Here is a 140,110-nt window from a genome sequence, read left to right on the forward strand (position 1 = left end):
AATAGATCCATTGTCACAGCATTTAACTCCCTGAATGCATTTCTATTATGAACTTACAATATGCCTGGTGTTCACTGGTGAGTTAAAACACACTGGCACAGGAAACAAACTAAATTCAGACGTCATCGCTGCCCTTGGTGGGCGTGGGCTGGCACACGCCAGGTGTTCAGTAAAAATCTGTTGAGTGAATGAAATTGTAAGAATAAAGTAAGTGCGGGGGAGGGGGAAGGGGGTATAAGGGGACTAAATGGTAATGGAAAAAAAATACAATAAAGAGCCCTGGCTGGTGTGACTCAATGGATTGAGTGCCTGAGGACCAAAGGGTCGTCAGTTCAATTCCCAGTCAGGGCACATGCCTGGGTTGTAGACCAGGTCCCCAGTAGGGGGTGCGTGAGAGGCAACCACACATTCATGTTGCTCTCCCTCTCTTTCCCCTCTCTTCTCCTCTCTAAAAATAAATAAATAAATAAATAAATAGTAAAATCTAAAACAAATACAATAAAGATTAAATAAAATAAATTCTATAAAAGAGGTAAAAAAAGTGAATGCACAGAAATCACTGTTACAGCATAGTGGTCTATTTCATCCTAGACTTTTTTCCCTCTTCTCAGCTACAATGCAACCATACTGTATCCATGACTTCTCAGTGGAGGCCCACTTTCCACACCAATCAATACCAGTCTGCCCTCTTGTGTTGAGAGATTTTATCAGGGCTAGTCTATGCTTTGTTAAGCTGATCCCGTGTGGTTGGGCATCCAGGGTGTGTCCTGAAGGAATGCTTTTGGGGGATGACTTTGAAAGTGGAATCACACATTTTCAAGGCTTTTGACGGACACTTAGGGCCACACCACTTTCCCTACCACGTGTAGCATATCTCACTCTGTGTGTTCATTTCTCTGAACAACTGACATTTGCAAATACATATTAGAGCATTGGCATCACAAGAGATGGATTAAAATCAGAGGCTCTCAAAGGTGGATTGGGGAGTGACGTCTTAATAGGCACAGGCTTTCCTTTTGGGGGCATGATATGTTCTGGAACTAGATACAGGTGGTGGTCGCACAGCATTATAAATGTACTAAATGCCACCGAGTTATGTCTTTTAAAGTCAATAATATGTGTTACGCGAATTTTACTTCAATTAATACAAATCAGAGGCCCCAAGCTGGGGGGCGTGGTCTCTGGCCTGTGGCTTCACAAAAGTCCCCAAAACTCTGCTCGGTGTCACCTCCTCCAGGAAGCCCCCCCCCCCATTATCATATCATCCCACCACACTCCTTCCAGCACTTTCCATCTGTCCACTTGCTTGTCTTCAAAGCTCTCATCATTTCCTGGCATAGTTTCATTCATTCGCTCACTCATTCATTCATTCATTCATTCATTCCACAGAGGAGTTTACAATTATTATTATGCCCATTTTCCATAGAAGAAAACTGAGGCTCAGAGCACTGGTATTGCACCAGGGCACCAACCAGGTGAGTGTGGGGCTGGGCTGCATCCCCATCCTGGCCCCTTCCAGAGATGCCCAGAGGCCATTGCTGGGGTCTTTTCCAAATTAGGGAAGGAGTAAACAGTTCCCCCACAGGTGTTGTTATACTGTTACTGTGTAAACAGTAGCTGGACCTCAGAAGGGGTTCTTGTGACGGTTGGTCCCTTAATCACTTCAGTCGATTTACTTGTTCATCCATCCGCTCATTCATTTTACAAAGATATTTTGAATCCTAACCATGTTCTGGACCCTGTGCTGGGTTTGGGGGTTATAATAATCATACAAGGCAAATGTATAAACAAGGAGAGGTCACATGGCAATGTACACTGAGAAGGAAATCAAACAGGAAGCAGGAGACAGCCTGGGGAGCATGCAAATGAGGGTAGGGGCAGGGGAGTAAAGTGGGAGCTGCTCTACAGTCTCCTGAATGTGCAGGGAGGCCCCCTCTGGGGAGGCAATATTTGAGCTGAGATTGCAAAGAGGAGGAGTCAGGTGCAATGATATCAGGAGGAAGGGCATCCCAGGTGGAGGGCGCAGGACATGCAAAGGTCCTGAGGTAGAAAGGAGCTGGGTGTGTCTGAGGAACATCAAGGAGGAAGCTGAAGCTGGAACAGGGTGAGTATGGGGCAGAGGGATGGTGAGGAGGCCAGGGATCACAGAGAGTGGGTTCTACTGTAGGATGATGGGCACCAGAGGAGAGTTTTGAGCTGGGGAGTAACTTGGTGTGGTTATAAGTTCTGGAAAGCTTCCTGTAGCTGCTGTCCAGAGAACGGTCTGAGGGGGACAGTGGTGTCAGAGAGACTGAAGATGAGCTGGGGTTGCCTCGCGGAGAGAGATGGCTTGACTGAGTGGGGGCCATGATCGTGAGAAGCTAGTCAAGGGTTGGAGGAGGATGTTCCGGAGACTGAAGGAGGAGAGGCGTGTAGGAGGCTCCTGGAGGTCTGGATGTTTGGCAGAGCTTCTCCGTGATTTGGGGAGACTTGGGGGGCCCTGGGCAGGTCTGAGGGTGGACGGAGGGCCTCATGTTCACATCAACCATGACCTTGAACTTCTTTGGCATAGATGTGCACAGGGAACACACAAACGGCCAGATGTCCACCTTTCCTCCAGAAGAAGGCAGGAAAAGGAAAAAATAAAAAAAGGTGGGGTCAGGGCAGGCAGAAGGCCGAGTGAGATGTTGCGCCATCCCATGGGAAGGAAGCAGGTTAGAGCTGGCCCGTGCCTCCCTGCCCTTCTTCCTCTGACAGACTCTCTCAAAAGTCACCTCATTGTGCTGACAGGGCAAAGCTGGCTCGGCTCATGTCCACAGGGATGTGGAGACTCCTCTGGGTTGAGTCAGCCATTTCTGGATTGGAATCTCCGCCCCGCCCCTGGTTGCCTGTATGAGCCAGCACATGTATAGGTTTTTCCAGAAGTTGTTCTGGAACTACCAGATTCCCTGTGGAACAAAACAAGTGGTCCCTACCTCACACCATCCACAAAAATTCAGTCCTGGGTAAAGCCTTTCTTACTCTGAGCCTCTTCTGGGAGATGGTCCCCACCTCCCAGAGCTGTTGTAAGTAAGCCTGTTGTGTAGCTGGCACTCCAACAGCTACTGCCATTATTATTTCTTTAACATTCTATGAGGCACATACATGAGTGCATTTAAAACTGAAGAAATTTGAATAAGATCCATCAATTGTATCCATGCCAATTTTCCAGTTATGATACTATAGTATATTCATGCAGCATGTTCTCACTGGTGGAAGTGTTCAACTCACTGGGTTTTCAGTATATTCACAAAGTTGTACAACCATCACTACTATCTAATTCTGGAATAATTTCATCACCCCCCAAAAGAAACTCTGTGCCAATTAGCAATCACTTCTCATTCTCCTCTTCCCCTGCCTTTTGTCAGTTATTAATGTACTTTCTATCTCTATTGATTTACCTACCCTAGGCATTTCATATAAATGGAACCATATAATATGTGGCCTTTTGTGCTTGGCTTCTTTCATTTGACCTCATGTTTTTAAGTTTCATCCATGTTGTAGCCTGTATCGCTTTTCATTCCTTTGTATGACTGAGTACTATTCCACCCTAGCAATACTCCATATTTTATTCATTCATTCATCAGTTGGTAGAACTTTGGATTGTTTCCACTTTCGATTATTTTGTATTCACATACAAGTTTTTGTACAAACATATGCTTACAATTCTCTTTATTTTTTACGATTGCATGTGAATATAGAAATATTTCAAAATAAAATCTTTGATGAAAGGGGTAAAAAGACCTGCAGTGCTGAGGTTTAAGATTACATGTTGAAAATAATGGAAAACAATAAATATTTTTGTCAAGTGGGGGCAACCTCCATGAAGATTGTGCAACAACCCTTAGCTCAGGCCTGGCTATTTCCTGACTGGACTGGACTCTGACTCCCGCTGCCCATCGCCTGGGGGTGCTGGCAGGCCCGTAACAGCCGATGACAAGTGTTGCAGTGGTTGATGTTCCTAACCCTGCTCCTCCCCTACTCCAACGCCTACTATGGCTCCCTATCACCTTGCAGCAAAGTCAAACTCCTTGGCTGGCCTTGGAGCTCTTGCACTTGCCGCCATCTCCACTGTCCTCCCACCGGCACCCCGCGTCTGTGCCCAGCTCGCTCCCTTTCTGGCTCCCTCTGCCCAGATGCAACCAGTCAACACGCCTCTGTGTTCTTTCCTTTGTAGTGGGCATATCATGGAAAACTTCTCAGAGGGGCATTTTAGCAGGTGGGTTTATAGGGGTGGGGAACAGGGAAGCATACTGATGGTTAAAATTTAGTGTCAGCTTGGTCAGGCGATGGTGCCCAATTCTTTGGTCAAACACTTTAATTTTATTTTTAAAAATTAATTATTTTTAGACAGAGGGGAAAGGAAGGGGAAAGAGAGGGAAAGAAACCTTGATGTGTGGCTGCCTCTCGCATGTCCCACCTTGGGGTCCTGGCCCGCAACCCAGGCATGTGCCCTGACTGGGCATTGAACTGGCGACCCTTTGGTTCGCAGGCTGGCACTCAATCCACTGAGCTACACCAGCCAGGGCCAAACACTATTTTAGATGTTGCTGTGAAAATATTTTTTAGATGTGATCAACATTTACAATCAGTAAGGAAAGGAAGTTATTCTTGATACACTGGGTGGGCTTTATCTAATCAATTGAAGGCCTTAAGAGCAACAACAGGTTTCTTGGGGAAAAAGGAATTCTCCTTCAGACTGCAACACAGAAACCCGCCCTGAGTTTTCAGTGTGCTGAACATAAATTTCAGACTTACTACCCTGACAATCAAATGACTCAATTCCTTAAAACAAATCTCTTCTTATACTGTATACAATGTAATATATACCATATATCCTGTTGATTCTCTTTCTCTGGAGAGCATGGACTGGTACAGGCACCTTGAGACCCGGCAGTGATGGCAGGCAGGGCTGGCCTATCAGAGACAGGATTTCCTGGACAAGTGAGAACGTCAAACTGCAGAACCTCAGCTACTTACCTTGGCCTTCAGCAGGGCGCAGGCCAAGCTCTCAGCTCTGGACACTGTCCAAGATACATGCAGGCCAAAAACACATTACAGTCCTCAGGTTTCATGGTCCTGGGCAGAGACTGCTCCAAGGTGCTGACCCACCCTGCCACACTTGACCAAAATAAACCCAGGGCAGGGACCTGTAAGATTAGTGACCCCGAAACCCCATGGCCTGATTCAGGTCACAGATCTGAGTGTTACTGGCCCCATGGACAGGGCCATCCTTGGCCCCCAAAAGCCTGAGAGGTGGACCACCTGGCCTTGACGAACAAAAATTTCATTTTGGAGAGACCCTGGTGAGAGAAAGTGATTATGGCAGCTGACAATAAAAGGGTATTTTCTCCTTATGGGACCCTTGGTCCCTTGGGGGGCTATCGGAGTAATCTACGGCCTTGGTGGTCTCCTTCAGAGATGAGTCCGTGGGGGCAGACCCACATTTCTGATTTGAAAGCCTGTAGCAGTGGATCTCTGGTCTGCCCAATCCAGGTGACTGTTGAACAGGGTTAAAAATGACCATTAAATATTTACTGACAGTCTTCAGTATGTATCCAAAAGAAGTGAAACATACATCCACATAAATACTTCGACATGCATGTTCAGGGCAGCACAATTCATAATTGCTGAAAGGCGGAAACAACCCAAGTGTCCATCAATGGAAAACGGATAAACAAAATGGGGTCCGTCCTCACAATGGAATATTATTCTTCCATAAAAGGAGTGAAGCACTGGCACAGGCTATAATGTGGATGACCCTCAAAAACATGCTGCTGAGTAAAAGAAGCCAGACACAAAAGCCCACATAGTGTGTGATTCTATTAACATGAAATGTCCAGAACAAACAAATCCATAGGGACAGAAGGCAGATTAGTGGTTGCCAGGGGTAGAGAGAGGGAAAGTGGGGAGGTGAAGTGGAAGCGATTGCTAATGGAAAAGGGGTTTATTTGGGGGGGCGATTAAAATATTTAAAGTGGACTGTGGTGATGGTTGCATATACCTGTTAATATCTTAAAAAAAATTAGACTTTATACTTTAAATAGGCATAATTAATGACATGTGAATTATCGTTTAATAAAGATGTTTTTAAAAATGTTCTCCAAAACTACACATATACTGAATACCCGGTGTGTACCACGCAATGAGCTGGGTGCAAGAACAGTCTAAAAGGGGAAAAAAAGAGTTATAAACATATGACCATGGCGCCAGCAGATTCCTCTCACGCACAGTAGGGAGAGGGGAAAGAATAACATTTGTGTGGATGTGTGAAGGATGGAGGAGGGAGTGTGTGTTGGGTTTTGAAGGAGGAATAGGAGCTTGCCAAATTGAAGGTGGGAGCTGACAGTGAATTCAACTTTATACACTCTAACAAACAATAAAATAAATACAATTTAAAAAATGAAAATGAATGCATCCTCCTTTGTCCGTATGATCTGAAGGAGTGTTTATTTTTGGACACTTCACAACCCATCCTGAACCACATGCCTGGCTCACCTAGGTCAGCTCCTGAATGACATTGTTCATGTTCACCACAAACACAGTGCTGGTCCCCAAGGACCCCAAGAATAGCATGTCAGCCTCTTTGTTCATCAGGAGTATGGAGAAATCGGAAAAGTCAGGCCACCTGCACTCCCAGTTGTTGTCCATGAGGATAAACAGAAGGTCAAAGGCCAGACCTGACTGAGAACCTTTTCCAGGGACCTGTCTTCTCTGTTAGGTTGGGTTCATTCTGGCCTCCCTTCTCCCAGTGTGGCCAGTGCGCGGCTCTGGCGGGTTGCCAGAGTGAGGATGGCAAGGTTCTCAGCTGAAAATAAATCATGACCCTGAATGGGTAAACAAGAAACTAGGGCGGAGGAGGGGGCACAGGGTGGGCAGGGCTGAGGGGAAGGAGAGAATTGTGCCTTTCCTGGGAAGATGAATGCAGATTTTCGGGGTGGGCCTCCCTGCACTGGGCCCACAGCCATGTGCTCTGCCTCTGCTGTGCCCCCAGCTGTTCCCAAGTGCCTGGTACTCACAGCACCTTTGCTGCTGAGTCCTGTCCCCTGGGCCTCTCCCAATGTGGACTCCATTGTCACTCAGAGAAGTCCCTTCTTTGAACTCTTAGTGTAGATCTTGCTTTTTATAAACCCAGTCTGACCTCTGACTTTGCTGAGTGCAAAGATGTTTCCTACCTATGATGTCTTTCACAGAGAGAAGGGGAGAGGGCAGCACTGGGATTCAGCAGGAATTCCAGTAGGTCCTCCTCAGGCCTGACTGATGGGGATTTCAAACAGGAAGTGTCTGAAGGGTGAATGTCTTGGTCAAAGGCAGCTAAGATGTGTATAGCTCAGGGATGAAGGTTTGGCAGTGAGTCCCGGCTCTGCTCGCTTGAAGGTCTGTTCCTTCTCCTTCTGGGAACAGCATCTTGGTATGTACATAGCTGAACCTCTCCCCTCTCAGGGAGGTCATCCAGTGAATGAATGAGTGAACCAACATATAGATGGACAGAGGCCACTGAGCCACTGTCAGGGAGATGCTGGAGCGACTCATGGCAGCTTGCAAACTGGCACCTGGGAGAAAGGAGTGGGAAGAGGCAGTCTCCATTCAAATCTGGTGATTTTCCCCCCTAAGACCATGGTTGCCTCAAAGTAAAACTGACAATTGCTGCCAGCATGTGCTTTGTCATTTTTATTTCCTTTGAATATTCAATTAATTTTCTTTTAAAACTGCATAGGCGAACTCCCTTTGTGTGATGAGGCACATGGCTGGGGGAGGGGCAGGAAGAGCACCCTATCCTCTTTTCCAGGGTGGACATTTTGGAGTAGACCTACCCTTTCAGTGCTCAAATACAGCCGGGTATCCCTCTATATGGGCATCTGTCTACATTTTACAGCACTTCTACAAAAATCACACCCCACTTTGGCTTTTATCCTCCTTCTAGGACTGAACGCCTTTTTCCAAAGCTCCATTATATTTCGCACCCAAAGCCCCCTTGAATTGTCCCTTCCTTCCCTCTGCTTGCTTTGTTCCCAGGATTCGCCAGCACAGCAAGGCTCCTCACATCTGTGGACATCAAAACTCACACCCTGGATTGACCCCAGTGGTTTGCCCCATGGAGCAGAGGGGTACCAGGCCCAGTGTTTAAAGGCACCAGCCCAGCCAGGTTGGCAAAAAGGCTAGTGTCTGGTGTAATCCCTGTAGAAAACAGCTTGGTGATTCCTCAAAAGGTTAAATGCAGTTACCATATGATCCAGTAATTCCACTCTTAGGTATAGACCCAAAAGAATTTAAAACAGGGTGAAAATCACAACTTGTGCATTAATATTCAAAGTAACTCTATTCACAATCACCAAAAGGTGAAACCAACTCTAATGCCCATCAAAAGATGAACAAATGAAATGTGGTTCATCCACACAGTGGAATATTATTTTCAGCTATAAAAAGGACTGAACACTAACACATGCTCAATGTGGATGAACTTTGAAACATCTTGCTGAGTAAAAGAGGCCAGACACAAAAGACCACATGTTGTCTGATCCCATTTATATGAAATGTCCAGAACAGGCAAATCCATAGAGACAGGAAGCAGATGTTTGTCAGGGTCTGGGGAGGAAGGATGGGGGTCTCCTTTTGGGGTGATGGAATGGTCTGGACTAGATAGAGGTACTGGTTGTACAACACTGTGAATGTGCTAAATGCCACTGAATTGCTCACTTTAAATTTGTGAATTTTATGTTATGTGAATTTTATTATCAGTAAGAGATAAAAAGGTTGAGGTGACCCTCCTGGGGGCCAGCAAGGAGGTGGTTGCTGTCCTTCCAACACAGGTCAGCACTGTGTTAGCAATTCTGACATTTCTCTGGGCTCTAATCAGTGAGGGGATGCCTCTGCTTGAATGTTTATTGGCTCCCTGCATTGTTTTCCTTTGAATCCTGTTCACATACCCTCTTCTCAGCTGATGCTCTGGACAGGAAGAACATCCATATTCTACACATGGGGAAACTGAAGCTCTGAAAGGTGAAGAGAATTTGCAAGGTCACCCACGGTGGCCCTTCCATCACATCATGGGGATTCGGTAAGAACTTGGGAGCTTTATTTTTTGGAGGACGATTGGGCTGAAAGGAAACCAATGATAGTTTCCCAGTGACCAAAAAATGGTGGAAATGGGACAGCTCACATCTGTGAGCTTCATGGAGTGCTGGTGCTGATTCTCAAAACCCTGGCAACAGATACTACTATTCTCCAGTTTACAAATGAGGAAACTGAGGTTCACAGAAATGGATCACTTGCTCTAGGTCCCACAGCACAGTAAGGACATGTGAAGACTGAGGATTCAAACCCTCAAATTCTGCTTTGCTTTTGCTGCCTTTGGGCAAAAACAAGTCATCAAAATGTAAATGCTGAAATCTCCAAGTGGAACCTCACTTCTGGACCATGACTTTCAGGAACTATGAGATTGTGGTCCCAAGACAACCTGAGAAATCTCTGGAGAAAACAAGCAAAGGAAGGCTCAGCTCATGAGGTCCTCCTCCTGGAGTCTGAGGAAGTGGTGGGTGCCAGATTCATCACGGAGCTACAGTTCTTGAGAGTCAGAGTTCTCAGAGCCATGAGCATGGGGTTGGTGGGCAATTGGAATGATGTGTGTGCATGTGCGCCTGTGTATGCCTGTATGTATGTGTTGGTGTGCACATCTTTGAGCCTACATGCACACAAATGTATCTGAGTATGTGCATGGATGTGCACTTATACATTGGCACCTACATACAGTAGGTGTAGGTGTGTCTGTATGTACATGCACATGCATACCTTTAAGCCCACATGCACAGATGTATTTTTGTGTGCACATATACATTCATCTGTATGTGTACCCATGTCTGCACATATTTGAGCCTGCACATGCACATCTTGTATACATGCATGCATGTCTGTGCATGCACACCTGTGTGTGCACAAGCATGGATGCTCATGCATATAGGTACACACACGTACACCACATGGTTGCATACATGTGTATATGGGAAACTTAAAAACCAGATGAGACCAATGGGAAATCCTAGGGTTTAGAGTGTGGGTCTGGAGTCAAACTGTCCAGCACCTCAATTTCTCCACTGGGAAATGGGCTAGCTTCTACCAGATTCAAGGATTAATGTCCAGAGAGGCCACTGACTATAAGAAAAGTTGTCAGTTTACAATCTGTGTCATGGGCTCAGAAGTTGATACCTGTCACCTCTAATTCTCAAAGCAAATCCAAGGCTGAGTTTATCATCCACAATATTTTTTCATTATAAAACCAAAGAAGCAAAAATGTCAAACCACAGAGAAATGTGTGAAGTAAACAGTGAACATCCTACCCATGGCCTAGTCCACTTCCCAAAGGAGCATTGTTAATAGATGGCTGTAGAATTTTCCAGAATTTGTCAATATCCAAGCATTTATGTAAATTTGCATTTGTTTCTATATAGTCCCATGATATATTAAAACAATAATTTAAATACTGTATAAAAGTGATATGGATGCAGGAGACTTGCTCTATGTCACCTGCTGTCTTGCCCCCGAGCCTGGCTCTGGCTGTCCACTTCAAAGCAGTCTCCAGCAGTAAGAAACGGCCTTCATACATTGTACCAAAGTGCACTCATTCACTATCCTTTCATCAAACATTTATTCAATGCTGGCAGTTTAAACACACTATGCAGCCCAGTGGAGGAGGCCCTAGCTCTGGTGAGACAGAGCCAGATGCACATACCCCTGACCAATAGTGGTCGGGGACAGTCCTGAGGAAGCCATAGGATCAGCCAGGCCTCTGCCTGGAGAGAATAGGGTGGGCTTCTGGAGGAGAGGGACCTGGGAGGTAGGCCTTGAATGTTGAATGAAGGACCCCAAGAATAGGGGAGACTGGGGGCAGGATGGAGAGTCACCCCCATTGACAGCCAGTCAGGAAGCTTAGGAGCCTTAACATATGACATTCAGGAGTAGGAACTGATTCCTGACCCTGGGGCTCACTTCTAAATCCTAGCTACAAGCTGGAAGTGTTGCTGCTACTGCAAAACAGTGCCAACCTATGCCCAAATGGGGAAACTGAGGCTTAAGCAGGCACAGCGACTGAAAGAGGGCTTTGAAGAACTCATTGTGCAGCCGAGGACTGGCTCCTTCTCTTTCTGGGCCTGTCTCCCCGTCTGTACAATAGGAGAGAATAGCTGGCAGAGTGGTAGTTGTGTGGCAGTTTGGCTCCAGCCCCAGCACTAATCATACCCAACCACATGGAATTCCACCATGTTCCCCTTCTGGCCACTTGGTCTTGGCCCCTTCCTCAAAGGTGGGGGCAATTTGGGGGTGTGACCCCATCTTTGAGCTGGTAGGGGAAGGGTGGGGTAGAGTACACTTTAACAGAGCTTGGGGATCCTCACACACAAGGTCTACTTCACAGATAGGGAAATTGAGGCCCAGGAAGGATCAATAGCAAGACCAGTCCCTCTAAATTCCCTGAGTGGTCCTGGTTCACCGTATTTAACCCTGCCAGCCCATCACCCCATTTCACAAAGAAATCGAGGCTGAGTCCCACCATCCCATGGCCACAGGGTTTTTCCAGCCCTCATGATGATCACCCCATGGGTTGGCATCAGCAGTAATGAGAAAGAGGAGGAAATCAAGGCCTGGAAGGCCAGGATCTCCTGTCTAAGCCCACAGCTTCCTCTGGGAACTCTGTCACCCAGGACTCTCAAGGCTTGGGGTGGTAAGAGCGAGGATGAGAGGGTCAGAGAAGGGAGATGTCGGGGAAGCAGAGGGGTGGCAGCTGGGCCGTGTCCAAGTAGAGCTCAGGGCTGTGGTTTGTGGCAGACTGATCCCCACCACATCCTAACAAGGCAGGCACTGTCCAGGAAACAGGAGCGTTGACAGGGTCACCTTCCCCCCACCCCCCACTGCCCACCCGCAATGAGTTAGATTGCACAGGAACACTGTAGAGGGCCCCTGGGTCCCAGAAATGCCATTTCTAGGGCTTTATTCACAAAGAAAAATGTTGTAGGGTGTAGGGACCAATCCTTGAGAACAACCCTGATGGCTGTGGGCAGGGATTTGTGAGACAAAAAACAGTCCATTGCAAAACATACTTAAATTTTTGGGGGAAAATTTTTAAGTAAAAAAACCCGACAGCGCCCTGGCTGGTGTGGCTCAGTGGATTGAACGCCAGCCTGCTAACCAAAGGGTCACTAGTTTGATTCCCAGTAAGGCAGATGCCTGGGTTGCAGGCCAGGTCCCTGGTAGAAGGTGTGCAAGAGGCAACCACACATAGATATTTCTCTCCCTCTCGTTGTTGCTCCTTTCCCCTAAAAATAAATAAATAAAATCTTAAAAAAAAAAATCAACAGGCAGAGTAGCATGTGCAGTGAGGTATAAACTGCATCTTTAGGAAGGTTATATCTGAAATGTGCCTGCAGGTTGGGGATTGTTCCACAGAAGACATGTTTGCACCTTTGGACTCTGGCCAGTGTTACTTATTCACAAATAGCACTTGAACATTTACTCACATGGAAAAGTTGCTGAGACCTCCAGTCATGTGAGGAAACGAGTCTCCAGGCAGCATGCAAGGTGTGTCTTGTTATTTACAAGATTTATCTAATTTTGCCCTAGCTGGTGTGGCTCAGTGGGTTGAGTGCTGGACTGCGAAACAAAGGATTACGGGTTTGATTTCCAGTGTAGGTCACATGCCTGGGTTGCAGGCCAGGTCCTCAGCAGGGGGGGGGTGGTGCACAAAATGCAACCACACACTGATGTTTCTCTTTCTCTTCCCCTCTCTAAAAATAAAGAAATAAAATCTTAAAAAACAAAAAAAAAGATTTATTTAATTTTATTGGTATGTGAGAGTGGGAAGGAGGAGAAACCTCTGTGCTTCATTCTGCATATATCTGGGGTTTTGTTTTTTAATCTTTTACTAAGAAAATGTACTTACATTGCTTGAGCATGTGTGTTTACACACATTATGCATGTATGTCTTGCACACGTGTACATGTGCGCGCACACAGAAAACAAAGGCCTGCTTTAAAATGAAAAACTGGAGGCTGCCGCGACTGAGATCAAAGACTTGGTGCCTTCCTCAAGAACACCTGGGCCAAGCAGCCAGTGCTGGCTGCGTCCTTCACCATTGGGGGCTTTGCTATAATTCTGCCCTCCTTCAGCCCCTACACTAAGCATGCCACCATGATTAATCAGGTCACACCCTAAAACTACCCTTTCTCGGGGTCTCTGAGATCATGGAACATGCCCAGCCACCCCCAGGGTCCACTGGAGTGGCTGAAGAAACTGTGAGCCCCTCCACTGAGAGGCCGACAGGCCCCTTCCCCTGTGGCCCCCAGTAAAAAATGTAAAAACCAAAAAAACCTCAAAGCAAAACTGAAGACTAGAGCCTCTCCAGCAGCACCCTCTCCCTCTCATAGAGCCCTAGGGCATCCCAAAGGCTTCCAGGAAGAGGGGAAGCTGGGGAGAAGGGAGAGGAGCGGGCATATTTAGGTCCCAGTTAGCACTAAATTATAAGGTACCAGAGGAAATTTTACCCTTTGAGCTGAAAGAAATACTTCCCAGAGGGCAGAGGGAAAACTAAGGCCTGATATCAAAGCCTGGGCTATGTCCTAGGCTGGAGACCCCCATACAATCATGTCCTCCTCTAAGTCACCTTCACCAGTCTGCTGGTGAAAAGGGAGTTGGGGGGCCTACTAGAGAGCAATTCTGACTGCTGCTCATCTCCCACTTCCAGCCTCCCCAGAGGGAGTGGGTGGTTGTAGGTTTTGGGTGACTTTCTCAGGGAGGGGCACTGAGGCCCACACCACGCACCTACCTCCCTGGCTCTGGTGAAGATGAAGGCAAACGTGTGGGAGGTTCTGGGCTGGCAGCAGCTCCCATTATGTTCAGATGGGCCTCCACCACTCCTGAGATTCATCCAAAACACAGTGGGGAAAGGGAAGCTCAGGGGTCCCACATCAGCTTCCGAAGGAACCCGGCCTCATCTGTCCCTCTCTAACCTGCCAACAGACCCGGCCCCCGCCTCCCCCCCGCCCGCCCCCGCAACTCTTACCAGGTTCCTTGCTGCCCTGGGTACACTTGAAGCCTGGCTCCTGCCTGTCATGCCATACTCAGGTGGAGGCCCCTGCAGGCCTATGTGTGCTGAGCTCGCCTACCTGTTGCACTCTTTGCCCTCTTCCAATCTGAAGGGCCAGGGGCAGCTGGTACAGGAGTCGGACACAGGCTGACTGTACACAGGAGCAACAGGGAACGTTGAAAACACACACAGGTCGGCTTCTGGGTCAGGGGGAAGCCCAGTGGCACCTTGGTCTATCTCTGGCGGCTAGAACCCCAACCTTGGGAGCAGGTAAGGCCTTGAGGGGGGCATGCAGACAGTCATAGGCAGCTAAGGCAGGGCTCCCATGTCATGACACCCTCTCAAAGGTGGTAAGGTGGTTCCTCTTCCCAGCACTACTTCTCCCTCAGCAGACAGCCTGCCCGCCCCCTGTGCGGGGTCCCGATATCTCCCTGCTCTCAGTACCTGGGCTTTCCCGGTGACTGACCAGGCCTCTGCTCTGGTAGGCAGAAGAAATGCCCTGAGGTACAGTGTTTATGATCTGTTTCCATGTGGGCACCACATCTACCATGTGTCCCTAATGGGTCTGATTTTATAAATACATCAACAGAGACCATGTAAGATTGGGTTCCTCTACATTTATTGTAACTGCTAAATGATTAACATTCACAACTTCTTAGATTTAAAAAAAGAAAAACAAAGAACTTCCATTTTGTAACATCACAAATGTCTTCTAGGTTTTACCAAGGACCAAAAACACTAAAATTCTCTATCTGATTTCCAGTGATGGAAACAAGCCAGAGACAGTAAGCACCCAAAGTGGCGAGTTAGCACTTTCCGGATGCCTGTCGTCCTCACGGGAGAGACCCTGGAACTAGAATGACAGAAAAGACACTGTGATTTTGACAAGGCCACACACCCGCACACATACTCACAAGTTCCCTGTAGAGCGAGCGGCCTTTGCTGAGAGAGCAAGGTGGCACAGAGGGCCAGCATGCACTGGTCCCTGGCCGGCAGCTGGCACAGAACACACCACCATGCTCCACCCTGGTGCCCGCAACGCCTCAATTATTGAGTCCAGAGAAATGTCATTTAAGTGCTCAGAGGACTATGCAGGCTCAAGAAGTAGGTGTTCCCTTTAATATTTGCCAAAGGCTCACAGTGTCAGCTCAAAGCGGATGTCCCTAGGAGGAGGAATGGCAGGAGGCTATGGGGACAGGGCTTACTCACATCGTGGGAATTCCTAAAGCATTTTATTTGTGAATAAAAACGGAGAAAGCTAAGAATAAACACACTAGGACAGAGTGAATATGACAGAGCTATGCTCAAAGAGAAAAGAGTGAGAAAATGTGCTGTGGGGTGCACGTCTCACTCGGGCCAATGGGTTCTCTGTGAAAGGCCATGGGCAGCCAAAGCCCTGTTCTCAGAGTTCCATCTTGTAGTCCAAACCACAGCCAACATGGAAGGCTGATGGAAGGATTAGAAAAGAGAGGAACAGAAGATGAGCTGCCGCAAGTGTGGTTCTTCCCAACCACACCCCCTTGCAGGCCGGTTCACATCTGCTGAAAGATCACCAGTGTTGCCATGGCCATAAAGATCTGCCAGATGCCACAGCATGGAAGTGATCAGAAGCAGACAGATACACCTAGGTGCTGCACCTGACATGAAGAGAGATGGCACCAGGCAGGCGAAATGCCATGGTGAAGAGCAGAACAGACAGATAAGGCAGAACCAGAGGAGTAGCACTACAGCTGGGCCTGTGCTCTTAGAAAGCAAGGATTTCTCAACAGCCAATAAAAGCAAGGTAACTCACTGCCCTGTTCCTCAAGTTTGTAATATCAGTATGACCAAGTTGTCCAGATTTTAACATAAAGCTTTAACACTGCTGTTTTTAGGAAGAAGGGTTGAGATTCTCACAGCCTGTGAATTTAACACATAGTTGCAAAGTGCTGGGAGAAGCTGTAAGGAGGGGAGGGCAATCATAGGCCTTGAAATAGCAAAGAGCTGTGGAGCCCACCCTAAGAAGTTCCTTTCCGTTCTGTGAAAGGGTCCTAACAAAGCAGTTCTTTCCACAGCCACGCATGCAAAAAATGAAGAGTCTTTAAGAGTTTACCCCCACCCCTTTGTAGGAGACTCCATATGTGGTTTAAAAGGAAAAATCAAACTGTAGCTTTCTTTGTGGATTCTAAAGAGAAGTATAAATTTGGGGGAAGTTGCATCAGTGATTACTCCCCACTGTATACAGCTATATTATACTGTTGCTAAATTTTGTTAAGCCTCTTGGGATGCATTTAAGAAATGAGACTTCATAAATAATATTCTTAGAATCAAGTATCTCTACTTCTTCAGAGCTTTAGTGCTCCCACTGACAGGCTGTGGTGCCAGAGTACAGATTAGATCGCATTTAAATTCTAGAAGCAAAGAGAAGACACAATTGGTAATCACTTCAGCATCAAGTCTGCTATCAGAGCATTTCTGGAGAGCAATGTGCCCTGGATAAGAAAACCGACAGGAGCTGGTTCCTGGGCACTGAAGGAACAGCACCACTTCTGAGGGGACCAGGAAAGACTTCGAAGAGACTCGCTGCCCAAAGCATTTGGAAGAGGAGGAAAGGCAAAAGCAGACTGGAAATGGTGCATTCTTTTTTCTTTAGGAAAAAGAAAAGCCAGCAGGGCCTCCGCAGAAGAAGCTGCAGAGACATTTGTCTTTCACGTACACACCTAACGGACTTGGGCTCTGGCTCCAGGGTGGATCCGGGGCAGAGTGATTGCTGCTTCAAGGTTTATCTTTCTCACCAATGGTTTTCATCTATTCAAGGAGAGAACGATTTTGTTCAAAACTGAGTTGGAAATTATGGGTGGGGAGGGGAGAAAGAGAGGAGAGAGATGAATCTATTCATAAGGCCAAGACCCTTCAGAAGGAAAAGGATTCGAAGACCTTCAAGGAGGGAAATAGAGCAACCGTCCTCTGTGGACAGCTTCCAGGTTGCCTTTACACTTGCGAGACACAAGACCACTCCTGCGGCAGCCTGGGAGCCCTGTGCAGAGGAACCGCAAGCAGGCCATGTGCAGCTGTGCTTGGCCCAGGTGAAGTGGCACTAAGGCCCACAACACACACCTACTCCTTCAGCCAAACCTGGAAGTTAAGAGGGGGGACAACATCCGCATCCAAAGACTCCTTTTGTTTCCCTCAAATAATTTTTTGATTTCTTTTTTTTTTTGGCGGTATTTTGATGTCTGGTTTTGGGGACATGGGGAACACCAACTTTTCTGGAGCAATCATCGCTGCATATCAAAATGCCAGCTTAGGCAGGGCGCCCAACATGCCAGCTCCCACACATACCTATTTGTTGGCCCGTTTGTGTCTGTACATCTGCATCATCCTCTGACGGAAGACTTCAAACGTGTCTTCCTTGTGCTCCTGCCCGTCGGCGCCCAATCCCTCCCCTTCCGAGGCCGTTCCCCTAAGGACAAAACGGAGAGTTAGCCACATCTGCACCCAGACCAGACCACCAGGAAATTGGAAATGGCCTGAGCAGTCAGAGTGGAGAGAAGGACGTGGAACACACTACAGTGATGGCAAAGGGGAAGTGTAGATGTGATTGTGTGATTGGCACCAGGGAACAACGGCACTCACCTGTGCAGGTGCTCAGGAGCCCCATTATAGCAGGAAGCACCCCCCCCGCCCCCCCGCCCCCCCCCCGGCCCCACAGGTGCTAAATTCAGTTGTAAATGAAATGCCTGCTGGATATTAACGGGCTTAATCAATTCTGGGAAAGCTTCCACCCTGACAGGGTTGCAAACGGAGTCCCAGAAAAGGAAAAGTGCTTCTTGGTGTAACTATCCAGAATCACCACTCAGCTTTTATGACAATGTGGCCAAAATGCCAGAGGCCAAAAAGCCATTTAAATAGTCTGCACAAGTACAGTAAGAAGCCTGGGAAACGTCTGCCTAAGGAAATGTCTGCTCTCAAGTCACCTGGAGACTCTCTTTGCTAAATAAACAAACAAACAACCCCCACCCCCAACTCTGCCAACTTTAAACCTTGTTCACCATGGGGGAACCAAGAATTAGGATGCAGGTAAGAGAATTTAGGACCAAAATCCCAGAGAACGCCTCTTCTTCCAGGCACAGGTACAATACCGCCCCCTGCCTCCCAGCCCTAAGTGCCCGCTGCGTACATGCCAACAGGCTCCCTAATGCCCTTCCCACAGGAGCCCAGGCCATGGCCTTCCTTCCAGCCCATCTTCTGCAGCATCTGGAATCCCAGGTTCTTGTCGGTCAGCTTTTGCTGGGCAAAGTCAAAGTCCTTAGGTTTCTGAGGAGAGAGCAGAATGCAGCATGTGGGTTGCAGCAAAGTGCCCAGAGTGAGGGTCTCCAGCACGGTCCAGCACTGACACTCCCTGACTCCCCAGACATTCAGGATCAAGCCATGGTCACCTCCCCAGATCTCACACTGAAAGGGACAAAACAACTTAAGAGAGGCGCTGAAAGTCCAGCGCAGGAAAAGAAGTATGCCCTGAGGTATAAAGCAGTGTGTGCATGTGCCTGAGTTAATGAACAAATCTGGGGGAGCTGGGAGGCGAGGATTCTTGGCAGGATGAAAGCCCATCTTCAAGGTATTTAAGGAGGGATGCAAAGGAGGGAGGAGCTTGCCATTGGCTGGTGTAGGAAGAAGGGACAAACAGTAGTGCAGGAGAGGTGTGTGCAGGCTGGAGGCCAGGGGAAAGCCAGAGGAACAATGGGCAGGAGTTGCTAGCCCTGATGGGGCCCTCACCATCAGGAAAGTGACCTGGAGAACAGAGGAGATGGAACCTGCCAATGAGATGACAAGCGTGCCTGTCATGCCCTCCCAGGCCCAGAAAAAAACAGCGAAGGCAAATGGATGGTGGGGAAGGCAGGGCAAAGGCTGGTCGAGGGTTCCTAAGTGGCAGGCCTGCCCTGCTTCAGGAAAGCCCTTGGTGGGAGCACCAAGAAGAACAGAGATCAGTTTGGCCTGGACAGCTCTTGTTAGCATTAAATCTAGGTCTAAGAGTCACCCTGACCAGTCTCCTTGGGCTGAGGTGCGCACAAAGAGCTGCAGGCAAGGCTTCCTCCCTGTCTGCAGTCCCCCAAGGAGAAACTGCAGCTGCACGACACATGATGCACAGCGGGTTCACACACATTTCATTTAATCCTCAAGGTCTCTCCTACTTGCAGGGTAGTTATGATTGCCTCATGTAACAGATGTACAGATGGAGGATCAGGAGTTACATGACAAGATTAGGTGGCCAGCCTGAGCCTGAACCCAAGCTGCTCCTTTACTAGGCTGTGCCTTCACTCAGGCCACTAGATGGGCACCTGGGTGTTAGCTCAACTTAAATCTGAATGCAGCAGAAGGACCACAAACTCTGGGTACAGGAAGGCCCCTTCTCCTGCTATAGCTGAAGTCAGAGTGATGCCTCATCTGGCTGCTGAGACTGCTGCACTCGAAATGAGTCTGACTCATTGGCAGCTACCGCATGTGCTTTCCTCATCACCAGCAGAGACACTAGCACAGATCTCCTTGTTCCCTGCTCACCTCCCTGCCTTGTAGGGACCTGTGATGTCTCCATGTGTCCTGGATGACTTCACTCGGCCACCTGGAATTCACTTCCATCTTCTTCTGGTGAACTGCTCCTCACAGGGGCTCCCCAATTCAGCCAATGGTAGCTCCATCCTCCTAATTGTCCAGGCCAACAACCTTGGGGTCACACTGGACTCATGGCTTTCGCTGTTCCACATCCAATTCATCTGAGTCTTACCAGGCCCACTTTACTCCTCCTGTCCCCGGCTCTGACCAGCTCCTGCCCCATAGGCTGCTCTCAACACAACCACCAGTGGCCATACGTCTTCCACTCAGACCCCACCACAGGTCCCCAGCGGCCTCTCCCACAGAAGGATCTGAGTCTCAGCTGTCTCTACTTCCTCACCTCCCTATCCGCATCACTCCATTCAGGTCCAAAGAGCTCCCTGTTGACCCATGACCACCCTGGGGCCTCTCCCAGGCCCTCCTGCTTAAATGGCACCCCAACCCCACCTTATTCCCTGTTGAACTGCTTCTCTGTACCCACAGCACTCCCCCCGCCCCCCGCCACAATCTGGTCACATACATTTCAGCCCTACTCACTGCTGCCTCAGGGTGGGCACACAGGGCCTGGTGCATAGGAAGTGCCAATCAGTTAATTAACACACACATGCTCTTTGCTTAACTGCTTTTTAAATCATGTCACAGCCCACTAAATCTGATTTTCTTGAGGACTGAGACATTACTTACTCATCTCTCCAATCCACTGTGTTTTTTTGTTATCATTTTTATGTTTTTAAAGATTTCATTTATTTATTTTTAGTAAGAGGGGAAGGGAAGGAGAAAGGGAAACATCAATGTGGGGGAGAAACATTGATCAGTTGCCTCCCACATGCACCCCTACCAGGGACTGAACCCACAACCCAGGCATGTGCCCTCACTGGGAATCGAACTGGTAACCTTTTGCTTGTGGGATGATGCCCTACCAACTGAGCCACACAGTCAGCATCAACTGTCTGTTAAGTGTGGACTGCCCTCCTGTGCTTTGGACTAACAGTTTTCAAAAGTTGCCAGAGACAAAAGACAGTTGTTGTGCTTTGTGCATTCACACCCAGTCTGAAGTATAAATACAGCTTAATCACGAGCCACAGTGTCCTTTGAGACTCTGACAAATTCCAATTGTCATAGGATTCACAAATAGTCATACTCACCTTCTTTTTGGACATGGGACGACCTCGAGGCCTGTCGTAGGCAATGCGAACGGGTTCATGAACTGGAAGACAAGAGAAACATATATGTTTGTATGTGTGCACGCACACACGCACGCACGCACACATGTATGTATGTAAATGTTTTCCCCACATTTCTGAGAGAGAAAATGAGAATGCTACAATTTTGGCTAATAGCCCCTGTGCTGACAGAAGGTGGCTACAACCTGCACAAGGCCAGTTGCTTGGCCCGGTGTCCTCCCAGGAACCATATGACCATGAAGCCCAGAGAATGAACACGTGGGCTTAACCAATGGATCCTTACCGTGGAAGAGTATCCTTAAACATAAGATGCCCATGTTTATGAAGAAGGACTGAATATGTGAATCATGTTCCATGACTGCAGGAATACATTTTGCTTCACAAACAGTGTGCAATGCTATATATGTCCTCCAGTGTCACTGAGATTATTCCACTGATAAAGAATTAAAGTCCATACAGAACTTTCCAGCAAAAATAATCATGCTTCTTCTATACTCCAAATCACGTTATTATTGTTATTATTATTTGGTGAGGAAGAGAGATCAGCAGGCCTGGTTCTGTCTCATCAACCACTCACTCAAAAAACTGAGAGCTTCTGAAATAGAAAGGACTCCACTTTCCCCCATGAAGGACATACTTAAGCATTCTGATATGCTACCACCATCTGAAATAAGAGTTCAGTAAAACAGTTATAGTGATCCACTGCTACGCCAAAGTTTCCAAACACAAATCATGGGACTATTCTGTTAGTGGGAAACTATGCTGATGCTGCTGGGTGTGAATGTGACAGTCTCAGAAACATCGAACAACATGAGTGACAAATGATGGGGCATTGTTCACTACCACACCCCTCAGCATCAATTCCACACTCAAAGCACATGGCTCAGGCTTGGCTGTGTGGACACTTGGGTGGATAGGAGGCATGAGTAGTAGCCTGGGCCATGACCAGCCCATCAAAGGGCTGCACATGATACTATTCCACTTACTGAGTCTAGAAAAGGCAAGGCCAGCTCTGCTCTGAGAGCTCAGTTGGTTAGAGAATTGTCCTGATACACCAACATTAAAGGTTCAATCCCCGGTCAGGGCACATATAAGAATCAACCAAGGAATGCATAAATAGGTAGTACAACAAATCAATGTTTTTCTCCCTCTCCCTTCCTCTCTAAAATCAATCAGTACATTAAAATAATAATAATAATAATAATAATAATAAATTTTAAAAGAGAAAAAAAGAAAAAAGAAAAGGTCAGAAAATAGTCAGTGGCTATTGGGGCTGGATAGGAGAGGGGACTGCAGGCACTTTTCTGTACCAGTGGGTTCCTGCCTGTACACATTTGCCAAAACTCCTCAAACTGTCCACTTGGAAGGGGTGCATTGTATTGCTGCTAAATTATACCTCGAGAACCTTAACCCCCTACACAGGAGAGCAAGAGAAGGCCTCCTCAGAGCACATGGCTTCAGCTAATGGCTGCATGAGACCAGTCCCATCCCATGTCTTCCCATCTCACTGTCACTAAGCAAGTGTCACTACCCCAGGCCTTCCTTGGCTTAGAAGGCTGGGCACCCCCAAGGCCATGGGCAGGAAATTGCTGAGATGACCTGGGCCCATTCTCTCCATGGCCAGGGATACCCTGATGGAATCTGAGCAATGGAGACAATGAGTAATATGTGGGACGCTAGAAACCACAGACTACATGGCAGCTTCTCTTTAGAGTACAAATGTTAGATCACCTGGAAATGTGAGTTTCGCATGAACATTTGGAGTGGTCTGCAAAACCACAAGGACTGTTTTAGGTTAAAAACACGAGACCAAAGGACCCTTTGTTGAGGGGGCTGAGAGGATTTGGGAGGTAATGTCCAGGTTGGCAGGTGGAATTGGAGGTGGAAGGTGACAGGGGCCAGCTGGTTATCTTGTAGCTGAGGTCAGCAAATTTTTCAAAACAGGTAGGCAACATTGCCACCCGTTTCCACAACCAAGCACTGCTAACTCACTCTTCAGGTGCTAAACAGAAGACTAAGCGGGGTGCTTCACTGGTGGTGGCACTCACCTTTGGGCTCTTGGATGAGGCACAGCCTCTTGGGAGCTGGAATCATGCCGACCTTCAATGATTTGCTGCTGACCCTCTTCCGAGGAAAGCAGGTCCCTGAAGAGGACTGTGATAGGGCAGATATGCCAGCTGGGCCGTCCTCGGCTGCCTCACTTGGAAGGCCATCGGTGGCCGGGCTGCCCTCAGACTTAGCAGCCTCTCCTATGGCAGAGGAGGAGCCTCCAGGAGTGGGGGCCTCCTCGCCCCCCTCCTCCTCCTCCTCCTCCTCCTCCTCGTCTTCCTCCTCCTCAGGCATCACCTCTAGGCTTTCCAGCTCAACCTCCTGCTGAGGAGGCTCATCTGCAAACTCTCCTTCCTCTTCCACTGGTTCTAGGGAGCTCTCACCAGTGTGCAGGTTCAGTGGAGACGACGTAAAACAAATCGATGGGCACAGTTCAAATACCTTTTTTCGATAGAATTTAAAAGCTGAGCTATTTTGGTCATGTAGAAACCTAGGATAAAGATGATATACATTGGTTAACCAGACAGTTCTCTGAACATTCTTCCCCCAACCCCTCATTTTTTAAAGTATATTTTATTGATTATGCTATTACAGTTGTCCTATTTTTCCTCCCCTTTATCCCCCTCCACCCTGCACTCTCCCTCCCTCCAGCATTTCACACCCTCTTAGTTCATGTCTGTGGGTTGTACATTTAAGTTCTTTGGCTTCTCCATTTCCTATACTATTCTTAATCTCCCCCCATCTATTTTATACCTACCATTTATGCTTTTTATTCTCTATACCTTTTCTCCCATTCTCTTCCCTCACCTTCCCTGTGATCTCCATTTCTGTGATTCTGTTCCTGTTCTAGTTGTTTGCTTAGTTTTTGTTTTTTAGGTTCAGTTGTTGATAGCTGTGAGTTTGTCATTTTACTGTTCATAGTTTTTATCTTCCTTTTCTTAAATAAGTCCCTTTCACATTTCATATAATATGGGCCTGGTGATGATGAACTCCTTTGACTTCACTTTATCTTGGAAGCACTTTATCTGCCCTTCCGTTCTAAATTATAGCTCTGCTGGATAGAGTAATCTTGTATGTAGGTCCTTGCCTTTCATGACTTTGAATACTTCTTTCCAGCCCCTTCTTGCCTGTAAGGTTTCTTTTGAGAAATCAGATGATAGTCTTATGGGAACTCCTTTGTAGGTAACTCTCTCCTTTTCTCTTGCTGTTTTTAATATTCTCTCCTTATCTTTAAACTTGGGTAATTTAATTATGATGTGTCTTGGTGTGTTCTTCCTTGGGTCCAATTTCTTTGGGACTCCCTGGAAGTCTCTTTCCTTGGCCAGATTGGGGAAGTTCTCCTTCATTATTTTTTCAGATAAGTTTTCAATTTCTTGCTCTTCCTCTTCTCCTTCTGGCACCCCTATGATTCGGATGTTGGAATGTTTAAAGTTGTCCCAGAGGTTCCTAAGCCTCTCCTCAGTTTTTTGAATTCTTGTTTCTTCATTCTGTTCTGGTTCAATGTTTATTTCTTCCTTTTGTTCCAGATCGTTGATTTGAGTCCTGGTTTCTTTCCCTTCATTGATGATTCTCTGTGTATTTTTATTTCACTTTGCATAGCCTTCACTTCTTCCTTTATTTTTGAGGCCGTACTCCATCATTTCTGTGAGCATACTGATTACCAGTATTTTGAAGTCTGCACCTGATATGTTAGCTATCTCCTCATCAATTAGTTCTTTTTATGGAGTTTTGATATGTTCGTTCCTTTGGGTCATATTTCTTTGTCTTGGTGCACCTGTTACATTGTAAGGGTCAGAGCCTTAGGTATTCCCCAGGGCAGGGCAATCCACTTTGTTGGTTTGTGGCACTATATGTACGGGAGAGGTGCGAGAGGGAACTATGATGCTTGCCTGGCTCCCTCCTGACTTTCAGTCGCTTCCCTTGCTACTCACAAGCAAATTGGGCCCTTCTGGTGCCGATTCCTGGGTGGGTGGGCTTCTGTACACTCTAGGATCCAGTGGGTCTCTCCAACACTTTCCTGTGAGGCTGGGAGTATCTCCCACTACCTCAGCCCCCACAGATTTTTACAGCCAGAGGTTTTGAGGCTTTAGTTTCCTGTGCTGGAAACCTGGGTTGTGCAGTCTGTCTCGCTCCCCAGTTGTTCGTCCCTACTTATTGGCACGTGAGTGTGGGACTGCCCACCAGCTGCCACCTCACCTGCCTGCCTGCCTGCCCAGTCAGTCTGTAGCGTTGCTGTGTGTGCTCTCTGCTCTGGCTGCCTGTCTCTGCCCCTCCTACCAGTCTGGATGAATGTTTTTTAACTCCTTGGTTGTCGGACTTCCATAGTTTTGATTTTCTGCCAGTTCTGATGGTTTTTTATTTTTAAATTTGTTGTCATTCTTCTTTTGGTTGTGCAGGGAAGCAAAGCCTATCTACCTATGCCTCCATCTTGGTTGGAAGTCCTAGTCAGTTCTGAACATTCTTATTTGCTCAAACTGTCTGAATGAGCCTGATGAAGCTGAGGGTGGAACACAGGGAATAACCTGACCTCTTTCTACCAGCCATGGGTGATGGTGCAGTTTTGCAATGATATAAAATTTGAGAAGCCAGGATGTGAGGCCTAATTGCTTTTTGGGAAAGAGAAGTAGAGAAACAAGGTATGCAGGGACAACTAGGCAATATGCTGGAATGAGCTTCAACACTCAGCCCAGACATCCAACCTGGCTTCACTCACCCCTTTCTAGTGACGTCACTGGTCCTCTGGACCTTTGAGTGGTCACTGTGACTCTGGTCCCTTTCATACTTCCAGGCACAAGATGGAGGAAGTCTGTCATCCACTGAACCTCCTGCCTCACATCCTGCAGAGAAGCTGCATAAACATGGTGGCAATAAAGCCTCTTAGCCTCCAAGTCTGAGGATCACCTACAACCATAGTCAGAGCTAGTGGGGTTTGGGAGGTGTGAAAAACCAAAACATGCTCCAAGATACAAAATATACTTGGACCAAAGGAAAGAGAGCCCTTTTCTTGGGCAGGACAACTTGACCTCATAAAGAACTTAGTTCTTACCTAGTTAATGTATTAATGTTGAAAAGTATCCCAATAAAAGTATCATTTGTTTCTGCATCTAGACAAGGTGATTCTGACAGTTCATACAGAAAACATCTGGGAGAACTCTGAACAAGCTCCACTAGATATTACAATGTGTGTGACACCTCTATAGTTAAAACAGTGCAGTGCAATTAAGAAGTACAAATTGGGCCTTGACCAGTGTGGCTCAGTTGGTTGGGCATCATCCTACAAACCAAAAAGGTCACTGGTTTGATTCCCAATGAGGGCATATGCCCAGGTTGTGGGTTCAGTCCCCAGTCAGCATGTGTACGAGAGGAAGCTGATTGATGTTTTTCTCTCACATCAATGTTTCTTTCTCCCTCCCTTCCCTTCTCTCAAAAAGTAAAAAAATCTTAAAAGAAAAAAAAAAGTACACATAGGTAGTTGCAAAGGGATGTAAAGTACACAGTAGAAAATATAGTCACAGGGATGTAAAGTACACAATAGAAAATATAGTCAATAATATTGTAATAACTATGTATGGTGCCAGGTAGGTACCAGATTTATTGGGAGATCACTTTGTAAATTATAGAAATGTCTAACCATTATGTTGTATACCTGAAACTAATAAAATAATATTGAATGTCAACTGTAATTGAAAAAAAAAGAAAAGCGTGGTATTGTTCATACATAGATGGATAGACAGACCAAAAGAAAAATCAGAAATACAGCATCTGATGAAGGGGGCCCCTCACACCACTCCAAAAAGGACAATCTTCTCAACAAGTGGTATTGGGACAATGGGACAATTTTAAGAAAAATATTTAAGCTGGATCCATACTGCACCCCTTGTTCCCAAATAACTCCACACAAATTGGGAATCTAAATATAAAAACCAAGCCATATGCCCTGACAAGGCGTTCAGTTGGTTGGACCCATTGTCCTGTGCACCAAAATGTTGTAGATTCAACACCTGGTAGGGGGAGCATAAGGGAGGCAACCGATCGATGTCTCTCTCTCACATCCATGTCTTTCTCTCTCCCCCCCCCGCTTTCCTTCCTCTCTCTCTAAAACCAATAAACCTATCCTCAGGTAAGGATTAAAAAAAAAGAAGAAGAAGAATGAATCTCAGTCTCAGTATTTATTACAAAGTGAACAACCCAATCAAAAAAAAAAGGGGCCAAAGATATGAAGAGATGCTTCACTAAAGAAATACGGAAAGCACGTAAGCACGATGGAAGATGCTCAGCACCATCAGTCCTCAGAGAAATGAGAACCACAGTAGGACACCCCCTCTCCTACCTAGAAGTGGGACATTAAAAAGTTGGACAAGTTCTGGAAAGGAAGGGGAGAAACCAAACTCTCATCCAGGCTGCTGAAAAGGCAAAATGATGCAATCACTTGGAAAGAAAGTTTGGCAGTTTCCACAAGTTAAATGTGGATACACCATGGCAGCCTGTCTTTCCCCTCCTCAGTATTTATCTGAGAAATAAAAGCAGGTGTCCACAGAGGTCCTTACACATGAATAATGCTCACAGCAGAGTCATCTGTAATATCATCAAAATGAAAACACCTTAAATGCTGTCGACAGGTGAGTAAAATACAGTACTCCCACTTCTCTCAGCTTACCTTTTATAATTTTTACTTTACAACCATGAAAATGCTGTATTTGTTTGTTTATAGAGAGAGGGGAAGGGAGGGAGAGGGAGAGAAACACTGATCAGTTAGTTGCCTCTCGCACGTGCCCCAACCAGGGACTGAGCCCACAGCCCAGGCATGTACCCTGAACTGACTTGGAATCAAACCAGTGACCATTCACCTTGCAGGACAATGCCCAAACAACTAAGCCACACCAGTCAGGATTGTACTTTTTTTTTAAATTTGTTGATTTTTGGAGAGAGAGAAACAAGGATTTGTTGTTTCACTTATTTATGCATTCGTTAGTTAATTCTATGTGTCCTGACCAGGAACTGAACCCATAACCTTGGCATATAGGGATGATACTCTAACCAACTAAGTTACCTGGCCAGGGCTGCTATACTTATTTTAAAAGTGAAGTAAGAAGGATATTAAAAAAAGGTCCTAAAATTGAATATCCACAGAAACAAATGAAACTGACTGCATGTCAAGTTGATGACATAGCCACAAAGATGAAATGGATCAACTCTAGTGACTACTGAGCACATCAGAGGTATAATTCAAGGAAAAAGAAACACACAGGCATTTTGGCTTTTACCCAATAGGCGTGCTACCCAGTGTAGTGAGTCTCAAATTATTTTATGAGCATTGGGGGACAGACTACATCTCCCCACCTGATATTGCTGTAGGATCCAGGATTCTCACTGTGGGTAAGGAAGGAACAGCATGTTTTAAGGAACACTGCTCACAAAAGGCTGCCCAATCTAGACTGGTGTGGCTCTGTGGTTTGGGCATCGCCCCATGGACTGAAAGGTTGCTGGTTTGATTCCCTGTCAAGACATGTGCCTAAGTTGCAGGCCAGGTCACTTGTTTGGGGGAGTGCAGGAGGCAAACAGTTGATGTTTCTCTCCCTCTCTTCCCCTATCCAAAAGAAAAAAAGAAAAAAGAAAGAAAGAAAGAGAAATAAAGAAAGAGAAATAAAGAAAGAGAAAGAAAGAAAGAAAGAAAGAAAGAAAGAAAGAAAGAAAGAAAGAAAGAAAGAAAGAAAGAAAAAAAAAGAGAGAGAGAGAAAGGCCTGCACAAAGGGTGAGGAATAACCCCAAGCCCTGGCTGCACCAAGTGCCCAGGATGATGCAAAATTTTCTTACAAACTTTCCCCTGTACTGAACTGTCCCCTTTGCTTGGCTCTGCAAGGGCAAGATCCCACATGCTACAGGAAGCTCCACTCTGAAGCCTGCAGGTGGCAGTCCCTGAGATGGCAAAGCCTGTAAAAGGCAGGATCAGGCAGAGCATTTGCAAAACCATCAGTGCCCTAGGCAGCTGGTCTAGGTCTCCCAAGAAGCTGAAGGTAGCCCCAGCGCAGTGCCCAGTCAACGTCTCAAACAAGCTAGAAGAGCATGCTTGGCCACCACTGGGTCCCAGAAATGCACTAGGAAATGTGAAGTTTTTAACTGCACTTTTTTTTTTTTAACAATATTTTATTGCTTATGCTATTACAGTTGCCCCAATTTTCCCCTTTCCATCCCTCTGCCTGGTACCCTCCTTCCCTCTAGCAATCCCTCTCCTTAGTTCATGTCCATGGGTTGTGCATATAAATTCTTCAGTTTCTCCATTTCCTAAACTGTTCTTAGTGTCCCCCTATTTTACACCTATCAATTATGCTTCTTAATCCCTGTACCTTTTCTCCCATTCTCCTTCCCCTCTCTAATAACCCTCCGGATGAGCTCCGTATCTATGATTCTGTTCCTGTTCCAGTTGTTTGCTTAGTTTGTTTTTTTCAGATTCAGTTGTTGATAGTTGTGAGTTTGTTGTCATCTTAATGTTCATAGTTTTGATTTTCTTTTTCTTAAATAAGTCCCTTTAACATTTCATATAATAAGGGCTTGGTGACGAACTTCTTTAGCTTTACTTTGGGGAACACTTTATCTGCCTTTCCATTGTAAATGATAGCTTTGCTGGATAGAGTAATCTTGGCTGTAGGCCCTTGTCTTTCATGACTTTGAACACTTCTTGCCAGTCCCTTCTTGCCTGCAAAGTTTCTTTTGAGAAATCAGCTGGTAAGTCTTATGGGAACTCCTTTGTAGGTAACTCTCTGCTTTTCTCTTGCTGCTTTTAAGATTCTCTCTTTATATTTAACCTTTGGCATTTTAATTATGATGTATCTTGGTGTGGTCCTCTTTGGGTTCAACTTGTTTGGGACTCTCTGTGCTTCCTGGACTTGTATGTCTATTTCCTTCACCAAATTAGGGAAGTTTTCTTTCATTATTTTTTCAGATAAGTTTTCAATTTCTTACTCTTCTTCTCCTTCTGGCATTCCTATGATTTGGATGTTGGCACTTTTGGAGATGTCCCAGAATCCGCGTTTTCTCTTTTGTAATTCTTGGTTCTTTGTTTTGTTCCAGTTGATTGTTTATTTCTTCGTTATGTTCCAAATTGTTGATTTGAACCCTGGCTTCCTTCCCTTCAATGTTGGTTCCCTGTGGATTTTTCTTTATTTCACTTAGTGTAGCTTTCATTTCTTCCCTTATGCTTTTGCCATACTTAATGAGTTCTCTGAGCATCCTTATCACCAGTGTTTTGAACTCTGCATCTGATAGGTTGGCTATCTGTTTCATTTAGTTCTTTTTCCGGGGATTTGTTCTGTTCTTTCATTTGTGCCACATTTCTTTGTCTCCTCAATTTGGAAGCCTCCCTGTGTTTGTTTCAGTGTATTAGGTAGAGCTGCTTTGACTCCCTGTCTTGGTGGCACACCTGTTGCATTGTACAGGGTAGTCTTAAGATAACTGCCAGTGTGGGGCAACCTGCTCTGCTGCTTTGTGGCTGTGGGTGGGGGAGGGGTCAGAGAGGGGACAATGCTCTACTGGGCTGCTGGAGGCTTGCTCAGCATTCACTGTTTCCAGTCACTTCATCTACTTCCCGTATGCAACTCACACCCCTCTAGCTGTTGTCCTGGTGGTAGTTCCCAGGGTGGGTGGGTTTGGGTATGCTCTAGAACTGTGTGGGCTCCTTAAGCAGACTCTCCTGAAAAGACTGGCAGTTTCTCTCCCCGCCACCCTCCAATTTTTATAGCCAGAAGTTATAAGGCTTCATTTTCCCAGCGCTGGAACCGTGGGCTGTGTGGTCTGGCGTGAGGCTGTGATTGCTCACTCCCCAGGTATCCCTCCCGATTTTTATTCACCACACATGAATGTGGGACTGCCTGTTCTGCCAGTCGCCACCACCGCCTCACGACCACCACACCACGTCCTCTCTGCTCTGGCTCTCCGTCTCCACCCCTCCTACCTATCTGGATGAATATGGCTTCTTTAAATCCTTGGTTGTCAGACTTCTGCACAGTTCTATTTTCTGGCAGTTCTGGGTGTTTTTTGTTTTGAGGTTAGTTGTGATCATTCTTATGGTTGTGAAAGGAGGCGAAGCTTATCTACCTATGCCTCCATCTTGACCAGAAGTCTTAACTGCATTCTTTATTAGACTACAGCACAACTCTGCAGCAGGATGGGAGCAGGGCAACATTCCAGAGCCCCAGCAGATTGTAGGATACAATGTATACAGCATGCAAACCCACCTGCTTCCCACATACTCCCCACTAGCTGAGGGGAGCCCAAAAGAGTTACAGCTCAGTACTGGGAACTCTGAAGGAGAACATGTACTCCAGAGGCAGAGCTACTTCCAGACTGTGTGGTATTGAGTCTGAGGAACAGGGAGAGTAATGATGTCCCTCCCAGCCCAAGGGTGCCAAGCTGTCACTGCATGGAAGTGTCTGTTTCCTACATATAGACCAGGGACAACCATTATCACTCCACGAGCAGCAAATTCTCATCAGCCCACAGCAGCCAGTGTGACCACTGGACAGTGCCCTCTTCTTCCTCAGGCTCTTGGATGAAGATGCACCCTCTCTTCTCCCACCATTGTTCTGCCTTTGCTCAGGTCCTGGGGACACTGTCTTTCTGCCCAGGGAACTATCTCCCCTCCCCTAGAGAAATCCTACTTGGCCTTTGGATCCATCTTAAATGTCCCTGTGGAGAGCTTTTCCCGATCCTCCAGACTAGGCAGGTTCCCTCTCACCCCCTTAATATCCTAGAACAGACGCTCCTCCCTCATGGCCCTGAGCTCAGCAGAAGTGAAGTCTACTCATCCTGGCATGACACCTGGCAAGGGAGAGCATCTGCCAGACCACCCTTTGGGCTCTCTGGACACTTGTGGGTGAACACACTCAAACCTGAAGGGTGTGATGCATACATACCACAGATCTGGGTTGTCAGTGCTGTTTTCTATGCTGAATTGTTCAATCTCTGGTCCCACCTGTGCAACAAATTTGGCCAGTTTCTCTGCAGTCTCCATGGTCTTTGTGTCAACTACAAAACAAAGGAATTGTCATGCATCAGTTCTAAGGTGTCACTTGCTGTGTGGACATCATGGGGCTGTGGAGACTGATTACAAAGACAGCCCCCCATGTCCCCTTCTGCATATTCGACCTTTGCTATGTGACTCTGCAGTTCTGTCCAGCAGAGGTGGACTCTCCTCTCCCATAAACTGGGACTGGGCCCAAGATTCCTGCTAGCCAACAGATGTGGCAGAAGTGCCAAGCCTGGGACTCAGAGGCCTTAAGCACTAGAGGTCTGACACCAATCTCAGGTGAGTAAAACCTGGCTGGCTGCTGGGAGGTGACAGGCACATGGCCCAGTCACCCAGATAACCTCAAACAGCCTCAGACAACCAGCCATTGCCTACAAACACTTGTGTAGGCCCAGCCAAGCTTAGCTCCTATGTGAAGCTACAGTTTGCAGCTGCATGTTCTGTAGCAATAGCTAGAGAACGCAGCAGTTGGGTAGATTTTTTCCTCCTTTACATTCCCACCTAGTGCTGAGTGGGAAGCACTGGTCAGGGGGCAGGCCTGTTGCAGAGGAGAAGGTAATGGCTAAGAGACACAGAAGGGGCTAAGCTGGTAACTTCAGAAGCAACTTCAGGTCACCTAACCCTGAGGAGGGATCACAGAGACCTGGGGAGAGGACACAGAATGAGAAAAGGGCAGTCCTATGGAATGTAAAGGAAGAAAGAACAGAGAGAAATGGACCAAGGAACGCAAAGCCCCAGGCACAGGTATAAGGCGTGACCTGATGGTCAACCGTAGGATCTTGCAGGGAGGCACAGTCATTGGGCAGCAACCCAGGCTAGCTTCACCTTTAGGAGAGGAGGAAGGGCACCAAAGAACTCTCTGGCTGCCCCCTCGAGGAAGCAAGAGAGAAAGTGCCCCCTCGTGCACCCATCCTCACCAGTTCCCTGTTGTTACTACCCACTGTCCAGACCACTGAGGTGACCCAACCTCTGCAGAGACCCCTGGAAATTAAAAATTCAGGGCTAGGGCCCAGAGGAGGGAGACAGGAATGAGTACCCACCATCAGCAGACAGGGAGGGAGAGGAGCTCTGAGGGCCTTCGGATATGTCCACTTCTGCTGGCTTGGGAGATGGGCCTGCAGCTTCTGAGCTGATGTCCTGAGGAGAGGGTCTGGGTGGGTCTGGCAGGCAATCCTTGGCAGCATCATTTTCATCTGGCTGGGGCAACTTTCCGTGCAAGGAGCCTGGAGCTTGCCGGGTGTGGTGTTTCAGCCTGGTGCCCGAGGAGAGGAGGGTCTGGGTCCCGGTGGTTGCTCTTCTCACCTTCCACCCCTGGAGCCCTTGAGCTCGGAGCAGCCCCCGCCGCCGCCCTGGAAGGAGCCTCTTCTTGAGGCTCTGGACTGCCCGGGCATACAGCATAGCCCGGACTGCACACTCCGCCGCCACTGGTTTCTGACCCACTCCTGGTGAGGTTTGGCTTATCCGCTGTGCTTCTGCCAGTTTCAGCTTGTAATATTTATACTCCAGACTACTGTCATCAGACAAAAACCTATATAAGACAGGCACAGTGGGACATTACTAAAACACCAGCACGACCAAATCACTGCTGCAAATACACTGGTAAACCCTTTCTGCATGATGGCTTCTCCACTGTCTGAGGCTCCACCTGGTTCCACTGAAGACCCAGAGCTGGTCACCCATTTTGCCCAGAGTGACTGCAGGGTAATCAGGAGCTTTAAGCACTGGTGGAATTCTCCTCCGTTTTGGTCATCGGCAGCCACAAAGGACCTCATAGCTCCTGGGTGCTTAGCTACACAAACCAGTTACTCTGGAGTCATGGAAGCATTCTGCTACCAGCACATGACAGATGTTGTTCCTGGACTCCATTTTCAGAAGGTGACACCCTTCAAAATGGTGGATGCTTGATAATCTTTCAACTGTATCACTTTAATAAGTACAGTATTTATGATGAAATCTTTAATTTTAAAAAGTTCTATTCATGTGAAGAGGTAATAAGGCAAAAGGAAGACAGTTTAACAAATAGTAGCAATAAATCACACAGAACTGTTGTGGCATATCCCTCATCTTATACATACTCTTTGAATGCATATCTCAGTTCATCCTTAAACCAGCACAGCAGAGATGCAGACTTCCAAGGCCAGAGAAGAGAAGGCCACAGGTCAGGTCAGCTGCAGGGCTGGTGCTTGAACTCAGGTGCACCTGACTCATCCTCATGCTCTTCCCGCAGGTCAACACCACTGCTCAAAATAAATACCTGACCCTCTGCCTTGGACACCATCAGAGCAACATAAATGTTGCTATGTGCTCTATGGGAGGAATTCAGAGGGCTGATATTTAAAGACCTACCAGTAAGCAGGGTCCTCCTTGAGAAGAGCTCTTTCTTTAGGAGACAGGGTGCCTCCAATGACACGAGTGACCAGCTGGTCGATGGTGTCCACCACCTTATGATCTGCTCGCTGGGGGATGGCTAAAACATACAAAAGGGCTTTTCTGAGAAACATACTGGACCACATGGGGCCTGGGAAGACCAGGAGAGAGTCACAGGCTTAGGATGGAGCCTAAGCAAGTACCAGCAACTGAAATCCTCCTTGAGACCAGCATTGAAAAGAGAAAAGTGGAGTGTTATTCTAGAAATCAATATATAAAATATCCTCACGAAAGCTATAACAGCATAATCGCCAGGACAGAAAGAGTCATAGGCTTACAACGACAGTACAGACCAATGTATGTATGCATTCTACAGAAGGAAACAGTATGCAGCAACTCGATACCACTTTTTGCATATTCCTTAACTTGGATGTTCACAATATTAAGGGGAAAACATATAGATATAATAAATATAAAATGTATTTAGGTATAAAATATGTAAAACATTTATCTAGGTGTGATTCCCAGTAGGAAGGAGGGAAGAAAAGATACATAAATATGGTAACATTGGGAAAAAAAGAAGGAAATATACTAAAAGGTTAACAGATGTTATCTATGAGTGATAGATTTATCAGGATTTTACTTTCCTTATGCTTTATCCATAAAATATAAACATCTATGTATTCTGTAAACAGAAAACATACATACACAAATTTACAAAGAAAAATTTCCCATTTAAAAAAGTCAATAGTCCCAAGGTAGGTGTCCACATAAAATATCTTTTGAATGTATGAAGACATTTTTTAAAGTGTGACTTTTCTCCAATATAGTTGTAACTTACAATGCCACAACACAGAACATGTGTGTCCCTATATAATGACTGCTGAGTTTTCTGATATGTGTTAGTTTTAATAGCACAGAAGGGTCTATTGCTCATTCAATAAAAAACACCCTTGAAATGGAGAGGTTTTATAGTTTGTTCTGTGTAGTAGTAACTGTACTGCCCTGTTCTTGCCTATGTCTGAGTTGTAACTTTGAGTTTATTTTAAATATCAGTGAGAACTCTACACAAGACTAAGTCAATCTTTCAACTCTCATGTTATTGCAAGTATTTTCCTCTTGAAATTGCTTTCTTTTCTTTTTGTTATTGGCTCTCATTTTACAGAACTGCCAATTTTACAGAAAAATAAGAGGTCTAAAATCAGCAGTTTTCAGAGACAAATGTAATTTGTGGATCAACACAACCATCTCTAGAGAAGACGACCACAGCAAAGGGCAGAAAGTGGTCCCAGCAATCCTTCTGCTGAGAATATGTCCTTTTAAAGGATTAAAAAAAAAAGAAGTAATAATCAAATTCAACAAAAGACGTCGTCTCAGCATTCCTAATACTCTATAATGAAAACAATAGTGGAGTCCTGGCCAGGTAGCTCAGTTGGTTAGAGCACTGTTCCAGTACTAAGACTGCAGGTTTGATTCTAAGTCAGGGAATATACAAGCAGCAACAAATGAATGCATCAATAAGTGGAACAACAAATCGATGTTTCTCTCTCTCTAAAATCAATAAACATTTTAAAAGAAGAAAGGGAAAAAAAATGGTAGGGCAGAGCCGGTGCTGTCCACTTGCTGTCCAGATAGCCAAGGCTTGTAGATAACAATTACAAGGGAAACTAGCTCTGCACAAACTCAGAAGCCTACAGGCAGTGTGAGCCAAACATCAAGGGGAAAGTGAGATATTTTATGTTAGCTCAATATCATGATGCAACGAGTGCTACAGAAATGCAGGAAGGGACTTGAACAATCCTGTCGAAGAGTACGTGGTAGTGTTTTCAGTTACAGCAGCACTGCATTGGCAGGCCCGCTTGCCTAGCATCACCACAAGGGGACAGTGGTAGGCAACTTTAGGTTATGAGTGATATTTCCTTCAGTATCATTGTTACACTGACTTTGTGCTTCACCACTCTGGGGGGTATGCAAAGGAAGGGGCCTCTTTGGCCCAGAGACTACTTCCCTCTCTGCGAGTAGGTGTGGCTGCCCAGTTGTGATGGGGCCTACCAGTGCTTGTGCAGTTGGGGCTCCACGAGGGTGTTAGAGGAATGAAGAGACTCAGGAACAAATTAGACTTCCCCACTGGGTTGGGACAATGGAAGCAGAAAACCATGTCAGGAGGAAAGACGATACGGCCATGACCTATGCACATGAGCCCTGGGATATCTGGGCTGAGAGCTGTCATCCTGGGTACTAAGGCAGAGAGATAAGGAACACCAATCAGCCTGTTCATTTTTATGGCTTCCTTATTGGCCTGCCCCCTCCCCTGTAAGCTAACTGTAACTACGCGTTACTAGGTGTACCTAAGTGATCTGTCAACATTTAGCAGTTTAGAAAAATGAGCAGGTGCCTCTGTTACCTGGACTGACCTGGCTGATCCCTGTCCAACTCTCAATACAGCTCAAAAATGGCCCCCTTTTGCCTCCCAAACTCTCCAGGCTGGGTTAGGTTGGGACCTCTCCTACGTCCCTCTTGATCCCAGCACAGAAGTGGCTAGTTTTTGTTACTTCTTTCTCTCAGGAGCCTGGAGTCTCCTCAGAGACAGTGCCCAGCATTTACTTTTCCTTCTAGGAACACCCGAGGTGGGGCCTTGCTGGCACAGGGTTTCTTAACCTTGGCTGCAGGATGGTACAAACCCTCCAAACACACAGGCAAAATTATGAAAAATATATGTGCATTTTTCATGGTAAGGGCTGCAACTTTCATCAGATTTCCAAAGGAGTGTCTAAGGCCTTCTGTGGTAAATGGAAGACTCCTCATACATGCTTATGGAATGAATGGCAGACATGTATACTGGCCAATGAGAGTTTTCTGATAAAAATTCTGATTTGTCTCCCTTTGGCTAAAGAACTTCTTGTGAAAACCTCAAAGAGAATAAGAGATATTACCAAAAAAAAAAAAAAAAAAAAACAAGAAAGAGAAACAAATCACGACAAATAGAAACTTTTGCTGCTTTCCTTACCATCACTCAGACCACTTAGAACCTTGGCCTGAATTTCAGGTTGGGTAGGAGAAATGGTTTTCTCGTCTTGAGTTGGCTCAGTTTCAGCTTTCTTGACTTGGAGTGGACACCCACTGCTGATAAGCCAGGCCTTCAGGTGATCTATGTACTCCCTCCCAAACAGAGTTGAGTCCTCAAAGTTTGGAAATGCGGCAGGAGAGGGAGCTATATCTTGGAGACCAACGGCTTCTAAGATTTTCTCTTGCCGGAAAGAAGAGGCCAAGGAGAATGTCTGGCCCAAAAGGGCCAAAGACTTCCGGCAGAGAGAATTGGTGGTCTCCAGGGCAACAGCCAAGTCCAGTGGGTTACTGAGGGTCTTCATTTTGATACTCAGCTCGTAGGCATTGCAGGCCATGAGCAGGGGTGTGACACTCTTTAGAAGCCGATCTTGAAGCCTCATTATGTACTTGTCAAAGGGCTTTATGATTTCAAAAAAGCAATTTTTCGTCTTCACAGCACCTTTGTCTAAAAGCATGTTTAAAAACTCATTATCAACTCTGGGTGTTTTCAAAGCAGAGTGCTTTAAAAATTTGATAGTAAAAAAGCAAAAATCTCTGTGCTCTGGTTTTAAGGAGCATTTAAATGAGGCAAGCATTTTAGCACAGGTTTCAGTTTCAAGTTCAAAGAGAGTTTGGAAAAGCTGGGAAAATTTAACATCATCTTTTATGGTGTGGAATCCTGCCCATTTGATTATTTCTATCCCAAATCTTGAAAAAACATCGGACTTATCTATAAGGTCAAAGCTCATCTTTCTTCTTGGGAGCCGAACGTCCTTCAGATTGAGCCCCAGGGGGATCTTCTGAGTGGGAAATTGGATATCTTCTGTTCCTGGGTTTGTCCCTAGGGTCACATCAGAACTTGGGGTGGTTTTCTGGATTTGGTTAGTGCCCTGAGTTTTGGGAGTAATACGATTTACAGTGGGTATTTTTTTTGTGCTCACATTTCTCAGTGTGACAAGTTTCCCAAGCCCCCCTTTAGGTGTGAGCAGGCCCTGAGACTCCCCCTTTCCTAGGAGGGCACCCTCCTGATCAACGATGTTTAGGCCTCGGCCTCTGCCCTGGACTTGGCTGCTGCCCCTGAGCACAGAGTCTGCCTCTCCTGGATGGTCCACGTCGAAATCCCGACTCTCCTTCTCCAAACACTCTTTCTCAATCAGCCGGGAGGACCCAAAGTCCCCCAGTAGTGCAGAAGGACCGAAATTATATTCCTGTGACCAAGATGATTCTTGAGAAACTGGGTGGCCAAAGTCTTGTTCCCAAGAGCCACGGAGTGTAAATTTCCAGTCCGGAGAACGGAAATATCCCAATTTCCGGTGGCCAAAGACCTGGTCTCGGGAGTCAGGGTGAGAAAATTCCAGATCCCGGCCACATTCTTTGCGATAGTAGTTGTCTTCACTTACAGAAGGGTTGCTTGATCTGAAGGAAGGTCCTGGAAACACATCACTCCTAAGGCCTTCTCTCCCAGCATCTCGAGAGTGAGTTACGGATCCTCCTAGAGTGTATCTGTTGTCACTGTGAATGTCATCATACATATCTGCTCTGACTCTTGGGAGTGTCCTTATAAGATCTGAAATAAACAATCCAAAAGGAAACATAAAGGTACTTTAGACCAGAGGGTCCAAATGAACAGTCCACAGATTACCAGCCAGTTGGAGTGCTTCATTTGCCTGAGTGCATGTTACACATTCCTATATGTTCCCAACATTTAAAATGTGTGTGGTTTCCCTTCAACACCTGAATTTACTACTTTTTATTAAAAATAAAATAAAAATAAAATAACGCCCTGGCTGGTGTGGCTCAGTGGACTGAGTGCTAGCCTGTGAATTCCCAGTTCACAGGACACATGCCTGGGTTGCAGCCAGGCCCCTAGTAGGGGGCGCCTGAGAGGCAACCACACGTTGATGTTCCCATCTTTCTCCCTCCTTTCTCCTCTCTCTAAAAATAAACAAAATCTTAAAAAAAAAAAAAAAAAAAAAGACTACACAATGGGCCTGCATCTGCCCTAATAGATAGTGTACCAAGGCTGGGTAGCAGTGCCCATACTCACTCAGATCTCCTGCCCTGGCTCAGCAAGCTCAGCAAGCATCTAGTTCACAAGTCCTCTTTTAAACTCAGAGAAGGGTGTCTTGTCCTCAAACAACCTGGATTTCTTTACTGTGACTGGAATATTTGTATATTTTTATTTCTAGCACAAAGCATACAGGTTTTCTGGAGGTTGTCTGCCTTGCTTGCCTCCTAGTAGGAACTCTTGGCCCACAGTGCCACTGAGGCAGGAACCACATCTGATGCTGTACCCACCCCAGCCGACTGGGCCACAGCTGAGCATCTGCCTCAAAGTTGGCTGATTTACTCCCTTGGAAAGGTCCACTGGGTCAGCCAATCTCCTAAACAAAAAAAGATACTAAAGCAGACATGAGAGAAGGCAGAAACTAAACAAGCCATCAATAGAGGTCACAATGGGAACTAAATAGTGTGCGTTTTTGTTCTTCTCTGTGCAGAAAAGAGGAAAACAGGATCCTATATTTGCATCTGTTAATTCATGTACAAAGAAATTCTGTAAGAAGGTATGAACATCAGTAACTATGAGCCTCAGGGAGACTTTGCACAGAGTGCCTTTCTAACCTTTGAATCAGAATCTATTACCTAGTCAAAAAGTCAAGTGAAAGAAAAAGAAGTGAGAGATGCCATGAGGTAGTAATGGTGTGAGGCTCAAGGAAGCCAAATCTTTATATAAATCCAAGTTTACCTGCATAGCAGTACTTACTGAGTGCCCACTGTGTGTGGGCACTACTCTAGGCACTAAAGTTTCAGCAAGGAAAGGAGACGGCAAAGTCTCTGCTCTCCTGGACTTGTCACTGGAAGGAGCCAACAATCAATAAAACAAAAATTCATCAGGTGAAAGGAAGTGCCAGTAAGAAATATCAAATAGGTGGGAACTTGAGAGGGAAAGCCATTTTTAGACAGGCTGGTTGAGGAGGGCAGCTCTGACAATATACTGAACAGTGGAGGCCTGGTATGAAAGGCCACACTGTGCAGTTATGGGGGAAGCCCTTCTAGGAAGAGGGCGTATGGGGACAAACCCCTGAGGTGGGACCAGCAAGGGACCAAGGTGCCACAGGGAATGAAGGGCAAAATGGTAAGAAGGCAGCTCCTAAACTCTGCTGCATATTGGAGTCCCTTGGGGACCTCTAAGCATCCTGATTTAATTAATAAGCATGGAGTGTGACCTGGGCACCAGGTTTTTAAAAGGTCCCCAGGTAATACTAATGTGCAGCAAATTTAGGGAGATGCGGATGGATCTATCAGATTGTCAGACCTTCAAAGAGATGCTGGCATATTCTAAGTAAGATGATAGATAAGCCAGAGAAGGGCTCAGAGCAGAGGGATGACCTCACTGGCTATTGTGAAGGGAACAGACCAAAAGAGGCAAGAGTGAATGTAGATGTTCCAACAGTCTACTGGGATGATCTAGGTATGGATGGCTACTGATGGCATGGTATAAGAGGTAGCATTTGAGGCAGAGTGGTAGGTGATTTCTGCACTACAGAATTTTCCAATGCCAAGGCATCAGAAAATGGCACAGACACAGAGAAAGTCTAATCACTGAACCATGCAGCTCTGTGACAAAGAGATAGTTCCAGAACCATCTAGCATTTTACCAGGTTTCTAGTTCACTTCTCCCCGAACCTTCTTGAAGTAACAAGATATGTATTAGAGTTTGAGTCTCCAGATAAAGAAACCAAAATGTTTGCCTCCATATACACATAAACATGTGTACATATGCACATACAGATATGCATCTTTGTGTGTGTATATATAAAAACACATAAGTATTCGCTACTGCATACTGCTAAAAAAACTGAACTGTGATGGTTAAGAAAGCAGCTATGAAGACTTTCACATTTTACTCTTAACTATTTCTTAATTCTTCCAATCTTTTATAACAGGTACATTTCTATATACTACTCATATAATTTTTGAAAACTCATCAATTGTTTTCTCCAGGTCCAAAGCATGCAATAACAGCTATTTCTAAAACAAACACTTAAGACTCACACATGAAATGCTGAAAAACCCTCTTTCATGTCAAGGCTGGCTCAGGGGCTGGTACAGCAGCTAAAAGCACAGGCCCAGGAATGAAGCCTGAAGGAGGCCAGTCCACAGCAGAGAAGTGAATGCACAGTGTACTTCCCTGGGGCTGGGAAGGGCAACTAAATTAATCTTGAGGCCTGCTAAGACTTCCTGGGGGAAGTCACCTATGAACTGGGTCTTAGTGTTCAAAACACAGACAGGTAGCACAGTATCATTGAAATATGAAGCCAAGGCAAGGAGTAAGGGTTGGGAGCCTCATGTGTGGTAATGAGGGACCTTCATGTCATCCTGCAATCTTTGTGGGCAACATTTTTTATTCTATTGGCATGGTGTTCCAAAATTTTCTGAAGGGCAATGTTTTCAGGCAGGGTCTACTCTCAGCAGCTCTATAGCCCACCCTCCAGTCTTGGCACACATCACTGTTACCTTGCTGCTCCTGCACTTATTTGAAGATGTAACCCCAAACTGGGGAGTTCCAAGAGTCAAAGCAGGGCCTTGGCTAAACAAGGTTGGCATTAATATTGAGTTGGCCAAAAAGTTTTTTTCTGTAAGATGGCTCTAGTAACACTTAGTTGCTTTAATTTCATTTGAAACAATTTTGTTACATTGTATTGTGACAGCTGTCATATCACTTAAAATGTTATCAAAATTGATGAATTTTTGTGTAGTCATTTTAATATTGAAGGTGGAAGAAAATATGCAACATTTTTGGCATACTATGCTTTATTACTGCAAGAAAAGTAAAAATGCAACAGAAACGCAAAAAAGGATTTGTGCAGTGTATGGAGAAGGTACTGAGACTGACTGGTCAAATGTGTCCAAAGTGGTTTGTGCCCTGGCTGATGTGGCTCAGTGGACTGAACGCCGCCGGCCTGTGAACCAAAAAGTTGCTGGTTTGATTCCTAGCCAGATCCCCACTTGAGGTGTATGAGAGGCCACCAATCAATCCATGTTTCTCTCACACATGGATGTTTCTCAGCCTCTCTTTTTCCCTCCATTCCTCTCTCTCTAAAAGTAAAATATTTTTAAAAAGTGGTTTGCGAAGTTTCATGCTGGAGATTTCTTGCTGGATGATGCTCCATGGTCAGGTAGACCAACTGAAGTTGATAATCAAATTGAGAAATTAATTAAGAACATCAACCTTATAACACACAGGAGATAGCTGACATATTCAAAATATCCAAATCAATAAAGTTATTGATGAAAATGAAAAAAATTTATCTTTTATTTTACAGAAAAAACCATACAGACTTTTTGGCCAACCCAACAGATCTGTAGTCAGGGCTGATTTGAGGGAAATGAAGCCAGAAGCTGAGAGACCATTGAGGAAGCGTACTGAAATAATCTAGGCCAGCACTGATGACAGCTCAAACCTAAGCAGTGGTGGTTAAGGAGGGAGCCAGGAGACTGATTCAAGAAACCTTCTTTAAAGGGGAAAGGACTAGTCAAAGAACATGTATGAGTGACCCATGGACATGGACAACGGTTCTGGGATTGCCTGGGGTGGGGGTAGGCTGGGCAGAGGAGGACAAAGGGGGAAAAACTGGGACAACTGTAATAGAATAACAATAATTTTTTTAAAAAAAATCTTCTTTTAGTGGGTTAGGGTTTCCGGGGAGGAAAAGCTAGAGGTAATGACAATACTTTCTTCTACATAGTGATTTAACCTGCAAACCCACAGAAAGCTTCATCTTCCCTTAACAAAAAAGGGATGTAGGATCAGAGGAGTTACATAGTTTGCAGTTTGCCCAAAGGACTTAAATCCTCCTGCTCTGACCCTAAATGCCCCATTACCTCCCACTCATGCCCAATCAAGCACTTTACCTTGAGCTTTAAATTGCAGAGCTTCGCCTACAGCTTCACCACTGGGGTCCATGTGATACCGGTTAGCTTTTTCTTGTAATACAGCATCAAAAGTCTCCTGTGCAATTCGCCTTGCTGCCATGTTTCTCTGACCTGTAGTCAGAGAGGAAAAAAGACGAAGAATGACAACCAAAGGTCAAAGAGCCAGCTCTCTATTTCATCTAATCCTCAAAGTAACAAGGCAGTAATCTATAATCCAGCATGGTACTTCAGAAAAGGTCAAATTATTTTAAGGGGTCTCTGCCCTCACAAAGCTCACAGGTGTTAGCTGACAAGTAACGAGACAAGTATTGTGATCTTGGACCTGTTGTTTTGCTTCTCTGAGCCGATTTCCTCAGAATCCTTTAAAAGCTCTACATAAGAAGGAGATAAGAAGCCCTCATCTCCTAGGGTTGCTGGAGGGCTGCAAGAAGCAACGCACAAAACTGAACATAAAAGCATAGGGGAATGGGAGCACAATCCTCTCACACTGTGGTTAGGAAAGACCTGATTGTTCCCATTTCTCAAACATGGCCAAGAGGCTCCAAGGACTGACTTCCAGAGAAGCCTCTTGGAGGAGTCCCTGACTAGTGACAATGAACTAGTGATAGTTATAGGGGACTCCCATGATTTCATTTACTTGAAACAACCCTGTGAAAAAGTGGGTCCTGTTATGACTGATATTAAAGAGGACATATATGCCTCAGGCTAAGCAACTCACCCAAGGTCAGCCAGCCAAGGCTGGAACCTGGGGACAAAGCCTGAAGACTAAATTGAAAAAAGACTGAGAAAGAAGCAACACTGAGGAATGCTGTGGAGGCCCCTCCTTAACCACCAAGATATTTCTTCCAACTTGAAACCTACAACCCAAGACCCAAGCCTGAGCTTGCCTTATAGTCTTCCTTAAAACCATCACCTCCTTTTCCATCCTTCAGCCCTTTGCCTAGGGCGCCCCCTGTTCTCTACTGGCGAAGGGAAGGGTCTTCGGGCCAGACAGCCGGGGACCAAATCAAGCGACCTAACCTTTCTGTGCCTCCGTTTAGCCATCTATGGAATGGGCAGCAAGGGTGGGGGCTGCTTTAAGGATGAGCCCATTCAAAAACGCAAAGGGCCGGACACTGCACCCGGCCTCCCTGATCGCCTCACGAGGAAGGCCGCTCCCGGCTCGGGTGGAATGAATGAGCGAGAGAAAGAATAAACCCCTCAAGGAGCGGTCCGCCTGCTCCCGGCCTCCAAGGACGAAGAAAAGGGGGCACCGGGACCAGGAGGCCGCAAACCGCCCCCCAGGCCAACCCGTCGGGGACGCGGCAGCCGTGCAGCCCCAACGGCCGAGCCCACAGCGCAATCGCAGGGACGCGGGGCCCCCAAGGGCCGAGTACTAGCCCCTTACCCTAGGGCCCACCCACCGACGGTGCCCGGGTTCGGGCCTCACCCCGAGCCCACCGCGCGCGGAGCCGCCCCCGCCGACGCCTCAGACCCCTCAGCCACCGCCTTCGCCGCCGCCGCGCGAGGCGGGGACATGCAAATGAGCCAACCGTCTCCGCAACGCCGCGCCGCGCAGGCGCAGGTCTATGCCGTGCCCTGGTGCGCAGGCGCAGGCGGCTGCCACCGCGCCCTCTCGCAAAGGCGGGCTGTCCGCTTCTTCGGGCGGACGATCCTAAGGCGAAATATTTTCCTTCTGTGGGCGGCGATAACAGCAGCCTGAAAAAGGCGGCAGCGACGCCTCCGCTGCTCACCTGTTTGCTTTCTTGGCTTTACCTGCGCTCGCAATCACCCTTGGTCACCCAGGGAGCGGTTCGCCCGGCTGAGGTACGCCGAAGCGAGGCGGCGCCAGCGCGCCTGCGCGCGTACGGCAGCCGGAAGGGGCCAGAGGCGGTGCCGCGAGTGACAGACGCGAGCCTCACCTTTTCTCTTGTGGCAGTGAAGACCGGGTGAGAAGCTGCAGCCGTGGATACCCCTCGAGCGCAGGACGGGGAGCGGGCGCCGCAGGGTCGGGCTGGTGACTGTAGGCAGCCCTCGAAGACTTGGTTTTGGGGAATGAAAGACTTAAAAAAGCCCCCTGGGAACAAAAACGTCCACTTCCCTGGCCTCTGCTTTTTTTCATTAAGTTATTCATTCACTACCTGTGTCCTGAGTGCCTGCTGTGTTCCTGGCCTCGTCCTCGATAGTGAGAAGGTAGAGAATAAAATGGCCTGGGACCAGCCCTCATGGAGATTAAATTTCATTGGGGAGGACTTTAGACAGGACAAGCGAACGAATAAATGATCCATGTCGCTCTCGGTAAAGATAATATCCAAATAATAAAAGAGAGATGCGAAAAGAGACGGGAGCTGCTTTATCCAGAGTGATTATGAAAGCTTTCCCGTGCTAGCTGGGAAGGATGAGAGAGATGTAGGGAAGCACAAGTGAGGAGGTCGAGGTGGGAAAAGAACTAGTTAGGAGACTAGGTTTTGTTTAGAGAGGGTTGGAAACCACTGCAGGATTTTGAGCAGGTCAGTAAGATGGTCTTTGTGAAGAATAGATGCTCAGGGTGTGGCAGGGAGGAAGCTGGCGAGGCCACCTATTGGAGAGGATGGTGCCTCAACCAGGGTGGTTGTGGCAGGTGGAGAAGGATGTCATTTAAAGTCCCGGATGTTTCCATGCACCATTTTCTTGATGAGCAGAACCTTGGCTGTCAGTTTGAGGGCCTTGCTAATTCCCTTCCTTCCTCCCAACACCTTGAACCCATTGTGGAGACTGGTTGTTTTCCCCCATCTCCTGGCCTGGACTCTTCCTCAGGTGGCTGTCAGATGACCATCCTCAGGCACCATCTTTCTCATTTGCTCTGGATCAATACTTTTGTTTCCCATCTAGTGCTGGTGGGAGGAGATCCCGAAGGACTTCAGGAGTGGTTCCAGGGCCAGACACTGATCTCCCCAGCTCAGGGAGCTCAGGGCTGGGCAAAGGGGGGGTTCTTGGGGTGGGGTAGATGGGGTACAGAGCAAGGCGGAGTGCACAGGCTCTGAGTGGCTAGGGAAGAGTTCCCGAGTAGGTGGCCTGGAAGATCTGGTGATGTCAGGCAGAATAGATAGCAAACCAAGGCAGGAAGGGGAAGGGAGACATGTGTCACCCACTAATTCAGCAGTCCTGAGCTCAGTCAGGTAAGATTGCCAGGTGTTCTGAAGATCACAAGAGAGACCATGATAGCCCGGGAGGGGAGCCTTTGGAATTCCGTGTGTAAACTTCCTATTCTCTGGGAAAGGAAGCCTTTGAAACTGTTAATTCCAAGATCTGGAGAAGGGAGGAGGAGGGGGGAGCCTGGAAACTGGCTACAAGCATAAAACCCCAATAGGTGGTTTACTCAGGCTAGCTGGGTACCTGCTTGTAGCTTCGTGCTCAAGTGTATTTCATAAATAAACTTGCTATGTCATTTCCACTATATATTGTCTGTTGCCTGAATCCATTTCTTGCAGGCAAGACAAACCAAGAAAGGGGAGCCCCTAACTTGGGCCTCCCTGGTAACAGAGATGCTGAAGGCATTGAGCCTCTAAGGGAGATCTGAGCCAAGAGGATTCTTGGCTTCTCACAGAAAAGAATTCAGGGTGTGAACCAGGCAAGGGGTCAAAGTGGAAGCAAGTTTATTGAGCAGAGAGCATAAGCAAGAAAAGCCATTCTACAGACAGTGGTAGACTTCCCTCACGAGAGAAGGGAGACCCCAGCTGCCTTTAGAGGTTGAGCTTATGCTTATATCTCTTTGTAATTTCTATGAAAATTACTGGTATGAGGAAACAAGGGAAAAAACATTGGGATTAACTTTAACCATAACAAGGTATATTTTGAGGCCTGTTTTTCTTTTACGGTATGGGTAAACGATAAGGTATGGGTGAGTACATATTAATCACTCTTTGCAGGAATTTTCTTTGTTCTGGAGGCTCCTTGTGGTTTGCTTGCATCTGTAGTCAGCCAAGTTTTGTCAAGCAGTATGTAGTCAGTCAGCATGTAGCAGGCCCCTGATTTAACTTTGTTTGAATTTAGTTAATTTATGTAATTCTCATGCCCCTCTCCTATATTAGAAGTTCCTTAAAGGACCCAGGTGGATGAAAGGTGTTAATGAGGCAGTATAGCAAGATGGCCAGGCCTCTTATCGCCTGTATGACCTCTGGTAGGTTCTTCCCTCTCTAATCTTCAGATTCCTCATCTGTAAAGTATGCATTGCCTTTTAAGCCTGCCTCTGTGACAGTGAACACTCACTGTTGGCCCACTTGGACCTGAAGCATGGCCAGTGTGGTAGAAGCAATGTCAGGTGGCAGAGCCAGGAACGGCACCAGCTCAGAAGATTCTGTCCCTTGGAACTGGCCGTAGAATACCCCACCATCACCAACCTGGACTCTGCTCTGAGAAACTCTCAAAACAGAAAATCCTCATTGTTTTCCTTCAGCTCTGACTTTGAAAATCCTTAGCAACCCCTTATCAGACTCCCTCTTCTGAGGCAGAAAGGAGTGGGGGACTGTCTGCAAGGGGGCCAGGTAGGTTTTTTGATGCCCTTACGCTCACACCTCCACAAATAAATCAGACATTTTACCTCTAAAGCAACGAATGAAAGGAACTAGTAAGTAACATTTATTAAGCCCCTAATCTATGCCAAATCTTGTTCTAAGTGCTTTTTAGGAATTAACTGGCTGAATTTCTACTGTGTTTATTCCTGTGTCAACCATGAGGTAGTTGAAGAACAGTGAAGTTAAGTGGAAGGCCTGGGATTTGTGTGCTGCTCCCTGCTGGCTCCAGAGCCCGTCCTCCTCTCCCTTGGAGTGTCCGCACAAACACAGACGGAATATTCACATCCTGTGCCACCTCCACAAAGAGGAGCTTGTGCTAGAGTGGCCCATTTCTTTCCTACAGGGCCCAAATTTGCACTTGGATTTTTGCCACAACCCAGTACCACTGTCCTATTATTCCTGTGTCTTTGCCCTCCTAACACACTTTTTGTGTTGTGTGATTCTAGATTGGACGCTGGACCAGGAAAAAAAATTGTTTTAGAAGACCATATTAAGGCAAATGAGGGATTTGATCAGGGACCGTTAGATCTAGAGCTGGGCAGTTTAATATGGTAGCCCTGCATCACTTGTGGCTATTTACATTAAAATGAGTTACAATTAAGTAACAGTACATGTTAAGTTCCTCAGTCACCCTCTCTGTGTTTCAACTGCTCAACTTTGTATGGACTACACAGATAAATAACACTCTCTCATTGCACAAAATTCCACTGGATGCATGGTCAGATTCAGGTCCACGGTTTTAGCAAAATGACTTCAAAGGTGCATTTTATTCTGGCCAGTAGGCAGTGTTGTTGGATTTTTCTGCTGATAACATGAAATCATTCAGTGGGCACATATACTGTCCACCTGATGTCAGGTGTCTCATCAGTTTTATACCTCATGGATTTGCAGCCTTCAGGAATCATTGTCCAGATCTATCCTGTTTAGTCTATTAGCTGAAATTCATCTATAAGGTGAAACTTAACTTTTTTTCTTACCCTTATCCACCCAGTTGTGTGGGGGAAACATAATTCCTTTTTTTAAAAAAATTCTCATCCAAGGATATTTTTCATTACTTTTAAATAGAGAGGAAGGGTAAGAGAGAAAAACAAAACAAACATCGATGCGAGAGAGAGGCATCGACTGGTTGCCTCCCATTTGTGGCCAGGCTGGGGATCAAACCTGTAACCTAGGTGTGTGCCCTGACCTTTTGGTTATGGAATCATGCTCCAACCAACTGAACCACACTTGCCAGAGCAAATGCTGAATTCTTTATTTGCCAGTTTTCAGAAGAAAGAGCTAGGTTTGTTTTAATACTGTTATGAATGCACAGATTTTGATTTTGATATCTGTTGGAATTTTTTTAATGCTCACATGTCTCATCTTCAGCTAGTGGGTGCCCAAGTTTATTGACATGACTTCAGTGTCTTTAGAAGCTTCTTTACATTCTCCTCTCACAAGATGCTCCTGGCTCACCTGGCCTATTTCCTGCCCAGACCTGGAATCAGCCATTTCTCAGGAGCTCTGGTTATGGTAGTTAGAGATCACAGGTGGTGTTTGAAGTGCTCATCGCTGCCATGGTGTCATTTCCTCTAGGCATTTTCAGTTGAGATAACTATAAAAATGGGGGGGGGGTTGTTTGCTTGAGAGAATATATATCGTAAGTTTATATTGATACTTACAGTTCAAATTTAGGAATTCTGAGTTTTTCTTCAATTTTTTTATGTTAGATTCTTTTTTTCTTCTATGCTGGTACCTAATGACATAAATGTTATTACTTACTTGCTACATGTATAATTTCAGGGTAACAGTAATAATTTCAATAACATGATTACTGAAAACTGTTGAAGATTTTCTTTTGTATTTTATACTATCCTTAGTGTGTATCTTAGTAAGAATGGACAGTCATATCGCTGTGTTTTAAAATCACTTGAAGTGGTCTGATCAGGACAGATGTACTCTTAGATTTGTGGTCTTCATTTTACTCTTGCTTTTTAAGGATTCCCTTTTTATTTTGGTTAATATTGGTTCATTTCTTTTCCTAACCACATCGAGCATTTACATGTGTTCCAAATTCCAACCTGTAAAACAAGGTAAATCCAGCTTCTAGTGCTGTCCTCAGCACTCTTTTCTCTATCTTCCTTTGAAGTAACTATTTCTATTAGTTTTTGATTTAGCATTTTTGTCTATTTTATTAATTTTTATTTTAATTTTTTATTAGTAAGCCCTGACTCGTGTGGCTCAGTGGGTTGAGTGTCATACTGGAAACCAAAATGCTGCTAGTTCGATTCCCTGTCAGGACACATGCCTGAGTTGCAGGCCAGGTCCCCCATTTGGGGCATTTGCGAGAGGCAACTGATCACTGTTTCTCTCCCTTTCTTTCTCTCTCCCTCCGTCTCTCTAAAAATAAGTAGAATCTTTCAAAAAATACATTTTTATTAGTGTAACAGTATACTACTATAACATGACATATGATTATACAAACATAACTATATAATAAAGTAATATATAGCTATAATATATTATATAATTTTGTAATCATGTATATTTTATATATAATTATGTGTTGTTATAATACTACTTTATTACTTTATATAATGTTGTAATCCTTTAACATTATTAAGGTATTATTTTATCCTTATTGTTATTTTTTATTACAAGGACATATATTAACATTCCCTTTTTCTTATAAAAAGTGGTAAACTGTCTGTTCTATTCAGCACTTTTAGAAGTTCTAGGGATGTTGGAATGCCATCCTGTTCTGTGATCCAGGTTATAAAAATCTTTCCAGGGTGTTCATATGGCACCAGCCCCAGCAGATTCTCCTTAAGTGGTGGCCAGGCTCCCAGCTGCCCTCTTGATCTTAATGAAGCTTTCTTTTCACCTTAACTTCTCAGCTCAGCAGCATCTATTGGGCCCCTACAGCCCAACAAGGAAGGGATGAAGATGGCCTCCAAGCGCATCACCCAGGAGACCTTTGACGCAGCTGTTCGTGAGAACATCGAGGAGTTTGAGATGGAGCCAGAGGAGGCGGTGAAAGAGGCTGTGGAACAGTTTGAATCACAAGGTAAAGTTGTATGGCTCAGCCCCAGTGCTGGTCCAGCTGTTTGTCCAATAGTCCCCTCTGGTCCACCACTCTTAACATGTGATAGTGCTCTCCTGCTGTGGCCCCACCTCACCTGGGGTGGCAGCCCGGGGCCCTGTACACTCTGTGCTCTGACCTGGGCGGGCTGGCTACCAGCTCCCACCTTGTTGGTGTCTACTCTCTACTTACATGGAGGACAAATTTTAATTGTCACTTCTGTGAAGAGGCTTTTCCTAACCACATCCCAAGAAACAGGACCACCTGACTCTCTCTCCCACCCACACCCTGGCTTGAGCTCAAGGAGGCATAAGTGGGTCTCTCCAGGCCATGGAGGGGACTGGTTAAAAAGAGGTTGTTTGTAATGGTGTGGGCAGGGTTAGGAGACCCTGCAGGCCACAGTAGGGACCTCTCCCACCCTAGGACAGGCCAGGGCCGGGAACGAGGATCACCTGACAAAGGCAGAGTCAGGGAGTTGGGCATGAACACCCGCTCTTCCACTCCAGATCAAGAGTTCACCTCTCCACTGGCCAAACCCAATCAGGTGCCAGAGGGAAAGGGAGCCCCGGGATTTAGCCTCAGAGGTTGGAGGCTAGTGTCTCAGGCACAGAATGGGATAGGGACACTGCACAGGGACTAGAGGGGCACCCAGAGGTGTCCTGCACAGTGAAGGCTTTCTTTGGAAGTGCCAGTGAGGGCAGGGATACAGCCAGGGTAAAGAGTAATGGGAGCCCCAAGGCAGAAAACTGTGGGATCCCCTCCCCTCTCAGCCCACCAGGCAGAATGTGCCTCTCACTGCAGTGATGGCATGCAGCCTCAGTACTTCTCTGCTCCCATTGGCTGGACAGGGCTGAGGAGCAAATACTGCCCTTCCACTCCACACCTCCATGTGGACCTGGCTGCTAAGTTTGGCCTGAGTGCAGAGGGGGAGGAGTGGGGACTTGGTCAGATCCCAGAAGTCCTGAGTGAGTGGTGCCAGCAGAAGGGACATGAGATGTGACCCTGGCAGGCCCACAGGGATGATGGCTATTGCTTGTGTTTCCTGACTTCTCCACCCTCCTGTAGGAGTTGAACTGAGCAACATTATAAAGATGGCACCCAAAGTCTCTGAAGATGGACCTCAGGAGCCCACACATGACATCCTGCAGGTAAGAGGGGGTAACCCATGTGGGCAGGGCTGACCTCTCATGTGTGGTCCCACGTATGTCACCTTGTAATGGTCTGTCTTTTCCCTGGTTCCCAGATGGCGGATGTCAGCTCTGAGGGTCAGAGCCTGCCAAGCATGTGCAGGTGGGCCTGAGGTTGCTTTGCAGCTAGGGCTCCCTGAGTCCATGCCTGAGGGTCTCCCAGGGATGAACAGCACCATGGAGGATCCTCTCTCTGGCTTTCCGACCACCAAGTTTGCTCAGAGAGAGTGGGATCATAGTAAGGCTGTAACCTATTGAGTATTGACTGTCTACCAGCACGTTACAGCCTGTCCCCTTAGCACTTAAACTGGCCTGTTGAATAGGCGGTGTTGTCCCAGAATTACTAATAGGGAAATGGAGGCTCGGAGTGTGCCCTCACTCTCCAGCGATCCAAACAAGGAAGGTATAGCTCACAGAGGTTAAGTCCTTTCCCTAATTTCATCCACTAAACAGTGTTAAGCTGTTGTAAAACAGCAGGTTCTAGTGTTTATTGAGAACAGGCTGTGGACTTAGTTCTATGCAAGGTGCTTTCTGTGTGCTATCTCAGTTATTCTCCCAAAGACACCTGCAAGGTTGGGATTATCCCCATTTTACAGATGGGGAAATTGAGATCCAAAGAGAATAAAATGACTCTCCTGGCAGTGAGGAAGTATAGTGATAAAAGAAGTTGGAAGAGACAGCCCTGGGTGTGATCCAGCTCTGACTAAGGCAAGGTACTTATTTCTCCCTGTCCTCAGAGCACTCACCATCTCCTGCCTTACAGAGGTTTTGTGAAATCATCTTACTGTTTTCTTTTGACTTTCTTTGCTAGTAAGGATGAATGTATTTTATTTTTTATCCCCACCTGAGGACATTTTTTAATTGTTTTTAAAATTATTTATTATTTATTTTTTTAAGATTTTATTTATTTGTTTTTAGAGACGGGAAGGGAGGGAGAGAGGGAGAGGGAGAGAAACATCTATGTGTAGTTGCATCTCGCGCGCCCCCTACTGGGGACCTGGCCTGCAACCCAGGCATATGCCTTGCACTGGAAATCAAACCAGTGACCCTTTGGTTCACAGGCCGGCACTCAATCCATTGAGCCACCCAGCTAGGGCTAATTGCTTTTTCTAGAGAGAGAGGAAGGGAGAGAGAAACATAGCTTGGTTGCCTCCTATATGCACCCACTCTGGGGATTGTACCCACCCAGACAGGAGATCGAACCTGGAACCTAGGTATGTGCCCTGACCAATAATCAAACCCATGACCTTTCAGTTGTGGGATGACACTCCAACCAACTGAGCCACATACCGGCCAGGGCAAGGATGAACGTATTTTAAAATAAGCTTATCTTCTGGCAATTTTTCTATAGGGTGGTTTATCTTTTTTTTTATTATTATTGATTTTTAGATGCCCTTTATATATGAAGGATCTTAGTAACAATGGTCTCTAGGGGTCATCGAGTATTTGTGAAGTGCTCAGCATTGTACTAAATGCTTAAAATGTGTTATCACAATCTGTGATTAGCCCATTTTGCTGATCACGAATCTGAAGCTTCCCAAGGATAAATGACTCACCTATGATCACAGCCAATGAGGGTCAGAGCTGGGACCCAGATCCAGGTCCCTCTCCCAGGGAAGCCAAGCTCAGAGAATGACTAGGAGGTCTTTTACCAGCAGTATAGGAAATCCTTGTTTGTTTACAGCTTTTGCTCTTTTTTTCTTAATTTCACTTTGAAAATTTTATTCTTCATTATGGAAGAAGAATGTGATTATGTTCTTGGCATAAAAGAGTCAAGCAATACTCAAGCATTTTTAGTAAAATCTAGAAGTTCCTGTCCTGTACCTCCTACCAACCTCTTTCTTACTCTTCCCTGGGGGTGGTGCCACACACATTGGGGCTCACATCTCTCAGCCCTTGTTCTCACCTTGCAACTGAACCAAACCTTTCTCACACTCCACTGAAGCATTGAGCTCTGTTTGTGTGTCATGGTTCTGATGCATGAGAAAAAGTCACCTTTGTGATGCCTTTTGAAATGAATCTGCTAGAGTTATGGAGTGTTGCAAACAGGCTTGTAGAAATAAAACCAAGATGAAATCTTGGAACACTCTGAGTAGAAAGTAAGCCTGGCTAGTTTTATTGTGGGAAGTTCCAGAATAAAAGCAGTGAGTCACAGAGTGAATGACCCCATGGTTGGTGTACAAAGCCCTGTCACCATGTTGAGTTGTGACAGGTGGGATACAGCTGGCTCTGCCACCTTCACATTAGCAACTGTCCTCTGCTAAGCTTACCTGTGGGGGTTTGGGGTCATAAGCAGCACCTAGGAACCGTGAAGACAACCCCCTTAGCGAGTTGATTCAGAGACTCAGTGTTACAATAAGATCCAGGACAAGAAGAGATTTTGTCCATAAATTTGATGGATACCAGTGTACAAATATTACTCATTCTCTTTTCTTCTCTTATCTGACAATATAGAGTAAGTATAACTCCAGTATTATGTGTTCTTAATGGCATTTGTGTTACATGCTTTTCAAGTTTCTTCTAGGGTTCCTGCTAAAATGCTGCAACCCTGGTTTTGGTTTTTGTTATTTTTTTTTGTAGTAAAATCTATATAACATAAAATCTGCCATCTTAACCATTTCTAAGTATGCATTAGGTGCATTTACATCATTGTGCAACCATTACCACCTTCCATGTCTAGAAGTCCTCTATTTTCCCAAACTGAAACTGTCCCTCTTAAGCACTAACTCCTCATTCCCCCCTCCCCCAGCCATTGGCACCCACCATTCTGCTTTCTGTCCCTATGAATCTGACTATTTTTGGAACATCATATAAGTGGAATTTTCAGTATTTGTTCTTTTGTGTCTGGCTTATTTCATAGAGCATAATGATAAGTTTATCCATGTTGTAGTGTGTGTCAGAATTTCCTTTCTTTTTAAAGCTCAATAATAATATTCCACCGTGTGGATGAACCACATTTTGTTTATTCATTCGTCTGTTAATGAACACTTGAGTTGCTTCCACCTTTTGGCTATTTTGAGTAGCGCTGCTATGAACATGGACATACAAACATCTCTTCAAGATCCTGCTGTAAATTCTTTTGAGTGTATACCCAGAAGTGGGATTTCTGGATCATATGGTATTTCTATACTTAATTTTATGAGGAGCCACTAGACTGTTTTTCAAAGAAGCTACACCATTTCACATTCCCACAATGTGTAAGGCTCTGATTTTCCACATCCCTGCTGACACTTGTTATTTTCTGGGGTTTTTTTTGTTTGTTTGTTTGTTAGTTTTTTTAGAACCATGGTTCTTGCAAAACACCTCAAATTTTAATCACAGGACAAAAGTATTTAACAAATGCCACATCAGTATAGAAAACACATGGCTTATAACTCATCCTTTAAAACCAGAAGAGCCAAATGAAAAGTCAGTACAGATTCTTATTTTTAAAGAAGAATCTTAAAAAAAAATCTAACCACTTAAAAAACATCTAAGATACACATCAGGAATTTAACTATATTTTTTCTTTCTAGAGATGTGAGATCCACGCTTTCTGGTCACTAATGTCCTATCAAACATTGTGCTAAACCAGTGTACTAAGTCAAAGCAGACAGATGGGCAGTAAACCTGTTTGCTCTCTCCTATTCCTGCTGAGCTAGCCTAGTAGAACACTGTTTCTGATAAGATTTTTGACAGGAAGAAGGAGTTGCAGACCCTCTACCCCAATATAAAACCTAACAAACTGATTTATACAGAAAACGTTTAAGCACACTTAAAGTGCTATAAGAAAAGGAGAAAAGTATACCTCTAGTCTTTTTCCAGCATATGCACACATTCAGTGGTGCCCAGTAAAATAGGAGTACCAACATAGAAAGCATTTTCACTTTCATAGCACTAACAACTAAAAAGCACATAGCATATAATACTTTGATTTTTAAGTGAGTCATCATGGAAGTTCCAAGTTAGCGTGAATATTCATCTATAAAAATAGGTTTTCAAAAATGCTTAAAAGAAAAGTTCTAGAAACAATGGTACTACATCAAGACCAGCAGAAGACATAGTGATACAAGGTCTACAAATGTAAGACTAGGAATTGACTTTAACACATAGCTTTTAGGGGAAGGACATCTCTCTCAGATAATCCCTGCAGCCACAGTTTGCTGTAACAGTAGGAGCTCCAGAAATTTCAAGACAGGCAGCTGGCTTGAGCAACATTTTAGGTAAATGCTCCCAAACAGTAAAAACCCCATTGAGGCTGAAGGACTGAAACTTTCGTGCTGTCACACCAACATGTATGCTGGGGAAGGCTCTGCAGGCACAATGTTGCACGTGGACTTGCTCCAGAGGAGCCAGATTCAAGCCCCTGAGAGAGATGTCCATTTAGAGAGGAGAGCTAGGGTTATAGAACACAAGGTTTTCTAAAGAGGTGGGTGCCAGGAGGATCAGGTAAATTTTTTTTTGACCCATCAATACTTGACATTAATGAAGAGTTTCATTATACCTATACCTAATGAAGAGCCTTTTCTAGTACACTGGTCTGCTGGTGTCCAGAACAATCTCATTGCCTAAAGGTGGGACCTAATGCCACAGATTGTTCTGAGGAGCTGGCCTAGAGGATGAGTTGCACAATGAAGTTACCACTAAGCCACTGCTTAAGTCCAGAGACATTTCTTTAAAAGCCAGAAAATTGGTAAATGTGAGCAGCATGTCGAATATGTCATCGGCCACTTCATCTTTTTGGTGCAAGCTGCCATGTTAAATCCAGGAATCCGCTCCAGCGGCTGTTCTTCAATATACTTTTATGTTAAAGAAATACATTCATTCAAAATAGGTGTGTAGGTGAGTTTATGTTCTCTGTGTCTCCAAATTCCTGGTATACTTGTCCATGAAATTTCTCTGTTATAACTAGAACTTGTCATCCGTGATAATATTCTCTAATTACCCAACCACAGCACCAAATTCTGCATCAGAGGCAGAAGAGGAAAACAGCATGAAGCTCTGTTCCTCTAGGGTAGTGATTTCTAAACTTTTTCATCTCATGGCAGACATAACCTACTAAAATTCTGCAGCACACCAAAAAATATATATTTTGCTGATCTGACAAAAAGATAGGTATAATTTTGATTCATTCACACCAGATGGCTGTTGTGTTGGCTGTTGTCATTCTTTTATTTGACAATCTAAGGGAAAAGAGATCAGTACTCCTGACAAAATAGTCAAGTATCGCATGTTTTAATTCCTTTTTCTTTGTTTTAATAATGTCCTTTGCAGTAGCAGAAGCCTTAGCACTTTGGAAAATGAAGCTTCTATGTGTATCTCAGAACATTCCAGAAGCAGTTATAGGTTAATAGGCCATGATATATAGAAATGTAATGTAAATCTTTTTATTTTTTATTTATTGATTTGAGAGAGAGAAACATGGATATATTGTTACACTTATTGATTGATTGATTGATTCTTGTGTGTGTCCCAACCAGGGGTAGAACCTGCAACCTTGGCATATTGGGGTTATCTAACCAACTGAGATGCCCAGCCTGGGCTGACGTTTTAATTCTTGGTGGCATCCCAATGTACCGTAGCACAGTGGTTGAAAATTGCTGCTCTGGGAGATCCATCTCCACCACCACCACCACCACATCTGTTCCGAGTGGGCAAGCTGCCCATTGGCCTTCTACCTTGCCCATGGCCCTGGGCCCAACCTCCATTCTGCTCCTGTTCCATAGAGCCCCAGACGGCTTCAGGGAGGCCTTCCTGCCAAGGCCACAGCCAGGCATGAGCCACTGCAGCCACCGCAGATGACTGGCGGCTATTAGGCAGTTACCCACCTCCGTGTAACCTCCGACCTCGTGCCCCACTCTTTTCTGTTTTGATAGTAGCCATCCTGAAGGGTGTGGTGGTATTTTGTGGTTTTGATTTGCATTCCCCTGGTGATTAGTGATTTGGAGCACCTTCTTCTGTGCTTTTTGGCCCTGTGTAAATCTTTTTTTGATGAATGCCTATTCAAGTCACTGTTCTGAACTTAATCCATTTCTTAATATTTTGCTTTGTTGCAACCTATACTCCGTTAAGTCAAGATATCTACCTTAGTGAAAATTGGCTGATAGACATACTTGCCTTTCAGGATAGTTGAGCAAAGTTAAAGCCCTTGGTCTGATGGTGTCTGTAGAACTGCCCTTCACTGGGTGGGGTACAAATGATTTCAGAAGCTCCAGGGACATGGGTTTGTCTTAAGGCTCCTATTCAGGCAGGCACTGAGGTCATGGAATTGAAGAGCAGCTAGACTTATCGGTCCTGTTCAGATTGTTTTCTTTCATTATTATTTTTAACTCAGGGGTTTAAGAGCTGAATTTGAGTGAATCAGCTATGTGTACAGTGTGTACAGTATGTGTACAGTGTTTATTTGGCAGATCCTTAGTAAATTTTTGTGGAGTGAATGAGAGAGAGAGGAGAAATACGGTGTGAGCAGGTCTAGGGAAGGCAGCTTTCACCTTCTTTGAAGTGCTGGCCATTGGAGAGTGTGTTGGTTAGTTATGCGTGCATAACAAACAACCTCAAACAACAACTATTTTATTGTTTCGTAGGATTCTACTGGGTTAATGAGCTCAGCTGGACAGTTCTCCTGTTTGTCTTGCTTGAAACCTCTCATACTGGGCTGTTTAATGAATCTGCATTTGTGTGTATGGTTCCTTGGTGGGGATACTGAGAGGGCTGGACCTCTACCTCTCTGTGACTTCTGAAGGCCAAGGCTCCTAAAAAGCACAGATGTGGAAGCTAACACAGCTGGAACTGGCCCCACAGAACTTCCAGTGCAGGCCCAGATGCCAGGGGAGGGGATCCCGTAGGCACGCAGCACTATTACTGTGGTCCTCTTTGGGCTGAGCTGACGCTGAGGTTTCTTCCATGTTTCATAGGCCCTGGAAGACCTGCAGGAGTCCGTGGCCTGCTGTCGCCCCCAGGAGGTGTCATTGCAACTTGCCCGCTTTTGTGAGCAATGCAAACAGCACAAGGCCTGCCGCTTTCTGGCAGCTCAGAAGGGTGCCTACCCCATCCTCTTTGCCGCCTGGAAGCTGGCTGCAGCAGGTGACCGGGGACTTCTGCTCCAGGCCCTTAACGCCCTGTCAGCCCTGATAGATGGCCAACCTGATCTCCTAGACACCCAGGGCCTAAAGCTGCTGGTGGCCACTGTGGCCGGAAATGCCGACCTAACTGATCTGATTTGTGCTGGGATCCGCTGCATACGCCATGCCTGCATGAAACATGAGCAGAATCGGCAGAGCCTGGTGAAGGCTGGTGTGCTGCCCCTGTTGACTGGTGCCATCACCCGGCACAGCCGCTGCGCTGATGTGGTCAGGGAGGCCTGTTGGGCCCTCCGCATCATGACTTTTGACGACGACATTCGTGTACCCTTTGGCCATGCCCATGACCATGCCAAGATGATTGTGCAGGAGAACAGAGGCTTGAAGGTGCTCATTGAGGCTGCCAAAGGTAGGAGCAGGTGTGGCAAATGTTAGAATCGGGGCTTAGGACTGCTTCAGGCATGTGGCTCCAGGCTCAACTTGCATCTCTTGGCTTCATCCCACCCACATGACAGCCTTTGTGGAATAGTATCCTTATTTCCAGTTACTCCAGGAGAGTTCCAGGCCAGCACTCATTGGCCAGGACCAAGTCCTATGGACATGTCCAAATCCATTTGGGGAGGGGGCTTGGCTCAGTCCAACCAGACTGAGAGCAGGGAAAGGAGAGCTCCCCAAAGAGGAAAACAAGGGTGTTTCCCAAAGATGGGGGAAAGTGTTGCTGCATTCACCACAATTAGCCCCAGGTAGTGGTTTACACTTTGGTTCACATTTGGCCACAAATTCTTGTGCACATATGTGTTCCTGAGTCCAGGGTAACCATAGTAAGCAGGCCATTGGAGGTTGCAAAGATGACATTCAGATCCCAAAGCTCCAGCCCTATGTCCACTGTACCTACCAAAAAAGGCCTGACAGGTTTAGTGCACTGAAAGTACTGGAAAAACGAATTTTCTTTCCTGGACTACCTGTGGCTCTGGCACCATAGCCAGGCCTGTGTGCAGGACTCTGGCCTTGTCTGCCAGAGAGGCAGAGTCTGGTGAAAGCTGGCGTGCTCCCCCTGTTGTGCCTGCCTCGGCTTCTCCTCCACACCCATGGAGAGGGTGGAAACGGGGCCTGATTATCTTGGAAGTCAGGCTGCTTTTATGAGGGGTCATTTACATCTTTCTCGTTTATTTGCAGGAGCTCATTTCAGTCAGGGTTCTATCAGAGAGACACAACCAGTAGGATATGTGGATATATAAAGAGAGCCAGTGCAAGGAGTTGGCTCACATGGTTATGGGGCTTTTGAGTCTGAAATCTATGGGGCAGGAACTGACACCACAGTTCACAGGGGTGCTTATTCCTCCTCAGGGAGACCTCAGTTTCTCTGTAAGGCCTTCAGCTGATTAGCTGAGGTCCACTCAGACCATCCAGGGTCCTCCTCTCCCCTCCCATCCTCTTTCCTCCCCTTCCCTCCCTTTCCTTTTCCTTCCCCTCCCTTCCCCTCCCGTCATCAGATGGATGTCACCATGTCTAGATAGCACCTCCATGGCACACACATATTAGCACTCATGGAGTTTCTGGGGCACATGAAGTGACAAACTGTCACATTAATTCTATGTAAATTTTGCTCTCCATCCCTCCCCTACCCCATATTAGCTTCAATGCATTCTCTCCTCCCTGTGCCTCTGAGCTTGGTCTTCGTGTCTTTGTTCAGTTCTTCCACGTCAACTCTATCCACGCATCTCTCTATGGTTTCTGGGTTTCCTGTTGCACTTAGAAAGGTCATTCCCACCCCAAGATCATAAAAATAGTCTCGGATGTTTTATTATAGCACTATTATGGTTTTCTTTTTTTAGGTGACACCATCAGTTGGTCTGGAATTTATCTAGGGCATGGTGAGGAGGTGGAGGGAGCAGGAAGTTGGGGGACTGAGGTATCCAGTATCTTCCCCAGCAGCCAGCAGGGGGTGTTGCAGGTCCAGAGAGCCCCTGGTGTTCTCTGAAGCTCTCCTGGTATAGGCAGCCACCCTCACAGGCAGAGGGTGGAACAGAATTTGAATGAGGACCACAGCTGTGGCTGGTTGCCCCACTCTTCAAACCCGCAGTTCCGCTCTCCCTCTCCACAGCATTCCCTGACAACCCCAGCATCCTGAGTGAGCTCTGCAGCACTTTGTCCCGTCTGGCTGTTCGCAACGAGTTCTGCCAAGAGATCGTAGACCTTGGGGGCCTCAGTGTCCTGATGACCCTGTTGGCCGACTGCAGCGACCACCAGGTGGGCATCCAGAGCTGTCTTAGGGTGCAAATTTGACGTTTTTCTCCAAGCCTGGGGGAGGCTCCGGCCTCCCAGGAACTCTGCCCTTTTGGGTCCCTGCCAGCCATACAAGCCTGAGTCAGGATATACCTGGCCAGTCTGCTGACCCTAGAACCAAAATGTGGTTTCCACTTCTCATTGACCTATAGGTGGGAACTAAGGTTTTGGGGTAGACAATGCCCCCTCCCTGCCCTCTCTAACTGTCCTTTTGCACCTTTGTATTCAATATTTTCTTTCTGGAGCAGGAGGAGCTGGAGTGGGTGTCACTGGAGCTGACCCAGACCTCAGCTCAACTGTGTGGTGCTTAAGTGAGGCCCATCCCTTGCTACCTGGGCATTCCCATCTGTATAACAGGGCAGGAACCCCTACCCATCATTACTTCATGAAGCAGTCACTTATCAACCTCCTCTCCACATGCTTAGACTAGGGCCCAGACCTGCCCTCAGTAACCTCTCTTACAATACGAACAGTTAGGCGTGGATCAACGGGAAGGGGGCTGGCTGAATCAGGAGGTGACCCCCTTGTGCCCTCCATATAGGACCTTGTGAAGCAGGTGTTGAGTGCTCTACGGGCCATTGCGGGAAACGATGATGTGAAGGATGCCATTGTCCGTGCAGGCGGGACAGAGTGCATTGTGGCTGCCATGACTCGGCACCTGGCCAGCCCCCAGGTACCACCCGGGGGCACATGAGGTGGGGCAGTGGGTCTGGAATTCCAGCTTAGTCACCATATCTGAGTGATGCTCATTCCATTTCCTCAAGTGGGGGTGAGGGAGGAGCAGGGAGAAGGAGTGTGGGTGGAGGGCCTGGTGAGTGAGAGTCAGGGGCAAGCAGAGGGGGGACCAGGACAGAAGAGCTTGGTCGATGTTTTTGTCACCCTGATACTGTTCCTGTTACTACTGGTCCTGTACACACCTGGACTGACAGTGGTCTGTCCAAGTGAGGTCTTGGGGTCCTCACCTGGGAGGTTGGCAATAGCAGGGGTCTGTTGGCCTGGTCTCAACCATCCCTGTGAACCACCCTGCAGGTATGTGAGCAGAGCTGCGCAGCGCTGTGCGTCCTGGCACTGCGCAAACCAGAGAACAGCCAGGTCATCGTGGAGGGTGGAGGGGCTTTGGCTGCACTGGAGGCGATGAAGGCACACCCGAAGGAGGCTGGTGTGCAGGTAGGAGCCAGACATCCCTGTACCCATCCCCATTATGGCCCAAGCCTTGTGGGTTCTTATTCCTTCCCAGTTCCTGTAGTCCTGTAGCTATATGCCATCCTTCATAGTATACAGTCCCTGTTCCTCTGTGCTTCCTGCATTTGATCTTTCCCAACAGGCCCTTAGTAGCGATCTAGGGAGGAGGAGGGAATGGGAGAGAGCAGATGGGGCTCTGCCAGGATTTGGGGTGGTTCTACCCACCTGGGACTGCTTTCCATGTCTCACTGGGGAGTCTTCAGAGCTGAACTGTAGGCAGAGCCACGTGCACACCCTGGCCTGAAACCCACGCTTCTCCTTGCAGCCCCTGGCTCCCATTCTTGCACCCTCCCACCACTGGAGCCTCTTCATGATCCTTAGATACACCAGGCTATGGTCCCTATGGGGCCTTTACCCTCCTGGTCCTTCCTCCAGGATGCTCTGCCCTTGGCCGGCCCATTACCTTATCCTCTCCTGACCACCCTAGCGAGGAGACCCTCAGACCTCACCTGCTTCTCATGCACTCTTCCACTGGTGGTGGAAGCCTTACTGGGGTGCTTCTAGGCACCCACATGGCAGATTTGTAAGTTGCAAATGTTAGCTGAAGGAATACTGATGTAATTGACAGATGGGCCCTGTGCATACCCCCTCTTCTCTCTGTCTTGCTGCCTCCTTCCCTGGGGCCCCTGCCAGACTCTCTTGAGACTGAGGATCTATACCTGAGGGATCATCCCCACATACTGAGCCCTTGGCCACCCTGAACTTCAGTCTGCCCTGGGAAGTAGGGGATTTGCCCTGACTCCGTGGCTGCCGAGAAGATGAAGTGAAATAATGCATCTAGCCTGATGACTCACAGCATAGCACATGGTGAATGCTGGCTGTGGTCATGATTGACCCATTATGTTAGGGGGATAACCCCAAGGTCGGAGTAGATCCCACCCCAGGGCCCCACGAACCAACTGACAGCCTCACCTTCTGCTCTTCCTTCCAGAAACAGGCCTGCATGCTGATCCGAAACCTAGTGGCTCGAAACCAGGCTTTCTCACAGCTCATCCTGGACCTGGGGGCCGAAGCGCTCATTGTGCAGGCCCGTGTTGCCCACCGAGACTGTGAGGATGTGGCCAAGGCTGCCCTGCGGGACCTGGGCTGCCATGTGGAGCTCCGAGAGCTGTGGACTGGCCAGAAGGGCAACCTGGCACCATGACCCAGCCTCAGTCTAGGCTGTGACTCTGGGTGAGTCATGTGACTAAGGAAATGGGGAGATCCATGTCCTGCCACTCTGTCCCCCAGATACCTCCCCCAACTCAGTGAGAAGTGTTTTCTGATGGGCACCAGGTACAAGGTGGGGGATGCGAAGGGAGCACTGGTGAGTGGTCTACACTGGGTCCTATGCTCCCCTCACCAGCCAACAGCATTGGTATCACCCATCCTGCCCATCCCCCCAGCTCTTTACTACCAGAAGAGCCTTGCACTGCCTGGGGCAAAGTGCTTTCTAAAATTTAGCAACCACACTGGCCAGTCTCAGAGTGGGGCAGGGATCCTGCTCCTGCCTCTTCAAGTCCATTTTTGCCCTGTTCCTGTTTTTCTCACCAATAAATGGGTCGAAGATACCTTGCCCTCCTGGCCAGACAGCAGGGACTGAGACTGGTTATCTCCAGGGCCCCAGGCCAGCCAGTGGTGCGTGGTAATAAAAGACTGTTGGTTAAAGGATAGAGTGTTCTCTTTCATGGCACTGTGGTGGTGCTTCAGCCAGTGGTCTCAGAGAATAGGGGGAGTAGATGTTTGGGTAGGCCATGGAGTCTGAAGAAAGTGGAGAGGTTTTGAGAACAGCCTGGGATATAGGAACTGATGTTGCTGTCAGACAGGTTGCTGGGGCCAGGGTTGGCATGAGTCTTGGGTCTGCGAGCACCAAGGTTGCTACTTGTCCTGAGCATGCATCGCCCTGGGGAGCTGGGGAGTTCAGCATCCAGCCCCCACTCAGCTATGTGGCCTTCTATAAGTGGCTTAATCTCTCGGAGCTTACATTTGATCCTCTGTAAAACAAGGAGTGGGGGGACAGATAGAAAGCCCCATACAGCGCTAGAGCAGAGCTAGGACATGGAAGATGCCAGGTTGTCTTAGCTTCACCTTGGTCACCCCAAGAGGACCTTGCACTCTCCCTCCTGACCACATTGAGGTCCTTGCTTGCTGGGTGGCTTGGGCAGCCTGCCTTCTCTCTCTGAACCTCAGTTTCCCCATCTGTACGATGGACATCACTGTTGCTACCCCTGATGCCCACTCTACCTCCTAAGTGTTCTTGGGGTCCCCAGACAGCTGTGCCTGGCAGAACCAGCTCTCCTCCTCTGCAGTCACTCAGGGGTCCTCTTGTGGTCACCTGGCAGCTTATGCATTCCACATGGTCTAGTCAGGGTCAGAGCAGCCTCAAGACCCCTGGTGGGCTCCAGACATTGTGTCTGGCCCCTCTTTTCTCTCTGAATCCCTGCCCCTCTGCTGGTCACGTACCTTCCCTAGCCTGAGAAGAGCCCCAGTTTCACTCTTCATGTCAACTCAAGACTTTTTCCCAGAAGGTTCCTGGTTTCCATGGATATTGGGTAATACAAATAGCTACGGGAGCATCACCCTGGCCCCACCTCTCTATTGTGTCCTTGTGTCCATGTCATGTCTCCCCTGTCCCCAGCTGGGCGTGTTCTGCCAGCTCAGTGGGGATGACATGACCCTCTGCCCCAGTCACTCTGCCCTGACCCCCATCACCAGGGACTTGGCCAGGGTGCAGAAGGATCCCTTGCCTGCTCCAGGCTGTCCTGACTTTGACTTCTGGGTCAGCAATATATGTAACCTTAGAACAGTTCTGTGACCTTGAGGCAGTCCTCAGGCCCTGTGATCTTCATGTTTCTTCATCTGTCACATGGGGGCATGGATGCTGCAGGCAGTTTCTGAGGAAGCCTGAAGTGCTGTCCCGTGATTCCTGTCCCAGCTCCGCTCTCAGTCCGCCCATGGTTCCCCATTACTCTTCCCAAAAAAAACAGACTACTTCAGGCCCTGCCCATTCCCCACCCTCATCTTCCCCATGTTCTCCTTTAACCATAATTCCAGTTACTCCAGCCTCCCCACCTCAGGACCTTTGCACATTCTGTGCCCTCTGGAGTACCCTTCCCTCTGCCCTTTCCCTTCCCCAGGGCCATTCCCATCACCCGTCATGCTATGCCTCTGACCTCTGGCACCATCTCAGGTCCCTTTGTTTGTATGTTTTCCTGTTTGCCTGCCTCCCATTCCATGTGGGTAGGCTCCTCTCTCCCCATTCTGCTCCAGCTTCCTTTAAACATTTCTGAGTGTATACCTGAGTAAATTAATATGTACGCAGGGTAGTTGGAGAGAAGGCCTCCTCCACAGCCCAGGGCTCTCCCCTGGGCTCTTGGCCAGCCTTCCTACAGCTGCAGGCTTCAGGGAGGGTGGCTCCCGTTTATCAGTTTTTCCCACCTTAGCCTGAGGAAATGGGCAGCCTTAGTGGGTGTGCTCAGGGCCTATTTGGATGTACCCAGGCTGGGTATCCTATGCCCAGCTGAATACCCTACATTTTACAGAAGTCAGCCATGTCCGGATTCCAGTCACTGCTCTGCCACCTCAGGTTAGCCTTGGCCTCCTCACCTGAAAATGGGCTAAGTGTGTGGCACTGCACTGGGCCATAGCTCCTTGCAAGGCCTGGCTGGGGGTATGCCTAGCACAGTACCCCGCTAAGGAGCTCTCGCCAGCATTGTCGATGACATCAAAACGTGGGCTGAGAGGGATACCACTGCAAGGAAGGTGCCAGCACATTCAGGCTGTGCCTCTGTTGCTAGGTACTCTCGGATGAGTGGCCAGGCCTCTCAGAACCTCTGGGAGACTGGGTGAGAATGTCTTGAGACCATTTGGGCTTGGCTATAGTCACTGTTGGGTCTAGGACATGTCCCTCCAGCCAGGGAAGGGCCTAGGCTCTGTGGCTACAAACATATCTCTGATAGACAAGGCCTGCGAACCTCATCATCCAGAAGAGAAATAGACTCACTGGCATTTGGGGGTGCTGCAGCAGGATTTGAACCCAGCTCAGTCTGCCTCTGCCCTCTCCTCTGTTGCCAACATTGCTAATCTTACCTTGGGCAAATGACTTTCTGGTCTTGATTGATTGAAGCCCTGTCACTGTGCCTAGGCCTGGCTCATTGCTATTTTCTGAGATAATTCCTGGGAACCCAGAAAGGTAGAAGAAACTAGGGGGCAAAGAGGCAGTTTCCTGCCCAGGGCCAGCCAGGCCAGCTCAGAAGAGCTAGGATCCTGCGCACCTAGCCAGGCACATCCAGGTTGCCCATAGTGGGGCTGTCAGTTGCTGATGCCAAAGGGCTTTGCCTGACGTTGTTGGAAGGCTATAGGAAGGTTGGCTGGCGCCAGTCTGCTGATAAGCATACAGAAGCCAGAACCCAGCCAGTTTTTCTGGCACCATCAGGAGAGGCAGCTGGGTGCTAGGCCTCTGCCCAACCCATGCCTCAGTTGGCACTGTCCCTGGGATACTGTGGGACTTTCCTGGAGCTTGCTGCTTCCACCTCAGGGCCTGGCAGGTGCTGTGAGTGGGGCCTACTCTGGCATTAGTATCTCCCTCTTCGGATGACAGGCCACACCCATAGTTGGTCTCTGTCCACATTCCATAAGGTGCTATTTACAAAAAGGCTCCAAGAACAATTTGTCCATCAGACACTTGTGAGTGCTTGCTGCAGACCAATACAGTTTGAGTTTTACTTCCATTCAATTCATTAATGCTGCCATTAACCTTAGGAGGTAGTTGGAGAAACTGAGGCAGGGAGTTTGAGTCCTTTGCTAAAGGCCCTGCGGCCAGCAAGTCAAAAGGAGCAGGGATTCAAACCTAGCCCTTGGCTTTTCCAGGAAGGAACACAAGTCACATGAGGCTAGGTTTTCTCATCTGCAAAGTGAGCACTGTCACTCCCCTCTGGAAGTCACATGATGACGTGGTGTTTGGGAAGCACCAGGCCTGGCAAGGAACGGACACTTCAGTAGGTATTTGGCAGACTCTGGTTCCTCCTCTCCCCCGGAGGGCAACATGGAGACCAGGGCCTTGAAGTTTCAGGGAAGAAAAATGCTAAGAGTCATGGTAGAGGAGGCAGGAATATCATGGGAATATCAGGAGTCAGATGGTGGCCGTGCCCTAGTGACTCTCGTGGTATGAGCCCCAGTTGTTTCCTCCAAGAGGGCCCTTTGAAACGTCATGGATTAATCACTTACCAGGAGCTAGTACAGTCCTGAAATGTGAACCCTTATTAATACTTAGCTCAGGCTTGCTCCCTCCCAGAACTCCCTGGTTCTGAACTGGATCTCCACCAACTCCAAGCCTGCACCTAAAGTAATAAGAGCCAGTAACTGTGAACATTTGTAACTCTCTCTGCCTGGGAGATTAAGGGAGCCAAAGAACAGGGTGGGCTTGAAGGTAGGGACGGGGTGCCAGTGACAGCAGAGCACTAGATGACAGATGGCTCCCTAAACTGCTGATGTCTGCCTGCAAAGAATTCCATGAACCACACCTCAGAGCAGCTGAGGCTCACAGACCTGATGTGACCTGCTGTGAGTCAAACGCCTTCACCAAAAGGTGAAGGCAAAGGCTGAGATGTAAATTCTCCAGGTATAGGAATCACTGTCTTACGAGGAAACTGAGGCTCAGCATGCCCAGGGTTGTGCGGTGGGTCAGTGGTTGAACAGGAATTGGAACCCAAGTCTCTTAGGCCCCCAGTGGCTATTCTTTGACACTTGCCTTACCCACTTCCAAAAAGCAGACTGCTCTAGATGCACACCCCTATCCAGCCACTGAAGTGCTTTGTGATGTCGGGCAAGGAACTTGACCTCTCTGTGCTTGTTTCTGTAAAAGGGGTCCAAAGGTCCCTTTGAACTCCTGTGATTATGGTTAAGATTAAAGAAAGTGTTACAGTTCACAAAAGGCTTATCAGAAAAGAGGCCAGACAGGAATGTAATTAGGTCGCAGAACAGAAAGCTTGAACTCTGAGAAGTCAAACACTTCCAGAAAAATCACAAAATGCGTAAGTAGGATTCCACTTCTTTCAATGTCTTCACACCAACCCAGAGCTGCAGAGGCGAGCCTGAGTGACCTCCAGTGAATTCGTCCTCTCCACGTTGTTTGCAGGGGAATAGCGGGGAGTGAGAGGATGGAGCATTATCCACGAGTTCTTCGGCTGTGATAGCTCAAGTTCACTCTACACAACCTCAGGGGACCTCACGCAGGGTGTCGAGGGCACCTCTGGCCGCCATGCTTGGCCAAACGCTGCACCTTGCACACTCGAGCCCCGCCCCTGGCGCACCGCCCACAGCCCCTGCAACTGGCCGCTGGGCCTGCCTGTCTTCGGCTTCGCAGCCAGTCCTCTTCGCCCTCCGGGCTACTCCCTCCGTTTTACTCACACCAGTCGCTCCAGCCACCTCAGAGCCCCGCTCTAGTTCTCCAGCGATTGGTTGTCAGGGATGCCTGTCTTCTGCCAGTGTTCGCTTGCCTCCAGACCCTCACCTCCCAGCACCTCGCACCAGGCGGGACCACCCCAGGGGCCCAAAGTCTCTCCCAACAGCCCCGCCTCTACCCCTCAGCGATTGGCTTTAGGGGCTGCCTGTCTGCTTTATGTCCACCAATCATTGCCATCTGCAACACTGACTGGTCATTGCTCAGCCAATAGGAGGGCGTCATGGACCCCTCCCGTGGCGCGCTCTGGGGGGTGCTCGAGGCGGGGCCCTGGCGGCTGGAGGAGGTGGCGGTGGCAGTGACGGCGACAAGTCCCAGCCGGTGAGCAAGCGCGGGGGGCGCGGGGTGGCGCAGGCGTTGGGGGGTCAGTGCCCCTCGGACCGAGCCAGGGCGAGGCACGGCCCTGTCATAGTCCTGGGGCGGGGGTGGACGGGAAGGGACATCACAGCAGCGTCGCGGGGGGCAGGGAGAGGACAAAGCCCCCCCCACACTCTCCGCGTCTGGTGTCCCCTGGAAGCCCCCATAGCCGGTTCTGAGCCCCTCACCGTCAGCCCAGGCGCACCTGACACCGCGTCCGTTCTCACACACTTGAGACTATCCTCCTTGCTGACATACTCCGCGGCCACATTCTTAGGCACCCTGCACAGTTGAGTCTGCACCCCTGCACGCAACTGAGTCAGTGTCCCCACTTATGGTCCCCCTCACACCCCTGACACAGCGCTCCCACTCATGCACCCCTCCCACACACTTCCTGACACTGTCCCTCTTGATGATACCCCACATCCTGAGCTGTCTCCCCCTTCATCTCACCCCACCCCGCCTCCACAACTGGGCCTGCACTCCCACACCAACACCTGAGCCTGCGACCCCAAACTCGCGGCCCTCCACTCACATCTGGGTTTGTTGGTATCCCTCCACTGACTTTACTGACATCCAGGTCTGTGCCCCTCTCTGTGCTCTCTCCTTCGGCAGCTTGGGTCAGGGCCCTCAGGTACTCCCCACTGCCACCACCTGCCCAATGCCGCTACCAGCACTCCAGTCGTTCACATACCCCCAGTCAGTGCACCTGCTGGTACTTCCATATGCCCCTGTGCTTATGCCCCTCTGTAACCCTCCGCAGCCCCCCCAGGCCCTCCAACATTCCAAACTCCGCTATCTCAGGATCACTGCACAACAACCCCCAAGAAAAGCCCATCTGCATGTTATCTTTTCATTTATGATAGTCTATAAAGTGATTTCTGGGCTTAGAATAATCCCGTCCCAGACAAAACCAGAATTATCTCCATTTTAATTTAAATTTAACAAACCTAGGGTGACCTGAATTGAGGAGACAGAACTCACCTCTACATAAGCATTACTGATCCTTCTCTGTGAACCATCTCCATTTTTACCCATCTGTTGTGTTTACCTCTGAAGGTTTGGCAGGGGAAGGGACCCCCCACCCTCCCTGCAGCTGTTCTCCAGGCATCATGACTTTGACTGGGTCAGGAAAGACTGAGCTGGAAGGGCAGCCCCTGGTTGCTGCTGGAGCACTAGTCTCTGAGCCCTGGGATGGGAGTGGGAATGGGGATGCTGGGGGAGCAGGGCTTCAACACTTGGGGTGCTGCCCCTAGCAGGGTCATTTAGAAGGTAGATGCAGGGCCTCTGGTCCCCACTCTTGCGGACTGAGGCTCCTTGCTGACCCATGGGAGGTCCCTGGACTCTTACAGTTTATGAATGCAGAGTAAGGAAAAACTTTCAGAGTAAGGGAGTTAATGTTACAGACACTTAGAGCTAAACTGCAAAACTGGAGCCTGGTGTGGTGTTGGGGATAATTTTTCTGAAACTTTTCAATCTGTGGAGTATGATTTGCAAGTGTGCAGCACAGAAGGAGACCAGTGGCTCTGTTGTTAAAAAAGCAATAATGTACCCTGGCTGGTGTGGCTCAGTGGATTGAGTGCCAGCCTGCAAACCAAAAAGTCACCGGTTCGGTTCTGTTAGGGCATGTGGCTGAGTTGTGGGCCAGGTCCCCAGTTCAGGGCGTGTGAGAGATAACCGATTTATGTTTCTCTTCCTCTCTTTCTGCCTACCTTTTCCTCTCTCTAAAAATAAATACATAAAATCTTTTTTTAAAAAAGAAAAAGCAATAACGTGCCCTTTCCTGGCAGGGGTGTCCGAGCTTCTGGTATCTCTAGGCCACACTGGCAGAAGAAGAGTTGTCAGGTCACACATTAAATAAACACTAATGAAAACTGATGAGCAACAAAAAAGGTTTTAAGTAAATTTACAATTTTGTGTTGGGCCACATTCAGAGCCATCTTGGGCTGCGTGTGGCCCGCAGGCCACAGGTTGGACACCCATTGGATAATGCCTCTTACAAGACCACCTCACCACCACTGCCACCCCGTATCTCTGCCTGTGAGGGTGATGCTGGAATGTGCTGGAGGGTCATGTCACTTTCAGCCTCTCCTATGGAAACTGAAGCCATTGGGGTTTTCTGTCCAGATTCATAGAGTCACTTAAAAATGTGTGTGTGTATTTGTATGCGTATATGTAAATGTTATACACAGACATATATATAACACACACACATTTATATATACATATACTGTATACATATTTTATATATACATATATTTTATATATATGCAAATATATAAACTTGTATACAAACTGAGAAGGTAATTGATATACATGGTTAAAAAAAAAAAAAGACAGTTGTAAAAGGCATATAGTAAAATAGGCAGATGTTCCCATACCTGCACCCCATTCCCTTTCAGAGGCACCATGGTTAATTTCTTCTGTTTCCTTCCAGAGATAGTCTATGTGTGGGGGATGGAGGGGAGAGGGAGTATATCCCCTGTCCTTTTTAAACCACTGGGAAATTTGCATCAGATTTTATCAAACCGGGTATGTTGATTTACACACAGTCTCTTACGAAGTTGTCACTCATATTTTCTTTTACAAACTGAGCTGCACTGAGCAGGTAGACTCATGCATGAGCGAATATATAGTGAACGCGTGGGTGCAGGCACTTTGAAACCTCCCTGACTTCATGGAGTTTACATCCAAGGCAACAACTTCCTGGGAGTGGCCAGGCCAAAGGACGTGTCCATTAAAAAGGTTAATGTTCCTCCAGTTCTGTGGTCAGCAGTCTCTCAGCTCTGAAGTTGGAATGCCTGTTTCCTTCTCCAACAGCCAAGATATTTTTTTAAATGAAGTATTCTGATCTCTACAATCTGATAGGTAAAAAACAGCCCAAGAGATCCTTTTGAATATCACTTCCCTGCTTCCTGTCCGTCTCTTAGGGATTCTGGCCCATGTGGTGGTAATTAAACATTAGATTTCTGTTTCTTTCCCACAATTAGACTAAAGTTCAGTCCAAGAAATATTCGAGTTCCTCCTCTGCAAAGCTCTGAGGGAAACTTTGGGCTTGGTGGGGCGTCGCCCAGAGTCCCAGGAGAACACGTCCTGAGATGTTGGCACGAGGTACCTTGACAAGAACGTTGGCTGGAAGAACTATTTAGCTGTTGCTAATGCTTTTTTTTCCCACTTGGATTCAGCAAAAGAATGAGGGTGTCAGGTGAGATCGAGAGAAGTCAGATGTTAAATTTGGGAAGCCGTCTCAAGATTCAGTTGTTGGCTATTTCCCGTTATTGGCGCCAGGTAGAGGGCATCATCAGATTGAGATCAGGCCTTTTCCCACATGCTATCCCATTTGTTTGTTTGTTGTTCTTTTCTATTTGGGCTCTTAGACATTAGAGGAATACTGCGATGATCAGAGCTATTCGCTTGTTTGGGTTTTATTACTGCGTAACAGAAAGTATATAGTATGCACATGAAAAGAACCAGAGCAGAAGTAATAATGAAACTCACACTCAGCTCAAGAATTAGAGGGACCCTCTACTTCTCGCAGCACCTCCCTGGTCACTGTGCTATTTTTAAAATGTTCCTGTCAACATTTGTTTTCTTCACTGGGTACCTTTTGCTGCAGCTGAGTGCTAGGATTCCAGGGTCTCAACAGAGTTCCCCAGAAGTCAGGTTTCCTGCTGAAGCTCTGCCAGCAGAGTGCCCTTGCAGCCCAGAAGCAGAGCAGTGACCTCAGGGTGAGGGCCAGGCCACGAGGCGAGAGACGGGCCAGCACGGGGAGGTTTGGTCTCAGACTCCTGCCGTGTTAACTTCCTGGAGGAACTGTAACAAATTACTGCAAACTAGGTGTCTTAAAACAACAGAAATGTATTCTGTCATAGTTGTGAAGGCCAGAAGGCCAAAATCAAGGTGTTGGCAGGTGCTATAGACCGAATGTTTGTGTCCCACCCTTAACATTCATATGTTGAAACCTAATCCTCAGTACAGTGGTATGAGGAAGTGGGCCCTTTCGGAGGTAATTAGGTCATGAGTGTGAAGCTCTCATGAATGGGATTAGTGCCCTTATAAGAGAAACTCCAGAGAGCTCCCTAGACCCGTCCACCATGTGAAGACCTGGTGAGAATACAGCCGCTGACTATCAGAGCCTTGACCTTGGACTTCTAGTCTCCAGAACTATGAGAAATACATTTCTGCTCTTTATAAGCCACACCATCTATGCTTTTTTGTTACCTCAGCCCCAACAGACAAAGACAGGAGGTTTGGTTTCTACCAATGGTCCTGAGGGAGAATCTGTCCTGGCTTGTGATGGCTGCTGGCAACCCATGAGTCTTTTGGCTTACAGCCCCATCACCCTGCTCCCTGCCTCCATCTCCAAGGTTCGTCTTCTCTGTGTGTTTGTGTATTCTACTAAGGACACCAGTCACTGGACTTAGGACCTACCCTAAGTCCAGGAGGATCTCACTTCAATATCCTTAACTAATTACATCTGCAAAGACCCTATTTCCAAATAAGGTCACCTTCTGAAGTTCTGGGTGGATATGAACCTTGGGGGGGCCAACTTAACCCCTACAGTTGTGAAGCCAGAATTCCCATCAGGACGTTATTTGAGGGCGTGTTTTTCCAGCTGCCTCTACTGTTTCCGGCAAGATGAGGACAGCAGAGACAAAGTAGGTTTCCCAGCCCTTGCAGATGGCCCCCACGGACAGCCCCTGTGGGCAGCCCCGTGATCCCCTGCCTCCCTTTCCTTGGGTGGAGGCATCTGCCCAGAGCTAGGACCCAGAAAAGTGAACGTGTATGTGTCAATTTTGCTCTTTGCCACCCCTTGGCAAGTGCTCACTGGGCTGAGGTCTTGGTCCTAGGTCCTCCCAGTTCTATAGGAGGGAGACCAAAGTTCAGGGAGGCCTTTGCCCAAAGACACACAAGGAGAACGTGGGAGAGGCCAGACAGGTGTAGGTCGGTCTGAATCCAAACAAGTAGCTGTAGCACTGTGCTTTCAGTTGCTGTTAGACACGGATGTTTGTACACCATCTCAGAATGCCGCCATCACTAGGGCCTCCAGGAGTGGGACAAACTCAAAGGCTCACTCCACAATCTAAAAACAGTATTTGAGTGCTGGGGCTGGGGAGAGGTGCAGAGGAGGCAGAAACACAGGGGCTCAGGAAGGGTATGCAGATGCGGATCAGACCCTCACCAAGTGATCAGGGCAGTGTAATTGATTGGTCCTGATCACAGGCTAGGGTGCTAGTTCAGGGGTCCAGGAAGTTTCCCCAAGATCTGAAGCCGTGAAGTAGTTTGCTCAATGGCAAAGCATTTGAGCAGAGGGAATGAGTGAGCCTGGACATGTGAGACCCAAGAGAAAGCTGAGCGGTTGGGAAGGCGAGAGAGTCCTGAGGGACCTGACCTGTAGTGCTGATGAGAGACTCAAGGAAGGCCAGCGGAGGAGAGGGCTCACGCTGAGGCCACTGTGGGTCTGTGTGGTCAGCAGGCCCGGGCTTGGAGCCTCTCATGGCTCTGCCTTCCCGGCTGTGAGGTGGGGACCTGAGCAGGAGACAGGCCTTGAGAAGGGTTTGCAGGCTTCTGTGATGAAATGTGCCCAGCAGATGTCAGAGCTGTTACTCCCTCCCCAGGCCCCATGCCTTGGCATGGGATGAATCGGAAAAGTGACTACGTACGTTTCAATTACAGCCACACTGTCCCAAGACCCACTAGGTCCCTGGAATTTGTCAGTGCAGTGTATCTCCTCCTCGTCCTGTCTAAAGGGCTGATTCCTTGGCCTCACTCTGGTGGCTCTGACTGAAGGCTGGGGTGGGGGCTTAGGAGTCCAGCACAAGTGTCCCTGGAGATTCTGGCACAGGCACTCCTGGGAACACCTGTTGGAATAGTTCAGAGCTAGGGGAACATGCGAGACCCCCTCCCCGCGTTCCCTTTTTGGCAGAGCCCTGTGGCCTTGAGAGGGGAGGGGGCAGGATGGCACTCCTGGCTTACAGCACTGTGGAGAAATGCTGCCCGCTGCTGGTCAGGCTTCAGCCTGTGATCCGCCGAGGTCTAGCCTCGATCCAGCGAGGGTGTGCGTAAGAGCCAGGCCTTGAAGAATAGCAGGTTTAGGGGGCTTCTCATGGCCCCTTCTCCTGGAGCACATTGGCCAGAGCTAAATGATGGCCAGCCCTGACTGTCAGCTGGAGATTACACTCCTATTGTGCTGAGCAGTGAGGATGGTGTGGTGAGGTGCTTGGTGGGGAGTGGGTGCTTCCTAAATGACCACCATTTGGTGGGCAGTGGGGTACTGCTATCCAAGTCTATTCGGCAGGCTGGGGAGACGAACCTGGAGGAGGGAGTGAGTCGGCCGGATTCCAGAAATCGGCACTCAGCCTTTTCAGAGACCCTGACATGGGGGGTTGCTGGCTGAATGGTGAGAGCTGGGAGGTCGGTGGTGGTAGGTGGGCTCACTCCCAGCCCTGCTTGACTCCTTATTAGGCAGAGCAATACTTACCAATACCTGTGACCCACCTGAGCAGCACCAGCCTGGGAAAATAGTGACAGATGGGGAAACTGAGGTCTGGGGAGATTTAGTCCAAAGTCACACGCTGAACCCTGTCTTCTCAGAATACCAGCATGTTGTGGCAAGAAGCCTGTGTGTGCCCCTGCTTGGGGGATGAGGCAGAGATTGTGGAGGTGCCCTTCCTGAAGGGCAGGATGATGGACAGCAAAAGCAGCTGCCCCCTTGCAGTGGCATGAACACTGAGCACGACCCAGGCCCTGACCATCCTGGGACGCCCCCAGCCAAGCAGGGGAAGCAAATGAAAAGTGGCCCCTCCCAACATAGCAGAGAACCATGGAGTGTTCAGTGAAACACAGATGCACCAGCTTGGGGAGATGAGGCCAGGACATTTAGGATGAGCTTTGAAGGATTCGGAGGAGTTTGCCAGGCGTGAAGGGAATGCAGCCAAAGCAGAGTTCGGCATGTCGGGAATCGATTCACTCATCCAGCGAATAACTAAGTAGGTGTGTGAATGCCACGCTGCACTCCACGTGGCCAGAACACAGGCTTTCTGGGTTTAGACATTATACAAGTGCACTCTTTTAGTACCATTGGGTGCCTCAGTTGTTTTAGGTTACTCCAAGTGCAGTTAGCAACAGGTGTAGCAGCACTGTGTACAAGGACTAAGAAGAATGATTAACTATAGAATGTTCTGGATCTCTCTGTACTTGGATGCCTGTGTGTCTGACCTGTAGAGACTGGAGCACAGGGTTGTAGTTACCGGAGTTTGTATGAAAGGCACACACAGAAGTGAACGTAGCAGGGAGAAACACCCAGCCGGCTTGGTTGGGATTAACAGGGAGCAGCGGTTATGTAAGACTCTTCGGCTCTCCTAGGTGGAAGTTAATGCTCATTAACTGGAAAAAGGAAAGGCCTTTATCAACAGGCAGATAGGATGTTAATTGGTTTCCATTTGCTGAGACATTACGGTATCTGTTCCGTAATAGATACGTGGCTGCTTGTATACTCCATCGACCGAGAAATTGCCTGTCTGTGCAAACATGTCCCATGAAGTGCAGCACACTGCCATGCAGTGCCCCCGCTACACCCTGGCATGGATGGTGGCCCTGGGCAGGAAGCTTCCAAGGGAGTCGGGCGTGAATGTGTGTGCACATGTGTGCTTGTGTGTGTCTGCGTATTAGGACAGCCACGCACAAGGAGTGGCTGCAGCGTGGGGCTCACAGGCTGGGCTCCCTAAGACCTTGTGACCCCACGTTCACAGTTCCTAGACAACACCTTTCAGTCGGTTTTATCACTGAAGTGGCCACCTATTTTACCCCACTTCACTTTGTTTTTTTGTTTGACAAATGGAAAGATTGCTGGAACAGAAATACTGTGTGAAAAGATGAATGTTTGTTCACTGGGGCTGGTCTGGAAATGCCACCCAGCTGCAGTGGGCAGGAGTCAGAGGGAGTTAGCCCCCCGCACCTGGCCCCTGGTTCTTGCCCCACTACTGGGGAAGACACACTTGAATCCCGGTTCATGGTCCTTGTTAAAGGTGCCTCTGGAGACCGTGTTGACACTGGGCCCATGGGGGCCACAGGGCGCTGTGTCTGGTTGGAGGTGCAGCCCAAGGCTGGAGGAGGGTAAGGAACAGACACAGGTCAGGGCTCTGGGAGATGCAGGAAATGGAAACCCATCCCAAACTGGCTGAATTGGAAAGGGGCTTCTTGGACTTTAGGGCGGAAAAGTCCAGGTCCTTCCCACACGTTGGGTCCCTGGACACCCCCAGTGTGCAGACATTGCCTCCCTGCCCCTGGCCTTGGCTCTATGCCACTGCCCTCAGGCCAACTTCCCCTCCCCGGGGAAAGAGGACCTTCTGGCCCAGGGGTGCCCTAAAAAATCTCTTTGGAAACTGCAGGTGTGAGTTCATGACCCAGCCAGGGTCCCTCAGGTTACTGTGGGGTCAAGGGGAGGGTGAACTCCCTGTCTCCAAGGTGGCAGGGGGTGGAGGAGGTGGCTGCCCAGAGTGTTGTCTCCAGGATGGACATCCACTGTGCATGTGGCCCACCTTTCATCCTAACGCTCTCCGGACTTTCAGTTGTTGCCAGAATCATCAGCAGGTGTTCTCTACAGGAGACGAGGAAGGTAGATGGTAGTGAGTAGGGCACGTTGTCCCTCTAGTACCTTTAGAGGCTCCTGGAAGCTAGGAGTGCAGTACTCAGTCGGCCTGAAAGGGGCTGGGCAAGTCTGGGTGTTTTGTTTCCTTGCTTGTTTGTTTTGCTGTTCAGAATTTCTTTACTTGTCATACAACTTACATAAAGTAATCTGAATAACTTCTGAGTGTACAACTCAAGGAATTGTTACACATGTGTTCACACATGTAACCAGACCCAGGTACAGAGCATTTCAAGCCTGCAGCTGGCTCTTCCGTGGCCCTCCCTGTCGTACCCTGCAAAGGTGACCCCGTTCTGATCTTTATCTCCACTAATGAGTTTGGTCTGTGCTTCAATTTTTAAAGATGTGATAAAATATGTACAATACAAAATGTACCATCTTAACCATTTTGTTTTTTAAAGATTTTATTTATTTTGAGAGAGAGAGAAGGGAGGGAGAAAGAGGGAGAGAAACATCGATCAGATGCCTCAACTGGGGACCAGGCCCTGCAACCTAAACACGTGCCCTGACCAGGAATCAAACTGGCAACGTTTTGCTTTTCGGGAAGATGCCCAACCAGCTGAGCCACGCCAGTCAGGGCCATCTTAACCATTTTAAAGTGCAGAGTTCAGTGGCTTTGAGTGCATTCACATTGTTGTACAACCATCACCATCATACATCTCTAGGACTTTTCATCTTGCAAAACTGAAACTCTGTTCTCATTAAATACTAACTCTCTATTCCCCTTCCCTAGCCTCTGGCACCCACCCTTCTACCTTCTGTCTCTATGAATCTGACTACTCTAAGGGCCTCATATAAAAGAAATCATACAGTATTTGTCCTTTTGTGACTGGCTCACAAGGTTCATTGGTGGTGTAGCCTGTGTCAGTGCTTCACTCACTTTTAAGGCTGAATAACATTCCACTGTGTGGCCGGACCACATTGTGTTACTGTGTGTGGATTTCACTTAGATGGGGTCATTTGGCACTCAGTCTTTTGTGTCTGGCTTCTTGTACTCAGCGTGATGTTTTTGAGGTTCATCTGCATTGCAACATGAATTAATGTTTCATTCTTTATTATTGCTTAATAATATCCCACTGTGTGGGTGGGCCACATTTTGTTTATCTGTTTATCCGCTGATTGACATTTGGGCTCTTTGCACTCTTTGGCACTAGTGCTGCTGTGAACCTGGTGTCCAGGGATTTGTTTGAAGACTTGTCTTCAATTTGGGCATGTGCCGAGGAGCGGAATTGCTGGGTCATGTGGTAACCCCACATTCAACTAGTCGAGAAGCCTACAGACCAGTTTGCACAGTGGCCGCCCCATCTGCATTCCTTGTGTATCAGGACTCTGGGTTTTCCGGGCAGGTTCAGGCAGACCTTGGCCGGATGAGTCTAGAGAACATGGTCCTGTGTTTGGCTCCAGGTAGTGCCACAGGGCACCCAGGAGCAGGTGCAGGGTGCTCACCTGGTGAAGGGCAGAGCTAGCTTTGACCTGTGACTCTGCCTCTCTAACTGCACAAGATGACGCTTCCTTGATCTGTGAATAGGGGGAGGTCAGGAGGTGGCCGTCTACCACTGGACCCATGGGGACCACAGGGATGGCCATTATGACCGAGCTGTCAGTGGGTGATAAAGCAGGGGTGAGTGGGTGAGGGAAGCAGCACCTGGACAGGACCACACGGGTGGTTTTTACAGTATATTTAATCAGGTGCTTTGTATGACTTGCTCTCATACCCTCCCCCTGGGTGGTATGAGGGGACCAGGTGGTACCAGAAATCCTGACAACCTCTTCTCCTTTGGGAAGCTTAGAGTCAGGGGTGGGGAAAGACCACTCGCCACTTACAGGGACATGAATGCGAATGCTGTTGAGGGCGAGGCCCTCAAACAGGGGTCTTCTGCCCCCACATTGGTACCACCTGAGCTTCCCTTCCTGTAAAACAACCCCACCAACCCCAGGTCTCAGGAAGAGCTTGGGTGGGCTCCTGGGTCCCTCCACGAGCCCCCACCCTCTCACCTGAGTGACCCCACAGGTATCCTCTCTGGGCCTCACCCCTCCGCAGCTGCAGCCCAGAATGACCCTTGCCTCCCTCAGCCCACACTCTCTTCCCCTCTTCCTCACCGGTCAGCTAGTTCCAGCCCCAGGGCCTTGGCACTTCCAGTCTCACTGCCTGGAATGCAGCCCCTAGGAAACTCCGTGCCCGCTCCCAGTTTGCTGGGGCCTCTGCTCCAGCTCCGCCCCTCAGGGAAGCTGCCCAGCCACCCGGTCTGAAGCCCGAGTCCCGTTCACGTGGTCATCCCCCTGTTTGCCTCCTGCAGAGTCGTGTCACTCCCTGGCCTTGTTTGCTGCATGAAGGCAGGCAAAGTGCCTGTTCACTGCAGTGCCCCAGGGACCACAGGGCCTGGCATGGAGACTGTGAACAACCATCCTCCCGGGCAGCTGTTGGGCTTCGGGCAGTACTGGCTGTCCTGGCATTTCATCCTCCTACATTGACCTGTAATCGGCCTCCCTGTGACCCCCTTAGTTGTCCACGGGGTCCCCACCCCACAAAAGCTGCACCTCTTTCTGTGACAGCCTGTGTCAGTGTCCTGTGGCTGCTGTACCAGATTGCCACACGTATTGCCACACATGTGGAGGCCGAGAGCCACACAGGTCTCTATCTTTTGGTTCTGAGGTCAGAATCTGCCCTGGGTGTGCGGGGCCACTGTTCCCTGAGAGGCTCCAGGAAACAGTCTGCGTCGGGCCTTCTCCGGCCCCCAGAGGCACCTGCGCCACGCTCTGGCCGACGGCCCTCCCTCCACCTTCAGAGCCAGCACTGCTGCGCCCCACATCTCTCTGAAGTCGTCACATGTCTTCTGACCCTCCTGCCTCCCTCTCACAAGGACCTTGCAGCGACATTGGGGCCATCCTGATATTCAGGACAGTTTCCACATCTCAGGAACCTTAACTTGATCACATCTGCAGAGTCCCCTTTGCCATGTAAGGTAACATGTTCACAGTTCCAGGGAGTTAGGATAGACATCTTTGGGGGCCATTATTCAGCCCACCACAATCCTTTAAATATTGAACCAAGACGGTGCTTACGGCTCCCCTTTCTAGGGCCGTCCCCTTCTGTGTCAGGATAAGAGGATTCCAGGACCTTCGGCCCCTGCTCATGGGCCTCCCGGCCTGGTCCTGCTAGTACCACCATTCCTCCTGTCTGAGGTCTTCCTACCATGAGTGAAGGAACGCTTTCCCCTCAGTGCCCACTGCCCAGGCTGCAGGCCCTGAGAGTCCCCTGGAGGGCTGGGCTGGCTCAGGGGGCGGGAGGCACAGTGAGTGAGCAATGGGGTAGAGGAAAGATGGGAGGGCAGCAGGGACCAGGGTGCAGAGAAGTATCACGCACCCCGCCCCCGTACTGCCACCCCCCTGCGCCCCACACTACTCTCTACACCTCTGTCATCTACACAGTCGGGTTTCAGACCCACAGGCACACATCGACATCTACTCCTTAAGCTCACCAGATTGGCTCCCGCAGCTGCCGGGATCTTTTGGCTTTGCCTGTGCCTTCAGGGGGGCCTTGGGGTGCAGCCAGAGCTGGAATTCCTTTGGGATGAGGAGAATCATTCAGGATGAAAACTGTGTTGAGACTGCCTGGGAGCCAGGCTCTGTGGAGAAGGGACATAACTGTGACTTTGAAGCTTAGGGGGGGTGTGTGTGAGTGAGTGAGTGAAGACTGGGGTTCCCTCAGCCCTTGGTCTGGTCACGCTTCTCCAAGTCTCACTGCCAGAGTGGGGAGATAAGCCAGCAACACGCCGCGGTCAGCAGGTCTCAGGCAGGGCCTCGCAGGGCCTCGGCCGCCCCAACCTGTGAAGCAGCCCCTGCACTCTTGGTTAACGCCAACTGGGTCAGAGAGCACAGAGCAAAGGGATTTAATAAACAATAGCTGCCACTGTGCAGAGCGTCTCCCTTTACTCCATTCTTACCCCACATGTAGAGCCAGAGATGGACCCCAGTGAAGGCCTTGGCCTGAGGCCCCATCACCCAGCTCCAAGGAGACACCAGGGTCAGGGTGTACCTGCCAGGAAGAGCACTGGTCCCCCCCGCCAACCACACAGCTTGAATCCCTTGCACGGGGCTCCCACGGCTGCTGGTGCCCCCTCCCTGGCCCACAATGCTGAGCCCCTGGCTCGGACACAAAGACTGGACAGAGAGGAGCCAGGTCCCTGGGCCAGCCCCTCGAAAGCCACAGGCATCTGAAATGTGTTTTTATGAAGGCTTTGGCTAGTCCCAGAAGCTCCTGGATTTCTCAAGGCATTTTTCTCCAGCTTTTTTTGTTGTTGTTGTTAATAATTTTAGACTTGCAGAAAAGTGACAAAAGTAACTGAGAGTCTCTGTATACCCTTCAACCTGGCTCGCCCCACTGTTAGCAACTGTGTCACCATGTGAGTTATCTGAACCAGAAAATTCGCCCTGATGCAACACTCAAACTCGCCTCAAGACCAAATCCGGATTTCCCTAGCTTTTGCCCTGATGTCCCCATTCTGTCCCAGGCTCGCATTCGCATTCGCACTGAGTCCTCTGTCTCTTCGCTTGGTCTCTGATCCGTGACCGTTCCTCAGCCTTGCCTCAGCCTTCCCATGTTTGCTGAGAACTTCTCAGCCTGTTGTAGCATGCGTCAATGTGCTCTGATGTTTCCTCATGATTAGAGTGAGGCTGTGTGTTTTTAGCAGGAATCCCACAGAAGCGATGTTGTATCCTTTGCAGTGCCCCCAACATGGCTCTCTGGGATTTCCGCATTCATTTAGTTACCTGTGGAAATAAAGACCACCCAACTGAGAACAGAGCCTGCTATTCAGAGCTTGCTAGAGCTAGGGGGCCAGCTGCCACCCCTGCACTTGGCAGAGACTCAAGGCAGGCAGAGGAGGGGGGACTTCATGGAGAAGGGATGGTCCAGGGCTTCCCGCCACGCCCTCCCCCCACACCCGCCCCCTCCCGCCAGCTGTTGGCATGAGGAAGCCTATGTGATTGGTTAGGCGGTGTATTTGGTGTTCTCTGGTTGATCCTGAGTTAAAAGCAGGAGCAAAAGTTAGGGAGGCTGCAATCACTGGCCAAAAGCCCCAGCCGTTCCAGGCTGATGCTACAGGGGCTGTGGTGTGCTCCCTGGCAGGTTGCTATAGAAGTGGCTGGTCAGGTTCAACCGTCACGCACAGTCTGGCCTTTGTCCCTGTGTACATTGCCTTTCTTACCTGAAAGGTGGGGGTGGGGGTTTGCATTTTTTATTTAGATATAATTGACATACAACATTATATTAGTTTTAGGTGTACAACATAATCATTTTATATTTGTGTATATTGAGAAGTGATCACAGTAGGTCTAGTTAACATCCATTACCACACATAGTTACAGATTTTCTTCTTGTGCTGAAGGTATTTTTCAGGAACAATCCCAGACCCTGCCCCAAACCCTCACATAAATCCAGTTCCCCCACGTTGTTTGTTCTCCATGGGTGTGAACCACCCAAGACCATGCAGGTGACTCACTTGAGAGTTTCCTAAGTTTTCATTCTGAATTGAGGATTGTGCAGTTGAACTGTAAAAAAATTTTTTTTAAATATGTTCATTGATTTTTAGAGAGTGGGGGGAGAGAGAGAGAAAGAGAGAGAGAGAGAGAAACATCTATGTGAGAAACATTGATTGGTTGCCTCCCATATACCCCTGATCGAGGATTGAACCTGCATCCTAGTTATGTGCCCTGACTGGGAATGGAACCCCCAGCATTTTAGTGTATGGGACAATGCTCCACCTAACTGAGCCATACCAGCCAGGGCTGCAGTTGAACTTTAAAACGGATTTTCTTCTGGAGAGAGAGAGCCACGGGGGAGCACTGTACTCACCATGCTGTACATTGTACCTGTAGGACTTATTTGTAACGAAAAGTATGTGACTTTTGACCCCCTTCGCCCATTTCACTCCCTACCCCCCACCTCTGGCAGCCACCAATCTGTTCTCTGTATCTATGAACTTGGTTTTTGTTTTGTTTTGTTTAGATTCCACATACAAATGAGATCATACAGCATTTGTATTTGTCTGGTTTAGGTTCATCCATGTTGTTACAAATGACAAGATTTCCTTCTCTTTTATGTCTAAATAATTTTCCCTTGTATACCTGTACCATATTTTAAAAAATCCGTTCACCTGTTCATAGACACATAGGATGCTTCCATGTCTTGAGTATTGTGATTAATGCTGCAGTGAACATGAAGGTGCAGATCTCTTTTTGAGTTAGTGTTTTTGTTTCCTTCAGGTAAATACCCAGAAATGGAATTGCTGGACCCATGTGTTAGTTTATTTTTAAGTTTTTGAGGAACCTCCTTACTGTTTTCCATAGTGGCTGTACCAGTTTACAGTTCCACCAACAGTGCACATGGGCCCCCTTTTCTCCAAATCCTCATCAATACTTGTTATTTCTTGTCTTTTTTTTTTTTTAAATCCTCACCTGAGAATCCGTTTATTGATTTGAGAGAGAGGAAGAGAAAGAAACATCAATCGGTTGCCTCCCGTATGTGCCCCGACTGGGGACCAAACGTGCAACCTAGGTACATGTCCTGCACGGGGATCGAACCTGCAGCCTTTTGGTGCATGGGACAATGCTCCCACCAAATTAGCCACCCAGCCAGGGCATTTCTTGTCTTTTTGATAACAGCCATTCTAACAAGTGTGAGGTGATATCTCACTATAGTTTTGACTTTTTTAAATTGAGGTATAACTGACTGTTGTTTTTGATTTGCATTTCCCTGATGATTTGTGATTAGGGATGTTCTCATTATCTGTTGGTGATTTGTATGTCTTCTTTAGGAAAATGTCTATTTGGATCCTTTTCCCATTTTTAAATCAGGTTGTTTGGTTTTTTTTAATATTGAATTGTATGAGTTAAAGTTGCTTTTTAGGAGCAAACATAACTGGCTCAATCTAATGCGCCACCTTCCCCCAACCCAGATGCTATTTTATAAAAATATATCTTTGAGTTTGTGAGTGACTTGTTTTGAAGAGGCAAATTGTGGGTTTTGAAGCAAAACCAAAGGTCTGTGTTCCTGTCAAAACGATGCCTACGAGGTGTCACCTGGGTTTTGCCTCTCCCTAAAAGTCCTGGCCAGGTGTGCAAATGCTTGTCAAGGAACAACAGTTTACCTTGAGCAAGTGGCTGCCCCATGTCCCCCATCCCCCCTGGACCGGGCTGTGACTTGGTTCTCCCCCTCATACTCCTCAACCTGGAGAACACAGGGCACGTGTGACCCCAGAGAGCATCTTTCTTCTGTGACGAGAGACACAATAGGGCAACTCCTGGGCCTAGTTCTTCCAAGGTCCCTGGGGACCTCTGCTTCCTGTTCTGTGACCTGCACCCCTGTTCTGGATTTATTTTATTGGTTTTTTCTTCTAACATAAGTTTATCTAAAGGACATTTTGTATTACTACCTTAAAAAGAAATTCAGCCCTGGCGGAGTGGCTTAGTTGATTGGAGCATCGGCCCATACACCAAAAGGTTGCTGGTTCAACCCCCAGTCGGGGTGCATACAGGAGACAACTGATTGATGTTTCTCTCTCTCTCCCCACCCCCCATAAAATCAATAAAAAGCGTATCCTCAGGTAAGAATTTTTTTAAATTCATATTTAATTCTGAAGTTAGAACTTAAAATGTGTATTTGTATGTATACATATGTTCATATCTAATGTCATATATAATGTTTAAAAAGCAGAATCCAACTAAGTTTTAAAGATCTTACTGACTTTATTCAGAGATTCATTAATCAGGCAGCATCCCATCTAACAGAAAGGAGCTCTGAGAAGCTGTACAGTTTTACAAGTGGAAGGGGCAAGACAAGGAGGTTAATAGCAAACAGTAGATTGTGGCAAGGTCACCTTCCTTTAGGGGACTGCAGGGGTATATCAAGCAGATGACCTTATCAGCGCTAACCAGATAATTCCAGATTGACTGGTTTAAGATTCCACTCCTGGGATTGGCTGAAACTGTAATTAAGTTAGAGATTAAGTCTCAGTTTAGTGACTTGAGACTTAGCACAATTGACTCCATTTTGGGCCTATTTCTTTTTTTAACAATAAAGAGATGAAGATCATCCCTTGAACCACAGCATGTAACACAGTGGTTTAGTTTTCTAGTTGAGACCCATTATTATGGAGTGAGTTTACTTGGTTGTGATCAGGTTTATTGAAATTAAATAGACAAGAGCAAATGGCACTCAAAAAAAGGCTGTCTTTTACTTCCTGAAACCTTGTTTTCTTTAGGGCATGCATGCATGAGTGTATGTGAATATAAGTGAATGTATGATGTAAAATGTATTTCCTAGTGTAGGTTATTGTTAAAAAGAATTCTTAAAAGAAATAACTAGTCAGCTAATAAACATATGAAAACATTTTTCAAAAAGAGAGAAATGCAGTATTATTAGCAACAAGGGAAGGAACAAGGTACAAGAGCAACAAGAGAACATTAAGAGACCTCCATGCCCAGTTGCCTCCCTTGTGCAAATCCCTGGCCTCTTGCTTCAGAGAGAGGGAGGGTAGCAGGTGCTGCAGGGATTGAAGGAAGCCAGAGTGGGAGCAGGTGGCTCCGGCAGGTGGGTTGCTTGTGCCAGCCGAGACCGCCCACTGTGCGGGCCTCATCCTGGGCCACGTGGGCCGTTGGTCACTATTTAACTGACGATGCCCATGGAGCCTGTGTTCTTGAGCATAGATGTGGGGGCCCAACCTGTGGGGGCCGGGTGCCTACATAGAAGACCCAACCAGGTGTCCCCACATCAGTGGCAAAGGGACCCGGTGACTACCCTGAACATGGATGCTGTGCAGGGCAGTAGGAGGTGCAATTCAGTGAGGTGGGGGCCTCCGTGGGGCAGGTGTGCATGAATCCAGAATCATGTGGCAGTTCGGGGTGGGGAGGCCAGTGGAGAGCATGGAAGGGGTCGCCAAGTGCAGTGGGAGGGGGTCTGACCAAAGAAGAGCGCTGTGAACGGGGGCGGTGGTCACATATAGATTGTGTCCGCTCTCTGTTACTGGTGAGTATGTGTACACATTGCCAGTTATAAAAAGTCACAGGGATGTAAACTACATCATAGGACTATATAGGTCAGTAGTATTGTAATAACTATGTACAGTGTCAGATGGACCAGGGGGATCACTTTGTAAGTTATATAAATGTCTAATCAATATGTTGTACAGCTGAAACTAATATAATACTGTATGTCAACTGTCATTGAAAAGAAGTCCAGTCCCCATCTACCTCAGCCCCTGCTGCGTCCAGCAAGTCCCCGTAACTGTTGACAGCACACTGTAAGCGCTCGGTCTGCTTCTGTACCTCACATCTGGGCAGCACCCCACCCGGATCCAGGCAGGTTTGCCCATCAGTATAAAGCTAGGTGGCAGTCTCCCATGGGGACACAAGACATGTATCCTCCCTGTCTCCCTTCTCCCCTTCACTGGGGCCAGCAGCCAGCGGTGGCCTTACTGGCTCACAAGTCGCCGTGCTCATGCGCTGGGGGCTCAGCACGCATTCCAAGGCAAAGAAGTGCTACCCTCGGCCCCCTCCTTCCACACCCCTGTCTTGTCACACAGTTGTGTTGTGGCCCCATACATGCAAACAGCCCTCCCTGATGGTAACATCTGTCTTTCCCGTGATGCACGCAGGTGGGCACCTGTCATATTTTTAAGCTGTTTCATTCTGGTGACCTAGCTGGTTTTTTGCCTTATTTTGTCTTGTTTTTTTTGTTTTGTTTTGTTTTCAATGATTTGAAAGAGCAAAGAGCTCTTTATTTCTTAGAGAAATTAGCCTTTGGCCTGGGGAATGAAATCCTGACATCCTCGCTCTACGCTTGCAATGCCCCAGGGCAAGAACATTCTCCCTCCACCCTGCAATCCTGGGGGGCTGTCAGGCGGGGCGCAGGGGCCCTGGCAGGAGTAGCTGTCACGCTGCGACTGCCTGCTCTGGGCGGGGGGGCCCTGGCACCCCCCAGGTTCCTAAAAAGGGCGCTGGCTTAGTTTCCAGTGGCTGCCATAACAAATCACCACAAAACTGTGTGGCTTAAATTTTGGAGGTCAGACATTCAAAATTAAGGTTTGTGTGGCCCACTCCCCTCAGAGGCTCTAGGGGAGGGAGAGGCTGTAGTCAATAATACTGCAGTACTGTCCCTTCCAGCTTCAGCTGCTGCTGGCCCCAGGGGTTCCTCAGCCGGGGGGCGGGGCGGGGGCGCCGCTCCCGCCTCAGCTTCTGTGTCTCTTTTCCCCTCTCTCTCTCTCTTTTTCAGATTTTATTCATTTTTGGAGAAAGGAGAAGGGAGGGAGGAAGAGAGGGAGAGAAACATCAATGTGTGGTTGCCTCTTGCGCGCCACCTACTAGGGACCTGGCCCTGCAACCCAGGCAGGTGCCCTGACTGGGAATCAAGCCAGTGACCTTTTGGTTTGCAGGACAATGCTCAATCCAGGGCTCCTTTTCCCTCTCTTAACAGATCATTTGTCCTTGAATTTAGGGCCCACCCTAAATCCAGCATGATCTCATCTCAAGGTTCTTACCTTAATTACATCTCCAAAGACCCTTTTCCATATAATATCATAATCACAGATTCTGAGTGGATGTGTCTTTTGGGAGCCACCATTCAGCTCCCTGCAGGTGACTTCCTTGTGACCTATCTGAACTCTGTCACCTGCAGTGACACACTCTTACAGCTCTGTACCAGTCCGTGCGCTGACCTTGTTTCTAACCGTTTCCACCACACTAAGGCCCCGTGTGAGCCGTCCACATTGAGTTACCAGGGCAGGCCCCTCATAAGGTCCAGTGAGCTCCAGGAGAAGCCCCAGGTCGAGCCCGCAAGCACCTGCATTTCTGGGGAACTTAGAGCAGGAGCTGGGGGCGGGAACCCAGCCCCAGTCACCTCACCCACTGCAGGTGTGCAAAGGGCTGGCTCCTTCCTCCAGAAAGTTCTACAGTATGTGTTCACGTTCATTGTGCTCACAAGCTGCAGCCCATCTGTGCCCAAACGCAAGAACAATCTCCGGGGCCCAGAGTGCTGAGCTGGCATAAGCCACAGCTGGAGGTGCTAGGGGTGGGGGTGGTGCAGTCTTGGTGCATCCCGCAGGCTGACACCCCAGCAGTCGGCTTGGAAACACTGCTAAGGCCTGGTTTATGTTTGTGAACAGCTTCAGATTTACAGAAAAATTGTGAATATAACACAGCCCATATAGCCCACATACCCAGTTTCTTCCATTTTAACATCTGACCTTAGTATGGAACATAGATCAAAACTAAGGAACAAATTGTGAACCTAAAAAAAAGGGGGGGGCCAAAGTGAAAGGCAACAAGCATTTATTTAAGACCAAAAGGAATAGCTATCAGAAAGCACTGATTCAGGCAGAAACTCAAATAGGGTTCCAATGAGGAGACAAGGCAATGGGTATTGATGAGAAAGGAAGGGGAACAGCGACGTCAGTGGCAGGAAGGCATTTCTATTGGTGCGGATAAGCTAACATAGCGACACTAATTATAAGCAATGTTTTGAATTTTCAGCCCAGCTGGCTCTCATGGCGGCTTTGCACACAGTTGTTGGGCACACAGTGTTCTTCCAAGGGTGGTTTCGCCCTGTGTTGACATTCCGAGGGTCTGAGGTGTACAACACGCGAGGCAGTTCTCTGGGATGGCAGCTCTGCCTCCATTTTAAAGTGACTCCGTTTTTTTTTTGGTTTTTGTTTGTTTGTTTTTTCAGAATACTGATACATTATTATTAACTAAAGTCCATAATTTATTTGGATGTTCTCTGTCTTCCCTCATGTCCCTTTTCTGTCCCAGGATCTCACACAACGTTTAGGCCTCACATCTCCTCAATGTGCTACAGGCTTCTCTGGGCTGACAGTTTCTCAGACTTTCTTGGTCTGATGACACTGACGTTGTTGACAGCGGGTGGGGTGTTTTATAGAAAGCCCTCGACTGGGACTTGTGTGGTGTTTTTCTCATGGTTGGACTGGGGTGATGGCTGTGGCCGGCGGGGGTGGGGGGGTGGCGGACGACCGTAGCGGTGAAGGGCTGTTCCCATCACACTGTGACATCAACATGACTTTTCACTGTCATGTTGACCTTGACCTCGCTCCCCCACTCGCCCCCCCCCGACCTCTCCGCCGGCTGAGGTGGTATCTGTCAGGTTCTCCTCCGTAAAGCTGCTCTCTTCCCTCTGTCCTGTCCCCTTTGGGAGGAAGTCACTGCTTACACACCTAAAGGTGGGAAGTCCTGCTCCCCTTCCTTGGGAGTAGGGCACCTGCACAAATTATTTGGGATTCCTTTGATGGGAGAATTGTCTCTCCATTTATTCATTCAATCATTCATTTATACTGGTTTGGACTCATGGGGACATTTTATTTTTTGGATTATAATCCAGTACTGCTTTGTGGATTCTGTTGCTCAGATTGTTTCAGCTTTGGCCACTCGGAGGTCTCTAACCCCACTCGGCTCCCATGTCCCACAGTCATGCCCTCTTGGTTTTGGTTTTGGTTTGTCCTTGGCATCTCAGGGGGTCTGGGCTCATCCCTATGTTTCCTGTTCCACCCTGAAAGCAGCTGTTCCTCCCAGACCTGGCCTGTTTTGAGTAGGAAACAGTGGCGGGGCCAGTGGGGTGGAATCCCACTTGTGCTTTCTAGAACCTTCCACGCTGGCACTGATGTGGAGTGCCTGGGAGGACCCAGAGGGCAAGAGGGGCTTCCATGTCCTGCTCAGGGCACATCTGCATCATTTGCATCATTTTACAATCAATACAGGAAAATGTATTGATTTATTGGATAATTTTAAAGCATGGGAACCGAGACCTCAAAGGACGCCAGAGCGTGGTAGCATCTTGGTGATGCCTGTCCTTTACCCTTTTACCCTCACGGTCCCCTCACTATGGTTTGCTGAGCTTTGCATGTGCTTCCACCCAGAGGATCAATGTAGGTTTCCAGTGAGGAATCCTCAAGCATTAGGGCCCTTTGTTATAAGCTCGGCCACAAAGGGGAGGCAGCCACGCAGTAAGAAAAGATTAATTTTCTGAAATTGTTTTTGTGGACAGAGGCTAGCGCCCAAGCTATCTTGAGCCCAGTGGGCACTTGGCTCTCCCACTGCTCTGCCTCATAGCCTGCCTGGCCCTGCCTCCTGCTGTGTGACCTCACCAGGGGGGCTTGACTTCTCTGAGCCCATCTGCTCAGTTGCTACAAGGTTAAAAAGACAAAAAGACAGATGACTCAGAGGCCGGGTTGTGATGATCCTATAGAAGGGCTTTTGTAAGTGATTAAGCCACCAGTGGAGGGGGCTGTGGCGTCTGGATGCCGGTGCAGCATCTTTTCCCTGAGGTTAAGAAAATCCCACTCAGACATTTCTGGCTTCAGGTGACCGGGGCGTGAGGCAGGTCGGGGAGGCCCTCTCTCACTGCGTCTCGTGCTCCATCTTGCTTCTCAGGACCAAGTCTCCACTGTCCCCAGCAGCCTGGAATGGGTAATGGTGTGAAGGAAGGCGCGGTGCGTTTGCGTGAGGATGCCGAGGCCATCCTGTCCCCGCCCGTCTCTTCAAAGGCAAGTACCTGGCCGCCCCACGGGTGTCCTCATGGGTCTCTCTTCTGTGCACCCATCACAGGTCACCCCCCACACACACTGGTGGGGGGATGCTGACAGCCCCATTTGTGATGTGAATTCAGCCCCCTGACCACAGGGCAAGAAGCCAAAACCTTACCCAACATTCGCTGGGATGTCAGAAGGTGTCCTGGAGCCCTTTTCTTCACTCAGCTTTGTGGACGTAGAAGAATCAGCCAATTCAGGATTGGTTGTGAGGATGGGCCCACCCCAGCTCCTAGGGCCCAGCTCAGGTGCCTTCGGGCAGGCCTCAGGGTCCGCCAGCTCAGAGGCCGAGGTGGTGCAGTGCAGTATTCCCATCCCTCCTGACCTTTCCCCCGTGCCAGGTGCCCCTGCAAAGCGCCATGCAGGCAGGAGGACTGGTTTGCGGGCTGGTGTGTGGGGCCACCGTCACCACACCATGCCAGGCAACGAGGATGAGCCGACAGCGGGCGTGCGTGTCCCTCACGGTTCCGTGAACTTCCCAGCAGAGCATAAGGGAGACTCATCCCCTTGGCTGGCCAGCAAAAGGCCCTTCCATTCCCATCACATGCCTGGACACCCAGTGCCCATTCTCCTCTGCACCAGCCACACACCTGACATCAGTCTCTGTCCTCTTGGCCAACCCGACGTGGGAGCTCACCCTGGAAATCCTTTCTTTGGTTAAGAAGCCCAGAGTCTTCTCACAGTGCGCGTGCCAGGCTGTGATGGCCGTCCGTTCTCTCTGTTGGACCGTCTACCTCACACTTCATTTGCAGGATCCCGCCATGCAATGGACATGCACGCATTGACCACTTCGTGATGCCCGTGCTGAGCTCTTCAAAGAGTAAATTGCTGTGGTCAGTAAGAGCCTTCTCTGCTGAGCCAGGAAGTGGACTCAGAGAGTCCCAGAGCCACCTTGAGACATGTGTTCCAGGTGCACAGAGCTGGCCTTGGAGTTGTAAGAACCACAGATTGCACAGGAAGTAACCTGCCGAAGGAGGCGAAAAGGACACACCGGCTTTGCTTCCAGTGCCGACAGGCTCGTGGGCTGTTGCGCGGCTCATATGTACCCGCATCCTATACTGTGTGTCCCCAGGCCCTTCAGGGCACCTGGTCTATGTGGGACTTCATGGATTCCTGGGGTCATTGAATAACCTGACCCTTGTCATTCTCGCCCATTGTGGATCAAGGAAAGATGGGGCCACCTCCAGTCCGGACTGTTCCAGAATGCTCCCCGTGGTCGCTTGTGAGAGTCAGCTGGGGGAATGGAGACTCCAACCAGATGAGACTGTGTAGGGCTCAGACGGACGTGTGAGGGAGGGAAAGAGGAAAAGAGGAAGAAAGCAAAGAAAGTGCTGGTCCTAAGGCAGCCATGGGAGCACGTGATACGGGTCAGCCCCCGGCACCATCACCCTCGCCTCGGTTGAAGAGCCACAGACACCGGTTCCTGAAGTCCTGACACAGGCAGGATCCTCTTGCCCAGCACCCCCTGCCTGTCCCCCCACCGTCACAAGGGTCTTCATGACTTTGCCCTGAAAAACTGCAATGCAAGAGTCTGGCACACCCGGGTAGACAGAATTGAGGCTTGCAAGTGGGCTGGGTCAGGGGTGACTCTTTTATTTATTTATTTTTAAGGGTGTTATTTGTTTATTTTTAGAGAGAGGGAAGGGAGGGAGAAAGAGAAAAACATCAATGTGTAGCTGCCTCTCACACACCCCCAACTGGAGACCAGGCCTGCAACCCAGGCATGTGCCCTGACTAGGAATCGAACCGACGACACTTTGGTTCTCAGGCCAGCGCTCAATCTGCTGAGCTACACCAGCCAGGGCTGGAGTCAGTCTCATTGTGGGCTGCCTCTGTGATCGCAGAACCTCAGACAGTGGCCCAAGCCATGCATCACTTCTCACGTGGGTGGTCCCTGTCTCCTAGGAGGTTTTCAACCTGTCCTATGAAGGCTCTGTGGCCCCTGGACCAGGGGAGGGGGTGGTGGAGGGTGAGGAAAGGTGAGCCTCGGGGCGCCATCCCTGCGGAGCAGGCCCCCCTACCCCCCACTCCCTCTCACAGCGGACCACGTGTGCGTGTGTTTCTTACAGAGCGATCACAGGCAAGTGCTCAGCTCCCTCTTGTCCGGGGCCCTGGCTGGCGCTCTTGCCAAAACGGCAGTAGCTCCCTTGGACCGAACCAAAATCATCTTCCAAGGTAAATGCTGTCTGTCCATCTGTCCGTCTGTGATAGAGATGCTGCCAGGAGGTCACTGTCCTCCTCCACAGCCCCCCAAACTGCACTGCAAGTTGGTTTTTAAAGCGCCTCATAAATCCACTTAGAAACCCTGTTGGTGTCCTGGGGTGGCTGTCGCCCCATGCAGCTCACCCCACGAATTGACTCCTTCACACTTCCAGAGGCCAGCGGCCTGAACCCAAGGCGCGGGCAGGGCGCTTCCTTCTGGAGGCCCAGGACAAGAACTTTCCTGCCTTTTCCAGCTCTGGGGGCTCCAGGCATCCCTGGCTGTGGCTGCGTCACCCCAGCCTCTGCTTCCCTTCTATGCCTGGGTCCTCCCCTTGTCTTACAAGGCACACATTAGATGAGGGTTAGGCCCACTCCAGTACCACCTCAGTTTAATTCAATGATATATGCACAAGCCCCGTTTCTGCTTACAGTCAGTCATAGGTACGGGGGGTGAAGACATGGACAGGTTTTTTGGGGGGGTTCAGTTCAAGAAACTAATTCTCTCCTTAGGGTTAAGCAGGCCCAGGACCCCCTGAAGATGAGTCCTTTCCATCCTGCCGACAGTGGCCAGTGCCTGCTCGGTGCCAGGCAGGAGCATGGTCCCCACCCAGGCCCCCATTGCCCAGCTGTTTGGGAGGAAAGTTCCCCCCAGTGCCTTGAGCTGGTCCCTTAGCGTCTCTGTGCCTCAGTGTCCTTATCTATACAATGAGGACAGTAACATCAACCTCCGCTCCAGGGGCTGTGTGAAGGGCAGGCATGAGGCCAAGCTCCCCTGTGTTCGTTCCCCATGTCAGCTGCATGTTTAGCTGGCAAACTTGAAGTGTAGTGCCCTGCAGGGAGCTGCGTGTAACTCAGAAGGCAGTATGTGTGTACACACGTCCGTGCACACGAGAGTGCAGGGGTGTCCCGGGAACATAGCAGAGGCTCAGGAAGCAAGAAGGGAGAGGCTGCAAGACCGAAAGCCCTCATGATCTGTGTCTCTGGATCCCTGTGGCCACTGTGGCTCCAGCCCTTGGTGACAGTGCAGCCGGGCAGCTAGGGAGGAGGTGAGGGCAGGATGGGGCGCCTGGCCGGGCCATTGAGAAGAGAGGGCAGACCCAGACAGACCTCCCGGCCTTGTCTTGGGGGAGCTGGAGCCTTTGGACTGATCTCCACAGCTGGCGGCTGTGACACCTCTCTCAAAGGAGTTTGGCTGGGTGGGGGTGCTGAGTGTCGACCTCCCAAGGCACGTTCTCCCACAGGCCCCTGGGCAGATCCTGGGAGTCAGATGGCAGCTCATCCCCCTTCCTGGGGTCAAGCTGGCAAGCAGAGGGCCAGGTACAGGGGGTGAGGAGGTTCCTGGGAGGAGAGTGACCGTGCTCAGGACACTGTTCTCTCAGCCCTTTGGTGGGGGAGCGTTCTCAGGTGCTGCTGTCATTCCCTAGCTCAGACCAGTGTCCTGCAATGGGGTCACGCAGACTTGTGGGGGGTCCTGTCCTTCGCATCTAATGGTCTGTGTTGTGTGTGTGTGTGTGTGTGTATGTGTTGTTTTTTCCAGTGTCTTCAAAAAGATTTTCTGCCAAGGTGAGCCACTAGGTCACCAGCTCCTGGCCCTGGGACTGGCAGCAGCTGCCCTGCTGGGCTGGCAGGTGGCATGGCAGCCTGGGGTGGGGGAAGTCGGGAGAGGCTTTTCGCCTTTGGGTCCCTCCAGGAGCCTGGGTGACCAAGGTCCCCCTCAGTCCTGTCCTGGCGCTCTGAGCTCTGCCTGGACAAAGCCCACCCTGGGAGCTGACAGGAGAGCACCTACCCTTGGGGCGGTGCTGAGGGGACTTGACATTACAAACCAATGTTTTCACATTTGATTTATTTTTGAACACAGAGAAAGTGTTACTTAATAAAGAAAAGAAGAATATTTTTAAAAGCTAGACTACCAGACAGACATCAATTAGGCACCTCTGTGCGGGGCTCTGAGCCTGCTTTGCAAACCTGGTCACTTTACAGTTCCCAGGTCAAGGGACTGGGGATGGGCAGAGAATGTGGGGGTAAGGTGGGGCCCCAGGACAGGGCTGGACAAAATAAAGTGAGGTAGGTGGTTCACGGAGCGGGGAAGGGAAAGGGCAGGCAGAGTGGGAAAGAGGCACGTGGAGGCATTGACCTTGTCCGCCCTCCAGGAGGCTCTCCGGCTGCTCTACTTCACCTACCTCAACGAGGGCTTCCTCAGCCTGTGGCGTGGGAACTCGGCCACTATGGTGCGCGTGGTGCCCTACGCTGCCATCCAGTTCAGTGCGCACGAAGAGTACAAGCGAGTCCTGGGCCGCTACTACGGCTTCCACGGAGAGTGAGCACCCCCCAACCCCTCTCAGCTCTCTCCTGTGCCCCTGCTCTCCTTTTTTTTTTTTTTTAAGATTTTATTTATTTATTCTGAGAGAGGAAGGGAGGGAGGAAGAGAGGATGAGAAACATTGATGTGTGAAACATCAACCGTTTGGTTCTTGCATGCGTCCTGACCAGGGATGTGGCCACAACCTAAGCATGTGCCCTGGCTGGGAATTGAACCAGCGACCTTCCATTTTGCAGGACAGTGCCCAGCCAACTGATCCACACTAGTCAGGGCCTGCTTTCCTGTCTTCTTTTCACATGCTCACCATGTCAGAACCCAAGTCCCCGGAGGGCTGCAAGGGAAAGTCCCTATCATTCATTGACTGACTCGTCCACCAAGAGACCCCACCCATCAGCTCAGTTACCAGGAAGCCAACCCACCCGACCCCGGTTCCAGCACACTGAGACCTGTGGGCCTTGGGCTGGGCCTCCCTCCTTCGGGCCTTGGGGGTCTCACCGCCTCTCCTCACCCCTTTCCCCTTCCAGAGCCCTGCCCCCTTGGCCTCGTCTCCTCGCAGGGGCACTTGCTGGAACCACAGCTGCTTCAATTACCTACCCCCTGGACCTGGTCCGAGCCCGCATGGCCGTGACCCCAAAGGAAATGTGAGTCCTACCACGGTGACCCTCACCAGCACCAGGGACTGTGTCCAGTGGGGCCCCCCGGTTGAATCCCTTCATCGCAACCCTGGGCCTCTGCATCCAGCCCACAGAGGAAGCTGTATTGTCAACACTGCCACGTGGACCCTGCCTGATACCACAGGGCAGGGCAGGCCAGGCATGCCATTCTGCAGCTGGTCCAGAAAGTTCCCTAAGCCTGGGCATCAGTTCTGCTTCCATCAAACTAGAGTCTTCACTTTGAGTTAGTTACAGATGCATTAAAAATATATAGGAATGATAGGCGAGAGCTGAGCACCCAGATGATCCCAGTGGTGAAGTCAGAGCGTGGCCCTGGGCACCCACTTCTGCTTCTAACGGCAAAGCTCTCGTGGCGTGGTTCTGTTCCTCGAAGAAAGAGATTGCCAGTGTCCAGGCCCCCCACCCCCACAGTGGAGAAGGAGCAGAGAATTCGGGATGGAGGCCAGGGGTGGCTCCCTGGGCAGAGTCCTCCGCCCGCCCACCGTCCCTCTGTCCTGGCAGGTACAGCAACATCTTTCAAGTCTTCATCCGCATCTCCCGGGAGGAAGGGCTGAAGACCCTCTACCATGGCTTCACGCCCACCGTGCTGGGGGTCATCCCCTATGCTGGGCTGAGCTTCTTCACATATGAGACACTCAAGAGCCTGCACAGAGGTGAGGAGGGGGCGGGCAGTGCCCAGGGGTCACGCAGACCTGGAGGCCAGGCACATAGGGCCAGGCAGGCTGGGGGCTCAGGGTCCAAATCAAGAGAAGACACATGACATCAGTCCACCCCTGAGGAACCCAGACTCATGACCTTTAATACCTAGTTTTAAGAGCAACCTTGTATAGTCCAGTGTGTTGCCCAGAGTGTGGGCGGCCACTTGTGCAACCACAGGCACCTGCACAAAGCTTAAGGGTGACGTAGATGGAGCGGGGGGGAGTGCCCTCTTGTGTTCTGATAATTCTGAGAGATTTGAAAAGTATAGAGAACGCTATAACCACCCCTCGGCCAAGCGCTGGCTGCTTCCTCTCCGCGGTTGGGAATACTTGTGGGCTTGTATGTGGCAGGAAAAATGCCTTGTCTTGCTTCCTGGTTATAAAGAGTAAAGAGTTGAGTCACCTCCCACACCTCTGGGTAGTGCAGCTCTGCCTCAGCCGGTATTGAGTCCATGCTGTGGGAGGTCCACACGCCTGCAGCTCATCCCTTTAGGCCTGGATTGGCCTCCCCGCCCCCCACAGTAAGGGGAGGGGCACTTAGGCCATTGGCAGATTTCCTGTGATCAGTGGACATCCAGGAGTGTCTCCTTCAGGGGTGTGAGACCCTGTCTTTGGTTTTATTCTTTTGGATGCTGCTCTTGCCCTGGGGCCCTGTTCCCACATTCACCCGAAGTGGCGCTGTCAGGTTACTTAATGATCTTCCAATGTGGGGAGTGAACAATGGTGTCTCTCCATTTTTCATTCCTAGTTAAATTTACAGCACATGTTTGGAGAACCCTTGGTGATGGGTTTCACTTCCTTGGTCCCTCTGGACTCAGGAATCAGTGCTGGGCGCTCAGTGTTCTGTGTTTGATGTCAAGGCCCTGCATGGGGCACTGCGCCAGGGAGGGAGGGGTGGGTGGTGGGTGGTATCTTTCCTAGGGGGAAAGCAAGAATAACTCAATGGGGGCTCATTCTGGGTCTTTGAACTTCGTTACATGACTCGTGTTTTTGTCCTAAAGTGTGTGTGTGTGTGTGTGTATTTCTCAGCTTAAAAAAAATAAATGACCAGGAGGTAAGGAAGTGGCCCAAGTGGGAAGGCACAGGGGCAACACAGTACCAGTGTGTGTGGGTGCCAGGTGCACCTGTGGGTGCGGGGTACGCTCCTGCGGCGCCTTCACAGCACCGCCCCCCCCCCCACCCTCCCTGCAGAATACAGCGGCCACCGGCAGCCCTACCCCTTCGAGCGCATGATCTTCGGGGCCTGCGCAGGCATCATAGGGCAGTCGGCCTCATATCCACTGGACGTGGTGCGTAGGCGCATGCAGACAGCGGGCGTCACAGGCCACCCACACGCCTCCATCGCCTGCACCCTGCGCGCCATTGTGCGAGAGGAGGGCGCAGTACGTGGCCTCTACAAGGGCCTGAGCATGAACTGGCTCAAGGGCCCCATCGCCGTGGGCATCAGCTTCACCACCTTTGACCTCATGCAGATCCTACTGCGGCGCCTGCAGAGCTAGGGACTCGCACTTGGTGGCTCTCGAGATAGGGAGCCCAGCTCCAGCACAGGGAGGACCGCTGACCCCTACTGTTTGGGAGACTGGGGAGTGAGGGGACACTTGGCCCTGCCCCAGAGCCACGTGGGAGCACCTTGTGGAACAAGCAGGTGGGCCAGGGGGCATGGGATTGGCGCCCATGGGTCCACGGGAAAGCCGGAGGCCCTTGAAGTGCAGTGTTGGAGCAACTGAGCACCCCACCTTTCCTCTTCCTCCTCCGTGGGGCTGGCTCTGCCTCCCAGAGGTGGCCCCCCCACACCCTGACGCCAGAGTGACCAGCGCCAGCTCCTGGCACTCTGTGCCCTTGGACATGCTCCTGGTTCTTGTGACTGTCCCCACTGGGCTCAGAGCCAGGCTCTGCCTGCCCCTTGTTGGCCCAGTCTGTGTGCGGAGCAGAGGAGCCAGAGAGTGGGAGAGGCCTGCCTTGCCTGTCCACGAAGGGACCAGCCTCCTACTCAGCTTTGGCTACAAATGCAGCCTGTTACCCCTCCCCGCCCCCCACCACTGTCTTGCCTTTATTTCCCAGGGGACATGACTCCCCAGTTCCCAAAGCCTTCCGCTGGGGAGCAGCCTTCCCTGAGTGTTACCCTGGTCCTGACTCCAGGCCCTGGTGGGTCTGGAGCCAGTCTTCCCCGCTGCAGGGCACCCCACAGCCGCACCCAGAGGCGGGGCCTCGGGCCCTACCCCTTGGCCCACAGGCACCGGTCGGCTTTTGGGGGGACCCCCAGCAGCTGGCACATCTTGGCTCCCCACCCGAGCGGGTGTTTGGCCTGGATGTGGGGCTATTTAAGGCCTACGGGGTTGTCTGATTCCCATGAACGGAATGCATGGAGGCAGCTGGCAGCCTTGATCCTCCCCAGATGGAAGCCTGTGTCAGTGTGGCCCGCGGTGGGCAGCTCAGGAGAGTCGAGGTACCACGGGACACCCCCAGGGAGCTGGTCTTACAGAGAAGTTCCTGGGTCCCCTCTGTGTCACAGGGACTCAGAAACACCCATTCCCTAATGATGTTTGGAGATTCTTGACTATGGTTTTAAAATTTGGCCGACCCTGTGCCTAACCAGCGCAATCTGGTTTCAGGACAAGGTTGGCTCAGCCCTACAGTGTGTAAAATGACCTGTGTGCTTGCCTCACACGCGTTTCCCGTCACGACTCTGATTTCTTTGTTCAGTTCCACGTCTCTTCTTGCCTTGGGCCCGCGGGGCGCCCTTGCCTGCATGTGCCCGCCGGCCAGCCCCAGCGTCATTCCCAGCCTCTTGCCCCAGGGGCTCGAGCAGCCTGTGATGCTCTCCCATTGCGTGTCTTACCGCTGCCCGGTGCCCGGGAGAGGCAGGGGCATGCCTCACAGGGGGCAGGATGGAGGCCCCAGGCCCCGGGCCCGAGAGAGAGCACCAGGAACTAGGGCCCACCCCAGGCGGGTGAGGCCAGGTGGCTGGTTGGGCAGCACCCTCCTCTGAGCTGCAGGCTGGGCGGCAGCAGGAGGGTCCTGCTGGCCCTTGTGCCTCCCCGAGGTGGCTCCCAGCTCCTAGGCCTCTCCCGCGCCATCACCACTCTCCCAACCCCCGCACAGGGCCGGACCGGCACCCTCCGCGGCCACACCCCTCCCCACCGGCTGCCTGTCCTGGTCTGGAGTTATTTTGATGCCATGAAGACACTTTGTTTATATATAATGTTTATATATTTTAAAGATTTGTGCCAAGAGAGTATATTTAATAAAAATTAAAATGACTTTTCTTCCTGCCCATGTCTCTTTTCTTAGGCTCTGCCAGGAACCAAAAACAGGGTTCAGGTTATTTTGACAGATTTTTGAATGAAGTCATGAATAAAACTTTTAAAAAATGTAATCGTTTGAATTGTTAATTAATACTATAATTTTCTAGAAAACGCAAACTTCATGAAAGGGTTAACCAAGGAGGAGGGTCCCCCAGGTCCTCCTGCAGGGGCATCCCTGTTGCCAGCTCACTGTGGTCCTTCGGAGACCTCGTGGCCTACACACTGGGGACGTCAGTCAGGATGGACCGCATCCTGCTCAGCAAGGACGGCCCCAGAGGCCTGTGGTTTCTCTCTCCTGCACCGTCTGTCCTGTGCTGGGGGCTCCACTCCTCGGCTGGATGTGGCCTTGGGTGCGAGTGTTGCTGTTTTCAAATGCAGGAGGGTGAAGCCACCAGAGGCCTCACAGTGGCCGTAGCACGTAGGGCACGCCACCCAGAGGCAAGGTGTGAGCATCTTGTATGCAGGTGGTGAGTGACGTCGTATTTACTTATTTACTATTTAACCCCATTTACTCACTCATTCCTGGGCCAGCTTTTTGATTTCAGAAATGACGCTGTGACTGCCACCGTGGCTCCTGCACCCCCAGGTGAGAATCTCCCACGATGTGTCCCTGAGGGACCAGCAGGCTGTGAGCTGGGGACCCACCTGTTCCAGGTAGCGCGAGAGTGCTCCGCAGCGCAGCTGTGTGAACTGAGGTGCCCACGGGCATCGCGCAGGGTTCAGGCCACACCCTGGCTGGCAGCCTGACTCCCTGTGTGGGGGTGCCCCGTGGCACCTCCTTGCTATTTAAGTCACATCTTCCTGCGATCCCTTGAGAGGCTGGATGTCTCTTCATGACTGTTGGCCATTTACTTCTCTCCTCCTAAGCATCCTGTACACCGCAGCCCAGGACAGCAGGCTTGGTAGTTGAGGCAAGATGGTCTCGGGTGACGTGAGCAGGAATCTTGCCTTTCATGCTTCTGTGTCCCAGCAGGGCAGCAGCGGGTGTGACACTGACACACTGGAGAGAAGTGGCCGCAGCTTCTTCACGCAACTGCCCCCCAGTCCCCGTGTGCAGTGGGCCTCGTGCACCTCCAGGGAGGGGTGCATCAAGGTTCCCAGACTTGCGTCTACCCCAGGGGGCTCTTCTTGAGGCGGGCAGCATGGTGGGTGATGCTGCTCTGGCTCTTGATGCGAAGCATAAAAAATATGCTGTGGAGCCCAGGGGAGGCAGGCGGGAACCCTGGAGGGCCGCTGAGGGAAGGAGAGACCCCACCCGGGGTACTGGGCAAAGCCCCGAGGCCGGGAGTTCCCTGCTGGGCGGGTGTCGGGCAGCAGCCCTGAGCTTGGCACTGGGGAGCCATGAAGGGTGTTGGAGCAGCCGAGGGAAGGCGGAGGGGAGCTCAGGCCGGGAGCCAAGCTGGGGTCTGAGCAGGGGGTGGATGCAAGGTGTGTGGGCTGAGGGTCCAGAGGACTCTGGGTAAGGGGGGACCAAGAGCTCCCCAGGGCCCAACCCGGGCACCTGCCTTCAACCTGGGAGGCCAGACTCGGGCTCAAGTCCCTCATTTGCGTCTTCCTAGGAAATTGTTGCCTCCTGATGCCTTCTGATGGTACCTAGTGTTCCATGAAGATCTTACTGTCTTTGCCTTGGTTATGACTCTTCTGCCTTCTCAGCTTAAGTGTTGTTTTCCGTGACTTTGTGGGGGCCCCGGGTCCTGGCTATTTTACCTCCTGGGCGGGCTGGCATGGACCAATGTCTCCCCCAGCTCCCAAAGTCCCTATGTTGAAACCTAAAGCCAACATGGCAGTGTTAGGAAGTGAGGCTTGGGGAGGTGCTTGAGGGCAGATGAGGTCGGAAGGGTGCGACCCCAACAATGGCATTGGTGCCCTTACAAGAGTCACGCTGAATTGCTGGCTCTCCTCCCTATCCTCCACTGTACGGGAAGTGGCATCCAAGCCTAGAAGCGGGTCCTCTCCTGGCCATGCCCAGGCCCTGATATTGGACTTTCAGCCTCCAAGACAGTGAGAAATCAATTTCCTTTGTCAGCCACCCAGCCTATGGCATTGTTAGAGCAGCCAGAACGAACGAAGCCACTGGCAAATTGGTCCTTCTCTAAGTCGTGGCCCAGTTTGCTTCTCCCAGCCCTGTTCTAGCCAAGTCTGCGTGGCAGGGAGTCTGGGTTTTTCTCTCAGGAGCTGGGCGCCCTTCAAAGCCGCCGTGCTCCTGAATCGAGGCAGCTCCTCAGTTAGGGAATGGAGTCTCTCACAAGCCCCTTTCTGGCCACCGGGCAGAGTGGTGTGCAAGGGAACAAGCCGTCATACGCTGAGCAGGGTGGTGGCAGGGTGAATATTTGGGTCATGGTGGCTTTTAAGGTGTTGCAGACAGGGGTCCCTATAGGCTGGGTATGAGGAGAAAGAGAAAGGTAACAGAAAAGATGGAGCTGATGTGAGGGAGGGAAGGTCGAGAGTGCTGGGCATGCTGGCCAAGCTGCCCTAGCGGCCAAGGGCCGCAGAACTGACGCTAGGATTTGCTGGCAAACGCGTAAGGATGGGGAGGAGGGGAGGAAGGAGACAGGAGCCTGCAGGGTGGGAGCGAGGGGAGCTGCAGGGGCAACCAGGGAGGCGGGTGGTGACAGGGCAGTGACTGCTGGGGTGGGGACAGCGAGAGCAGGAGGCTGGAGGACTTGACAAAGTGAGGTTGCTGCAGACGCATGCGGGCACGACCCAGGTCCTGTTTCAGTTTGTGGGGTCCGGTCTTTATACTAGTTTTCCCCTTGGCTGACTTCTCTTGAGTTAAAGGTTTGATTTCTTATGGGGATTTTTTTGGTTTTCAAATCTGCCTCCTTTTCTTCAGCTGGTTTGGAAATAAGTCTGTTTCTTGGGATGTAGCATTTCTCAGCCTCAGCGCTACTGGTGTCTGGGGCCAGGCTGTTCTGTGTGGGGGACTGTCCTGGGCACTGTGGGGTGTTGAGCAGCATCCCTGGCCACCCACTCCTGTTGTGACAATCAGAAATGTCTCTAGACATCGACGAGTGTCACTGTGAGCAGTACCAGTATGTGGTAATTGCTGCTGACATGTCAACAAAGGATTTTTACCACCACCTTCCAGCTTCCCTGTTTTTCTCTCACTGTGGTTCAACCTTATTTTTCTCTCATTATTACCTTCCTTTGTGTGTGTGTGAAATGTGCCACCAAGTCTGTAAATGTCTACGTGGTGTGATGCCAGACAGCGAAGGCTGTAACTGCCACTGGTTCTTCCCGCCATGGCCGCCCCACGAGCACTGTGCCCCCGTGTGCCTGCTGTCTGAGACAGTCACTGCCTTGTCCGTGGCATTTCCACCTTCCTATGTCTCCCTAAACCACGCAGTCTTGGGCTCCAAAGCAGAGAGGACGCACAGCCGTGGGGGAACCAGCGAGGGGCCAAGGCAGCCTGAGGCGCCGCTGTGGGAAGAGCTCTGCCCAGTGGGCTCGGGGGCTCCTAGGTGTCAGCTGACGGGGAGTCCCTGGTGACTCCTGAAGTGCCCAGGGATAGTGCAGGTCCTGCGGAGCTGGGAGATGCCACTCCATCAACTTCTGGTTCCTGGGCTACTAGCCTGGCCTGTTCTGTCCTCACTGGGAGCTGGTCTTTGTTCCGAACTTCCCAGAGACGTGCGTCGGGACGGGGCTCTCGTCACCCAGCATCAGGCCCTGGAACTTCCCGGTCCAGGGGAGTCCGCTTCGTGTTATTCCACGGAGCACCTCCCAGTGCTTACTTGATCTCCCCTGCCAGAACTCTACTTCGAAGATTCTTCCTCTGAGCCAGCCTTCTAATTTCCTCTTGATCGGTTCTTGTTTTGCATATCTTTCATCTTGTTCTTCCTTCTGTAAGATTTCTACAATTTTACCTTCCTTTCGCTTTTAATCCCTAAGAGCTCAAAAAGAAAATTAAACGTTCCTCAGATGTCTCTTTTTAGTAACATTGTTTTGGTTTCATGAATACAATTTCTTTTCTATGAGAACATTCTGGACTTTTTTTTAAAGTTCTCTTCTCCCTGAGGAGTCAATTTCACAAAATTGTTTTTTTTTGTGTTTGTTTGGGTCTGTCCTCCACTCTGGACGCTTCCTCAGATCCCTGGATACTCCTGGTTGTCTGCTCCCAACGAAGAATAAGAACTGAGACAAGCAGACTGGAAGAGCAAATGAGTGTGGGGCACACATGGACTCACGGCTAAGCTGGTGGCTGATGGGAACTCTGTGGTGCCACTGTCATTAGGGCCTTCTCGGACCAGCTGGATTCCCCAGGGGTCTTGGGTCTCCTGCCTGGAAGGTTCTGGGTTCTGCAGGCAGGGCGAGGTAGAGTGGCGCTCTCCATTCGGCAGTCATTGTGTGTCACCATCTAACCCCATTTGCCACCACCCTCCCCACCAAGCCGGGCTCCCCTCGAGGCTGTGCAGCGGTGAGAGGAACACAAGCACCCGAGAACTTTCCAAACAGCTTCCCCGTCAGCAGCCTCCACGTCTCACTGCCACCCGCAGCCTGGCCTGTCAGGACCTGGTGTGTTCAGTGCCTCTGGAAGATCCAACGGGTAAGGCAGGCTGCTTCCTGGCCTGAGGATTTGACAGTCGATTGTTCTTCCTCCCTGAAATCCACCTTCCACAGTGTACTGCAGCCTCTGTACTTAGAGATTTGAGACGGATTAAAATTGGATGATGTGTTTAGTTTGCCGCAAGCCAAGTTTTAACCCTTGTTTTTAATACACTTTTCATATTTAGCCACTTAACAAAAGCATAGGATGCTGCCTGATTCAGGAGTCATTGAATGAAGCCAATTAAAATCATTAAAATTTACTCAGTTGAATTTTGGCTTTCTAGCCATACATATGTTCTTTTACGCACGCACGCACGCACGCACGCACGCACGCACGGCTCCTACTGCGGCCACAGTGACAGGAAAAATCTGGAGTCAAAGAAGGCCCCTCATTCTCTTTCCCCTGGGTCACTGTGGCCTCAGCAATGTGCCCACTGCCTGTGTGTGACCTTTCCAGGAGAGCGGTCCCGTGTACCTGCAGCAGAGGGCAGAAGCCGCTGTCGCCTGGCCCGGCATGCGGGCTCCCCACCCCCCCATCTCCCTGTGTTTCCCTTTTTGTAAAATGCTTCCCGTTATGCAGAAGAGGGGCCCCTTGCTCTGCTGTCAAACATGAATGTCCACACGCAATCCAGGAACAATGGCCGTGGGACCCTCTGGCCCCGTATCAGGATATAGTTTTGAGGCAGAAGCTCAGGGTCCAAGGAGAGCCTGCGCAGGCACTGCAGTGAAGAGGCGAGCACAGCGGGGACTCCCAGGCCCACTTGCACCTGGGGATGTTGAGGCACACACAGGGGGGTGAGCATGGGGCCCCAGAAGTGTCTTCGAGGGGCTAGGAGCCTGCCAGGTGCTGGTGGAAGTAGAGGCCGAAGAGGCTGGAAAGCAGCTGGCAGGCCGCAGTCCACCAGGTGAGGAAGGCCAGGACGCCACGGAGGAAGAGGGGCGTGAGCAGGCCACCCAGGGCCCCGGTGATCCGGGCCGCCGCCTGCTGGGCCTCGTCCTCCTGGGGGCCCACTGGGCCACCTCGGGCCGCTGTCGGCACTGGGGATAGTGGGAGGGCCGGGCCCAGGCCCCAAGAGTAGCCCCCTGTGAGAAGCGAGGAGAGTGAGGTAAGCAGAGGGAGGGATGGGTGGAGGGAGGGGCGTGCAGGGCGGGGATGGAGGAAGGAGTGGAGGGATGGAGGGGCAGGAGGATGAGGAGTGGAGGGAAGGAAAGAGGGAGGGGGGCTGAAGCCAGGATTGCTTCAGGGACCTGCAGCCCGCCCTCAGCCCACGAGGCCGCTCCCTCTCACCCAACGTCTTGAGCAGAAGCGTGCAGTTGAGGGTGAGGATGACCGGCGTCAGGTACTGCAGGCTCACCACCGTCAGGTAGCAGTAGACCCGTACCACCTGGTGGGCAGGTAGCAGTGGCATGTGACCTTCTGGATTCCGGCTGGCCCCGTGCCTGGGAGGACTGGAAGGCTGGCCCTGCACCCCAGGTTCCCTCCTCCAGGCCCCCATACCCGCCGCTGGATCTCGCAGGCCTCGATGCAGCCAGCCTCCCGCCGCAGCTGCTCCACGCGGCCCTTGGCCAGGCACAGGTAGGCCTGCAGGTGGGGCCGGGTCACTGCCAGCCGCAGCAGGCACAGTGCCACCAGCACCCAGAGGCGCAGTGAGTCAAAGGCCGAGTCTGACAGCCTGCACAGTAGAGGGGGCTGATGAGGCCTCCCCGTTGTCCCAGGATCTCCCCCACAGGACCCACAGCTCTCTCACGGCTCCTCCCTGAGCCTCAGAGGCTGGAGTACACAGAGGGGTCCCCCCAGCTGCCCTCCCTCCTGGCCCCACCCACACACGCACAGGGAGACAGATGTGCGCCCAATGGGTGCCTGACGCAGGAAGTTGCGTGCAATGGGCTTGGTCCAGAGCCACAGGATGAACAGGGGTGACAGGAAGCTCATGTGCAGGAGAAGCCTGGGGGCAAGGACACAGCAGGGTGAGGCCTGGGCACTTACCATCTCCCCTTCCTCTCCCCTAGGCCCCCAGACCTCCCATCCACCCAGCCCCCAGCTTAACTGCAGCAAGGGCCTGTCATCTGACATGGTCAGTGCATCTCGGTGGGTCTGAGCCAGCCGCAGGCCTGGGAAGGTGAGGAAGGCGCCCAGCGTGGAGCCTAGGAGCGCCAGCCCCACGCGGATGGCCAGCTTGACCAGAGGAAGCCTGGGAAGGAAAGGTGGGTCAGGGAACCCCACAGCCAGGCAGCCCCTGCCAGCAGGCCACAGCCTGCCCCTGCCCCTCTTCCTCCCCAGGACTTACACCCAGTCCCAGCCCTGTGTCTTCAGAAGTGGCTCCAAGTTCTGGGTCACACTGGCCAGGCCTAGGGAAGACAAGGAGAAGCATGGCATAGAGCAGACTCCGCGAGTCTCAGAGCCTTCTCTGCACCCCCTCCAAGGTGTCCTTTGCTTCCCAGGTAGGAACACGCTGGTGGCAGCCAGGCCCCATGGCAGGGGCTTTAGTGCTCTAGTGATGTGTGGCTCTTTTCAAAGGACAGGAGAATGTGCCAGGCAGACCCTTGACTGGACTGGGGGACACAGGGAAGGGAGCACTGAATAGGAGCTTACAGGGTCACACCAGGAATCGGGAGGGCATAAAGGACTCCCACAGGAGAAAATTAGAGTCCTGGGAGAAACCCTCAGTTTAGGCCCCCAGATTTTCCACAGAGCAAACACAAGTAGCCCTGGCTGGTGTGGCTCAGTGGATTGAGGGCTGGACTGCGAAGCAAGGGGGTCACTGGTTCGATTCCCAGTCAGGGCACATGCCTGGGTTGCAGGCCAGGTCCCCAGTAGGGGGCACATAAGAGGCAATCACACATTGATGTTTTTGTCACTCTCTCTTTTCCTTCCCCTCTCTAAAAATAAATAAGATATTTTTTTTTAAAAAAGCATGTAAATATGAACTCAAAGCCAAAATCACCAAACCTACAAGGAAACAAATCACCAGAGAGTCAGTAGAAAAAGCAAAAGACAAGTTTAGACCCCAGAGGACTTCAGAAATGGGTGTTATCTATTATGTATGAAATGACTGAGGAAAATAAAAGCTGGAATCACAGAACAGGTGACACAAGACTACCTCAGATGATCGCATAGATTTGCAAAGAAGCCAATTAAGCTCTTCCAAAAGGAAAATATAATTACTGAAATCATAGGTTATTAAACAGTAAATTAGAAACAGCCAAGGAGGAATTCATGAATTGGACTGGAAGCAATCACTCAGCTTCCAACCCAGAAAGACAGGAAGGTGGGGAATGTGAACGGAGATGGAGAGAGAAGGGGGACAGAGTTAAAGTCCAGGAAAAATCAAGTCAGAGCCCCAAAAGGGGAGAGAGAGAATGAAAGAGGATAGGGGGTATTGCAAGAGAATAGCTGAGAAGTCTGCAGAATGGACGCCACACACAAAGGACATCAAACCAGACAAATGCAAAGAGATCTGTACCAACACATACTGGTGAAGTTCCAGAATACCAAAGACAAAGAGACCACAAAGCAGCCAGGGAGTTAAGACAGACCCCCCTATAAAGGAAGAACAATTAGGCTGACAGCCAGTGTCAACAGTAACAACAGACAAGGAACAAATACAAAGTAAAAAAATGAAATGGCAGAAACAAGGACAAATATGTCTAATCTCAATAAACATAAACAAATTAAACGTCGAAGTTATAAACAACATAGACTGTCAGACTTGACTGAAAAGGTCCAGCGGCATGTTTTTTAGAGACATACCTCAACATGAGGTTACTGGAAGGTTGAAAGAAAAGAAATATTAAAAAGGCGTAACAAATACTAATCAAAAGAAAACTGGAAAGGCTGTATTAAAAATATACAAACTAGATTAAGACTAAAGTGTTATTAGAATCAGAGAGGGTCAATACACCATGACAAAACAGTTGATTCACCAGGAAAATATAGCAATTCTAAACTTGTAAACACCTTGTCAATTTGCCTCAATATAGATTAGAAAAACACTAACAGAACAACCTAGAGATACTGAGACCTCTATCCCAGAGGGAGATTTAAATGTATTGCACATAGAGAGGTAGTGAATATATGTTCTTCAAGAACACATGGAATAGTCACAGAAAGTGATCACATTCTAGGCCGTAAGCCAAGTCTTAACAAATATTCAAGAATTTCTTTCACCCTGGCTGGTGTGGCTCCATGGATTGAGTGCCAGCCTGTGAACCAAAGGGTTGCTGGTTCGATTCCTAGTCAGAGCACATGCCTGGGTTGCAGGCTAGGTCCCCAGTAGGGGGCGCTCAAGAGGCAACCACACATTAATGTTTCTCTCCCTGTCTTCCCCCTTCCTTCCCCTCTCCAAAAGTAAATAAATAAAATCTGAAAAAAAAAAATTTCTGCCCTGGCTGGTGTGGCTCAGTGGATTGAGCGCTGGCCTGTGAACCAAAGAGTCACTGGTTCAATTCCCAGTCAGGGCACATGCCTGGCTTGCGGGCCAGGTCCCCAGTAGGGAGTGTGCAAGGGGCAACCAAACATTGATGTTTCTCTCGCTCCTTTACGCTCTCTGAAAATAATTTTTTATGTTTCAGGTAGACCATCCTCTGTAACCACAGTGTAACTAAGCTAAAAATAAATAAGATTTTCTTACGAGTTCCATGTTTGAAGTTTTTAAAAAAGGTTAAAAAAGAACTCATAATGGAAACATAAAATACCCAGAATTGCATGATAATGAAGACACAACTTAGGCATAGACAGAAGTGGGATTTAGAAAATATTTATAACCTTAACTGCTATAAAGAGGCTGAAAATTAATGAATTAATTAGTCAACTAAGAAACTGAAACAAGAAAAAGAAATCTATCAGAGTACTGCTCTAAAATCCACAAGTTCCAGCCACATAAAAGGAGAAGGATTGGAAAGAATGAAAGAAAGCTGAATTGAATCCACAATTCACTAAAAATGCAATTGTTTATCAAGATTTTTCCCTGGAAAAAAATCAGTGTGATCCCTATTCATAACAGAAAAGTGAACTCCCAGAAGTTTAAGGGCTTGAGGAAACTTGAAATGTTCTGGAAGAAAATATAAACCGTCTTTGTGATCATAGGGAACAGAAAGGAAAACTTCTGTTCATCAAAAGACACCAGAAGTGATGGCAGCAACTATGTTCAAAGGCTCGGCCAAAATAAGCATGGTGTGTGTGTGCAGAGAAAATAATGCATACGTGGTCAAATGATCTGGGTCAAGAGCATATGAGGTCATTAGAGCTTTGTCAGCTTCTCTGTTGGAGAAAAAAATGTTTAAAGGAAAAAATACAAAGACAGTGAAAAGACACACCACAAATTGAGAATTTAATTCCTCAATACACTTTTCTTTTTACATTTAATCTAATTTTATGCATGATCGCCTTGAGATGGGAAATAGATCATACGGTATCAGGATACACACTTAGTGGGGAGAGAGTTTCAGTTTTTCAGTTTTGCAAAATTAAAAAGTTCTATGGGTGGTGGGAATGGTCATATAGCATTGTGAATGGGCTTTATACCACTGAACTGTACCCTTTAAAATGGTTTTTAAAAATGGTTAAAATAGTAAATGTTATGTGTATTTTACCACAATAAAATTAAACACACACACACACACACACACACACACACACACACACACCTTGAAAGAAAAATGGGCAACAATACAAACAGGCTTTTGACAAAAGAGGAAAATGAGTGTCATGAACAAACAGGAAAAGAAAGGAAACAGCAAAAGAGGCTCAGCCCCTCCCCCAGGTAACCAGGAAAATGCATGTTAAGACTCAGAAGGCATCATTCTACGTCACTAGACTGATGCCATAGATCTTTTTTTTTTAAGATTTTATTTATTTATAGGGAGAGGGAAAGAGACATCGATCGGTTGCCTCTCACATATGTCCCACCCAGAGACCAGGCCCGCCACCCAGGCATAGGCCCAGCTGGGACTCGGTGGGCAGCCCGCACCCTGCGTCCTTGTCGCAGATCCCAGGCTGTATGGCCGGTGGATGTGCTGAAAACTGCTCTGAAAATGCTGAGGCGCCATCTCGTAAAGGTAAACATGTCCCCACGGTCCCCAAGTCTGTGTCCAAAAGAAACACCTGTCCATGTGTATGAGGAAGTATGCACAAGAATGTTCCCTGTAGCAACTGTGAAAGAGCTAAACTCTGGAGACCACCTAAATGTCCATCCGCAGAAGAAAGGGCGCAGAGGTGAGTGGAGTCTCACCACATCATTCATGGTGACAAGAGATGAACTAAAGGCACCAAAAACAACACAACCTACTTTGGAAGCAATAGCAGAGAGACAGCAAAGCACGGCTGGAAGACTACATAACTACATATTGTAAAACCGAACAATAAATTCTTTAGGGACAGAAACATATGTGATGAAACTGTTGTTTTTTTTTTAAAGGCAAAGTAATGACAAACACACAGTTTGAGGCTGGTTGAGGCAGAGAATGGGGGAAGGTGGCGGGGTCAAGAAGCACCAGAGACACACAGGAACGCTGGGAATGGGCCGGTTCTTATTCAAGGAGTGAGTTCATGGGTGTTTATATTACTATTTTGCTTTGTAATTTACATATGTGTTCTTTTATGTATATCAAATATTATATCATTTTAAAAATAGAAAAGCGGGAAGAATTGGTAAAGATAAAGCTCAAGGAATCAAAAGGGCTGTGTAAGCCACAGTGAGGGTTTTGGTCTTTATCCAAGGACCATTAGAGCCTGCTGTCAGGTGGAGAAGCGACATGGTCCACGTTATATTTTTAAAAGATCAATCAAGTAATAGAAAAAGTCAAAAGAAAAATAAGGAACTAAGAAAAAATATTTGCAACTGCTATCATACACGAAGGCTAATTTCCTTAATATAGAAAGCGCTCCCACAAATCAATAAAAGGGTCACAACCCAGTAGAAAACTGGGCAAAAGAACAGACCTTTTCTGGAGGGGAGAGAGAAATAGCTCTTCAGCATATAAAAAAGATGCTCAGCCTCTCTTACATTTTCATCCATTGATCACCCAAGATGAAAAAGTCTGAGGAAACACACGGAAGAGGATGTGGGGAAAATAGGCATGAGCATGCATCTTTTCCTGAAGGGCACGTTGCAACATTATCAAAATTACAAATACACTTGCAGAGGGCCACAGGCACAAAGCTATTCCCAAACAACATTGTTATATAACAACTTGGTTTTGTGCAACAACATTTAATAGCAAAAGACTTAAATGTCCATGCATGGGGCCTGGTTAAATATCAATAGAACATCCCTGGATGAAACAGCAGCTGGTGTGTCTCTCCACACCAGGCCCCTCTCCCTTCTTGGAGAGTGGGTAAAATCTTTACTTTCTACACTTTCTTCTCTTTGTAAATTCTTTCACACACCGCATCACTGACCACCCTAACGTTTTTGTGGCCCATACAGGGACGTTCTCTATTTCTCCCTCTCCCCTGGCCTCCTGAGACTTGCGACTAAGGGAGCAGTGGGCAGTGGGCAGTGGAAGCTCAGCCTGGACCAATCCCCTAACACGGTCTCTGTGAGGTTTGGAGAGGGGATTCTGATCCTTCTCCATCTCTCCAGACTCTGCAAACCGCCTCCTCTTCACCAACCTTCAACCAGCGATCATTTTCACCATGGCCAATACTCCATCGACCCCACCTAAGGGCTCCTCATGGGGTTGTCTACTTAAGAACTTGAAAGCTCTGGGACTTACTGACCTCAGGCCCAAGCGCTTGATTTTCTATTGCAGCACAGCGTGGCCTCAGTACTAACTGGGTGACCAAGAAGTCTGGCCTGTGAATGAATGTCTTAACTATAAAACTATCCTCCCACTTGACCTTTACGGTTGCCGTCTTGATTCCCTCCTTAGGTTTTGTTCTCAAGGGAAGGTGACAAGATTTTAACCTTCAGGGCATTCCAGCCCTCCTCCTCCTAACTATCCATTTTCATTAAAAGAAAGAAAAAAAGATGAAATACCATGTAGCGGTCACAGGAAACAGTACCGTACGTACATCAAGGCACAACCTCCAATATTTATTGCTTTTAAGGGAAGACAAGCTGTAGAGAAATCTGACCTACTTTTTTATGTGAATAAGGGGAAGTGGCGCCTGGGTTTCCTCTGGGGAGGGGAGCCCGTGCGGAAGGGCAATTTTCACTCGGCAGCCCCTTGTGTTTTATAAATTTTGTACCATTACCTATTTCCTCCCACAAATTAAACAAAAATAGGTAAATATTAAAAGCTGCTGCGTAGAGGACAGACTAGAGGGGAACAGAAGTGCCCTGTGAGGAGCTACAGTCGCACGCATCTGTCAGACAGTGAGACTAGATGTCCTCTCGTCCCCAAAGCCCAAGGGGATGCCCAGGGCGGCCGAAACCCAGGGAGACTGCCTGGCCCCAGGAGTCATGTCTTTTGCTTACAAGGTGCAGGGGAACAACCCAGCTTACGGGAAGGAGTGGCAGGTGTCCACGCCACACCCCTGACGTACCTACCTGGCTCCAGGCCTAGCTCAAGGGTCTCCTCCGGCACCACCTGCACCAGCATGGCCAGGAGCAGGAAGAGGAAGGCGAAGGTGAGGCAGACTGAGCGCTCGCCGCCCCCCTCAGCGCCGAAGTACAGCCGAGTCACTGTCAGGAACACCTTGCTGGCGGCAGAGTTAAGGAGGCCCCCATCTGCGATGCCCCTGCCCACTCCACCACCCCCAGCCAGTGACACCCCAAATCCAGAACACAAATGCCATGTTTAGGTTTGGGGTCCTGGGGAACATGGGAGTGGCCAAAGAGTGAGCTGATAAACAAGCCCAGGACACAAAGTGAGGATGCTGCTCACGCCTGTGCCAGCGGCATGGGGTCACGCACAGGGCAGGCCTGCCCGGCCCGGGCTCCAGCTTGGCTCATCGCGCTGTGTGTGGCCAGTTAGAAATGGCCAACAAGCCAGTCTCTTCAGGAGGTCGCCCGGCCTCCCAGCTGCTTTCACAGCCTGTGCCTCTGAGAAGCTGGCAGATACAAGGGCTGTATCTCCAGTCTGCCCCGAAGAGACCCCAGTGCTCTCAGGAACACTGTGGACCCCAGAACGGGCTTCCCTTCTTCCCAAGCCCACTCCACAAGCGCATTTTCTCCTACTTGCGTACCCAAAGTCACGGGTTGATCTCTGCTCTCTGCATGGCTTAATAAAAAAATTGCCCTGGTGGGATAATGCAGTTGATTGGAGCGTTGTCCAGATAGGCCAAGGCTGCAGGTTCAATCTCTAGTCAGGGCACAGATAAGAATCAACCAACAAATGCATAAATAAGCAGAACAACAAATTGATGTTCCTCTCTCCCTTCCTCTCTCTCTCTAAAATCAAGAAATAAAAAAAATTTCTATTTAATTGCAAAAAAGTATGCCCTGGCTGGTGTGGCTCAGTCGATTGAGTACCGGCCTGCAAACCAAAGGGTTGCTGGGGTTGCTGGCTTGATTCCCAGTCAGGGCACATGTCTGGGTTGGGGGCCAGATCCCCAGTAGGGGAGTGTGAGAAGCAACCACACATTAATCATTAATGTTTCTCTCCCACACTTTCTCCCTCCCTTCCCGTCTAAAAATAAAATCTTTTTTAAAAATTGCAAAAAAATAAAAATAAAAAAATGAAAAAATTGCAGCGGGGGCATCTCCTTCCCAGCCCCTGCATCTGTGCAGGCCTGGAGACTGGCTTTGGCCCTAAGAACGGGCAGGGATGTGGCGGGCTGGCTTGGGCGGAGCCTCGGGAGGCCTGTCGCACAGTCCTCCTTGCTGCCTTTCTGTGGCTGCGGTGTGGGGGCCCGGCCCAGCCTGCTAGGAGGAGCGCTGCTGGGAGCAGGGATGAAGCCACCCTGCTGAGCCTGGCCCAGGAAAGCAAATGCAATAGCGCCTGCTTCGCCCCACCGAGTTTGGGGGAGGCTTGGGTCACACCAGTCCGAAACCCATCGCCGATTCAGGGGAGACAGGGAGCCCAGTCAGATTCCCCCATGCCTCCCGCCTGCCCCGCCCAGAGCTGGAAGGATACACAGAGAAGGCGATGGTAAGCAGACACCAAAACACAGCTATGTTGGTCTCCCTGGCCGGGCCCAAAACATAGTAATAGGCCTCTGTGAAGAGGTACACACCACCCGAGTACACGGCAAAGTCCACGAACCACTGGTATTCCAGGAAGAAGCGCAGGACTGTGGGACACACTGCTCAGCTGAGGCTGCCTGCCAGGTTCCCCCACCCACCCACCTGGGTAGGCAAAGTGAGGGGAGCTGGGGACCCATGGGGGCTGTTACCGAGGGCATCCACAACTGTGAGGGGGCAGGTCTCCAGCTGGAAAGGGGCATCTCGGGGGACACACAGAGTCTTCTCTTCACTATAGCCATTGGCCCACCTGGCAGGGTGGGGGGGGGGAGGGCAGGGAAGTCAGAGCAGCCTCCTCCATTCTCTCCTCCTAAGCCCAGCCCCGGCCCCCTACCCCAGCAGGGGAGGTGCAGACTGCCACTGTCAGGGCGCAGGAGCTGGCCTGGGAGGGCCTCCTCTCCCAGTTGGGGTATCCTCCAAATACGAGTGTGGGCTCCACCCACCCACGGGGCCTTCCCACAGCAAACTTCTAAGCATTCCACACCTACTGAAGGCAGCCTATGCAAGACAACAAAAACCATTCAGCCTGGGGCGTCCTCAGTTCTCCTGCGCCCAGAGCAGTGCCTGAGAGTGGGCAGCCTCCCTAAGGGTGGGGACTCACTCACCGCTCCCTCCTGCCTCTGGGCCTCTGCTTCCCTGCCAGGGCCCGGAGCTCTTCCTCCGAAGGGTGCTTGTATCTGAAGAGGCTGAGGGCAGGATAGGTGGGGCGATGTCAAGGCAGTGAACCCCAAAACCCAGGCTGGAGCCAGAGGGCAGGCTGCACCCTAAAGCACCTGGCGACAGGAGGAGCAGGGACCGTGCAAGGCCAGGGCAAGGCACGGGAGGTGGGCTGGGGCAGTGCGGCGGGGGTCATGGACACCCCCGAATCTGCTGGCTAACTCCCAGCACTGCAGGTGTACACACTGTCCGAGGGGGAGTGTAGTTTCCACCAAATCCCAGACCCGAACAGGGACAAAAAGTGGTTCAGGAAACATCTGCATCTACCAGTGAGAGTGGAGTGGAAGGGGGGTGAGGTGGGAGGGGCGGGGCAGCTGCTCTTTCAAGTGTGGAGATGGCCCTCGTGTGTGTGCGCGCACGCTTGTCAGAACCGATCCAGCTGTGCACTTCCCAAATATGCAGTTTACTGTCTTTAACTGCATCTCAATAAAGTTGTTTTAAAAAAAAACTACCAGCAGGGCCTGAGGCAGGGCTGCGGGGACTAGAGAAGGCTGGGCTCCTCCCACCTCTGGGAGGGGCTGTGGCTCACCTGCCGTTGCAGAGCAGCCAGCGTGCAAAGGAGCAGTGCGGTGCCAGCCTGTGCATGAGAGTGGCAGCGAGCAGGGTCACCACCAGCTGCGCTCCGAGGACTGCCTGGGGGAGGGGACATGACAGGCAGTGCTGACCAGAGGGTAACAGGATCACCCCCTCCTAGCCCAGCTATTTATAGAGATGCAGAGCCAGGTGGGGGAGGGTGGCAAGTCCCTGGCTCCCCAAGCGTCTTGGGGAAGAGGACTTGCATGAGGTCAGTCCCAACCCTGGGAGCCTCTGCTGAGTACGAACCCCGCACCTGGCGGGGGTTGTGGGGGGAGAGGTGGGCAGGGATGGAGGGCCCGTGTTGGGACAGACAGGTTCAGACAGATTTGCCTCCAGTCCCTGCCATGGATTTCAGGTATTGATCTCCCCAGCTGCAAATGAAGTGCTTCCTATTTTGTTTCTTGTGCTCTCATGCTGGCCTGCTGGACCTGCGATGACCCGGTGAAAACAGCTCCTCTCCCACCATCGTCCCAGCCTTGGGACCGATTGTCTGAGGCAAGCGTCTGCCTCCAACCTTCACCCTGGTGGCTCTGCCTTAATGTACCCCGGATGGCTCCGTCACCCACTCTTTCTCTATGTACTTCCCTTTGTCATCTACCCCCTCCGCTGGCCACTACCTGTTTGGAGATAAAGACTCAGGCATTCGAGTGGGATGCCTTTTTTTCATTGGGAAATTTTCTCACCAAGTTCTGTATACCAACCATTTTAACAAAAATTCGTTACACATTTTCACATACTTATTGTAAAACACTTTAGGAGAAATGTTTTTTGGTAATCAGTCTGAAGCTCTTCAAAAATATGTAAATACTGATCTGCTGTCAGTAATTATGTAAAATGTGCTCCGGAGAGTTATCTACTAGTATTATAGTGTTATAATTAACAACTGAAATGAAATAAAGATTAATATTATTTAAGTTATCCCTTAATCAGGCAAAAATAAGCCAACTTTAAAAAGGAAAGCTCTAGTGTGATAAATATCAGGCCTAGCACTGTAATTCGGAACGACTGCTAAGAGATCCATGATTAAAATAACCAACAAAACTCACAGGATATTTTCTCTATTCCTGTGACTTGTGAACTGAGACCCTAAGTACTTTCTCAGTAATGAGGGTGGGGTTCCATCTTTCCGATCTCTAGATCTCACTGATTTCCTAGTTTCATTGCTCACTCTCCCTCCACTAAGTACAAACTGGCCAGCAGATGCTAATGACCATGGCATTGTCAAGGTCTGTGGGCACTCCCACGCCCTGAGGGTCAGGCTTTCCCACCCACCCTTCCCCCCAAGAACCCCTTCTGCTCTCCTCTGGGGACCCCCAGAGCCTCCCACCAATGCTCTCCAAACTTCCGAGCCTCTGAGCGCTCTTGCCTGCTTTCCTCCTCCCTCTGTGGACCACTCTCCTATAGCCCCATCCTCTGCCAGGGTGTTAACCACCGACCTGGCCCAGCACGACCCCAAGAGAGCAGCACCTCCGGCCTGGACCTCTCTGCCACGCTCGCAGACCGGTGCTTCCGGGGTTTCCTTGCGGGAGTCCAGCACCCACCCCTCATTCCAGAGAACACAGCACGCGGCTCCTCCAGGATGTCCCGCAGCTTCTCAGTCTCACAGTCAACGTGCAAGTCCGCTCCACAGTTTGCAAGGCTGGGCAGGCCCAGCTAGACCACTCCACCACAATGCCTGGCTCATCGCCCCGCCCCCCCATACCTCCCAGGGAGGGGGCCCATAGTTTGAACTGTGGCCCCAGTAACTATGACAGGAAGAAAGGACCAGAGGGAGGCTAAGAAGGAGGGAAGAAAGGCATGGGTCCTCCACCTAAGCACTCCCACCCCAGGTCCACCCAGGAACGTTTCTCAACGCCCCGCCCCCAGCAGCATCTCAAGTCCAAGCCCTGCAGATCTCCAAAGATCTTCTGGAACCTGCCACTCCCTCTCCTGTTCAGAGCCTTTCCCGGGATCTTCCTCCATCCCGGTCCTGACAGCCCTTTCCCTCACCGCCCACATCTCCATCCAGCCCGAAATCACTCCCACTTTCAAGCACCCCCTCCACTAGTGCTCTCACTTCAGACCCACCTTCGACGCTCCTCTTCGGGGACATCCCTCCCCCCTAGCCTCTAGCAGGGTCAAGTTCCCTAATGGGTCCCTCCAGACCATCTCCCTCTGTCCAGTGCCAACTCCTAGGGACTGAGGAGTCCCCACCCTCGCCAGGCACCAGCTTGGCACACAGGGCCGGGATAAAGTTTAAGAACAAACTCAAATTTTGGACCCAAGAGCCGCGTGAGACCTGAGGGTTGCAACTGCGCTGTCTCCAAACTGGGACCATCGCCGCCCTGAAGCCACCCAGATCCCGTCGGCCTGGCCCCCTCCTTTCAGGGCCCTCCGGCCCTTCCGCACGCACCGGTACCCGCAGGGACTCGCCGGCCCTGCACCCACGCTCCCGCTGGATCCTGTCCCTAGAGTGCGTCCCAGTGGGACCCCAGACCTCCCTCGCAGGGCCCCGAGCGAGCTCAGGTCCCCAGTCTCCTCAGCGGAATCCCAGGCCCCTTGAGACTAGAAGCCCCAGAATGTTCAGGGGATTCCAGTCCCCTCGGCAAGACGCCCGAACCCTCATATGACCCGCAGCGGGATGCTGACCCCAGAGAGGGACACACGTCACTCTGCGCGAGCCTCCAATCCTCACAAAAGGACCCCAGCCCCCTCTAGACTCAGGGTACCCGTTTACCATGTTGCCGGCTGGAGCGCGGTGCGCAGACCCGCGAGTCCAGGCTCAGGGCATTTTATGGGAATTCGACCAATAGGAGCCTGACTCAGGTATGACAAGCAGCCCGCTCGACCAATCATCATGCTTGTGTGCGGAGCACACCAGGAGAGACCGGGGTAGCTCGCTTTGCATGCCGGAAATCGTAGTTCGAAGACGTCAGACGCGCTCACACCGCGGTTGAATTAGGACTGATCAGGGACACCTGTGTGGCCGCCAGCTCTGAGGCTCAGGCTCCTCACCTGGACCTAAGTCTCAGGTGTACGGCCAATACATTCTTTCGTCCTTTCACCCACTGTCTGCCGCGGGATCGGTCTGAACATGAAACTCCCCTGATCAAGAACATTAAATGGTTCCCACTAACTAGACGCCCAAGCGCTAGTACTGAATTCAGAACCCTCTGCCTGACTTCAGTCGGCTGCCAGTACAGTTGTGCATCCTATAGTGAAGCTTGTCACCAGCCACTCTACCTCATACCTCCAAGGTCTCTGTAAACGCTGTTTTCCATCTTGAAATGCCTCCCTTCTCAATCTATTTCAGATGGCAAAAGTCCTATTCATCTCTACCAGCCAAAACTCTGGTTTTGAGAAAGAATGAATGAATAGATGGATGGATGAATTCCAACTCAAATGGGCTCCAGCAAAAAAGATAAATTTTGGTTCCTGTAACAGAAAACTAAAAATAGTATTAACTTGAGGCATAGCTGGATCAAGAACCAAATGCCAGCCTCAGGAATCTTTTTCTTCTTTCTTTCTCTTTCTTTCTTTCTTTCTTTCTTTCTTTCTTTCTTTCTTTCTTTCTCTCTCTCTCTCTCTCTCTCTCTCTCTCTCAAGCAAAAGTTTATTTAGAAACTCACAGAGGTAGAAAAAGTGAGCCAGCTGGGCTTTGTGGGCTTGGAAACTAGTTACAGAGACAAAAGAACCGTCAGAGCTTAGGGTAGGGTGGGGGAAGGTGACCTATTCCAGAGACGGAGAGAAAGAAGAGAATCTGATGTTTTCTCTTTCTAGGCTTGGAAGTTAAAGCTTAGGTGCCTAAATTTTGTCATCTCTTGCTATGGGTGTGTGTCTGCATGAGTGTTGATGTACAGGTGGGTGGGACAATGTCTTTATGAGGTGGATACCTGTTAGTAGGGCCTGTACAGCTGATTGTCTCATTTCTACGGGTGATTCTGTCTTTATTGATTTTGTCTTTGTGGATGTCTTTTTGCAGGGGATTCTCTGTGACTTTTGTCCCTTTGAAAGAGGAGGGATGACAGAGGCCCTGAGAGTCTCTGGGATTTACCAGGACCTACATCAGGGTCATGACATGTCCCTCAGGGCCAGGGCATACAGATGAGATCCAGGGAAGATGGGATTGGGGAAGGTGTCAGGAAAGAGGGAACAAGAAAGAAAAGGAGGGGCATGGGGGCGTCTTCTGCAGGCCATGCTGGGAGTCCCTCCAGCGGGCCAAGGTAGTGGGACACTTATCTCCATTTAATTGATGGAAATACTGATGCCTGAGAGGCCCGGATCTCTACTTCTACCTGATCTCTTCCTGGGGCATGGGGTTCCTGAGTCTGGGTGTCACAGTGCCCCCACGTGGTGTTACCGGCAACTCACACACATCCTGGCCCCAGATGCTCCCAACCTTCCTTCCATGGCCTTTTCATCCTCCTGGTGCTTATCCACAAACTCTGGAGTTGGCCTTGACTCCTCTCTCGCCCCACACCTAACCTGTCAGCTCCTCCCGATGGCTCCACCTTCGAAGTGTAACCCAGTTCCATCGAGCCTCACTCCCTTCACAACCTCCGCCCAGTCAGGCCTCCATCATCTCTTGCCTGCATTCCCCTCCTCCTTGGTCTCTGGCTTCCCTGCTCCATTCCCCATCCCCACGCCCACCCCACAGTCTGTTTTCTTCTGAGCTGCTTGAGAACACCTGTTAACACTTGAGCCAGACCACGTTCCTCCTCTGCTCACAACCATCCATGGCTCGCAATCATCCATGGCTCCCAATGCATGCAGAGCAAAACCAAAGTCTTCTCTTCTACAATGGAAGGGCTCTGTGCTTCATTCTTCATTGTCTGCTCATCACCAGTGTTCTCCACTGGACACTGCTCAGTCTCTGTCCTCCCCATTGGGCATTCCAAGCCCCCAATCCTTGCTGGATGATCCCTATGTCTGTCCACACTAGCATCCCACATTCTGTGACCATACTGAGATCCACACTCATTCCACACTGACTGTTTTACCACAGTGCTCTCAAAAATGCATCTCTCAGATATCCAACCTCCGTCACTGTTTGTTCCCAGGCCACAGTTCCCACGGAGCTTCCAACCAGTGACAGAGCTCCTGGAGGACTTGGGATCCTCTGACTGTAACATTGGCCCTGGCCAACGTCACCATGGTGTCCTTAGTAAGGCTGGTGCTGGACACTTCCATACAACCCTTCCTGCTTCCTCCCCAACAGAGCAACGGGACTTATCCAGGGTCTGGACGCAGAGATTCTTCTAGAACCTAGTAGCCTACCCACTGTTCCTTCATGGGCTAGGACTTTGCACACGGTACATGCATAATCACACATGCAACACATGACACTACCTTTTTATGAGTCCCCAGGCTGGGAGCCTCAAGACATGGGGTGGAGCCCCTGGAAGCCAAGATGGATTTTATGTATTTATTACTATTTCTACTTTATTTTAAAAAGTTGAGTGGGGAGCTCAGAATCCAAAGCACGTTGTTGGGCGCCACCTAATGGCAGATAACAAAAGTGCAGACCCCCAGGGATGACGGAGCAGAACTCCGGCCCTGGAGCTCTCCCAGCCTTTGAAATCAACCCACGTTTTCATGAACCCTCCACTGAGCATTTAGCTTGTGGGCACAGACTTCAGAGACTTGCCTGGCTTCTTGTCCACTGCGAGGATAGGATCCAGAGGCTGAGAAGGGACCCTCTCTGGCCCCGCCTCAGTTTCCCCCAGGGGTGCTGTGTCTGTTTGTATGGGGAGTTGTGACTGACACTGCGGGGTCCACCAGGTGGGAAATCTGTGCACCCCGTGTAGATGGCCAGGGCCCTCGTGACCTGAAGGAGGGGATTGCCAGAGGGTAACCCACTTGGAGAATCTGCACGCTTGAGGTGACCATCCTGCCATGCCGAGGGTGCTGTTGGGGTGGCGGAGGTTGTATGCATGGCCTGGGTCCCAGAGTCCACTGTCGTGGGCTGGAGTGGCGGCAGTGTTTCACCCCTCCTCTGAGGGTGGGTTGGGGCACCAGGGAGCAGGGGAAGAGTATTTAGGACCTGAATCTCACTTAGGCACCGTACAGAGGCCTTCGGTTCACCCCTCACCGTCTGCATTCTCTGCAGGCCCCCCAGCACAGGTCGGGGGGGTCCCCTAATGCCCTCATCCCAGTCAGGGGCTGTGAGTTGTCCATGGCACCCTCTCCCCTTTACCGCCACATTAGAGTCATCCAGGGATCCTGGTGGCTCTACCCCCGAACACACCTACCTCCCAGCCCCTCAGCCTCCTGCTGCTCTCGCCCGCTGGCCCCCCACTGCATCCTCCCAGCACAGGAGTCCTCAGGAGGAGAGATTTGATCATGCCATGTCCCTCCCCTGGAAACTGGGGCCCCAAAGCCCCGACTTTACTGGGGATGATGTGTCAAAGACTCCAAGGTCCATGGAGGACAAAGCCCAGCCGGGCCTGGCATGTGGGTGGCATGATTCTCTATAAACAACCACTGAGAGTGGCCCACCTCTCATAGAGGCCTGTCACTTTACATATTCTGCCCTCTTCCCACCCGTGGAAGGAGTCAGCCCTCCGTCTTGGTGGGGAAACGAGGACTACAGAGGGGAGGTGCTGAATTCCAGGGACTGGAACTGACTTTGAAGCCTGTTAGGCACATTCTGGGGGCTTCCCCCCTTTACCCACCATCTGTGACCGTGTGCACCAATGGTGGGATGCAAGGCATTGGATTTTACTGCAAAATCACCTCTGTGTGGTGCTGGGGTGACAAAAGGGGACAAGGGTCTTCAACAGCCAAGCTGAACCAATCAGCTTTGGATCTCGGTAGAATGTGGGGTGGGGAGTAGGGACAGCTCTTTTCAGCGCTGAGGCCAGTACTCTGTGTTCTCCACAGGCCTGGTGATCTGCACTCCACAAACCCTCCGTCTGCCGGACTTAGCGGTGGGAGCCATTTCCCGGCTTGGGGCAGTGCGGAGGCACTCCTGGGGGAGCCACAGGGAGTTAGGCCTTGGCAGGAAGGAGGCAGTCTTCTAAAAAAGGTGAGTTGGGGGTTGAGGGAGGTGGTCCAGGAGGAAGGACCAGCGCTGCCCTAGGGTTGGAACCCCAAGTTTTTCTAGCGGGCTCAGGACAGGGTATGGGGGGACAGGGGCAGAGTGGGTGGGGGCAGCTGGGGAGCTATGAATGTCAGGGGTCCGATCTGAATGTCATAGAGATCACACTGAGCCCCTGCAAGGTGATTGGAGGTGGGAGGAGCACATAGAGCTCCCTTGGGCTCCTAGCCCCTCAAGTCTGCCCACTCACAGGACAGGACAGAGATGGGGAGGGGGCAGGGAGTGTAGTGTGCACCTCAGAGTAAGTGGGTGGCTGCCAGGCTCCCCCCTCCCTCCTGTACAACACAACGGCTGAGTCATAGATCAAGGGATAAGCCATTTAAAAGAGAAACAGCATAATACCCCTAAATTCAAGTTTCTCAGCTGCTTTTTTGCTGCAAGCAATTGTGACCAGCCTGGGGACTTCCCCATGAACCTACCAGCTGACACCCCAAATTTTGAGGGTAAATAGCCAGGCCCGTCGCTGGTGGGGTGGAACGTCTAGGGGCACGCTCCACATGTTCCCCAAGGCCCAGCCCTGGTGTCCCACCGCTGTCTCATGCTCACTTGCGTCCCTTGCAGGACCCCTGTCCTCACATCACCTGCCACTGTAGAACTTTCTCCCCACACCCCAACCGCGCCTGAATCCTCATCTCGGGGTGGAACTCTGGCGGGAGTACCCCAAACCCAGACAAGGCTAGATCGAGGCCACTGGGGAGGAGGTGGGAGGGCCTTGGCGCGGTAGGGGTGGCTCTGAGCAGCGACAGACCGTTTCATCCACGGAGGCCATGCATGTTTTATTTGTGGGTGCACACTCAGGAAGGGGAAATCGGGTCCCACGACCATGGATCCGAACCCAGCCTTCCTCCTCCAGGCCCCCACCGTGGAGGGGGTCACATCCACTGGGTCTTCTCTAAGGACACGGGGAGGGAGGTTGGGAGACTACGTGACCCCGCCCAGCCTGGTCACGTAGTGGGGGCAGGGCCAGTGCCACCCCCAAGTCCACTACCGGGGCCAGCTGTCCGCAGCGGGTAGCCGGCGCAGCGGGGGCCCGGGCCGCAGGGGCTCTGCCAGGGGCCGGGCCAGGAGCAAGGGGTAGGGGAAGGTCTTGGGAAAGTCGCCGGGGCCCCCAGGTGCCGGCGAGAGGCGCTCAGACTTGATGCTGACCTGGGGGGTCGTTGGGGAGGCACCGCGGGCTGGAGGCCCCTCCTCGCCCAGGCTGCGGCCCCCGCTGCAAAGAGAGGAGGGAAGAGAGCCGTGAGCTCTGCGAGGAAGGAAGGGAGGGAAACCAGGAGGTGGCACGGCTTAGGCAAAGGCTCGGCAGGAGGAGCTTGGGAAAGGAGGGGGTGGCCATCTCTCTTGGGGCCTCCAAAATAGCCGCCCCCCACCCCCACCTCCGCCGGCACTCCGGAGGGGCTGAGTGCAGGAACGGGAGTGGCCGCCAGGGGTCAGCAGTAGCTAGGGGCTTGGGAAGACGTGGAAGGGCCCCCACCGCGGAGCCTGACGGGCGGGGGCGGCAGTGAGGGCACTTACCTGGGCTGGGCAGCCGGGACTAGGGGCCCATCACCCCTCGAAGGCTGCCAGGGGGCCAGGGTAGGGGGCTGCAGCAAGCCGGGAGGCGGAGGGGGGTCTCCAAGGCCGTATTCTAGGGGATGGCAGGAGGAGTAAACTGAGGCTCCTGCCCGCCAGTTTTCAGTTGGGGGGGCGGGGCGGAGTGTGGGCTGCCCAGCAGGCAGGGCTGTGGAAGCGCATACCTGGGGGGCCTGCTGGGAGGAAGGGGAAGCTTCCGAGTGGGGGCCCCGGAGCTGCAGCGGAGCATGGACTCTGCAGGCTACCATAGAGGCCTCTCTGTGAGCAGAAAGGGTGAAGGGGAAACTGAGGCCCACCACACTCAGGCCACCCTGCCTGCCCCCATCAGCCCTGACACTCCCTCCCCTCACTCACCGAAGTGCTCAGTCCCCCGCGGCCCCCTGCAAGGCCACCAGGCAGGTCTGACCTCCGCCCATCTGCTGCCAGGTACAAGGGTGGTGGTGTCTTGCTGGCAAGGTGGCTTGATGAGAAGAGAGGGTGGGCCAGGCCTGTGGAGCAGGAGACCCCCAGAGAGAGGGCAGGCAGACATGTCATCTACTGAAATCTTAGGTCCAGAGGTGCTAAACAGCCAAGCAGTGCTAGAGCCAAGATCCCCACCTCCACAAACTCCCCTGGGATCCTCACCCCTGCCTCCCTGCCCCCATGCCTCATGCTTACCTGGGGGCCCGGGTTTGGGGGCTGTTGGCCGGAAGGGGGATGGGCGGCTTTGGGCAGGGAGGGCCTCCCCAAGCCCACTGGAGTCACAGCCTGGAGGGGGCAGGGCCCCATATACCATGTCTGGGCTGGGCATAGTGGGGGCCGCTGGCTGAGGGCAGAGAGGACAGGATCGGTTGGAGGAATGAGGAGGTGAGGGCCTCAAGCCCAACATGGAATATCCCAATGAGTTCAGGGGCCAGCCTCCACCGTTTGGAAGCCCTCGCTGCCCCTCCCTCTGGCCTAATCTCACATGGCTGGGCATGCCTGTGTCTGGCTCTGTTGCTCCTTGACTGCTAGGCCCAGAACTGAGGCTTCTCACTCAGCATGGGGTTGGCATTGAGGGGCTTCCCAGGTTTTTGATGAACCAGAGAGAGAGAGAGAGAGAGAGAGAGGGAGGGGGAAGAAAGGAAGGAAGAAAGGGAGGGAGAGAGAGAGAAAAAGAAAAAGAAAATCTGTCTATTGAACTCTTTTTTTAAAAAAGTAGTTTATTTTTCCAAATACGTTTGTGTCTATTGAACTCTTATTCATCCTTCAAAGCCCCAGCTACAATACCCACCCCTCTGGGAACCTTTTCCTGCCCATCCAGTCAGAGACCTACCACCAAACTCTAGGCTTCCTGGCCCTTTTCCAGTCTCAGCCTTGACCACTTGGGCCTAGGAGGTGGGGGGAAGGCCACATTCATGGCAGGGCAGGGAGTCACTTACAAAGAGTCGGGGGCGGGGCAAGGCTGGATCGCCCCCGTCACCTGCCAGCCTCCGCAGCTTTTCTCCCGGCCCCTCAGGTCCCTCATCTGACTCCAGCTCTGGCCCATCGAGGCCCACACCCCTCCTCTTCAGTGTCTGTGGCAAGGGAACACAACAGGGTAAACCTCCCCCAATCCTAACCAGGGAGTCTGGTTGTATGGCTAAGGGGAGAAACCTACCCAGCTCTGTGGGTGGGGCAGGGTGCGGGTACAGCCTGTTCCAGTAAAACCCCATTGACCAAACCCCCCAGTGAGTTGTCTGGTAAGTTCTAACTGTGTGCAAGAGAGGGACTGTCCTGCCCTGAAACCAGAGAGCCACCAAGGCCTGCTGGCACTGCCCTAACACTGCTCCTGAATACAACTGTGGGTGCGTCCAGTCTGCATCTATGTGCTGTGTTAGAGCCTGGCATGCAGTAGGTCCTCAACAAAGGTCGGGAAACTGAGCACCTGAGGACAGTTTTATAGGACTTCCTGAGCTACCTGGGACCGGTGACCTGCATGGTCTTAGACTTCAGTGAGGTCTGCTTGCTCTACAGTGCCTTTACTTTTCTGTTCTGTGCTCAACAAATGGGTAGCAGGATTAAATGGCATGATGTGTGTGAGGAGCACCCAGTGCAGCCCTCCATGGGCGGGGATTGATGTTTTTACTTCTACTATCCAGGTAACTACTGCGTTACCCCCAAACCTGCTGTGACTGGCAGGAGAGCCAGATTGCAGCACTCATCTTTTGTACAAACCAAGAGTCCCTTGTCTCTGAGCGAGCAGAGTGTGCAGGCTTCATGGGGCCGGGGAGGGGGTACCTCGAGGATGTCGGTGTTGGTGCGGCTCTCGTGGGGCTCACTGTACTCCGTGTACTTGAGCAGCACGCGGTCCATGTCCGTGCTGGCGTACTGGAAGAGGCGGTTGGCGCTGTTGAAGATGATGAGAGCGATCTCGCAGTCGCAGAGCACGCTCAGCTCGTAGGCCTTCTTCATCAGCCCAAACTTCCTTTTTGTAAATGTCACCTAGACCCAGGACCAACAGGTGAGAGGGAGAAGACAAGGATTGGGAGTGGTGTGGGGGAGCGGAGGGGCCTAACAGTTTCCTGAACACACCTCGTGACTCCGTGCCTCTGCACAGGCTGTTGTTTATTGCTGTACTTCTCACTTGTCACCCGGCAAACTTCTATTGGAACTTCAAAACCCAGACCAAATGACCTCTTCTCTGGGACATTTTCCTCTGTCTCCCAGGCAGGGCCCACACACCCTCTCTGAGCTTGCCTGGTGCTGTGCCTCCCTCTGGTCCAGCCCTCTGAGTTGGGTGTGTTTGTGTCACCCACACCCAAGTTCCAGCTCCTCTATGACCAGGGCTTCAGCAAATCATGAAGATGAGCAAATGCTGCATCTGACTCCAGACATGGCATCAGGACTCATTCCCTACAAGTCCCCCAAACGGCCAGGCATTCGCCCAGGCCATGTCCTCTGCCATAAATGCCTTCCCACAACCGCTGGTCCACCCAGTGAACTCACCTGCCGATTCCTTTGGTCCAGAATGCGTGAGATCTGTATTTTTTTCCTCCCCATTGTCCTAGGCTGGGCAGAGCAACCTTGGTCTGGGGGAGAAAGAAAAGAGGACAGAGTGTGTGGGTGAGGGGTGGGGCCGGGCCACCAGCCTTCCTTCTCTCCTCCACCTCTCCCTGCCAGGCTCTGGCTGAGGCGATGGGGGAAATCAAGGCAGGCTGGGCCACCCCCACAGCCCTCACTTTTAGCCAGCCCAGAATGCGGCAGATGCTTGATGAACAGCTTTGCACCAATTCCACACGAGGACAAGGCGGACCCAGAGCAAAAGATGGAGGTACAGATGCTCCTGCCCCAGCATCTAAAAAATTACCCCCTGGTAAATGTGGTACCTCAGGGAGCCTGACCTCCCTGCACATCCATCTATGCAGTGGGTATGACAGTGTTGTGTACTGCTCATTGTTGTTGGGGACAAAATGAGCTAACCTACATCTGCCTGGCACATAGCAGGTGCCACATATGTACTGCTATTATGAATATTGGCAACAGCCTAAACACCCTCAACCGGCCAAGTTAGAGGGACATCCGACGCAGCACTCAGTGATCCTGAGCCTCTGAAAGTGTGCCTGTTCCGCCCACTGGAACCTTTCAACGCACTCAACATATGAAAGCCCCCAGAACAAGATCAAGGGCTGTGGATACAAACAAAACAAAACAAAACCCAAAACAAAACCCAATATACATTTAAAAACTGCATGGAGTGTGGAAAAAAGACTAAAAGGAAATGCTTGTTATTGGAGACACCATCTGATGGAAATTTACAGGTGAGTTTTCCTTTTTTAAAAAACTGAGATGCAATTGACATAACACAAAATTCACCATTTTAAAATGTACAATTCAATGGCATTTAGTTTGTTCACAATGTTGTAGAACTATCACCTCTACCTAGTTTCAGAAATTTTTCATTCCCCCAAAAAGGGACCCCATTCCCATAAGCAGTTTCTCCCTATCCCCCTCCCGCAGCCCCTGGCAACTGCTGATCTTCTTTCTGCCTGATCTGGACAGCTCAGTTCATGTAAATGGAACCATACAATGTGTGACCCTTTGTGTCTTTTTTTCATGTTTTAAAAAATTATTTTATAAATATATCCTTGCATGAGGATTTTTTTTTTAAGAATTTATTTATTGCCATGACTGGTGTGGCTCAGTTGGTGGGGCATCGTCCCACAAACTAAAGGGTCGTTGGTTCGATTCCTCGTCAGGACACACGCCCGGGTTGCAGGTTCTGTCCCCAGGAGGGGCACTTAAGGGAGGCAGCCAATCGACGTTTCTCTTTCACATCAATGTTTCTCTCCTTCTCTATTTCTCTCCCTTCCTCTCTCTCCAAAGTCAAAAATAAAAATAAATTTTTAAAAAGATTTTATTTATTTAATTTTAGAGAGCGGAGAGGGGAGGCAGAAAGAGAGAGAGGAAAACATCGGAAGGTTGCCTCTCCTACTGCATGCCCTGGACCTGGAACCCAGGCATGCGCCCTGACCGGCAACCGAGCTAGTGACCTTTCAGTTTGCAGAATGACACCCAACCCACTGAGCCAACTGGTCAGGGCTTTTTTGTCTTTGTTTTTGATTATCTGAATTTTCAAACTCTTCCCCTTAAGGGTTATGGATGTTTTTTGTTAAAAAAAATTTTAATTATTTATTTATTTTTTAATCCTCACCCAAAGACATGTTCACTGATGTGAGACAGACAGACAGAGGTTCGTGGAGTGGTTGCCGCACCCCACCCCCACACGCACACACCCCCTCAGTGATACCCCAACTAACTGAGCCACCCACCAGGGTTAAAAACTTTTTTTTTTTTTAAGTAACAGAAACCTGCCTCACTTTCTGCCAGGAGGAGGGAGGACGTCCTGGAAAGGCCTCAGGCCTGGAGCCCTCAGACCATGATTTGGGCCCAGGGCAACTTGAGAGACACCTCGGACCCGCCTCATGGGGACCTCAGATCTCCCCAGTGGGGTCCCCAGGGGTGAGAATGGGCAACTCAGGGAGGGCAGCATGTCTCCAAAACAAATAGCACGTTGGGGTCCAGGCCTTCCCTCGTGACCCCCATGCAGGGATCCTTGGAATGAAGAAATCAGCGTCACCCTGCATGCTGTAGCCAGCCACCCCAAGGCCCCCAAGATCCCTGACATCATCCACCAACTCTGCGACCACACTGTGCCCCAAGCCATCCCCATGTTACGGCAACTGAAGCCACGTCACAATCCTGCCCAGGGTACATGGACGTACGCTCAGGTCCTAGCCAGCCTCTGACCCCCTGGGCAGCCCTCGGCAACGGAGGCCTCTCCTGGGGCCTCGGATTGCGGTTCTGTGAGCGCGGCGGGCGTGAAATGCAGAGCGCCCCGCACAGACCTGGAAACAAGCTCCGGGGGAGTGCAGGGAATGTCTGGTGCTTGAGGTCTGTCTCCACAAGTAGCCACGTCTGCTTCCCAGGATCCCAGGGCCCAGGAGTGTACAATGCCTTGGCCATCCTGTGTGGCCCACTGTGAGATCCCAGGAGGGCCCTCCACCTTCCCTGGGCTGGCTTTCTGAGCAGTCACAGCTATGCAGAGCCTGGCCAACGACGAGAGCCGCAGCCCCAGGTCCCTAGCTCCAGATCGATTTGCTAAATTTAACCTCTGGGGCTAATTTTAATCCCTGGCTGGAATCAGGCGAGTTCCCACGACTGGGATGTGTTGCTCTCGCCCTGATGGGTCCCTGGAGGCACAGGGGGGCACTGGTCCGGAGGTCCTGGTGCCAAGATGACTCCGGAAATGCCCCCCACGCCCAGGGTCCCATGAGAACGTGGGACTCGAACCTGAGAATCTGGGCCCGGAACATCTGACTTTTCAGTCTGTCCCCATTTTAGACAAGGGCATCCCTGCTAGGGCAGGGGTCACATAATGGGGGAGCCCCAAGGGCCAAAAGGTCCAGGGGGTCTCTCTGAACTGAGACCCAAGAGCAAGACAGGAAGTGAGTTCCAGACAGAAGAAACAGCAGGTGCAAATGCCCTGAGGAGCGACGAGAGAGACACAGCGACAACACTGGAACTCGGAGCTCTGCGGAGAGGCCGTGGCAGGAGGGCCACCCTGGGCCTTCGGAGCTGTGGCGAAGGCGGAGAGTTGGAGTCTAAGAGTGACAGAGAGCCATGGGAGGGGCTGAGTAAGAAGGGACAGAGTTTGATTCACCAGTGAAATATTTTCCACAGCTGCCACGGGGACGGGGGAAGGCTAGCGATGGCAGGATACTGGGGGAGGGGGGCAGGCGCAGGGCTGCATCCATCTGGGCAGAGGCTGGGGGCGAAGTCCCTGGACTCCAGGAGGCACCAGGCCCTCTGCCGTTTCGGGGCCAGGCCCCAAGGGGCTCGCACAGGGGTTTGACCCTTCCGACTCTCAATGACCCTGGAACCCCAAGTCCTCACCCAGGAACTAAAGTCATCCCCAGCTTTGGTCCTTGAGGGATCGACCCAACACAAAGCTTCGATCAGGACCCTCCCTGCTCCCACACTCTTCGTGGCCCCCTGCTGCCATCAGGGGGGCTTCAGCTCCCGCCTTCGGGGCCCTGCCCCCGTCAGCCCCTGCCTGCCTTTCTCTACCTTCAGCAGAATGTCGCTCCCAGGAAAGCCTTTTGGCACCTTCTTCAACCTGGCCAACTTTTTTTTTTTTTAAAGATTTTATTTATTTATTTAGAGAGAGGGGAAGGGAGGGAGAAAGTGAGGGAGAGAAACATCGATGTGCGAGAGAAACATCCATTGGCTGCCTCTCAAAGGTGCCTCAGCAGGGCACCGAATCCACAGCCTAAGCATGTGCCCTGACTGGAAATGAAACAGGCAATCCTTCGCTTTGTGGAACAACACCCAACCAACTGAGCCACCCGTCAGGGCTTCTGACCAACTTTTGTTCACACTTCAAACCTCAGCTCAAAAACCCATCCCTCCAGGAAGTCCTCCCTGCCCCCACTCTGGACTGCTACAGCCCCCTTCCTTCCCTTCGATTCCGACCCCAGGGGCAGGGGATGTGTGTATCCAGCTCTGTCTCCCCCAGACTGGAAGCCCCTCAGGATGAGACATAGGGGTGACCAAGTAGATTTGGTGAAGAGAGCAGCTCAAAAGAGACACGTCTGATCTCCCCACAGCTTCCCTCAACAACTTCCTCTCAGACTCCCCCAGCTGACTCCCTACCCAGAAATACATGCGCATGCAAATCCAACCACTGAGTGGACCTGTCTCAGGCCCAGGTGTGAAGGGCCAGCCAAGGAATGTGGGGGTGGAAGGCCCAGGCTGTGCATATATATTTGTACTTACATGCAAATCCCCACTCCGAGCCGCAGACAAACCAGCGGCCAGTTCTCCAGATGTTGGCGTGATCGGAACTGCTGGGGGGAGGTGGCGGTGGTTGCTGAATGTGCCAGGCACGAGGAGGGAGGCTGAAGTTTGGGGAAGCCTCTTCTGTGCACCACCCCCACGCCAGTGTCTAGCCAGAAAGCAGAGAGCTTGTGGCAGCTGCCTGGCAGAGAGGCAGAGAGATGTACCCATCCCATCAACAGGGAATGGAACAAGGAAGAAGGGTCAGGAGAAACCCGAGAGGGCATCTCAGAGGAGGAAACATGTAATTGGGCCTCAGTGGAGAGACTGAATGGGAGCCTGAGCAGATGGACAGTGGGATGGGCATTTGAAGCTGAGAGCCCAGCCCTTCCCTACCCCTTTCCTTGCATCGATTTATTAAGATCAACCATGTTCCAACCACTGTGATAAACGAACTTCATTAGAAGTAGAAAGTGTAAGTAGACCAATGGCCACAGAAGACTAGAAAAGTCACTGAGACTTATCATAAAAAGACAATAGGCCCAGGTGGTTTTATGGCTGTTGTATCAAACCTCATAGGACAGGAAAGCGCAATGTTATTTAAACTAACTCAGACCTTTGAAAACAGTGGGAACTGCCCAGGTCCAAAAAGAGTGAAGTATTGACTACAAAAATGGCATTGTTAGCCAGGGATTTCAAGAAAGACCTGTCTGAAGAGGTGACACTTGAGCCGAGACCTGAAGCATGAGAAAGAGACGGTCAAATGAAGGAAGAGCCAGTGGTGGGAAAGTCTGGGGGGAGGGTGGTCCCGTCCCGGGAACTGCAGGGGCCAAAATCAGAGTGATCGTGAGTTTGGCATTTTGAAAAAAAAGAAGCCTGTATGGCTGGACAGCGTGGCAAAGGGAAGAGGCAAGGAGGATGGTGGTGGGGAGGATTGGGGGGTTGGGTCACGTAGGTATTTGTGGGTGTTAGTCTGAGGACAGTGGGAAGCCATAGGAAGCCATGGAGAGTGTGGGGGCAGCGGAGGGTTGGGGTATGATTTTACAGTTTTAAAAATCCCCTAGCACTCTCGTGCGTTGCTGGTGGGAGGAGGAGGCACAGCCACTGCGGAAAGCTGGCATTTACTACACGTCGTCTGCCTGTGACACAGCGATCTCTCCCCTCAGTACTCGCCCAGGAGAAATGGGTCCCTGTTTTACCGAAGGACACAGATAAGAGTGTTCTCTGCAGCCTCGTTTATCATAGCCCCAAACTGGAAACGACCCAAATGCCCTCAATGAGAGAATCGGTAAATACTTTCTGGTAGTTTCTACGATGAACTACTACATAACACAGAAAAAGGGCGCACTCACGCCCCATGCAGCCACCTGAGGGACTCTCCCAGGCCTGTCCCAGGTCAGCAGTGCTGGACTCCACAGGAGAGACATGCCATGTGCGTCCATTTACGTGAAGTTCCAGAACAGGCAAAGCTCACTTGCGGATGTCGGTCAGCACAGTGGCCGCCAGGGCAGGCGCCATGACAGGGCAGTGGGAGTCCCGGGGCCTGGGGTGTTCTGCTCCCTGGGCCGGGGTCTGGGCACAGAGGTGTGTTCAGTTTGTGCAAATTTGTTAGTTCTACTTGGAATGATTTATCTCTATCAGAAGATTTAAAAAAAAAAAAAAAGCTCCCGCCTGCTCCTGGCTGCCATGGGGAGCAGTGTCTGTCTAGGCAGGAGCGAGGTGATAGGGAGAGGCTAGGGCAGGTGTCCAGGCGAGAGACGGGGCCACGAGCTGAGATGGCGATGCAGGTGGGCAGAAGCGCATGGACCAGTTGTCGATGGAGGCGACAGGACACACTGGTAGCACACGCATGGGGTGGGGAAGGAGGCCAGGGTCCCTGGCCTGAGCACCGTGCAGGGGAAGCACTGGGGTATGAAAGAAGATTTTCATGACCTTCTGGAGTATCGTAAACTCTCTCTGTTGAGACATGTGGCCACTAAGTCAATCAACAAATATCCCTGGGGTCCTTCAGGCCATGACTGTTACTTCCTGGCCTGGTGAGGCCCCTTAGACCCCGGTGATGGAAATGGGGGCCTGAAATGGATGTCACCCTCCCACTGACTCTCTACGCTGGCCTCTCTCTACGGAGGACTCAGTTTTCTCACCTGTAAACGGGAGTAAGAATCCTTCTTCCACCTCCTGGGGAGGAGAGGGGTGGGGTGGAGCGGAAAGTGTCTCTCAACCTTGTCTTGTGGCCTCTCAGAGGTCAGGACTGGGGACACTGAATCAGCATGCCATCTTGCAAGATCATGGCTATAAGCACAGGACACGCTTGGTGACATCAAACCCCCATTTCCTCCCCCCTAAAATCGGTCTCAGAATCACAGCCTCAAAGGCTTTGCAGTGAGCGATTGAGAGAAGAGATCAGGAACCAATCAAGTTCCTCTTCTCAGCTCCCAGTGGGACTTTAACAGGGGGGATGAGCGACAGCGTGCTGCCAGACCCCGGAGCCCGGAGGCCACACGGCTTGTTGGGGACCCAGGCCGGGAAAGGAGGGTAGGAAAGGAGAAGTGAGAGGCAGGTGGGTGGTGGGGGGAGGTGAGGGCACACAGGGACTCGGCGAAGCGGGGAGGGGGCGCTGCTCCTGGGCCACTGCAGCGAATCAGGCCAGGGGCCGCCTCACGCAACTCAGGCTGTGGTTTCATCACCTGTTCCCCAAGTACCTCATTACTGGCGACAGGAAGAGCCCCTTGGAAAGCCAGGACCCCCCCCCCCCGCCTTGAGGGCTCTAGTGGCTCTGACCCCAGTTGCCCATGACCCCCGCTTCCAGCCAGGCCCTGAGCCTGCCCCCTCCCTGGGGTCTGGGAGATGGCGCCTCAGACTGGGGGCACTGTGGGTGACCTAGGGGCTGGCACAGCCCACAGCAGCCCCTGGAGCCCCGCACCTGCCCTCGGGGACCAGGTGGGCTCCAGGATGGCTCTCTTGTGGCCAAACTACTCTGGGCCTCAGTTTCCTGCCCTGGAAAACGGGGAGTCAGGGGTGCCTGAGTTGGGCGGTGCTTCAGAAGTAGGTGTTCCATAGATGCTATTTCTCTTCGTCCCCTGTCACTGGGCCCTGACCTTGGATCACTGCTCCTCAGCTGGAAGTGGGGGCACTTAGCTCAGAGTGAGGGCCCCAGGCAGACGGAAGAAGGCTGTGAAACGGCAGGAAGGGAGACCTGCTGCTCATACAGACTGACGGGGCAGGGGTAGGGGGATTCCCCTGAAGACATGCAGAGCCCCACGCGCCCCCCAAAAACAAATCCACAGGTGCCTAAAACACACAGAACCCCAGAAACACACGTCATCCAAACTCATGTGAACTCTGCATACAAAATACCCCAAAACATGCAGTCTGCAGTACGCATAGACCCCTCAAAACCACATAACTCTTCAAACACCCATACCCCCAAACACAGATCCCCCGACACACACAGACATCATGCCTCCAGCACAGGCACACAGATCTCCAAACACATGCAAGCACTCCAAAGCACAACATGACTCGCAACAATGTGCAGACCCTCAGGGCTCTCCAAACATACGCAGCCCCCAGGATGACCCCCCATTGCATGCAGGTCCCCAGGCGCAGGTGGGACCTCATCCCTATGGTGGTGTCACCTGCCCTCTGGCTTCCTGAGGCAAGACAGTCAGCATCCCCCAGGAGAGCTGTGGGTCTGGGGGTAGGCTGTGCCACCCATATGCAGCTCCAAATTCTGGAAGTCCAGAATATTCCAGCTGGCGAAGGCCCTTTGGGGGGTCCCATTGTCCCTAGCTCCCTCTGGTACCCATGGAGAAACTGAGACCCATTGAGGGACTCTCAGAGCCACCTATATAGACCCCTCCGGAGGCCTGCCCCTGGGAGGGCCCACTATGACCACGCACTGAGAGGTGAGGGCTGCAGTTGTGGGCCTGGCCAGACAGGGTTCAAATCCTGGCTCTGCCACATGCTCATTGCCTGAAGTGCTCCGAGACTCAGTTTTCCTGTCTGTACAATGGGCCCCTGTGAGCTCCCCATGCACCCACGCCCCGTTCCTAAACTTGGGGAGGCCTCAAGTACCAGAAAATTCCCAGACGACCTTTGCCCCTTTCCGGGCACCTGACACATCCACCCCAGGTAGCCCTTCCACTTTCCCAAAACCCTGGCTGTGCTCTCCTCCTGGATCGCCCAGGGCTGAGGAGCCGTCCTTTGAGGCTGGGCAGAAACTCCTGTTTCTGGAAGCACCGTTTTCCCCAGGCAGGATCCATCTCTCCTGGCAGCGCTTGGCCCTAAGGGATAGCTTTGTGCCTCTTTTTTGCTTTCTTCCACGATCGCGTCCCTCCGTGAGGATGTCTACTCTGCGAGGGCAAGGATGGCCTCCTTGGCGCCTGGCACACAGTAGCCCCCAGTCACCCTTCCTAAGTGAATGAGCAAACAACGACTTGGAAAATGGAAGAAACATTGGCAACTGGTTTGGTTTTCTTTTAAACACCTCGCGACCCACAAACACATTTGAGGCCCCCATGCAGCCCACAGGCCGCCAGTTTGAAAGCCAACTGGATGGTGTTCGTACTCCTCCCAGGCCAAGGGACCGACCTTCCAAAGGTCCCATGGCCACGTCGGAAGAAACCATGTCCTGGGGCCCAGCGTAGACATGCTCACCTGACACAGAGGCCAGTTTCTCTGTCACAGACAATGCAAATGGAGGGCTGCTGCCCCATCCAATCCCTCGAGGGACTTGGGATCCTGACTTCTGGGGCCAGAGAGACTCTACATTCAGAACCCTGCTGTCCAAGGCAGATTGGAGCCCAGGGCCACCCAAGGCCCCCAGCGAGGTCCCCAAAGCCGCAGTGCACCTTCAGGAACAGCCCACGTTTTCCCTCTCTTTGTTCCAGAGAAAGATCTCCCCACGGGGCCCCAGAAATTCATCCCCAGAGGCCCAGGCCTCCCTGCTTGGGAAATTAGCACATCTGTCAGTGCTGGGCGGAAGGGACTCAGCCCACAGCCCCACAGACTCAAGATCCAGTCAGCAGGGACTCCAAGACAGGGCCTTGGGATATCCCTGGTCCCCACTCTATTCCCGGAAATGTCTGGAAGCCCACCAGGTGCCAGGGGACCAAAGGGCAGGGAGAGGACAGACTCAGCCTGGCCTCCCCCGTTGCCTCGTCTTGTGGGGGAGATAACAACATACATATAGCTGTCAGGGACAGAGGCCTTCAAGGAAAAAATTCAGCAGGGGGAGGCAGTGGGTGGTGGTGGTCAGAGCTGCTTTGAACAGAGGGGCTGGAAGAGCTTTTCTGAAAAGGCGGGAGCCTCAAGGACGAGAAGACACCAGCCATGTAGGTTTGTGTCCTAGAGACTGCCTAGTGGAAGGAATGGTAGGTGCAAAGGCCCTGAAGCGCGAATGTGCTGGGCAGGTTCCAGACGCAGGGGAGGCTGGTGTGGCTGGGACAGGGTGAGTGAGGGGCAGATGGAGACCAAGGAGGGCAGGGTGGCTGCAAGGGGCCTGGGGATCAGGGTGGGAGGGTGGACTGTAGAGCAGTGGCGAGCCATGAAGGGTGTGTGAGCGGGGGAGCGCTGCCGTCTGATTCAGGGTTTTCAGCAGAACCAGTGGCTGCAGCGGGGGGAAGTCTGATCTGGGTGGGAGGCCGGGACAGCGTCCAGCAGGAGATGGTGAGGGCCATGGGTGTGGAAAGTGGGCGAGGCTGTCCTGTACCCACAGCAGTGGCTCATTATGCCAGCCAGCCTTGATTGCTCCCTTCCAAGGTCCCCACCTCGACCTTGGGTGAAGCTGAGCCCGGAGAACAGGACGGTGGGTGCGGCGGCGCGGACCAGGATGGGGCGTCCTGGGATGGGGCTCCTAGGCACCTCTCCTTGGTCACAGTTCAGATGGCTCTTCATGCCTGGGCCCACGCACCACCTCATTTATACATACGGCCCATCTGACACACAGACAGCCCAGTGAAGCGGAGATAGCTGCCCCGTTTTACGCAGGAGGAAGCGGGCTCCTTCCCAGGGTCGCAGGGCAAGGCCCCCTCAGGCCCCTACTCAAGCCTGGGCTGGTACCTCAGGGTGGTCCTGTGGCTACCCCATCTGGGAAGTGGGCCCAGGCACCATTTCAGTCTGAGACACTTGTTCCTGAGACTAGGGGTGACGGGGCAGCCTCACAAGTCCCTGTGATACACACCCAGGGAGACACTTTTGGGGGCTCAGAAACAGGACCCAGCTTCTGTGTGTACCCGACCAGTATTCGGGGGCTGGGCTGTGGTGAGCTGTCTCACCCAAATGGGATCCCAGGCGTATGATAAATCCTCTCTGAAAAATGACATTTGTCTCCAGGTGCATGTGCCTCCAATCTTACAGAAGTCCATACACCCAACATGTCTACACTCATTGCATCTGAGTTAGGGTGATAAATGATTTTAATTCCTTTTTTACTCTTAATTTGCATTTTCCAGATGTCTGCCTGGTTGGGTAAAGACTTAATTAGTTGGAGATGGGAGGTAAGATGGAGCTCAAGTGGCTCAGGTCACAGGGGCAGCCACGGAGACAACTGGAGCCCCTCACTCCTGGCTTTCCTTCTCTTGGGGGCCTGGGGGGCTATCTTTTGCACTACCCTTTCTCTGAAGCACCTGGATATCCATACCTGGCCTCCGTCTTTCCTCCTGCAAAGTGGGGGCTTCAGACCAGATAATCAGCTTCGACTCTCCTAGGTGAGACCCCGGGGCCCTGTATACCCAGCGATGTCATTCCCTGTGAGCCAAGATTCACTCCTCAGCTCAGACAGTTGGTAGGAGGCAGGCATGGGACAGGAGAGGGCGAGGCTGACTTCCAACTCCACACACCCGTCTTTCCAAGTCTCAGTACTTTTTGGAACCTAGTTCCTTTACCCCAAGAGTCTGAGAGTTCTTGTACCCAGATGCCATAGGTCCAGAGGTCCTGACATTCCCCAGTGAGGATTTCTCAGTCAGGCTAGGCAGGAGGCCTTGGCTAATTCTGACTTCTCAAGTCTGCAGCTGGGCACTGGGATGGCCAGGGACCCCAGTTGCTGCCCAACACCTGCGGCCCTGGACTCCGAGAAAGGGGGAGAGAGGGGAGCCATTATTGTGAAAGTAAGAGCCGCCAGTTTGTCAGGTGCTGAGCATTGTTCCTACACCCATGTCCCAGATGGGGACACAGAGGCACAGAGAAAGTGGTAGCCCCCCTTCAAGGCCGCTGTGACCCACCACCCTCGGGCTCTGTGCCTACCACATGGGCACCCTGTGGGGCCAGCAGAGGCCCCACTTTTGTTGCGGGAGGCATAGACCCCATGGGGCAGGTGAGGGTCATAGTAGTCAAAGGCACA

At 50.3% G+C, this 140,110-nt stretch overlaps 5 protein-coding genes and 2 pseudogenes across 9 annotated transcripts; 3 read left to right on the forward strand and 4 right to left on the reverse strand.

Moving 5' to 3' along the window:
• Positions 1–12,578: 12,578 nt before the first annotated feature.
• LOC129074920 (NADH dehydrogenase [ubiquinone] 1 alpha subcomplex subunit 3-like) lies at positions 12,579–13,302 on the forward strand (annotated as a pseudogene).
• A 1,397-nt stretch (positions 13,303–14,699) lies between these two features.
• SUGP2 (SURP and G-patch domain containing 2) lies at positions 14,700–45,116 on the reverse strand. 3 transcript variants are annotated; one of them, XM_054578916.1, is made up of 11 exons: positions 45,038–45,116; positions 43,262–43,393; positions 37,308–38,912; positions 34,280–34,400; positions 32,974–33,461; positions 31,821–31,932; positions 22,911–23,401; positions 20,824–20,885; positions 18,249–18,385; positions 17,411–17,531; positions 14,700–14,942 (listed from the first exon to the last, which is right to left on the reverse strand). In XM_054578916.1, exons 2-10 carry the CDS (start codon positions 43,380–43,382, stop codon positions 17,411–17,413), a joined length of 3,258 nt encoding a protein of 1,085 aa, XP_054434891.1. In that variant the 5' UTR covers positions 43,383–43,393; positions 45,038–45,116; the 3' UTR covers positions 14,700–14,942. The 3 variants fall into 3 exon arrangements, with proteins under 3 accessions (XP_054434891.1, XP_054434889.1, XP_054434890.1); XM_054578914.1 differs by having other exon boundaries at positions 45,016–45,116; XM_054578915.1 differs by lacking the exon at positions 45,038–45,116 and adding an exon at positions 44,712–44,764.
• ARMC6 (armadillo repeat containing 6) lies at positions 44,859–64,288 on the forward strand. Its single transcript, XM_054578917.1, has 8 exons — positions 44,859–45,210; positions 50,691–50,860; positions 51,941–52,023; positions 58,956–59,529; positions 61,225–61,370; positions 61,948–62,079; positions 62,436–62,573; positions 63,580–64,288. The coding sequence occupies exons 2-8, from the start codon at positions 50,734–50,736 to the stop codon at positions 63,790–63,792; spliced, it is 1,413 nt and encodes a 470-aa protein (XP_054434892.1). The 5' UTR covers positions 44,859–45,210; positions 50,691–50,733; the 3' UTR covers positions 63,793–64,288.
• On the reverse strand, positions 56,623–57,728 carry LOC129074905 (ADP-ribosylation factor-like protein 2-binding protein; annotated as a pseudogene).
• A 5,058-nt stretch (positions 64,289–69,346) lies between the features above and the next one.
• SLC25A42 (solute carrier family 25 member 42) lies at positions 69,347–100,840 on the forward strand. Its single transcript, XM_054578922.1, has 8 exons — positions 69,347–69,408; positions 91,529–91,641; positions 93,753–93,858; positions 95,423–95,448; positions 96,036–96,202; positions 96,729–96,845; positions 97,380–97,531; positions 98,768–100,840. Exons 2-8 carry the CDS (start codon positions 91,561–91,563, stop codon positions 99,073–99,075), a joined length of 957 nt encoding a protein of 318 aa, XP_054434897.1. The 5' UTR covers positions 69,347–69,408; positions 91,529–91,560; the 3' UTR covers positions 99,076–100,840.
• Positions 100,841–105,632: 4,792 nt separating this feature from the next.
• Positions 105,633–119,614, reverse strand: TMEM161A (transmembrane protein 161A). 3 transcript variants are annotated; one of them, XM_054578921.1, is made up of 12 exons: positions 119,563–119,614; positions 116,800–116,903; positions 116,159–116,239; positions 115,706–115,803; positions 115,447–115,528; positions 113,919–114,070; positions 107,715–107,775; positions 107,475–107,618; positions 107,259–107,372; positions 106,925–107,099; positions 106,715–106,811; positions 105,633–106,509 (listed from the first exon to the last, which is right to left on the reverse strand). In XM_054578921.1, exons 1-12 carry the CDS (start codon positions 119,563–119,565, stop codon positions 106,256–106,258), a joined length of 1,365 nt encoding a protein of 454 aa, XP_054434896.1. In that variant the 5' UTR covers positions 119,566–119,614; the 3' UTR covers positions 105,633–106,255. The 3 variants fall into 3 exon arrangements, with proteins under 3 accessions (XP_054434896.1, XP_054434893.1, XP_054434895.1); XM_054578918.1 differs by having other exon boundaries at positions 115,447–115,603; XM_054578920.1 differs by lacking the exon at positions 119,563–119,614 and adding an exon at positions 118,388–118,536 and having other exon boundaries at positions 115,447–115,603.
• Positions 119,615–124,908: 5,294 nt separating this feature from the next.
• MEF2B (myocyte enhancer factor 2B) lies at positions 124,909–132,809 on the reverse strand. The gene is made up of 9 exons (XM_054578747.1): positions 132,769–132,809; positions 128,440–128,522; positions 127,732–127,935; positions 126,894–127,028; positions 126,151–126,298; positions 125,848–125,981; positions 125,658–125,751; positions 125,437–125,548; positions 124,909–125,134 (listed from the first exon to the last, which is right to left on the reverse strand). The coding sequence occupies exons 2-9, from the start codon at positions 128,491–128,493 to the stop codon at positions 124,909–124,911; spliced, it is 1,107 nt and encodes a 368-aa protein (XP_054434722.1). The 5' UTR covers positions 128,494–128,522; positions 132,769–132,809.
• Positions 132,810–140,110: the final 7,301 nt, after the last annotated feature.

This window comes from Pteronotus mesoamericanus, unplaced genomic scaffold (genome assembly GCF_021234165.1).
Source record: "Pteronotus mesoamericanus isolate MK-2021 breed Mesoamerican mustached bat unplaced genomic scaffold, CSHL_Meso_final contig_502, whole genome shotgun sequence".
Taxonomy (NCBI): domain Eukaryota; kingdom Metazoa; phylum Chordata; class Mammalia; order Chiroptera; family Mormoopidae; genus Pteronotus; species Pteronotus mesoamericanus.

Coding starts and splice junctions, on each gene's coding strand:
- SUGP2 (XM_054578916.1), bottom strand. CDS start 43,382: ATGGCAGCAAGGCGAATTGCACAGGAGACTTTTGATGCTGTATTACAA. Junction 31,933..32,973: donor TCCCTCCCTGTCTGCTGATG/GTGGGTACTCAT, acceptor TTTGTTTTGTAG/TTGACACAAAGACCATGGAG. Junction 18,386..20,823: donor GTCCCATGTCCAAAAAGAAG/GTGAGTATGACT, acceptor CTCTCTCCTCAG/AAACCTAAGGACTTTGACTT.
- SLC25A42 (XM_054578922.1), top strand. CDS start 91,561: ATGGGTAATGGTGTGAAGGAAGGCGCGGTGCGTTTGCGTGAGGATGCC. Junction 91,642..93,752: donor CCCCGCCCGTCTCTTCAAAG/GCAAGTACCTGG, acceptor TGTTTCTTACAG/AGCGATCACAGGCAAGTGCT. Junction 97,532..98,767: donor ACTCAAGAGCCTGCACAGAG/GTGAGGAGGGGG, acceptor CCCTCCCTGCAG/AATACAGCGGCCACCGGCAG.
- MEF2B (XM_054578747.1), bottom strand. CDS start 128,493: ATGGGGAGGAAAAAAATACAGATCTCACGCATTCTGGACCAAAGGAAT. Junction 127,936..128,439: donor TGGACCAAAGGAATCGGCAG/GTGAGTTCACTG, acceptor TCCTGGGTCTAG/GTGACATTTACAAAAAGGAA. Junction 125,752..125,847: donor GCGGGGGACTGAGCACTTCG/GTGAGTGAGGGG, acceptor TTCTGCTCACAG/AGAGGCCTCTATGGTAGCCT.
- ARMC6 (XM_054578917.1), top strand. CDS start 50,734: ATGAAGATGGCCTCCAAGCGCATCACCCAGGAGACCTTTGACGCAGCT. Junction 50,861..51,940: donor GGAACAGTTTGAATCACAAG/GTAAAGTTGTAT, acceptor ACCCTCCTGTAG/GAGTTGAACTGAGCAACATT. Junction 59,530..61,224: donor GCTCATTGAGGCTGCCAAAG/GTAGGAGCAGGT, acceptor CCCTCTCCACAG/CATTCCCTGACAACCCCAGC.
- TMEM161A (XM_054578918.1), bottom strand. Junction 107,373..107,474: donor GATGACAGGCCCTTGCTGCA/GTTAAGCTGGGG, acceptor CCTTGCCCCCAG/GCTTCTCCTGCACATGAGCT. Junction 106,510..106,714: donor GCTTCTGCTCAAGACGTTGG/GTGAGAGGGAGC, acceptor CGCTTCTCACAG/GGGGCTACTCTTGGGGCCTG.